The 121,896-nt window shown below is 38.4% G+C and overlaps 2 protein-coding genes and 1 long non-coding RNA gene across 6 annotated transcripts in view; 1 reads left to right on the forward strand and 2 right to left on the reverse strand.

Moving 5' to 3' along the window:
- LOC148673612 (uncharacterized) overlaps positions 1-1,795 on the reverse strand; it is a 2,476-nt gene extending 681 nt beyond the window's left edge. Inside the window, exons 1-2 of the long non-coding RNA XR_015936067.1 lie at positions 1,479-1,795; positions 1-919 (exon numbers count right to left, since the gene is read on the reverse strand). The exon at positions 1-919 is cut by the window's left edge and continues 681 nt beyond it. This is a non-coding gene — a long non-coding RNA (uncharacterized LOC148673612). The remainder of the gene's footprint in view (positions 920-1,478) is intronic.
- The window catches only part of hsdl2 (hydroxysteroid dehydrogenase like 2), a 20,945-nt gene extending 4,364 nt beyond the window's left edge, over positions 1-16,581 (reverse strand). The window contains exons 1-10 of the mRNA XM_088630254.1: positions 16,223-16,581; positions 13,907-14,070; positions 12,741-12,839; positions 12,027-12,141; positions 8,671-8,774; positions 7,765-7,863; positions 6,404-6,598; positions 5,328-5,399; positions 3,571-3,720; positions 1,802-1,930 (exon numbers count right to left, since the gene is read on the reverse strand). Of these exons, the coding sequence (XP_088486380.1) occupies positions 1,802-1,930; positions 3,571-3,720; positions 5,328-5,399; positions 6,404-6,598; positions 7,765-7,863; positions 8,671-8,774; positions 12,027-12,141; positions 12,741-12,839; positions 13,907-14,070; positions 16,223-16,239 (1,144 nt within the window). The 5' untranslated portion in view covers positions 16,240-16,581. The remainder of the gene's footprint in view (positions 1-1,801; positions 1,931-3,570; positions 3,721-5,327; positions 5,400-6,403; positions 6,599-7,764; positions 7,864-8,670; positions 8,775-12,026; positions 12,142-12,740; positions 12,840-13,906; positions 14,071-16,222) is intronic.
- A 9,470-nt stretch (positions 16,582-26,051) lies between these two features.
- ptbp3 (polypyrimidine tract binding protein 3) lies at positions 26,052-118,754 on the forward strand. Of its 4 annotated transcripts, none has more exons than XM_088630264.1 (15): positions 26,065-26,210; positions 43,473-43,516; positions 81,579-81,654; positions 92,016-92,185; positions 94,006-94,152; positions 95,475-95,642; positions 96,292-96,402; positions 98,747-98,921; positions 105,583-105,660; positions 107,183-107,322; positions 107,486-107,519; positions 107,875-107,967; positions 109,029-109,245; positions 109,747-109,824; positions 110,891-118,754. In XM_088630264.1, the coding sequence occupies exons 1-15, from the start codon at positions 26,066-26,068 to the stop codon at positions 111,021-111,023; spliced, it is 1,809 nt and encodes a 602-aa protein (XP_088486390.1). In that variant the 5' UTR covers position 26,065; the 3' UTR covers positions 111,024-118,754. The 4 variants fall into 4 exon arrangements, with proteins under 4 accessions (XP_088486392.1, XP_088486390.1, XP_088486391.1 ...); XM_088630265.1 differs by lacking the exon at positions 43,473-43,516 and adding an exon at positions 43,789-43,822 and having other exon boundaries at positions 26,075-26,210; XM_088630266.1 differs by lacking the exon at positions 43,473-43,516 and having other exon boundaries at positions 26,052-26,210.
- The last annotated feature ends 3,142 nt before the right edge of the window (positions 118,755-121,896 follow it).

The following is a 121,896-nucleotide window of genomic DNA, read 5'->3' on the forward strand; positions in this document are numbered from 1 at the left end:
TAGGAGTCATTCCAGAATATTCCAACATTGTTTGATTGAGTTCAGATCTTGAGACTGAGAAGGTATATAGATACATTAGTGTTATGCTCATCAAACCCTTTGTGACCATACATGCTCTGTGAATGCGGATGGGGGTATTGTCATCCTGAAACACATCTGTCCTCAAAGTGCAGAAATGCTGCAACATGGGGTGAAGAATATCAGTTGTTACCATTAAGTACCGATTAGCTTTGACCTTGCATTCTAAGAGAATGAATGCACACAAACTGTGCCAGTAAAAGAGCCCTTTACTGTTGGAACCAAGCACTCTGGACTGTACAGGCAGGCTCTACACACACACTAATCTGTTTGTTAAGAAGATGGTGAAAGATGATTCATCTGAGCATATCACATTTCTTCACCAGTCAGCAGTACATTGCCAGTGCTTTGTACCACTGGACTGCACCATGAATGCAGACATACAGGTTTGTGGAATGCAACCCAAGTCTGGCACAATTTTTGATTCAACGTCTGTTCACAATTCAGACTGAAATCTGCCATCAAACTGTTCGTACACTTCATATTAATGCATAGATAACTACCCCTAATTAAAGACATGACTTTAATTACTGGAAAAACAGAGAAAGATCTTCCTACATAGTACCTGAGTAATGAATAATGCCTGAATTCCAACAGCATGACTGAAGGCAACCCATCTGTGGGAGAAGCTGCCAAAAGAATGGTTCAACAATCTCCATCGGCACAGTAATACTGAACTGGCTTCCTGGTTTCTCTGTGAGGCACAGGCCACAGGCTGGAAGTAAGAGGGTCACTACACTGTCCCAAAACCTTCTCAATGGTCTGACCCTTCCTTGTATTTTGTAGGCTGCAATGGCTACAGCTCAAACTACATGTTGGCAAAACAGATGTAGCCCACCACCTGTATGAAAATAAACAGGTAACTGGGTGAAAGGGGAGGTGAAATGCATCCCCTGAGCCAGGAAACATGGAAGGTGATGGCAAAGAGAGTGGTAGAGTATTTTATTCACTCGCAAACACCATTTGTCCTTTGACATGGAAGACAACATGCATGGGGATGTAATGGTAAGGAGATATGCATACATTGGTCAAGTCAATTGAGAATGTGGTGGAAGTATGACTATGTGCTGGTGGGGTTATAGCAAGAACACCTTTGGTTTAGACTGAGGACAACCTTGCAGCTTAGCGATACATTGATGAATTCCTTGACCCAACACGTTTCGCATTCCTGCAAACCAATCTTTAAGCACTATAAGGATTGCACTGGCCTGACTGCAAGAATATGTAATGGCCTAGCCAGGTCCAGCTTTGCTTTCTGTCCTGAGTCAAACAGAACATCTGCAGGACCAGCACATCTATGCCATCAACAGGAGACATCTGCAACAAACCAGCCTCCTCCAAGCAGAGATTAGATTCATACCATCTGCCCTGACAGGATTCAATGACCAATGAGGCCCCACCTGATTCTCACTTGAATGTCGTTTCTTTTGTCTTTTTCTCCAGATGATCTTATCTCCCTCCACCCCAACATAACAGATCCTCCCAAATGCATGAATTCAAAGGCACATAAAAAAAAGTAGCACATTGTCAGAATTTTCAGGGATTTGGCAGCAATTTCAGTAACTAGGTTCTGTATGGGACACACTGGTACAGCTCCTGTGGCAAGTGTCCTGTTCAGATACTTAGACTGCTCCCAACCCTTGGTAAAACCATCTACTGAACTGCCTTAACACAACTCCCTCCACACATTTGATTCTGCTCACTCAAACATGTCTGCACTTGCCTGTGAACATTTTGACGAAGTCTGCGCTGTCCATACTCATCACCACATCGGCCGTTACAGGAGGCTCTCCACTGCCAGCACTGCCTGCGCCATTCTTCAGGTCAATATACCAGATCCCTGCGTGTTCCCCTGCGTTACAGCACATGAAAAAGAGATCAAAGAAAATCTCTGTGCACCTCTTCCCTATAATCCTTATAAACCAATTCGCTGCCAGACTCATTAATAGCCATAGTCACACATGTACCCATTACGATGATGAAGATATCAGACACCGGGAGTTTAAAAATAATTTATGAACTTCCAGATACATATCACCTGCTTAGCAACTTGAAGTCCACAAGGGATTAGCCCCAATACTGGAAACATGTAGTACAGAAAATTTAATTACATTGTTCTCATAAATCTACAACATTTCATACATACAGACTAATACAAATTGCGAAAACATGAGAAACTCTCCTAGAAGCTTAATAAAAAAAAAAACAACAGATTTACAGCATCTTCCAGATGGAAAAATATTAAAAAAATGGAAGGTAGGGTGAGACAGATTAGCAACAATAGACTTAGGTTTCCTCATGGACTGTTAAGAACATCCATTGTCATTATAATAAAATAATTTGTAGGAATATCAATAGAATACAAAATGCATTTCTGACAATATAATCTTTAAATTCCTATAGCATTCCAATTCATTTCACAAGTTGAAGCCATTCACAGTTCAAAAATATTTAATATAACAATTATATTTATCACATAATGTTTACCTTATCCACATTCCACAATTTACCAGCAATCTCACAATGAATCAGAAAAGAATTGGATATAACAATTTCAAAACAAGTGCATTACATATTTAGTAGCATGGGTTGGATTTTCGACTCAAGAGAGTGGATACAGGTTGTGGATCAAATGATGCAAACAAAAGCTACTGACTTTTCAGCCCGTTTAATGCCCTTGGGAATAGACTGACTAACAGTGTAGCTATTCAGTGTTAAACAAAGGCAGTGACAGAGGTACAGGCTTAGTGTCTTGAAACTGCTAGACTAAAATAAGGGTACAATCCAAGTTAGAGTTCTTAACATGTGGATGATGCTGCAATTTCATGCTTTAATCACAAAATCAGTATTTGGGTTCTTAAAATCTCAAAAGCTATAGAGACAAGCTTTCAGTTACTAAGAACTTGACACTACTGTCATATAAAGGCTATTCAAACAACCAGAGTAGTCTTTGTGTTGCTGGGTAGATTTGCCTAGTGCAATATCTTTAGATTAGGAGTCCTCATTCCTGTTCCTGAAGTCTCTTTAAAGCAACAACACCTGAACAGCTAAGACAAGTGATACACTTTCCAATTAAGCCAATAACAAGCTAATTCATGTCATTATAAGCCCCCCATAGACTGAATAACTGTAGGCACCAGACCTATTACTTGTTCCTTTGCAGCCTACGCATGCTGACACAGCTACCCACCTGAATTAATAGAAATAGCCAAGGTGCCATGTGTGGTAATATTTTGTACAGTTGTGCACTAATGCATATGCAATGATCACTTCTAAACACTCATCTGTTGTAATAAAAGAGGGTGACCAGAGCTGTACTCGGACTATAAGACGTCTTGGGTGGGGGGGCAGGGAATGGACTCTGGAAAATAGTTTTTACAGTAGGTAACAAATTCAAACTGATTTCGAACCTTCACTGAACTGTGCTATGACTTATTGCATCCTCTACAACTGCAACCACCCAATCATGAACAATAAAGAAAAAAAACTCACCAGAAAGGTCAAACCTGTAAACACCCTGTGTCGACTGGACAACGTCAGGGTTCAGAACTCCCTTTATGAGATCAAAAGTATCGGCTATAGGTCCGGCCAATGCTGCTGCCTCTGCCTGGGATTTCCCACTTTTCAATATGGGAGATGCACCTGCAAAGGCAGTAAAAAAGGCTTTTTAAACAACACCCTTCCTAATCAGCTCTGTGGCTGCAATCCAGTCAACTACAGAAACAACAGTTATGTCTTCTCGTACACTAGAGCTGAGCGAGACACTTTCACAGCAAAACAAGGGTTGTCATGTTACTGTTTAATTTTCATTAGTTCTTCATGATTTTTTTGTTAATCAAAAAATTAGGTAATACTTCCGTTTTATTATGCATTCATTATTATATTGCACATGGCAATAAATTAACTTCTGATTTACAGATAGCGGACAAAACAAAATGCCAACACCAATGGAGGCACCAATGTAAAAGTCACTTAATAAGGTCAGTACGTGTTGTGGCATAAAGTCTACCAGCTCTAGAATTCGGCAGGAGAATGAGGCACCATTCTTCCACAAGAAAGTCCATCAACTCATGCATAGTTGATAGAGGTAGAAAATCCTGTCTTGGGAGCTGTTCCAGAATATCACATAAATGCTCAATAGGGTTAAGATCTAGTGAGAAGACCATGGCACATGGATAGCATCAACGCTATGGCCATCAAACCACTGGGCAACCACATGTGCTAATCCATGGATATGACAATCCGGGAGCATGCACTTCCTCCCACTGCTGCCCTCTGTTGATGAGGACACCAACATCACAGTTGAAAGTTGAGCCATCTTGGTCGCCGATACTCCTAATCGCGCCTCAACAATTACGCCTCTTTTAAAGACACTGAGGTCTCCTCTTCTAGTCACACAAACCATAATTAATAGGCAACCAGGCCCGTCCAGTATTAGTATGCATGGCCCTAAGCAAACGGGGAAGTTTTTTGGTAAACTAATTTTATTAATAAAAGATTATTCTTATATACACTCCATTCAAAGCACTTTACAGGTAATGGGGACTCCCCTCCACCACCACCAATGTGCAGCATCCACCTGGATGATGCAACAGTATGCTCACCACACATCAGCTATCAGTGGGGAGGAGAACAGAGTGATGAAGCCAGTTCATAGACAGGAATAAATAGGAGGCCATGACTGGTAAAGGCCAGTGGAATTTTGGCCAGGACTTTGGGGCATGAGTTGCAGCAGTATGGAAGCCCTTGCTTACAACATTCTTGGTGTCTCTTGGTTTACCAGATGTTTCCATTTTTTTTTATAAAGCTTCCAAAGACATCTGTACAAGAGCAGCTAATTAAGGTCTCATCAACTGAACTACCTATATAGAATATTTTCTCTCAGAAATTATAATCTTGTTTCTATAATGTTTCGTTTCATGGTAAAGAAAGAAAACAATCAAGATTGATTTTTACATTGAGTCATGTCTTCCATTTACTATAGCCTTCTAAATGACTAAGTCTGGTCTGAATTATTATCCAAATCAGCGATAGTTTAGTGTCTGCCATTCACCTGTGCTGTTTTGTTCAAATGAATCAAATGAACAATTTTGGATTGATATATTAAACTTAATCACAAGAATTGATTCATTGTGCAAATAGGTAAATTATTCAGAAATCAATTCAAGTGGTTAAAATCGAAGCTTGAGATTAATAGCTGGATGTTATGCAATCCTGTAGCCTGGACTGATTGCAGAAATAAAGCATACCATGATCCTCCATTTTTTTAGCCAGTGTTTCAGGGTCATCATCCAAGAAGAAATCAGGGAGCAGAGGGTGCCCTGTGGAGACAGGTTGTAGAGACTGAGCTCCAGAGAGGCATGGAAAAGGGCCACAACAATGTATTGTCTCTCCAGATAATGTTCAGATGGGCAATATAAAAACACTATATTACTGTATATTACTTATTAGCATGTCACAGGTTATGTCACCACATTGAAGACCTTTACAATGAAATTTCAAACCAGCAAAAGTGCTCCTAAGTAAAAGTAGCAAAAGTAGTGTAAATCAATCCCACTATTTAGTTCAATGTCCCTCAACCAAGAAATACAAAAAATTATATGATCATGAAATACTGAACACTAAGGAAAACCTAAATGCAATAAATCACAAAGTTGACAAAAAATGACAAATGTTTGTAGGAGGTCCTATCACTAAAATGTCAGTACACATGACTAATTAATTATACATTTGTCATCACCAGGGGGTCTGACTGTGCAAGTGTGACAGGCTTGTAGTGTGTGAGGCCACAGCAATACAAGCTGTGCATCTTTGACATTCTTGTACAAGGCTGCATGTACTGTCTTGTGGGATTCTGTCCCATTCCTCATGCAGTGCATGACTGTTTGCTTACTGTTCATGTACAAGGGATTTTACCTCTTCACTAACATAAGTCAAACCTGGATTTGTAAAAGGCCGCCATTTCTCATCTCGTTGTCTGTGTTTTATTAAATACACACACTTTCAAAGAGCACTAGGATACCTACAGTATTATGGGATACCAAAATACAACTGTACTATTCATAGCTTTGGGCAGCACAGGGGTGCAGTGGTTACCATTACTGCCTCGCAGTGCTGAGGCCCTTGCTTGAATTTTGTATTTTTTTCCACAGTTTTGCAGGTTCTCCCCCTTGTTAATGCAGGTTTCTTCCTGGTGTTAATTGTTAATTCTGGTTTCCTCCCACACTCCAAAGACATACTGGTTAGGTTAACCGGCCCTGGTGTGAGAGTCTGTGTCCATGTGTGCCTAGCGATGGTCCTGCCTCGCGCCCATCGTGAATCGTACCTGGAGCTACAGCATAAACATCGAACTCTTTGATCCCTTCTTGCTTGAGTATGTCTTCGTCAATGGTGAAGTTTCCAGAGTAGGTCTTGGGCTTGGTGAGAATACAGTAAGCAGCGTCTGCCATGATCTCTGGTTTCCTGCACTGCTTGCTCACACCAGAGCCGCCCAGCATGTCCATGGCTGCAGTGTGTATAGCTGGAAAAGAAACGCACCGGTAATAATGTTGAAGGGTGCATCTAAATAAGGCAGAGTTAAAAAAATGACCATTAAATGACTTAACATTCCAAAAACGGCAATTAAATTGTCACGATTATAGTCCCCCCTCCTTAAGGGTGCTCCAGCCCTTTCACTTGAGACCTTATTCTGTGCACCTGATTCCTATTCCCAGCCCACCTTAAAAGCCAGGCGCTGACGCTCATCCGGGCTCTGCATCTGATTTCCGTATCGTGCGAGTCCGGGACCTGGAAGCGCCTGGTCCCGTTAAGGTTTTAATCTCGGTTCCCGTTCCTGTTCCCTGTCCGCCGGTTCCGACCCGGTCTTCGTGTTTTAATTCCGCGTTTTGATGGATCTCCTGGTTTTGGACTTACCCTTGTGTTTTGGATTCTCTCTAAGGACTACTCTTTTGGATTGTTCGCCTCGGCCACACCTCCCCAGTGCACCAGCGCACCTTGGACACGCCCCCCTGTCTTCAGCCCCGTATTCCTGCATGATGTTTCCCTAGTGTTTCCCCACTTTTTGGATTGTGTCGTCCGCATAGGGTCCGGAAAGAACTGTTCGTTATATAAATTGAATAACTCGATTAAAAGAAATTAATCTGAAGAAAGTGACATCTCAGATTACATCAAGTGAGAGAAGCACAGGGGCCGGTACTGCTGCAAGCCATATGAGCAATGCTGCTACCTCACAAGATTCTTTCATTTCACCGTGGGCTCCTTGGAATTGAACAGGGACACAGTCAAAACTTTCACCTTGTCTGCATTTGTTGGAAAAAAGGGGTTTTTAAGAAGCGCAACAAGACTTCAAGAGGCAGAAAAAGAGGTTAAGAATAGCCAACAAAGTCTCTAATCACAAAATAATTTAAGATGCTGAGAGCCGCTTTACAGTTTCCACATTTCAACAGGGAAAAAATGCAATTCTCAACCCACATGATTTCTACTACTGTACATTTTCACGAAAGCACTATGAATCATGGATCATCTAGTTGTAATCTGTAATACTGCATATTGTTTGACTTGTGTAGGCCTTTTGTATTATTATTATTATTAATATTATTATTATTATTATTAATAGATTGCAGTGTTGTTTCCCCTCCAATTACTAAGGCATTAGGAGCAACAATGTTTAAAAATATAGTCACCTACCTGTTTTTGGCCAAAGAGCATTAACAGCAATGGCTCCGCGAAATTCCTCAGCCATTCCCAGGACACACATTGACATTCCATATTTTGCCATGGTATAAGCTGAGCGAGGAAAAAAAAAACAGTAGGCAATATACGTGAATTAGCAATAATATCAAAAACTACATAAAGTAAGTGAAGGGTTCTTCAATATTTCACAAGACTCCCGATAACCCATTATAAAATCGACTAAATTGACAGAATTAAAAAAAGATTTAAATTAAAATACCACTGCACTGAAATAATTAATACTCAAATGGAGGTTTAACTAATACTGTGACAGTGTCCAGGACTGCTAATGATGACTGTTAATTTTGGTTTTTGTATTTACAAGATCCTAATCAGAAAATTTGTGTTTCCATTGAATGGTATTCCGTTAACTGTTGTCATTTTTAATTAACACCTAAATTATGTATTTATTTTAGAATTGTTGGTCCTTCCAAATATACATTTTACTTTTTATGATGGTAAAAAGGTTTTCAATAAGGAAAATGAAACCATATGAAACCTAGGAAAGTACTTCAAAAAATCATGTTAACCTTATTTTTCTAAGCATTTAATCAAACCATGAAGCAAGTACCATAAGAAACAATTAAACAAAATTCATCAGTACATTTCAAAAATATTATGTCGAGATACTTTTCTGAATATGGTCCTCAGTGTCTTAGAACTTCAGTTTAAAATGGCAAAAAATAGGAAGAGGCCCCAGACGTTTTTGCTCACGAAAAATGATGGACCCCAGTTATTATAACATTATATCCTTATAAAATCTCAAAGTGTAATTCTTCATACAGAATGATGAAACAGTGCACTGCATAACAATTTTATGAGTGAAAGTGTGATACACAAGGTAATATCTCACAAGCTCACCTGTGTGATTCTTGAACCAAACGGGGTTGAGGTTGAGAGGTGGGCTCAGGTTGAGTATGTGGGGATTTTTGCTCTTTTGAAGGTATGGGACACAGAGCTTTGACCTTTGAAAAGAAGTGCATTAAGCGAATAAGTTTTGCAGTTGGATGGCTGTATTTCATCTGAAGGCACAGGAATTCATTTTAGCAACAGTGATTAGTCTCCTGAGCAAAGCGAGTTAGTTTTCCTGTTCAAACAGACGCCACAGTGCTATTTGTATAAAGACAGATGTAAGCATCATTTTCAAAGCTTTAAAGCAAAGCTTGACAGAAGACCATTCCAGACTCACTCCTCATGGCTTTGACTTCCTTTTATGATCTGTACAAAGCACTTATAATGATCTGGGAAGACATGAAAGCTTTAAATGGAGATGTGCGAGTTTAAGTTTGCTCTTTAGGTGGGATGGACAGGAGTAAATTTTAAAAATAAAACAATTTTGTTAGGGAAATTACATCTACAGTATTTACTGTATGTAAAACATTTGTAGACTCTGAAACAAAATGCAAACTTGAAACACTTAAGACATGGTATGTAATGTAAATTACGAGCAAACAATTATTTGCTGATGTTTTCCTGGACTTCTGTAGACAGGCAAGATCTTGATCTGTTGTCCCTCTAGGCAAGCACACAGTATGTGACCAGGATATCACTAACAAGGAACTTCATGGTATTGCATAAATCATATGCAGAATATCTGTTCAGAGCAGACTGTCAAAGTAAGCATTATCAATGTCTACTCATCTCATCTTACAACTTACAGTAAGTCATCCCCTGCCCTGTGTCTTTTAGATTATGTTCAGCCACAGGTGTCCACACTGCTGTCACATCTACTGTAACTAAAGGACGTTTACCCTTAAACTTGATTACCTTAATGGGTGCATCTGAGAACAGCCCAGTGTGAAAGAAAATACAATTCCATTACTGCACTGCAACCATGTCTAGCATGGAAATCAGCGCCTGTTTCAGCCAACAGTACCAGAGCAGGCATGGCCTCTCTGCCCTTACTGTCTTCCTGACAAGATAGCTGATATTTGATTAGAAAGCACGGCAGGCTAAGAAGTATTGACACAGCAGAGCCGATATTGGACTGCGGGAAACATTTGTTGAATGGTCAGTCTTCTGAAAATCATAAAGGTATTATGTTATATTACATTTTAAATTCCTTTGCAAACAGAGTTTAAACAATACAAGAACATTCCAAAGAACACAGAAATTCCACAAAGATACTGCAGGACATTTTAAATTCAAATTACTGGATTATATGACAATTATTTGTACAGACTCATTTTGCAAAGAATGTTCAATTATTCTTGATGCAAAAATCTCTGGATGTATGCATTTGTGGAAATTCATACACATAACCTATTATCTCCACTGTAGATGGAGAAATGTTCTGATCCCTTCTATAAAAACACTCACTAGGGATGGATTTACCCTAGCACTGCCATCTGGTTATGCAAGTGGACAATACAATGTAGCTAAACCAGCAACCGTAAAGATAAGAAGCTGACAAAGTATTATCTTGCGCTTTTCAAAATGACTGACAAATGGGGAAAAAAAGAGCAATTTTGTATTGCTACAAAAGTATTTCAGAGATTCTTCTCTTCAAAGAAAAAAAAATATCTAAAAATCCCTAGACAATTTTAGCACTATCTAGGTAAATTTAAATTCCACAATATCCAATTCATAACTAAAAAAATTAAAACTTAAAACCTCCAGAGAAAGTTTTACCATGTCATTATTTATAAACTCTAGATGTACTAAAACAAACTAATTCTCTTTTGTACAACAGAAATCATATTAGGTAACTAAAGGCATTCACAAGCGCTTTAACAATTGTAAAACTGATGCTTTACAATTTGCCTTCACACTTACAAGAAGTATCTCAGACAGACATTCGCCATTTTCAATGCACCAAACAAAAAAATATTCACCCGTGCACAATCCGAGCATCAAAAGTTTGTTTGTTCCTTTTGGTGCTCAGAATGGGCATAGCTGAAAGGGCACAGGTGCTGAGGAGATTCAACCTGTTGCATGTCAAGCCTGGTGAAAACAAAGACCAAAAAGGCAGAGTGGAATAAACATTCCATGCTTATCAAGTGACAAATGCCTTTGTTCTGTACTAACTAATTTCAGGCGGTCAGACAAGTCCTCTTTTGCAATGAATTAGGGCTTTGCATGGACCACCATGCTGGATGGCAGGGAGAGAAGCACAGAAGTTGTAAGATGGCGCCGCCAAAGATGGCTGCCGTCCCGCGAGCTCCAGCCCGTTTTTGTCTTTTTCTTAAGCATTTCATTGCCGACAACACCGCTGGATGCTGTACTGTTCGTGCATTGATGAATAAACCTTAATTGATTGAGAAATGCAGAACAATACACAAACTGTTGTGTACAACAGACACAGGTGGGGAAGTCCAAGCATGTTAGTTGGTGGAAGAGTGCCTAGTAGCTGCAGATCTCCATTTGTAGTGACTGATAGCCATCTGACTGTACAGTGCTCCACTAAACAAGTGCTGGGCCCTAACTTGTTGCTATTCCTGTGGGCTTAGTTTGACATCACAAGACTCCAGCAGGACAACTCACTTTCTCATGCTACTCATAGAATTACTGTTTTCCTGTGAAATGAGAATATGACAGTGATGTCTTGTGAGCTCTACTCTCTAGACATGAGCCCCACTGATTATTAGTCGGTACGCAGGGAAGGCATGGCACATAGGGCACAACAGAAAGGTCATATGCTTGGCTACCTACAGGAATGGGACAGTTTCCCACAAAGTATCTCCTACCAAGTGGGAAGCATGCGTCACACTCATAAAGCTTAGATTGCCTCTGATGGTGGTCACACGTTGCTAAACAGTGAGTTTCAAAATACACCCTATTTTCATCAACCCTGTTGAACAAATCCTAATAGGCGCAATGAATATACCAATGCTGCACCTTTTCAATTAAATCAGTGAAGAGCTACAAAAAAATACTGTTACCTTCATGGTCACCTGTAGCTGCACCTTTAACTACAAAAAGTTACAGTATAAGCTTTCTTATGATGCTCTTTGAAATAAAATGATCCTTTTTGCAGATAAAAATCATCTAAGGTTGAGCAATTCAAGAAAGATATTGGTCACACTTGCTCATCATTGCTCTTTCTTCCTGATTCTGCATAAACTCTTAATATCAGATCCATCTCTGTCTGGAGCCCGGGCGAACAAATGTGTGCAGAAGTCTAGCAGGAGTAATACTGTAATACAGCTTTAGTCACATGCTATTAATTTTAACAGTTCATGAAAATTAATGAGTTTAATCAATCAAATTTTACTCACGTCAAATAAGTTCCCCTTAAATTGATACCCAACATAAGGTCAACCTTTTTCATGGGTGTCTCCAGAGTTCCGGTTAAATTGATAGCACTAGCATTGTTTACCACAATGTCAATTCCTAGAGATTTAGAAACAAGGAAATACATTTGACAGTTAATACTAGAGTAAAGGCATTACTAGCACACAATGACAGACTTTCCATCCTACTTTACCTCTCCCAGTAACAATCTGTCCTGAAGTGGTTTGAAAACCTAGTGTATGGGAGTAATTACCTACTAGCAACAAAACTGGGAGGAATACAGTTTTTCATCCCCTTCTCCCCTTTATAACCCTGTGTTCTAAGGCATCCAAATGCAAAAAATGAAAAAGGCGTTTTTAATTCTTACCATTTTCACAAACTTTGTAATATAAAGCATTTTAACAAGCATCAAAATGTAACTGATGCAAAGGAAAGCTTTTTCTATAAAATCTGAATTTTCATTGCTTACTGTATTCTTTTGAGAGTGGTGACCGCAAAGTGTACATTTTTAAATGTACTGTAAGAAAGCCGGATCCTTTTTGTTTAGTGTGCATTCAACAGCTACTGTTCAGAACTTGAAAAATGTACAGTAGGATTACTGTACCTTCATTCTATAATTTACCAAAGCAGAATGCAAACAGGACAGTAAGACAATGTGACACTGTAAATGTTCAATACCTGATGCCCAGCAATCTTACCTCCAAACTTCTTCACAGCTTCCTCCACCGCATCGCTGACCTGCTTCTCGTCCCTCACATCGACAATACAAGGCAAGGCCTTCCCCCCAGCAGCCTCAACTGCAACAGACAACAGACATACAGTATCGTACTAAAAGTGCATAGCTGCACTGGCAAATACCAAAGAAAAACCACCCAGGCCAAGACAGCTTGTCCCAGTGCTGGAGAAAAAGTGACATTGAAATCAGATTCTTGGATTTGTTTAATTCTATTTACATTATATTTTTTCCAGTATGTCACTTCTAAGCCAAAACATCTTCATCATTCCTGTTCTTTTTTTTGCCACGGTGAATGATTAAACATGCTTTGGGGAGGTAAGAAATATTTACAGTAGGTGATAAACTACCTACAATCAATTAATAACCAGAGGATAACACTACTGAAAGGGCTTTTCCTTTAGGGAACCCCAATAACAACTTAAAATCTCCCAGCCTTGAGAAGTCAATTTGCAAATGCCCATGCGACAAAAACTACTTTCCCAACACTAAAAACTGTGGAAATAAAACTACACAAGTGAAAGCTTAAAGGTGAGAAGATGAAAGTGCTTTTGCATTAACACCACTGAGGGAAGAACTGACATGGTTCCCTGCTTTCTTCTGTTATTTTGTCTGGCAGAAATTGAACGACATAAAATTAAGGAGTCTTGCAAGGTCTTATGTTGTTTTTATTTCTGCACTTTTAGCGTCACAAAACATTGTATACAAAATGTTAATCTTTTGTGTCGTGGGAGGCTGTGTAACTTGTGCCAGATACAGTATGTTTTTGAAGCCAATACCCTGGCTTCTTTCAAGAAAGGACAGGATGGGATCCCCAAATCATCCTGAGGCTGCCAACCACCTAGTAAACAAGCAAATGAAGCAAGTGGCTTCAAATCCCAAGAGCAACAACTCACAAATGTTCTCGTCACAATTGAATCAGAGAAGTTTAACACATGTAAGTCAGTATGTGGATAACAGCTGCCTTTCAATTTCTTGCCAATGAGACTAAAGGTTAATGGTTCTAAGCCCATGACTTCCAAACATACTACAAACTGTAACACAGGGAAGGACAGATCATGAAATAAACCGGACTCTTGTTTCTTTGAAACCATTTTGATCACTGAAACAGAAAAATAAAATAAAACCTACTTTCTTCCGCAGCAGTATAAATGGTCCCAGGGAGTTTTGGATGGGCTTGGGCTGTTTTGGCAGCGATCACTACATTGGCACCATCCTTGGCAGCTTTTAAGGCAATTGCTTTTCCAATACCCCGGCTAGCACCCGTGATAAACAGAGTGCATCCTGCTAGTTTTCTGGAATGAAAAAAAAACAACAACAAGTGTATTATTGAAAGTCTAAGTCACAAAGCACAAAGTTCCACTGAAAACAAAGGTAATGAGTGTTCCTAACTGGAAAGTCAACCTTGCAAGAAAGATACAGGTATTATACCCAAATGCACTCACCCTGCACACAAACTTTCAAAAATATTTTTTCACAATTATCCAAGCGCTTCCATAAATTAGGAATGCAGGATTTCCTCATTCTCAACTTCGCCTTCTTAGGTACAGGTTTTTTTTAAAAAGTACTGAATCTGTGGGAAACGATTTGCAAACACTCTCAAAACAAACTGCTTGCTGTTGATATAGCTGTATTATCCATAATTATGGACATAATAGCTAATATACTGTACATTACTATGGATAATAGTTTAAATAATTTCTTCACACTGTTTTCTTCCCAAGACTATTTTCTTTACAGTGAGACAATAACAATTTGATAACCTACTGTATCTTCCCACATGCTTCATATAGACTTACAACACTTAAGAAAAGCTTTAAGCTCTAAACGTCCACGGCACGTAATTCTGCTTATCAAAGACAGATATCTTAGAATAGAAATATCAAAATACATGTCTCGCTCCGAGATGCATATGTAGCGAGCGCAGAAAAACAAGAAAATATACCTGAAATGTTGGAAGTATTATACCGCAGTCCAGAGGGACTTTAACTTAAAACTACGAAAAGCGGCAAATTTGTAAAGACTTTGTAAACTTTGAAAGCAGTATTAGGAATCTGACATCACATGTAATATTGTGCTGCGTTATAGCAGCTCACGCTGCCTGTAGTTAAACGAGACCAAACATGATGGACTTCGCCCAAAACTAAATTTTGCCAACCACCAAAGTCCAGTGTCCAGTTTTCAAGGTCGAAAACGACTTTGGCACGCCTGTAGGGTTTTTACGAAACCTCCTAGAGTTGCGAGAACACTTGCTTTGTGTATAAAGTACATTGTGACTGTTTCCACAGCCTTCACTTTGTCGTTTTTATGACTTTTTGTTTACCACGCACGAATATTCTTGTGTCCATATCTTCGCAAGGGAAACACAGAAAGCCTTCAAACCAAATGCATTTTAAAGACCACGACTGTGAGCTAATTATTCTTTTCAGACACTCGGGGGGTTTGATTGAACACTGGGGGACCGCTGAATACATACATACGTTCACAACGCGAGAAATACTGCTCAACAGGGTTTTAATGCGAAAAACACGTATATGACCATAGGAAGCAGAACAGCACAGTCTCCAATTACCCAGACTTAATTTTCGTTTTCGAACTTCAAGCTAACTTTACCCCGGTGGTTCGCGCTGCCTCTAGTTAAACCAAAGAAATGAAATGAGACCAAACATGATGAGTCCAGTCCAGTAGACATCAAGTTACAACGTCGTTTAACTGACGATTTCTATATGCTGTATAGCGATACGTTACAGGTGAAGAAAGGAAAGACGTGCACTACTTCTATACGCGATCTACACACACTGCTCCCCATTTGCTTAAGACAGAAACTCTACTGCTTCATTTAAAATCAGCCCTGCAAGCATTGCTGCACTCAAAAGTATAATAAGTACAAATTACAATCGCTCTGAAGTTATTCGCTAATTAAAATTTAAAATTGGTTATTGCCTGCTGTGCTGGGGAGTGTCTCATATTTGTTACAGTCCAGAAATGAAACTGCATACTAATTTACTGAAATATTGATCTGAATATTTACTGTAGCCGCAAATGCAAATACCAACTGACACCCTTTCACCTGAATTTCTTTTCAACTTTGCACAAGCTCTGAGTTCAGACGTTAGCAGGGTTGCAGACAAAAGCCTTCTCCGATAATTCACCTGAATGTATTTACTATTTCTTGAGAAGATGGGCCAATTCAATTTTCAATAAACGCCGAAAAGAAATTTAAAAAATATAGTAAAATAAACTTGTAAAAAATCCCGCTTTTCAAGTTAAAGGTGTCAATGAACGTATTAATAAATGTACAGGATCGTTGCTGTTACATTCATTACTGCACCTGCCCTGAAACCCAGATTTATATATTAACAAGACAAAGTAAAAGGTAACTGTTCGCACTAAATGCTGAAACAGTTATAATATACTGTAGTTAAACATTGCAGCTTGTCAACTCACCCCGTATTCGGCAACATCTTTTAATGCGCTCTGCAGGAACAAAAAAAAAAGTCTGCTTAAGTCTTTAATGCAACTTGCGTTTTTCCTAATGTGCAGCCGAAGAAGAGTAATGCATCTAATATAATGACCACTTATACAGCAAACGTCCGAAAATATCTCCGTACCACCGTACTGGCACAATGCAAGCTGCCCTTTGCCCCACTTTCTCTGACAGAGAAACAACCTCGGTTCCGGTTAAAGGTTACACACAAGTTCATTACAAAAACGTCAAGAGAATTTCAGAATTCGATTTCGAAAATCCCATATTATCGCCAATACTCATGAAAATGTGTGCTTTTTTTTTAAATCAGCACTAGCAATTTATTTTAAAATACCACAGATCACGAACAGTCCTTGTCAACTTGCCAACAAGACCGGATACTCGGAAAGTAATTCGTGCAGCTACACGTCAATCACATACGCAACGTCCTGATACGATGAGTAGGAAATATAATTATCCTGATTAGTCAGGTGAGAATAAAATATTACTTTGTTATTACAATCTGTGCGAAAGGCTTACCCCGGTGTAGCACAAGGAATAAGGCAATGAAAGAAAAATAATAATACATATTAATATTGTGGTATAAAGAATTTGGCAGCGTTAACAAACGCACACAGAAAAGATTTAAATACACAACTGAAAAAAATATCCCCGGATGAAAGGGAGATATAATTTCGGGTATTTGACGGTCGCAGCGAAACAAACTGACTAGCAAGCGGGCCAACCAAAGTAATTAAACAGCGCATTGCTGAATGCGACAGGGGGCGCCAGTCACAAATCTCACGGCAGAATAGTAAAGGACGATCAGATTTTAAACACCAGCTGCTAGAAACCTGTTGTAAGGACCTTTGTAATGGTATATACCAGGTATAAAGAGTAACTATGTACAGTATAAGCCGTGCACATGAAATAGGAAAAGTTGAGATTGAAGAAGCTATTTTTAAAAATCGTCGGTGTTTATCACAGCGAAAAAGCCACCCGAATGTTAGGAATATAATTGAAAACAGAATTTAAGTCAAGAAATGTGATGTTCAAATTGTACGACGCAGTAGTAAAAGAATATTGTGTGCAGTTGTCGTCCTCGTGATGCAAAGAACGATATTGTTGCTCTAGTCCAGAGATGAGTAACCAGGTTCCGTACACTGCTTCCCAGATTCTTGGAGAATAGCTTACTCGGACAGACTTTAAAATTCAATATTTGTGTAACTTATGTTTTTATTGGGGTTTTTTTTTCTGAACATATAGAGGTTATCGAGCATTAAAACAGTTGCCAGTCATCTCAGAACATCAAGTATTACAGATATAGATTAGTGTAATGTCTGTTATTTATCATTCTTTTGCATACAAAATTAAATAATTTTAGTCTTGTTGAACAGATTAAAACATAGAAGATATTGACATTGACATTGATATTGAGATAGCATTGACAACTTTTTTTTTCAAACCCAACTGAAAAGGGAATTACACTTATAAAAAAAACGTGAGTCAATCATTTACATAAATGGTTACAGATGTTAGTATTCACTCTACACTGTGAACTACAGTGACCCAACAATGGTACATCTCATGAGCAGTAAGTCAGGATGGTAACCTGGAGTTGATCGTCGTAGTGCCATTAAACCCATTTTGCTTCATCTTTTTATTTGAGATGTTCAAGTGTAGAACTGCATCATCTTTCATTGGCTGCAAAGGATCAAGTAAAGGTTAATTCCACGCTGAAAAGTTAAAAGAAGAACCACAGCGTTTCAGCCGTTGAACCTCTGTGAGGTGTGAAGGGGTACACACTTCTCAGGGCAACCTGAAGAAGACTCAACAGCTAAGATACTTTATTGCTGTTCGGTGATGTGGAGACTGTTGTCCTTGACCGGGTTCTCCAACCACAGCCGTGGAACTCTGTAGTTCTCTGAGGATGGTAACTTGGTCACTTCTCTGACTAAGTTCCTTCTTGCCCGGATGCTCCGTTTGGGAGGACAGCCTGCTCTTGGGAGAATCTTGGTGGATTCATATTCTTTCAGTTTCCTAATGAAGGATCTGACTGTACTCCTGGGAACTTTCAATACCCTAGTTTTGTTTTATGCCCCTCCCCAGAGCTATGCCTCCTCACAGTTCTATAAACACTTTTGTACAGGCAGCTCCTTTGTCTTCATGGGAAAGTTTCTGCTCTCACTTACACTGTCAGATGAAGGATAGACAGGTATATCTCTCGGGGAATCATGTCAACAACTTGAACTGACCACAGGTAAGCTCCATTCATGTTTTAGAGTAATTGCACAAGGAAATAAGGTGCACCTGAGCCCAATTTGGGGTATTATAGCAAAGAAGGTGAATACATATTAAATCAAGGCATTAGAGTGTTCTCAATTAGAATTAGAAGGGAGTGAATACTTTCTGAAGACATTGTATTTTCTTTCTTAAAATGTGTAATGTATTTTTATAAGTGGCTTTGTATTTTTATTACTGGTTACATCTGTGCCTGCAATCAAAAGGTTATGTTTTATGATGCAGTTTAATCTTTTCAGGATAAGCAAGTTTATTCCACCTATGAAGTGTAAGACAAATGTTTATAAATCATTAAGAATCGACCCCTAGAATACCAATTGTTATGATATAAACGTATTAAAGCATTTGGAGTTGCTAATGAAGGTGTTTAATATTGTATTGGCAGATATACATAAACTCTATAAATACTGTAAGATACAGTATGTATAACAATAGAGTGTGTATGGACTACAGACATTTTAACCTCATAAACTGGGAAAATGAATAATACATTATAAATCTCGGAGGCAGTTTTAAATGTGGATGTGCACTATGTGCTGTATGTATATGAGAATATATATATTTAATGTATTTTATTTATTCGCTTGAAGGTGATAACACGAGCCTTTTATTTTTCTTCTTTGAGCTCTGAGTTAAAAGACAAGCTTGAATCTTCAAAAGGCTGGTTGGATTTACTTTGTAAAAGGAGCTGATAAGGGATGAAATAGACTACATATATTTTTACCTTCAGTGCATATGTAAGCTTTGTTACTTTGTTGCCTAAGGTAACATTTAAGATACAGTTGAAGCTGGAATCAGAGATTAAAATTTATAGCCGTCTTTTTCAAAATTGTTTTTTGATGCTTTTTTACTTTGTGGTATATGGGATTTCTGCAATTCCATTAACATTTCTACAAGAAAGCACTGATATATCCCTTATAAATTAAATTTTCCCAATAAACCACCGAGAAGCATGAACAGCCAAGAAGGACAAATCAATGCTTGCTATACTCTGAACCTCAGAATTGGAAAAAATATGAAGTAATAGATTAGAATAGCATGCATTATTGTTAAAAAAATATTTAACTTGCATATATGGCGTTTCTTGAAATAAATTAATTACCATATACTATTGTAAAGTATAGTGTGATCTATATATGTGTATCAATTACCAACTACTTTGAATCTGTACATTACATCTATTTGATTAAGTATGTAGTTACAAAAAAATATAGATATACTTTATGGTTGCCATTATGGTAGAAAACCAAACTGATATCCTTAAACCAAAAAATAGTTTTTTTAATTTTCTTTTTGCACAATCCAATGTATACGTACTCATATTATATTTTCAAACATAGAGTATATCTAAAACACAATGTTTAATTAAAACATAACATATAACCCTCAGAAAATTTAAATGAATCGCATTTAAAAAAGCAGAATGTAACTACACAACCATTAATTCACACACAGGGTTGTATTTACATTCAAACTAGTTGTTTTGAATGGTAAACATTTACAGTACTCTCCAGCTGTGAAATAAATGTCAAGGTGTAATGAGCATTATTTTCCTTTGTGGGTTTTGCAATAAAAGGAGCTCAAAACTGCATGTTGCGAGTACGAAACGGTATAGGAAATGATTTCGATGACTTTTATTGTAGTGACCATGGATTGGGAGCCTCTGGGTTACTGCAGACAGCAAGTCTCCTGCGATATAAAACTTTGCAATTTACTGTATCACAGTGGGTGATCATCTGCTTCTTATTCCAGTGACATGGAAATGTCACTAATTTTCTCCATCGTGATGTCCATGATGTGCTGCTGCTGGGCACTTGGTCAAATCACTTACATACTACAATCTGAGAGTTCATCAACCATAAAATGCAGTACCACCCATGGCTGCACTAGTGCAGAGGACATTAATGATGGAAAATGCCCTCAATGCTTAGATTTAATGGCTTTAGTTAAGTCCAGGTTCATGCTAAGCATCCAAGGCAGTGGTGTTAGAGATAAGTACTATCTGGGAAAATGTTTTCTACCTCCTATAACAGCTCCTCATTCTGTACATGGTTCATAATTACCATTAATGGGAAAAGCAGTCTTCACAATATCTCTGCATACCGAGGATCCAGTGCTTGACAATATGAAACATCACATCATCAAGCATCATGTTACAGCCTTTGCTTGCAATCGTGGTGGTAGATTTGTTTTCTGATAAGTGAATATCCAGGCTGACTGTTCCATTATTCTGAAAATGCTAATGCTAATGATTTTTTAAATTCAGAATTTTACTCTGAAGTTAAATATTAGAGTGTCCCAGTCATCTAAAAAGCCTTGCATTTAGCAGAATTTTAAATTGTGCTGAAGTGACATGTTTCAATTGTCACTTTGTGACGACTGAATGGGATAATGCTGGATGCATTAATTCCATGTCATGTGAGATTCATTCAACATATATTTGCATATAATTAACATGTAGTGGTTTGCAAAACTGCAGGAAACTACATTAAAGCTGGCAGAGTAGTGACACAGGCTTTGTGGTGCTTTTACAGATTTTAGAGATAACAATTTCTGGTTCAAGACCTCCATAAAACACTTCAAGGACAAAGGCAAACAAAAAAGCCCAGCAGCCAGGAGGCATTAATCTGATAGCTGGCATTTCCCATAATTTTTATTTCATTTTTTTTACTCACTGCTGTGGTTTACACTGAGCATAGAAAATATTCCGTACTGTCCCCCGCATTTATTCATACCACACATGAAAATGAGAAAGAAAACATGACAGAAATATGTTTAAATTGAATAATATCTGGCGTCACAAAAAAAAAAAATGCATTTCTCGGAGCAAAGTCATATTTTTCTTAAATAGTCCAGAAATAAGTCCAAATAAGTCCAGAAAATATGAGGGTCAGGGCAGCATGATGGCAGAGTGGTTAACACTGCTTCCTCGCTGCACTGGGGCACTGGGTTTAGTTACTGGGGTGTAATTTGTGTGGAGTTTGTATGTTCGGTATTTGTATTTGCGTGACTTTCTTCCAGCTGCTCTAGTTTCCTCCCACAGCCCAAATACATGCTGTCAGGTTCATTGTCTTCTTGGAAAATTGGCCCTGATGTGAGTGAGTATGTCCGTGCCCAGCGAATGATTGGTGTCCCATCCAGAGCGTGTCCTGCCTTGTGCCCGTTGCTTGCCGGGATACCTGCCACCCAGTACTGGATAAAGAGGTTTAGATAATGGATGGAAATTAAGGTCACATTTATTCACATTCTTGCCAATGGTATTTTGTAAATCTTCTGGCAGGGATTATGCTGTGCATTTCTGCTGGGGGATTTTTGAGCATTACCCCAGATCCTTAGGCTTCCATTGGTGAGCTTTCTTAAGTTCAAACCACAAACATTTCAATGGTATTGAGGACTGAAGAATGAGATGGGCAGTCAAGAACATTTATTTTGTGTGGCAATAACCAGCTCTTTGTCAGTTTGGATGTGTGCTTTAGTTCATTGTGATGCTAAAATGTCCATTAGTGGCTAAGCCTGAGCTTCGTGGCAGAAGGAACAGGTGTAGTGTTGCTGGTCTTCATGCCCCCCTGTCCTAACAAGAGCACCAGGACCAGTAGTTGTAAGACAACCCCAAAACGTCAGAGACCACGTTCCCATATTTCACACTGGGCATGTTTGTTTTCTCAACAACAAGGCCTGACCTTGTTTACGCTAATGTACTGTAAGACCGATGCACATTTGCAAAAAGCTCATATTTTTTAACCAGGTCTTGTTCAAATGTAGTTTGGCATATCTGAGCCGCATCTTTCTGGGGCTCACCCTCAGAAGAGGCAGCTTTCTTGCAACCTGACACAAATGCCACATTCCACAAGTTTAAATTGTAGTTTTCAACATTTTGTATCCTGGAGATGCCAGTTTCCGTTAGAAATTGCCAACTGCTGCCTTTTGGTTTGCAGGTGCCTCCCAAACCACTTGTCTCACAGCTCATGGTGACAAGATTCACTTGTGTGCTTTTCCTGGAAGAGTTGCTCATCATACCAGAAGCTGTAAATTTATTAATAACGGACGCTACAGTGGAAAGTGGTAGATTCAGCTTTCCTTTTATAGCTTTCATAAAGCTCCCGGACCTCAGCCATTCTGGTACATGTTACAGCTGAATGTCATCTCTATGATCCTTCATTCCATGCTCCAGCGAACTGAGAAACTTTTGGAAGATAAATGATAAATTAATCAAACTCACAGAAAAAAAAATGTTAATTAATATTTCTATAATAATAACAACCATATATAATATTAATATTAAGACCTTGTTAATCAATATCCTAAATGTACATACTGCATTTATTAAAAGTGCATGCAAGATTCAAAAGCTACTCCAAATTACAATTAGGAAGCGAAGTACTGCAATGAGAGACTATCTAAGGTTTCCCAATGATACCTTGTCCACATTATCTCTTTGAGAAAGAGCTATAAGTATTGTTATTGCAATGACTGGAAAAATTCAAATTTAATAATACATTCCCTTTTTAAAGCTATTTCTATATTATCTGATTCAGTGAGGTAATGGATTGATGGCTCAGCAGATAAGAACTCACATTCTTGAGCTGGTTAATCAGTCATTAGTCAGCCCTCTAGGTGAATGCAATAAATGCCATTTATTTTTATGTTTTTCTTATAGTTGTGTGGACTACCATCATACCATAAATTAATTAGCTTACCAGGGTTGTGGAAGTTGAATTCCTACGATCTTAAACAAAAATTAATGTGACTTCTTGATTGTAGGAGTAAACAGAGCAATTCAGTTGAAACATAGCTGTAAACCAAAGCAGGCTAAATTTACCACTGTTACAGGTCTGCTAATCGATTGTTTCTCAGATTAGCTTACATTATTATTCATGACGTATCTTTAAATAGCCTCCCTTATTATACTGTATGTACAGCATATTTAAATATTTTTTAATGAAATACTTAACGATTTTCACCCCATTCTTTAATTGCAAAATGATCATTATAGAGTTTAAGTATGATATCAGCGGATTGAAGGCCATACTGTTCATCTAAGAGTGTTTGTGTTCTTGCCATTTTCCCATTCTGCCTCCTCAGTGTGAAACCAGAAAACAACTCTTGTATAGACGTTGATGGATGTGATGCAATGCATGATTGTGTGTATAAAAAGAAGATTTGCTTGTTTGAATCACACTGCATTAATGCTGTTGCTCACTGAAAACAAAAAGAAGCACACAGGGATGAACACACCGATGTGAAAATAATTGGGATTTTAGTTTTCCTGCATCCACCATCCTTAAGGCACAGTACTACAAGAACCTGTTCTCCACCCAGACCTGGAAAGTTGCATGGCAGAGTTCAAAGACAGGATTGACAGTATCAGAGACATCGTCTGAGAATTTGCTTACATTCATCACTCTTGATAGACATCTACAACAGGGCATCACAGATGACCCATAAATTTGATTCCAGTTGTCACGTATTGATGATATTATATTGGTTGCATCTGGTCAGTGGATCGTGTGACTAATGTTTGCAGCTAACTATAGACAGCAACACCAATGGAAAAGCATATTGTTTTTCATAAATCCTAGTTCTGTGACTCATTTGAGAATGGTAGAGTAGGCATACATGGGTAATACCTCAAATGCCTTGAAGTGTGTGTGTAAAGGAACAACATTGTTTTGGCTGCAGAAACATCATGGTCAGGAGTCGGACAACTGTAGGAGTCAACTTGTTGCTGATTATGGAAATTTCAAGGCACATCGTTATGAGGACGTCATTGTGAATCCTGTGCCAGGGAACACTGTGCTTTATGAGATGCTTTCTTTTAAATGAGACCTTAAACTCATAACCTGGCTTGGTCTGGTAGTACATTTTTTGTAGGTGTAGAGGTGTTGACCGTAGTGCCCTGGTTAAATTTCACTCAGGGCTTGCACACTGTAGGTATCCTGCATTTAAATAAAGTCATTTCTCACTCGTCCACCTAATAATCTCTTTAGTGGGGCTGCAATCCATGATGGATTCCAAGTGAAACCTGGGTGGACACTGCAATTTCAGTTTGGGATGAGATGGCTCAACTCTTTTGTTTGGAGTGCTTTGAGATCATTCCAGCTGAATAGTGACTTACAAATGTGATCAGTTCTGTTTTTTAGCAGGGTTAACAGTATGTTTTTGGACTGTGGGAGGATACCCATGGAAACACAGGGAGAACCTATGAACTCACTTGAACCCAGGGCCCCAGTGCTGTGAGGCCACTCAATACTTATATCTGTGATTGAAAATAAATAGATTTGTATAGCCCTGAACTTTATGCCAATTATGGAGTCAGGGTTGTAATAGAGCTTCTCCAGACATGGTGGATTCATGAGGTAGGGACCCCAGTTGTGCTCCTCAAAGAATTTAGCATAGCCAGTCAACCTATCAAGCATGTCTTTGGGTGATGGGAGGAAACCAGAACAACTGAGAAAGCCCAAGTAAACTCCAAAATAGCTTATTCCCCAAAGCTGTCAACCTGGTGACGCCCCCACTCCCTTCCATCATATTATGATCTCTCCTCACTTCTTTCTATACCCACTATGACTGTACTCTTACACCACTACATACACAACAACTGAATGTTTGTCTAAATTGTACTGTACTATTTAATTATCGCCGTATTACTGTTCGCCATTTTACTTTTGCACTATTTTTGTCCCATTTGTATACTTTTCTGTGTATTTGCAGTTTTTGACAATTTTGCACAGGCATCATACTGTTGTTTACAGTTATTGTTATTGTATATCTGTCTATTGTCTTGTCTGCTGTTCTATAAATATACTGCACCTGAGGAACTAATGAGAAACATTTTTCACTATACTATGCACCCGTGTAAGTATAATAACAAAGTTGAACATCTAAACACGGGAAGACCATGCCAACTCAAGACAGAAGGCTTCCACAGTTCAGAATCAAACACAGGATCTCAAACTGCCACACCACTGTGTCACCCAGTGAATTAATGTATTAATGCTTGCCAAATAGCAAAATAATTACCTACGTACAGTACACACAGGAACTATACATATCACGTCCCTATTGTAAATCATTTCAAAGTGGACTTTGCTCTTTTGGGCAGCTTTTTATAATTGTTTAAAAACTGCACGGACGTTTTCTCTATCCTGCCTTTAAAGCGTTTTGTCAAAAAAAAAGCTTCTACCGTATTTTAAAGTGAAGAACACAAGGTTATGCATTGGCGATCCTAGAGGTACTCCAGTTTGAATATACCATTGGCTTTTAAGAGTATAAAACATCATTCACTTGAAAAAAGACGACGATCGAAGTTTTTCATACTTCGTTAATTCTCCAGTTCACACAGAATTCACTACAAATCGATTACCATACACATGGTAGGCAATACAGTTTTACTCATTAGAAACCGAAAAGAAACTGGGTTACGCTGGTAGAGGTAAAAAGGGAGCCATTTTGTATTGTGTTGTGGCTGTACGTTTGTGTATTTCTGTGTTTACGTCAGTAGCAGGAAGCATGTCTTTGTGCCAATGAGAGAGCAAAGGGAGAGAGGGAGAGAACAGAGTGAGAGCTCTGAGCTGAGCTGTAGTAACAACACCCTAATCCATCTGCTCATCTTACTCAACTCGTACTGCTGCTTCATTCTAGTCAAGGTCTCTTCTGTGCCATGGATGGGTAAGTGAATTTTCATTTTACCATCTCGTTTTCCTCAAGTTCAAGGTGGTATGTGTATAATTTTATACGCAGACATACACACACACACAAATGTGCGATTTGATTGCGTGCACAGATCAGTTTATGACCGATCGGATTGAAAAAATACAACACCCTCTTTTTTTTTCGGCAACTACAGATTTTCTTTGCAGTGTAGCTCAGGGCTGTCTGTGGGACTCTTGTTCAGTTTCTTTTTTGTGTGTTATCCCTTTCTTTTTTTATTGCACTGGAAAACTGAGCTGAAGAGAAGGCGGAGAGACTGGGACGAGTAGCATTCGCACGGATTGCTGTTTACTCGAGTTGTTTTTTTTAAGTGTTTCAAATGCGGGTGACGTTTCTTATTACTATTGTTATTAATATATAATGTTGTTATTGCTACTACAGAACACGGACCCGAAAAGGTTTGAAACTAAACAATAAGGCCGCACCATGTGGTGGACTTTCCCCCCCCCCCAAATGTAGTTATGTCCGTGAGGGTTTTCACTGTTTAGACTAAGTTAGAAGAAGCATGCAGTCTTCTCTTTATTTTTTATTTTAGTGACGTGCAGGGATAATCCTGCTTTAATCTCATATCACGCCTTTTGTTTCCGTTTCTATAGTCAACTAATTTTGCCTCTTTTTCTTATGGGTGAGATTTATGTTTAAATAACCAAGCAGACTGTATTCTTCGTGAAATATTATGCTGCCATTTTAAAGATTAGTGAGGGGCGTTACTAATAATCCACCACTCCTCGACAAAACAGCGCTTGGCGATACTGTATCACATTAAGCAAAACAAAAAAACTTAGGTTCCTGTACTTAAAATCAAAACCTGAGGCACCCAAAACGCCTAGATGAAGAAAATAATATATTTTTATTTAGCAGAATAAAAAAACTATTCGTTTACATATAAAAAACCCCCCCAAACATTATGTATATCCGTGTAGATAAATGCGTGATTTGTTTTCTTTAGTTACTAATTTAATAACTAACGCAGACTGATTAACGCGGAAGCCGTTTCAGTTTCAGACTTGTTTTCATGACACAGTAACAGTAAATTTATATCATGGGGCGGCAACTACGTGAGTCAGTATGATTGAAAGGACATCCTAGTAAAATACTGAACAGAAAAATAGTTGATTTATGCAGATCAGTCACAGGAAGAATACTACCCTGTGTATACACTTCCTCTATTTAATACTCAAGATCCTGGGTTTTCTTTATGGTGATGATGACTTTAAGCATTGTTTTGAACATCCCACTTTTTTAATTAAAACATTTAAAGCATCACTTGGAAAAGCGCAAATACCTACACTTCCTGCATACCCACCGTTCAGAATTTCTGAGAATAAAGCTCTTTACTATAAATCGTTTGAGGTACTATTATACAAAAGAGATTTTGTATTATGGAGGGGGTGGCCGTCATTTTGGGGGCTCAGACCATTGACGTACCCTAAATTCCTTTTTTTGGAAGGTTTGAGAAACTAGCCGATACCCACTTTCGTTACCAACGTCTACAACAAGGGTTTTCCCCCGAACCTCTACTTAAGGACTGACCCACACTGATAATTACTTATAGCAAGCCTTTAGGCGTTCATCAGATATAATGCACACAAACAGGTGAAAACAAAAGACAGTAATAAATATTATGTTATTTAATATTCTGTTTCTGACACAGCAGCTGTAAATCAATATTGGTAAATGCTGTTGGCCGCTGCAGCCGGGGCAGCTGAGTTCATTTCAAATTTCGTCTTTAATGAAGAATTGATTGATTTCTCGGCACCTGTATTGGGAGAAGTGTGTCAAATGTGGGGATTGACGCGATTGGTTCGCCTCTTAGAACAATTTGATTGGTCGTTTTTCTGGATAATCTGACTGAAGTGTAAATAAAAATGGCGTCCCCCGTTTCCACTGCGTTTTGACTAGGTACAGCTCGCCTAGGAAAGTAGTTGCCCTACAGGTTAGGCAAGACTCTTGCGGCCTAACACTGTAATAATTGACTAAGCCTCATTAAGACAAATATAGTTATGTATACCTGTTGCAATCAGGCGTCTCCAGGATGAAATGTATGTTTTTTGCTTCTGTTTGTCACTTATTACGGTGCTGCATCCTGGTTTGAACTATTTTCAAAATTGTTCTGCTTGCGGGGGAAAAAAATGAATTCATGGTTCCTTGAAAATGTTATCACTTTATTCACTACCCCCTCTAGTTTCTGGGTTATAATAGAAAAATATACATGTATGTAATTTACTGACATGCCCTTTTGTTTTTTTAAAACTAATTATTAACAAATGTGGAATTATTAAGTTTTATTAATGAGTAGTAGCTAAATCTTCAGTTTTGATCTTGCCGGCACTACGCACAATATAAACAGAAATAAAACAGATTTAAGCAAAAACGTCTTGACTTATTAATCCAGTAGTATATTAGATTTCATGACAGCTTATTATGGCTTGAAATGAAATAAAACAAAGATGTTCAATTAGTGAAAGTCATTTGGAAATAACAGATTATTGAGTTTTTGTATAGAGGATTACATTTGTAAAAGACAGGGAAGATATTTTTCTGAGTTAGCATCTACACTTGGCTTGCATAGCTCTGCTAGAACTGAATCTGTTTCTGTTTACAATTTCAACAAACAGATGGGATTAGCTCCATGAACATGACTTGAGTAGCCCGTTCCACACTCCCACAACCCTTTGTGTAAGGTAGTGCATCCTGTTCTCCATGTTAAATGCACTTCCCCTTAGTCTGCATTTATGACATTTGATTCGTGTTTCAGATGGTACAGGTGATGTACACTTCAAAGCCGGAAAAGGGGCGTTTTAAATACCGTCAAAGACATGGTGAGAAGTTGCAAGAATCTATCACTGCATTGAAAAACACACCCCATTTAAAGACTTGAATAGCCGTTCGTAGTCTAGAGGGAATCTCTTCCTTAACTGACTGCTTGAAAATGCGAATGGTTGGTGCTGCCAGCCTCTGTACAGTTAGCCAGGCCAGAATGCATGAGCGTGCTACTCTAAACATAGTGGACCTCAATTCCTGAAAGAGGATGACTGTTCTGCTGAGTAAAGACGCAACAGTACTGCATTTTAGGTTGTGTTGGAGAAAAAATAATACGTGTGAAACAGGCCCTTAAGTTCATCCTTACAACAAACTTGCTTACATTAAGACAACTTACTGCTTGCATTAAGGAATTAAAGTGAGGCTCAGTTTCATTGTTGAACATTGCATGGCAGCTGGCAAATTCACTTGTTCCTGAAGAACAAATAGTAATAGTTGGTTTGCCCAGCTTTTCATGGATATGCCAATTTATGTATTTGTTTGACTAAAATGAGTGGTCATCTTATTTTTATTGGACTCTAATGTATTGTTACTGTTTGGTCCATACCGAGATCCGGAGAGACAGGTAAGGCCTGAGAGTGTGACACTTCCCGTTTTCAGATGGAACGCGTTTATTTAAAACTGAAAATACGTCTCTCAGAAGAATTACGAGCAATCCCGGGCAAACCTAACTGATTTAATACTGCAGCAGTGAATGACACTGTGGATCACATTTGGTTCTGCTTTGCCTTATCGCCTCGGCACTGCATGTCATTGTCACACCTGCCCAGTGCTTTGCAGTGTCTTGCGAATGCAGACCCTAAGGTAGTGTGTGTGTGTGTCAGTACAGAGAATGTGGATTTATCGCCTTTTGAATTTCTCTTAACTTTCACCTAGAGTAACAGGTTTCTCCTGTGCTCTTGGATTATAAGAGCTGCCTTGTGCAGTTTTTGTGCATGCTGTTTAAGTACCCAGTTTATGATTTTATTTCATATTTTGGAAACATTTTATTATAAAAAAGATAACTTTTGTAAGTTCTTCCCAATGTAGTTATTGCTGTGTGACTAAAACTGAAAGTATGCTGGGCCAGATTGATTTCCTGTCATGCTAAATCTCTTTTAATGCACAAGGCAATAATAATTGTAAAGTTACATAAAGGTTTTACGGATTTTGTTTTTGTGGGTTTGAAATGACTGTCCTTTTTCATCGTAGCTGCTAATGCTGCAGTAAACTGGCAGCTCAGAAATTACCCGCCATATTTTTCAGATGTGTTCTTTTATTTGGAGTTTAAATATTTTAGGCTGTTGAAATTGAATTTTGTGGACGATCAACATTCATTTTTCTTGTGGCTTTGTGTGCTGAGATATGTTGTCCTTACTGCTTCATTTTATGAGGTATTTTCCATATTTTGGTCAGGTAGGGATAATACAGATTATTTATTTCTTGGATTCTTTATCGTATTTAACATAAATATTTCAATGATTTCACAGAGCTAACCAAAATAACGCATGGTAGCAAAATGTAAATGATTCAAACCACCCCAGTAGCTTAATGTTTGAAATTTTAGTATACTGCATGAAGGTTACTCATGACTTGGGATCATTCAAGGCTGGAAGGTGTTTTAGAGCTTGAGTGTCATTTGCTGGTCTTGTACTCGTAATATCTATCTTGAACTGACCCGACCAGCTCAGTAATGTATGCGAGGCAGGCGCACTGTCAAGATCATGTTGTCCTGTTAAACATAGTCCAAGTGGAAATGTACTATCACGATAACGGTTGTCCCAAATGTTGACCCTCAACTTGTTGGCTTCCTTATTGTGTTGTCTGACAACACTGTTCACGGAGACTCAAAACTGACATTCTTTTCTCCTTGTGATTCAAGGGAGACCTTCGTTTAGGAAATGCGGTAGAGAAAGAGAGAGGTCACAATGTGGCCACTCAGGCATTTATTGCTAAGTATTGAAGCACTTCAAACTGAAATCGGCAGAAAAGCGTATACCCCTAGCTGGTTGGGTTTTCTTTCAAGAGATCTACACAAATACTAGCGTTCTAATGCTTTTGTGTTCCTGCCTAGAAAACGGAGGATATTTTTAGAGTACTTTTATTATAGAACTGGGAGTGCATATTATATACCATTGGAATTATTGCTGAATTATTTATACCCTTTGAAAATCTCTGTATGCTGATCAAAAGCATATAGGCTGAAGGTGGGCGCTACATAACATCCCATTCTGTGATGGTATTGCCTCTTTCCTTTCCCTAGGCCTGTGTGTTGTGTGTGTTTTGATCCAGGCTGTAAGCAGGGGCTTTAGTTTTTATGGTTAGCTAAGAAAACAGGGATTCCATGTTTGTCAAACAATGGATTCTTGCTTTCATCGGTTTATTTTGTTTCTCTGTAATCAGTCCAAAACACACATTGTTTTTTTTCCTCAAATAAGATCTAGAAAACTTGTGACTGTGATCAATAAATTCCTGCCTAGAAGGTTTCTTTTTAAAGTTAAGCAGTTGTTGTCTTTGCAGACTAGGGGTGGGGTGTTCCTCTTCATTGTGGAGCTTTCAGGTTTTCAGTAGTGTTACAGTTATAGCAGTGTGTTTGCTGATCATCAGTGTGACGTAAAGTAGTCATTTTTTTAAATGAGAATTTTCCCAACCCATGTGAAGAAATATCTGGATGGAGAAAAAACTAAAAAAAAGATAGAGGTATAACCGACACTGACAAGCCTAGCATTTAGTTTATTTCTGCTTTAAGTTCAGCTGCAAAGCAAATTTGCCCTTCTCTGTGGCAGCCATCCAGGCTGTAAGTGTAAAAGAGCAGAAATGACTAATGAATTGTAGAAAAATGGGTTGTTTTGAGAAATGATAGTGTAGTGTACCAGATCTTAAAGGATCTGGTATTCGTTACTGTACTGCACCAGTTAATTTGCAGCCTTTCATATGTTTCTGACCATAATGAAATTCTAGGTTTCTCTACATACTCCTGCAAAATGCATGTCATTAAATAGCTGATCATACTCCTTGTGCATGCATGTCAATAATATAACCTCACTGCTAAAAGACAGTGCATATAATATCTATAATGACAAATTATGAAAGGAGGATAAACATAAAGATGCTTTAATGATGTACAATAAGTGCATATCAGTATTTCCCTTGAGTTTCTAAGACAAACCCACAGGGCGGTAATGTGAAATTGACCTCCGAGGTCCTCCACCATGAATCGTGGGCAAGATGAAGACGGAGGAAGTAAACAAAAGGCCATACAAAATGAAATAAATATAATGGTGGTTACTTTTGTTTGTGGTTACCTCAAAATAGGCTGTACAGTTTGTCCGAAACAGTTCTGTTGGATGAGTGTTTGGGAGAACTTTGGAATTGCAGGGACATTTGTCTTGCTTGAAATATATTAAACCCATCAGCACTTCTTTTCTGAGTGAAAGGCTAAGCAATTGCCTGGTTACTAATGCCATTAAGGAATCCGATACCACACTACAGTGGATAAAAAAGCTTTTAGTGGCACAGTAGACAGTGATGCAGAACTAGCCGGAGAGCTAGAAAAAAAATCACCTGCAGCAGATAGCACTATAGCATTACCATATATTGACGAGTAATCTGACGTTTTTGCAGTTATGAATCAACAGGCATTTCTAAAATGTACTCATTTATATTTAATTTGTCTAGAACGGAAAAAAAAACGGCAGAAGACATGTTTTATGAAGGGCTGATCACCAACAAAGGGAATCGTCAAATTACTGGAAATAATCTGAAATAATTGCATTGAGGTCTACAGTACAGCAGTAGGAGGGAGGCATCCTGCCATTGTACAGCGAAAACAAAGGTGCAGCCAGTGTTACTCAGGCATAACGCTTTTTTAAACTGAGACACACATCCTTTGAAAGATGTGAAACCAGGTTTACAGTGCACACGGTGTTTTTAAATGCGTGACAAACAGTTTCATTTTATATCATCAGCCACATGTTTTAATGTTTTGCTAGATTTAGAGATACATTGAGTGTGCTGGATGTGTACTTACTGTACATACAGTCCAATCTTGTGGCATAATTCATATTTAATCTTGCGGATGAGTTACATACAGTACTTCCCTGTGTAGCTGAGAAGAAATAGTTATGCTGTATGTTTAAATCTTATGTTATGTACATTTCTTGGAAAATCTAGGTCTTGACTTTTCTTTTAATACCTGAATGATCAAAATCATTTATTTTTAAAGTGTGGGGCATAGTGTTCTGCTTTCACGTGTTTTGCTGGTGATTCATGCACCTGCTGTTTTCTCAGAGTTGATTGCCAAGATCCAGTAAAGGCTACACCTTCTATTATCTCACACTAATGGACACTGAAATATTGTATTTCTTAATCCCAGTTCAGTAAATGCTGGTCACAATTCTTGAAAAGAGAACCCATACAAAATCCTTTATATATACAATTTCCATTCTTCTCTGATGTCATAAACAGATCCTCAACATACGGTGGAATATACATTCATCTTTTTAAGCTTTACATGGCTAAAAATAGCATGTTGTGCATTACCTTGACCCTCCGCAGGTCCAGCTTCTCAAGAGGTTTCTGAGGTACATGCAGGAAACAAAAGGCCCGTTTCTCTCCTCCTCCTGGGAATTTAGTTTGACCCCTTTTGTACCAATCAAACTCTTCCAAGTCGAGCTTTGACGTCTGAAATTAATTAAAGCTCTGATTATCTGGTCAGGTCAACCCACAAAGCTTTAAGTACTGCATTCAATTTGAAAACCTCAGAAAAGCCTTTTGGCCTGTCAAACTCTGACAAAGCTGATACCATCACTTCTTTCAAGAAATAGCTGGATGAGATCCTCGGATGAGTGGGCTTCTAGCAGCTAAACAAGATGGTGGTAGTAACCTTTTTTCCCTGCAACAACTTGGTAATCAAGTTTGTTTTTACATTGATTTTTAGTATGAATAATTGCAGGAACTCTTTGTTACATATTACTGAAGGGGCAGCAGACTTTAATTATAATAATCCTTACACTTATATAGCGCTTTTTCCGGACACTCCACTCAAAGTGGTCTACAGGTAATGGGGACTCCCCTCCACCACCACCACTGTGTAGCCCCACCAGGATGATGCGGTGGCAGCCATAGTGCGCCAGTATGCTCACCACACATCAGCTATCAGTAGGAAGGAGAACACAGTAAAGGAGCCAATTTTTAGATGGGGTTTGTTAGGAAGCCATGATTGGTAAAGGCCAGGAGGATATTGTATGTTAATCTCTTTTGATGCACAAGGCAATAATTGTAAAATTACATAAAGGTTTGCGGATTTTGTTTCTGTGGTTTTGAAACAATTGTCCTGTTTTGACATACATTTTTCTGGCTTTGTTTGACCAGTGCATTGTACAATTTTAACATGACATCCCTTTATTTTAATTATAAGCTATGCTTTTAAATGATATATGTTACGTTGGATCCTGAAACACTTCTTTAAGTATGCAGAGTTGACACCGTATACTCTGCTTAAGCATTCCTGAAAGGTGGGGCTCCAGTACCTTGAAGTTGGTAAGTAGTCTTGCATCCAGTAAGTTGTTTTAAGGCACTTTTACAATGGATATGAGCAGGAAACAGCATAATTTTTTTTTTAATCCACATTAATCAAGTTGGAAATGCTGCATGATATGCGTTTATGTGAACTCTCCAGGTAAATTGTATTTCTTGGGTGTAAATGGATTTAACATGCTCATTATGTGCATACATACTGTACCAGTGTTTTACCTCCTACCGTCCTTTTTAGAGTTGTCATTATGTGTGCTAAATGTGGTGTTTATAGCTGAACATTTTGGATCAGTTACTCATTGCCTGTGATCCATGTGCATTTGAATTTGTGGACTTATGCTTGTCAATTCTGGCTCTGAGCTTGCTCTCTGTATATGATTCATGTGGAAAAAATAAGGGCTTGGTGGTGTTAATGTTATGCTTGCTGCTAGCTTTGTTGCTGGTCTAGCCGTCCTAGATATTCCAGTTTTTCCAAATATAGCGTACAGGAGCCGTTGTTGAGTTTGTCCTATTCGTGTAATGCCTTTTGTAAACTGTAAGAAGTAATCTACTGATGCAGATATACATCGCCATGAAGCAGAAGTGGTTGCTTTGAATTTAGCAGTTTTAAAGTAGGCTTGCCGCATTGTCTGTCATTAAAGGTACATGGACCAAACAGAAGTGTATGTGCTAACATTGATCAGCTGCTTCTTCTGTGGCTTGATGTGGACATTTACAGGAGGCGTTTTTCAGTAAGCACGGAAGCATTGTGGCAGAACTGGATATTTCATTTCCGTTTGGAGGTACTCGTGTTGGCATGGCAAGGCTTTTTACTGGAAAGGTCACGTAAAAGAAGAGGCTTTTGGCTCATTTAGCCCGTTTGGTTGCTTGTAGCTAATTGATCCAAGTACCTCATCCAGATGTTTCCTGAAAGTAGCCAGGATCTCAGCTCGGCTTCAGCCACATGACTGGTGAGCTTGTTTCATACTGCCACAAAGCCTTTTATTAAGATGTGCCTCTTGTTCCCTGTTTTGAATTCATTTTGACAGTTTACATTTATGTCCTGTGTTTTGTGCTTTGCTCCTGATTCTGAAAAAAATACACGGGTTCCCTCATAGTCTGTTCAGGACAAAATAGGAACAGTTCTTTTAGCCTGACAGTGTATGACGTTCCTTTGCCCAGGTGTTGCTTGCGGTCCTCTCCTATAGACTGACTCCATAGAAGCAGCAATATATTTTTTTTGTATTGTGGTTACGAAACTTGTGTACACAATTTTAAAATAGGTCTGACCAGTTGTACAATTTTAACATGGCACCCCTAATTTTAATTATAGACTGTACTTTTAAATGATATATCAGCATATTTATTACCTTCCCACACTACCTACAAAATGAAATGAAAATGATGAGTCAATATAAACACCTAACACCTAATATAAACACCTAACTTCTTTTAATTCATTGTGACCCATTTATATTTATAGTTTGTTTTTACTATGTGCAGCTGTCTAAATGTCATCTGCTAGGTGCTTGCCCAGTCTTGAATTTTATTGAAATCCTGAATTTGCTTTTGTGCTTTTACAGTGTTTGCTAATCCTACATTTTTTGCATCATTGGTAAATCACTACTTGACTATCTATACCAGACTCTTTTTGTCATAAATTAGGAAGAGCACTGCATCCCTAATACACATCCCTGTGGTACAACCGCAATTCCATTTGTCTTATCTGCACACTATTTTATGTTAACCAGCTCTCAAAACGAGCACGAACATTACCTAAAATGCCTGCTGTCTGCAGTTTAGGATTTAATAATTTATGAGGAATTTTATCAAAAGCCTTCTAATGACTTAACAGCAGTAACATATGGAATATTTGCTTGTTCAAAGAATTCTTAACTGGTCGTGTAAGACCGACCTTTTCTAAAAACATGCTGACTGTCTCCTATCATTGTACTGCTGTGCAGATGATCCTCTATTTCTCATTGTTTCCATAAACTTCCACGTAAAAGAAGTTTCATAACCTTACACATATTACAAGCAAGACTTATTCGTTAATAATTACTTGGTCATTTTTGTCACCCTTTATAGATATGGGTGCTGGTGTTTTCCTGTCTCTGTCCTAAGTGACTGTTAGAATATGTTTGTAAATAGATTATTAACTGCATAACTTGTTTCCAAAAGTACTTTTGATAGAATACCATCAAGCTATGTTGAATTATTTATCTTACATGCATTTAGTACTTGTAATACCTCTCTTTTAATACTACTTACTATAGAACTTTGCCATTCCTAAGCCTGAGGCATGTTGTTTTCTTTGTTCGTTCTGTTTGATACTGGTACTAGTATTACACAAAGGGGTATCTGCTGTTGTCGTACAGATGTTTAACTAGGAAACCATCAAACAAACCCTTGTCGGCTTTTATTTATATGGCCCCTGTAGTAATGATCAAAGGAGTCATATTACTGGCCTTTGAGCCATCCTTCCTTAAATGTTTCAGATCTTAACTGCAGCTCTTTCTTCTTTAATATTGCTCCCATCTGTGGGTAGGTGTACCAATTTCCTGTCTCTGCCTTACTTTGACAAATTCCAGTGGAAGGCCAGTCTCCTCAGAGAAGGCTATTCTCTCCTTTCCAGGCAATGCTGTTCACAGAATCTCGGCTACTTGTAAAGGAGTGGCAAAGACCGAATTGTTTTTATGGCTCCTTCATGGTAACCATCCAGCCCAGTGTGACTCGCAAAAGCTGCTTTCAGAAGGAGATTTAATACAAACACCACTTCAGTACGTACGCTGCTAAGCAAAATTATAGAGACACCTGTAAGAAATCCTGCTTCATTAAGGAAGATTGTCTTTGAATTACTGGGGCTGCACAGTGGTTAAAAATCTGCTTGAAAAGGAAATTATGGCAACAGCAGAAACAGTGGATAGCTTTTATTGACATTTTATTTATTTCCGTGAAATCGTTACCTTTTGTAATGACAGTTTAAACAGTTCCCCTGCTGGACAAATGTAAACGAGACTATAAAGAGAGCCTGTGATAAGCCTGGGACAGGCCTGTTAACAGTCCAGGCAGTCTGCTAGAGGAGTGTACAGGAATTAAGTTATCATGTAAGCTAGATAAGATAGAATGATCATGTGTCTGTATCTACCCTTCACAAAGAAGGATGTTCTGCAAGGGAAATTGCTTCAAATTATGTATTGCATCATCAGTGCAAAAGCCACTGTTTTGCATTATTGAGTGCAGACCGTAATCAACATGCAGAAAAGTGATGGCCTGCTACCAAAAAGTAATCAGGGCAGAAAAAGAAAAACAAAAGAGAATGAATTATTATTGTTTCTTTTAAAAAAGAGGGATGGGTTATTTGGACATTCTAAGCCTAATTGTTTCTGATCTTGCACTTGCCTTGTTGCTGATTTTCATTGTCACGTCAAATTGACTGCATTCGAAGAAATCACAATCGAGACCTCGCCGGGAATGCAGTAGGATTTAAAAAGACTGCATCTAGAAAACCTTTTTTCGTAAAACACCTGGGAAGTCTAGAATCTTCTAAATGTTTTTAGAGAAGCTTTGTAGAAAGAAAAACAATGCCTGTGTTTTTCACTTCCAGAAGTATAAGAAAAGCAAAATATTTGTCAAGACAGAGTGTCATGTAATGTCTGCAGCAAAATATTGAAGTGACAATTAGAAGGTTTGGAATTGTTTTAACACTGCACTGCTGAGAGATTTAGTAAAAAGTGAAAATGCGTTTTTACAGGAGCAGTGTCATTCCATTCCACAAGGTCATGTAGTGTCCTCCAAAAGGCAACATTTAAGTTTATCAAGGAATTTGAAAGCCAGTGTGAAAATGTGTAGACTAACATCACTTTATTAGCAGTTTCTTGCATTAGGAATTCGTCTTTTCGCATACCCCAGCTTGCTCTCCATGAGGGACATTTGTTTGGTTTCATAAGTAAACTGAATATTGCGATGATTGCAGCCATGGATATACAATACATGTCAGCCTTTATTTAAAAATGTACTTCTCATTGTAAGTCATACCATTGCTTAGCCAAGTTCAGGCAAATTACAGATTTTGTGCTTAAGCTTTACATCATTCGAGTTTGATCTATACAGCTGAATTCTGCTGATAATTCAAATAAATTTGATTTCATTTCTTTTATTAACAGTTAATCTATTTGTATTTGTATTGGCTTCTATTTAAGGAAATTTGGAATGGCTATTTTTGTAAATGTACTGAGCAGTTCCTAAAGAGGTGAATTAGGCTATATTATTAAGATGGGTGATGAAAAACAGCTGTTTTTTATATGATTTTAAGTTCTGTTTTATACTCTTTCGGATAGCACATTTTTCCTTCGTTACAGTGTGTATGTGCATTTGACCAGTCTGCAAGAGGGCTGTTGATTTAGCATTGAGCCAGACTTAGAAGAGGAAGTCATAGGCTTAACGTTTTGTCCGCTCGTTGTTTATATCTCAATGTACGCATTTGTTCAAGTTTCTGGAAATTCTCCAAGAAAAAAGGTTGGTTCCTTGTCTGCAGTAAGTATCGGTATCATTAGATTCAGAAACATGTCCTCTCTGGTGCCCTTTGAGTTTTGGAGAGAGAGAGAGAGAAGTTGAATGATACTAAGAGCAAGGATGATGTGGCCCAAGCTCAAATTTACAGTGCTTCAGCGTTACAGTGGCAGCTTGACAAAGCTGTCTTAGAAATGACTCTCATTAAAGGGACATTTAATCATATGGTGAATACAGAAAACAAACCCAGTTGACACCTATGTTCTATTTCTATAGGAACAACTTGACCCTGCTTCTTCTGTGTTTTTAATTCTTTTTTAGCACTCACAAATAGACAAGTCAGTTGTGCCTAAAGGGTAATTTCTCATTATTAAATTAAACATAAAAGTGCTTTTATTAATGCTAATCACACTTTGTTTGGGAAGCTTGTGTATAAACAGGTCCCTTTGCCATTATAGTAGTTTTCACATTGACCATTCTCATACGAGACAGAGGCAGTCTGAGATACACCACCTTCTCAAGACAAGCTGACATATCTGTCTGTCCTGAAACTCTTAATTAAAACCATTCAGCACATCCGCTACTAAAAGCGTCTTGTGTGACCTCTCCAGCGGCCTGAGTGCGGGTTGAGCTGTATGATTTGAGGCGCTGCGGATTCGAGCTAGGACTATGTCACAAGCCTGCTCAGTTCTGGATTCCACAAACCGAGGCACACAGTTGGTTCAGTGCGGACCAAAATTGTCTTGGTTCCCTAAAGGACACAGCCCTCCTGGGTTTACAGCGATTTGTCGATTTGTCCTCTCCTGCAGTCGGCGCTGAACGTCGGGTACATGTCTGTGGTCCCAGCAACATTTTATACGTCAAATTGCTTGAAGTCGGGCCGGTCAGAGTTGTCTGTCTATGCTTCCTCGCTCTTTCCTTTATGAGGACCCAGGGTATGTAGCCATCATTGGAGACATGAAAAACACAGTTGTGTTGGAATTAATGGGAAACTGCAGTCCTATTTTTATATTGGGGGGGGGGGGTTTAGAAAGAAGCTTAATTGATGAGTGCATTTCAAACTGCAATGAAAGTAAAACGTGCACAGTAACGCATAAAACCTCCAATTTACATCACAATATAGATTACGTTTCTAGTATGTATCACAGAATATGGTGCTGCATGCAATTTGTGCAAACTCTCACTCTCACCCTCTGCGAGACCAGGGGTTTATGACAACATGGTAACTATACAGTCATTTCACAATTTTATACTTAATTCAGAATTCGTAAAATGTTGCGATACTGTCAAATAACTTATTTTGTTACTGAGATTTAATAACTGGCCTGAGAAATTCGGACTGCAGTTTCCCTTTAATAAATATTTGGTGATTCACAATTTTAATGAAAAATCTAGAGTGTATATATATTGTCCTTTACGATAATGACTGCCCCAAGAGGCTTGTGTGTTTATTACAGAGAAGACAAAATAGTCAAAGAAAGAGCAATCAGTGAAAATAAAAGGCAAAAAATAGTTACAGAAATAGATCAAAGCGTATTACACATGAGGGCGCAATTACAAGCGCATTCAGTGGAGTGTCACCATGATGGATGAAAAAATAAGTCTGTAAGTCTGATAAAAACTATATGTTACGTTTATCTGCGGGAAAGTGTTGGGACAGCGGATATTGTTGCAAGATATAGAAGCAAAAGCTGTTTTCAGACAATGTCTTCTATCTGTATTGTATTTGCTTTTCCCTGAAAGTGTGGTGGATTTTTAAACTTTGTGCTTGCTTTGGTTCATACATGTATTGCCATAATGAATCCAATTCTAACAGAAATATTTTGATCATTTGCACCCTTAATTGAATGTTTTATGTTTAAAGTAATTAATTACTTAATATCTAGAATTAACCTTTCGATTTAGATACAGGAGGATTTTCTATACAGTATGTAACAGAGTTAAAAAATGAATGTTTGAGAAGGTATGTAAGATGGTGAATGTAATTAAAATTCCGCTGTTGTGTACAAGCTTAACTATCACTTAGCAGACGTTTACCAAATGTAGAAAGGCTACTTTTTTTTGTTAAAGTAGGCCATCAACATAGAATAGTTGTTAGGATTCCTGACAGGTGGGTCATGGACTCGGATCTGGCTGGTGTACCCTTCAGAAATACACCACTCTCAGATAGCTCAGTAAATGACTGCTGTGTAAGTGAGCCACTCTCCAGGTTATCATTGTAAATGAGAATTTGTTCTCCATTGAACAGTCTGGTTTGAAAAAAGGATCAATTAAAGATATTATGTTGTAATTGAATTAGAAAATAATATCCTGATTTAACTAGCAATGTGGCCTAAAGTCAGTCAGATTATTGCTTTTTTTTCCCTTTCATTTTGAAACTGCTGGTTGGTTGTACTGCATTCATTGTTTGGGGATGTCGGTAAGATTGAAAGACATAATACCAGCGTACTGTTTAACAACAGGGGATATAAAGGTTTCTGAATACCGATTGCCAAACTGCCTTCAAGTTTAAACTTAATTTGTTGCTGGTGGTTTCACCACACTGTACAGAGATGCTAATTTTAAGGAAGGACTTAAAAATACTTGAGTACATGTGCTTTATCTGTGGTGGACTACAGTGCTAAACAGGACGCTCCTTTTATAACGATAAAACACATATACTCCACCACCTTCTGTGGATATTTCTAACATGAAGTGGATAAGTGTTAATTAAAGATGTATAATTTAATTGTGGTTATTCCTTTACATGTTGTACTTTAGCAATTGCATTGAGTGTGTTTTGAATCACAATCACAAAGAATACCTTTTCAACTGACTGGAACAAAGAAAAAATCCTTGATAATTTCTCACGATTCTTGCTTTTTAGCTGTGGCACATTTACAATAGCCTTTTAGATGATCCATCTGCTTTAATTTGACGTAATGCAGACCAGTACAGGAATAGTTCGTGCTACCATAGCACAGTATAAACCCAACCGGAATTCCTCAGACTTCCCAGAGCCGAACTGGAGAATGCAAAAGTTGGGGTCTCTTCTGCGGTGTTCTGGGTTAGTCTGAACGCATTTACGCTGTTGGGGGCTTTCATCTGTAAGATCGCATCTTCGCGCGCCCTGTGACACATGCAGAATGACTTAGCACCTACTTTGGCAAGTGAAAAATCTATGAATATGTTGGAAACCTCTGTTTGGGGCTGGATGGTGACGCATTAGTTAGCGTTGCTGCCCTGCCGTGCGGGGGTTTGCTTTCAATTCCAGGCCTTGGTAATTTGGGGAATGTGTGGAATTTGTCCTCCTCATGTTGGCATGGGTTTGCTCCGGTTTCTTCCCACACTCCAAAATTATAACGGCGCTATCGGTGATAGGTTAACTCGCATCAGGGGAGATTAGTCCTGGTGTGACAGTGTGTTTGTGTCTGTGTGTGCGCTGCAGTAGACTGGTATCCCAGCTTGCGCCCATGGCTTGTTGGGATAGGCCCCGGCTCCCCCTTTTCCCTGAATTGGATGAAGTGGTCAGGAAATGGATGGATGTTTGCCCGTGCTTAGGCTTTCACTAGGACAACCGAAAGGCCTGCTGGAAGAAAGTGGTAGTGCAGAGAAAAAGGATTTGAAAAGTTGACCGTAACATGGCTCCTGGCCTTTTAGTTTTTTTTTTTTTAAATGGATGGCACACAGATAATTCTTTAATAGTTTGGTTTATATATCTATAGATGATTTTGGTTAAAATAAGTTAGTCGAAATGCATAGGTGAAGAGAATCATCAATATTTTCTCTTCAGTTAGTAAAAATTATACCCTTTGTGGAGCATAAGTGTTTTCATAAGTACTTCAGTTTATGGGAATATATTTCAAGATAATATTTTTCGAATTTTTCTTTCTTTTTTTATTAGGCCTAGAGCTCTGTGGAGTAAAATCCGGCTTTGTGGTTTTGTAGGTTCTCTGGAGATCGAGTCTGGATATGCAGCATACCTGGGATGCAAATCACAGGCGACAATTGTCATTGCTGTATTATACATTGGGAGGTTTATTTCAGGGCATGCGGTTTGTCAGAAGTAGTTTGATTGTAACTTGAACACGAAAGGTGAAGGATGTTGTTTTTTGGGGGGCTTTTTTGAATATCTAAAAATGATAAACCGTACGCTTGGCAAGTTTTTTTAGATATATTGGCTACAGCTAAATCAAGGAATGAAATATGAAGCTTCCCTATAGGAGGTCTATGGTGTTATTCAGCTTCGCTAAAAAAAAGCTGCTTGGTTACAATAGATACTGTACCATAACAATATGGTGAGGTTGTATAAAGCAAAGGTTGATTGTGTCCATTGAGAAGCCTATTTTATATCATTCTCTGTCACGTTCACTTTACAAACAGCCTTCTTTCTCTCTCCCTCTCTCTGAAAAGATCCTCACAAACGATTTGATCAGAAACACATTCCACTTCAGCTGGTAAGTGTAAAGAGCAAGTTGGCTCGCCCGGTATTGGAGCTTGGCTTTGGGTTTTTCCTTTTTGTTTTTTTACCTATGCTGCCTAATCCCGGGGCACCCTAACAAAAACATCTCACATCTCGCTGCATTCTATCCATGATTACGACATCTTGAGATTTTTTTTCTTACTAAACCTTATTTTTCCCCTTCATTTTTCTGTTGGCTGTGCAATAAGCAATAACCTGCTTTCTAACTTAAATTTCCCATTTTCTCTCTTCCTCTATTCCACACAGTGTTGTTTCACATCTTATAGCGGTCGGTTTAAAGGTAGGACTCTGGTTTCTCCTCTTTTAATGCTTATTGTGCCTTTTCTCACTTTTTGCTTCGGTATTCTTTTGGCTTTTTGCGGACTGTGGAGCCACCCTTTTTAATCTTTAGATCTTAATGCATTTTTTTTTCATTTTACTTTTTTGTCTGCAGCATACATAGTGTGTATATTGTGCAACTTTTTTTGTTTGGATTTTTTGCAGTTATTTGTGCTGCATTCAGGTTACTGGATGCTTCACAATGGTTAAGTAAGACTTTGCATTCGTATAGCACTTCTAAAGTGTTTTAAATAAAGGAGGGGACCAACTGTATCTGCCACTGAAGGGTAGCACACACCTAGGTGATGCTTGGCAGCTCTTCTGTGCCAACAAGCCCTCTGCACAGCAGGTTGGTTTGAGAAGTGAGAAATGACATCAACAGTTCAGCAAGGGAGGAAACATTAAGGTAGAGCACATTGAGGAAGCCTAAAGTGGAATTTTTGAAAACTAGAGATTAACACCCCAATTAGTGTCAACAAGTTAGTGGTTCTGGTTGTCCATTGCATTTTCAATAGGCCACTGGAAAGCCACGTCTTTGACCGAAATTGTTTTATATGCATGTGTGATCTGTCTTATTATAATGACTAAATTAAAGTGTTTAAAAGGACTTGTATGTTTTCAAAATGTTTTTAAATACTGACGTGTCTCTGCTTTGCGACTTAGAATGGTGATCTTTCCATTACTTCCTAAATACCCTTTACCCCGACTTCCAACTTAATACTTATAATATGTCTCAGATTCCATGCTTATTATTCCCTATTCACTCGGGCACCTTTTCACATTGGGAGGCTTAATTTTGGAGTGATTTATAAATATTCAGATGCCTGACTTGGGAGAATATTTGCAACATAATGACTGGAGAACATTTGCAACTTAATCATTGTTGCCAGGCACTGAGCAGTGAGGCTCTAAAGCATCATTTTAACCCTTGTGTGGACACTGGATAGTAGAGGCCAAATAATTACTTAAGTGAGATACTGTATGAATGTTGGCCAAAGATGTATTGAATGGTATTTCGAATTACTTATGCTACAGTATTTATATATTTATAAATTATTTGTCAATGTATTTGTAACATCTTAGTAGAAAGACAGTGTCTCCTATAGCACAGTGCCACCTACTGGTCCTTCATCAACACAGCAGTGGCCTAGTGTTAATCAGTCTCATTCCACTACTGACCAGACCCATCCTCCCTTGGCTTCAGAGAACTGCTGTCTTGATCAGGTTTGAAGTTGCCAACAATAGCAAATAAGCCAAATAATTTTAACACTGATAAAGGCTGCAATTGTGCTCTGATCTCGAATATTCTGGTTTTTCACATTTGGTCCTTGTGCAATAGTCTACATATGGCAGCCCCGAAACACACTGCCCTTACATATAACAAAATTTATTTTCAGACACCACTCGGCTATCAATACAGAAAATAATATTTAACAGTGCTATGTAAATATTTTGAACATATTGGCAAGTTAACATTCACCTCTACTTCACTATAATTCATCACATTTCCTTGCTATGACACTGAACATTGTCACGTGTTAGAAGCATGCTTTTGACTGTATAAAGGAGCATTGCTTGTCATTGCTCACAATTTAACAGACTGCTTTGCAATTCTGTTCAGTTCAGATCTGTTTCCAGTCTCACAACACCCAGTTCCACGTTCGCTTCTTGTTGGAAATGAAAACAAGATGTCTCTGAAGTATGAACCCTTGCACTTGCAGTGGTAACAAGAAAAGAATCTTATCCTGGCTTTGTTTCCAAATGAGTCTTGAAGTTTGTCTGATTAGTCAGATGTCTCATGACACTTTTGATAGATCAGTATAGTATTGTTACACTTAATTGTTAGTGGTTAATGGACGTTTAATAGATTTTCTGTAGGTCTTACATGATCTGCATTTGTTCGTAAGGTCTGTCAAGTACTTATTCTGTGTTCTGAATGTTTTTGCTCACTAACTGAGACAATCTGTTGTGAGATTAACAAGAGAAACGAGAAGCTGAAAATGAAACAAATGGGGATTCTTCTGTGGCTTAAACAGTTGGGGCTGGTTGAGAAGCTTGAGCTGTGGTGCAAATTCAGACCTTGTTCATGTCATTAGCAGACTACAGCCGGGATTCCCCGGAGGTGGCAGCGAGCAATTGGAAAGGATGCCTCCAGTCTGTAGTGTTAGGATTCGTCAGGGCTCTGCAGGAGTGACACCGAACAGAGGCTGCTGTGGTTGTGACAGAATGGTAGAACATGATAGGGGCTGTGGGTGGGTTTGTCAGATCTGCCCTTCCTCTCTCTCTCTCCCTGTGCAGTACAGGAGCTGCTGCCGTGAACCGAGGCCTAAAAAACCCAAAACATTGCTAATTCCAAGTTGGAAAGGTACAGGAAAAAAAAACAATAACGAAAGCAGGCCTTGTTTCGTCTATGTCACTTTGTCATACCTATGAATGTGTATGCTTTACCTGACGTCAACGGAAATAATCACAGCAAGGTAGTGATTAGGGTTGTGGGAGTGTAGGACAAGTTGCCACACCATGTTGTTGAAGCTGATATCTTGCCTTCCTTCAAGAAACGGCTGGGTGTCATGCCTGGACCGTTCGTCCGTTAGAAACCAAACAAACAAGATGGGCCCAGTGGGCTCCTGTGTAAACTATATTTGTTTATGTCTGAGCTTAAAATCTCTGTGAACATCTGTTCCTGGCGCAGACCTTAAACAGTTTGGATTATGCCATCCTACATGACTACTCTTTCCATTTGCTTTTCACACAATCGAGTGTCTCTTTCAAGGAGTGTGAAAACTCATTTGTGCCCGCCTGCGTTTTAAGTACTGTAAGTCTTTTACAAAAGCAACGCCTGAAATTTCTCTGTGATTAAAGCCTGGGGAGAAAAGAGGGGGGGGGGGTTCAGTGAGGGAGGCATGGAAAAATATAATAGCTTTCAGTATAAGTTAGTGATCCCTGAAAGCGGTGCTGGCTGTTTTAACAGGCGGGCTTCGTCAGAAGAGGCGTGCTGTGAGGGCTTTGCACCACTGCTTCGTTCCCATGCTTTCATGGGGTGGCTGATGATGCATCTGTAAGCTCCCACTGCTGTTCTCTCTCAGTGGGGTCCTGGAGGCTGAATAAGACTGCACAGAGTTCATTCTGTGGCATGTTAATTCCATTCAGAAACCTCAGGTATGTGGAGGTTGTAAGCACTGTATGTGCTGTGTTTCTTTGTCTTTGATTCTTACACTTTTGGGCGGTACAGTGTAGCCCTCACCATTGAGCTGGTTTTCGTATCTCTGTAAAAAAAAAAAAAGCGACTGAATATTTTTTTGACAGGGCAGTCATAAGACATTTCTGTGTATTCCCACTGTAAAATCTTTTTAAAGCATTACCACTTAAAATGGGGAAAGACCTGAAATGAAATGAAATTGCCTGTATTTTCCTTCACCTTCAAATACACATTGCTTTCATTTCATTTCTAATCTAAAATGCACTACAGGTATTTATATTTGGTAAGTGCTTTATTCTTAGAGGGTTATGGTGACCTGAAATCTAGCCAGCAGCTACTGAGTACAAGATGGGACACCAATTCACACACGCATACAATTTAGAGATGCCTTTTAAGATATAATTTCTTTGGACTTGAGCAAGAAGCTGGAATACCCCAAGAAACCCCCTGATTTCTTGATCACAGAGAACGTGTGAACTCTACAGAGTAGCACCCGATTTTGGAATATAATCAAAGACTGAAGAGCTATGAGGTGCAGCCATGGAAAAATAATAAATTATTATTGGAAATTATAGGACCACTCAACACATTTCATGAACTATTTTTGGTTGATTGTGTAAGTTTAGGACTGTCCAACTCTACACGTGAACACGGAGATGATACATTACTATACCAAAATAACTTCTTAATCTCATGAAGCCATACCGTAACCTTACGCATGTACAATAACCAGTGAAGGTGTGACGGTATAAATTTGTGCCAAATTAATAGGATTTGAATTTCCCTCCTGAGATTGATCTTTATTAGGGTGGACAATAAGTAAACTGCAACCCTGATCGCCGTGTTGCATCTTTAAAAAACGCAACATAGAGAAAATGTATGTAACACAAGGCATTTGTTAATGTAGAATGATTGCAGAACTAATGGTTAGTTACAGAAAGTAACCTACAGTTAGTAATAGAAAGTAGCATACCCTTTTCAACCTGAATGCAGTCATCTCTTCCCGTTTTTTTGTATGCAAGTGTCTGCTTTTTCAGTTTTCATTTACAACTATAAATGTGTTTTGCTTTTTGTCAGGGAGGTAGACAAAGTGTACAAATAGATGGTTGTTTTTCAAGGACTAATACAAAGTTAGAGTGAGAATAGTGTTATAGTTGCCTTGCAACATATACAGTATGTGCTTAAAAGCAAATTATATTGGTTTGTAAGGAATTGCAGCCAATTCCTGGTCAAAGCTGTGATTCTCTGTGAGCTGTTCTTTTCCTGTGGGTGTGATTTGAGTTGCTGGAGTTCTGCAAAGGAGCTTTACCTTGTGTTAGATGCATCAGAATTTATACTGATTTTAGGATTTGTAAAGAGATTTTTTTTGTGCCAGTTATCCAGTGCAACAGAGAATGGAAATAGTCTCTTTTTATTCAGTACAAGATCTTTTAAATATATGCAGTGTGGTGGAGCTCCTTTTTATGATATTATTTCTAAAAAGCTTAATGAATCAAATTTATGATTATACTTGTAATGAGGGTGACCCAAAAGGTAATGGTTAAAATTCCGTGTCTCAGATCAAAATTGCCTTTTCTTCTACTGTGTTTTTAAGCTCACATTTTGTCAAGAATATTCACTGTTGATTTGCTAGGAATTTTATGAACGTGTGCCTTGAATTTTCTAAAACGTCTTTCTCAAGCTGAAAGGTGTTAGTTTTCTTCTTTTAAGGCTAAAATTGGTTATTGGGACCTTTGGGTGATCTGATTTTCTAAGGATGTGTTTTTTAGGTTTAAATACAGTAGAACAGGCTTTTATGTATTTACATCATGTCTTTTACATAGATAGCTACAAACTATCAGATTGTGAAGGCTTGTTATTGTGTGTTTATGTACAGTACAGGTTTTAAACTTAAAAGTTGTACTCTTATACCAAAAGACTGACTGTTCCTGCTAAGAAGCCTTATATCCATTCTAGCCACATTACATGTTGTGTGCTAAGAATAACTCGGGTGTAATCTATTCTATAATAAAGAGCTCAGGATGCCTTGGAATAATTATTGGCCCCACTGTTTTGAAACTCTGTAAAAGTAACCAAAGTATGTTGTGGTTTAACCCAATAAAGTGTTAGTGACTCAACCTGTTATGTCTGCTGTTTGCACCACATGTAATTGTTGTCTGTTGTTGGCTTGTTCCCCAGTTAGAGGACAGAGTGGCATGTATGTTGCACTGCTTGGTTGGTTTAATCAAAAGGCATCACTGCTGCTGAGCATTGCAAGTGGAAGGACTGGGCTCATGGCTTTCACTTCAGTACGTTTTAAGCCTGCAATGCTCCACCTTGTTATGCTGTGTGATTGTGCCATTTATCTGATCTCCTTTAACAGAATTAACAGTAACTTACTATGTCGTTAACTCTCTTGTAGTTTAGTTTCTGTAGGAGTTTTGTCTTTGCTCAGTCCTATGAAGAGGCTTCAGCTGTAGAATTGCTGATGACTGCTTACCTGATAGACTTGAAAGGCTATAGCATGGAAGTACTTGTAAATTTCTGTGCCAGTTACAAAACATTTTGTAAAATTTGGAGAAAAAAAGACAAACCTCCCCTCTTTCATTGTTGAAGCATTTGTGAGCATGACGTCAATTGTTAATGCTACGTAAGGCGACTTGGTGTCAGTTTTGCTGTTCGTACTGCACATGATTAGGACCGTGCTTGACAACTATGTAGTAGGTTCAGTGAAGTTTTTTTTTTTAATCTGGAGTTCCCCAGAATGCAACGGGGAAATGACGTGCTGCCTTTTTTCATCTCCCTCCTTCAGGGCCTGTCAGCTTCTGCCGTCTAGGAAGCTGGCTGAGCCTCGGCTATATGTCGCACCTGAAGGAGAAGGAAGCAACGAGGGAAGAGTCCGACTGATTAGCCTCTGGAGTGAAGCATGACTCTTCGAGTCCAAACATTTTTGGAAGGTAGAGAGAGAATTGGCATTCGCTGTTACCCACTCCTCTTGCTATTGCCACCTGGTTAGCTGGAGACTATCAGGCTGCATTTTAATATATTCCTGTGTGGATCTTCATTCACCAGAGCTTTTCCAAAGTGCCAAATCCGGTTTACACTTGACATAGCTGAGATAAAACAGTGCCATGCCAGGACTGAAGGCCTCCACCTGTGCTTCAGGCACTGGCGTTTGCACTGTAAATCCTAAGTTGTCCTTCTGTATGTGTTACAGTATTCGTTCTAAACTAAAGTTTTTAACCTCACTTCCTGCAAATTAAAATAGCTTTTTATTTCAGGCTGCCACACTATTGTTCTGCTTAAGAGTTTCTTCCAATACAGGCAGTTATCCAACCATCCATTTTCCGATAAAGCAACGAACGCCAGGCATGCACGCCGTGGATGGGATGCCAGTCCGTTGCAGGGCACACACACAGACGCAAACACTCACGCGCCTAGACCAGGGCCAGTATTCCCAGAAGCCAGTTGACCTACAAGTATGTGTTTGGACTGTGGGAGGAAACTGGAACACCTGGAGGAAACCCAGACAAAAACGTAATGTATTCGGAATTAATTAGGAATGTGCAGAAGGTCATTTGTTTTACTTAGTTTCCAGCCGTGCATCACGTTTATATACGTGTATGTAGTAATAAATAAGCCAAGCATGCCTACTTACCATTTCAATGTTTGAAGTGCGCAACTCCAAAACATTTACTATGTGTCTTTTCCACTTTTAGGTCTTAAGTGTTTCAAGCTTCTGATCAGTCACGTTTATATTTGTTTTTCTTCCATTTGTAGACTTTGCAACATTATCGTTTACATTCAGCTGTTGATTCTGTCCGTCAGTTTGGCAGAATTTCTGGACGTTTAAAATAAAAAAATTGGTACTGTATAAGAATAAATGGTGCAGCTTTGACAAGCTAAGCCTTTTTATTGTTTTATTTCTAGTACTTACCACAAAAGAATATCTTGAAACAGTGCTTTTCTGGGAACTCCACTTAAAGCGCTATACAGATAATGGGGACTCCCCTCCACCACCACCAATGTGTAGCATCCACCTAAGTGATGCGATGGCAGCCGTAGTGCACCAGTACGCTCACCAGACAACAGCTATCGGTGTGGAGAACATAGTAAAGAAGCCAATTTTTATATGGGGTTTGTTGGGAGGCCATGATTGGTAAAGGCCGAGGGGAAATTCTATTGTTATGTTGGATTCTGAAACACTTCTGTTCTATTTAACTTTACAAAATGAAGTTATACTGTGCATGCTCCAGTCAATACAAACAATGTCCTTTTGAAAAATGTTACAGTTCTTCTTACTGCGAAGCTAAAGATGTTAGTGTCAGAGCAGTGAATGCCGTTCTTCTGGTTTTGATTAATTTTGATTCCACGTTTCCCGGATTTCAGTTTCAGTTTATTTCTTCTGTACAAAAATGCCTGTTTGAGTTGCGTTTCTTTTCTTTGTGTTTGTAATGTTTTACCATCACGCAGTATCTGAGGCAGATCTGTGGTTTTCTGTTATTGATTTGAAAGTTCTTTCTGCCGTTTTTGCAGTCAGTACCATACCATTCCCCTTTGGCTTGCATTTTTTATTAAACTTTAGATTTTGATTTCGAGGCTATTTTCTCAAGTGTATGACTTCATTGCTAACAAGCCATATTTATGCCTCTTTCAGTTGTTTGATAAAAGTGATGTGTTCAGTAGTAGTGGCTGACCATTCAGTCTCTCTGGTATCCCTTTAGACTGGTTTTATATCCCATCTCCATGACTGGTTCAGGTCATTTGATGTTCACAAGACTGTATCCTATCCCCACAGAATATGTGAGACGGGTTTGAAAACCACTGCATATTACTATGTAGACCTAGGGTTGTTTTGATCAAGTTGGATAGGAACAGTGTTTATTGAATTACTTTGACAAAACCGATTTCTGTTCAATAGTTTTCCTGCTGCCAAGATTTTTTTTGTGTGTAGCACGTGGAACAGATTCAGTCCATCATTGCAGTTCATTCAAACCCGTGAACTAGGCGTTTTTATGGTGTCATAGCAGGAAGAAGGCTGGCTGAAAGAGCCTTCGTTTTTTTTGCAGTTTGTTCGTTGAGTTTTCCCTCGGCGATAAAATATCCTATTATATCAAATCGGAATTTCAGTTTGGCTCCTGGCCTTGTCGCTACTGTACTGAGCTGCTTTTCTGAGCACTAGGGTTTCTGTTCTCACTAAACCATGTCCTGTGTTTGTCTGAGCAGCAGCAAAACAATTTGCAAACAGCTGCTTCCAGGAAACAAAGAAAATTCTGTCATTTTTGAATTTTGCAAGTTTGAATCCTGGCACCCATCCACTTCTATATTATTATGGTGTACAGTGTTCTTTAGGCCAAAACAAATCCTGTCTGAAAAATGCTTATTCATGTTAGATCGCAGCTTATTTTCTTTTGCTGTTCATTTGCCATGTTTTTGTAGCTACAATTACAGCCTTTGGTTGCAGAGATAATTGGAAGTATTGTGTTCCCTATTTACAAATGAATGCTTTCCATTGGTCTTTGGCTAACAGCGTGTCCGTTCCTGAGAACAATAGTGGAGATTTTGTCGGTGGACTAATAGAAAACTATATTGGGGCCTTTTGGCTGTAATTAAAATTACAGGAACTCTATAGAGTAGTAACAAGGCTACATGCTTCCTTGACTAATCATACTTTTCAATTACTTATTAAATGATTTCTGAGTTCCTGTGCAAGATCTTCATTCATCCAGTGTGTAGGATGGCTCTGTTGATCAAAATGGAGGTTGTAAATAATGACCAGTAATAAGCTCTAGCAGAGGCAGCATTTCATGCACTGTTTCTGAAGAGCTGTGTCCGTTCTTGCCCAGCCCCCTCAGCCCTTCCTCCAAATCCACACTTCTGTGACATAGAGCAAATGGGGACTTCCAAGTGAGAGAGTCTTCAAGGATGCAAAACTTAAAGTGGAATGGGACAGCCTCACGCAGTTTGGTGAAATTGAATGTCATCTATTCTGTAACTGCAAAACGGACGAAGTAAACTTGGCAATACCGCGGTGCGCTATTCAAAGGTTTGTTCTATTAAATACAATTCATCTAGTTTTCCCCAGTACCTCCATTCACGTTAAACAGGATTGCTTTAAAGTCGTCAAAGTAAATAACATAAATTTAGCAGTACCTCAAAGCTTTGTATGTTAAATACTCCCCCCCCATGTATAAATTACGCCGTAGTTAAATGAATATCATTTGAAATGGGGACACAATTTTTAAAAACGAAACACTTCAGACCTAGAATACATATGACTCTAAAATAGCCTAATGAAAATGGTTATACATAAAACAACATTTTTAAAACTGTAAAAAACAAAAGTTACATTTGACTAACTCAAATATTTTATTCTCCATGGCAACTTCTCTCCGCTGTGATAGGCTGGAACATGAAACATCACCGTTCCGCAAAGAATTGGGGGTAATTCCCTTCATTGGAGTCTGCTCCAGTGCAGACTTCGGAGACGGGCGCATTGCTGGCCCTCTTGAGACACCCTTGAGAAACAAGTTTAGAAATGGGGACACTCTAAGCCCTTGCAGACTTGAATGGGAATGTGCATATGAAGGGCGCAAGGGGTGCATTCTGGGACTTGGTCAGCGAGTGATTCGCAGGGAATCTGCGGACAGGAGAAGAAACGGAAAATGTTGAGGAGAATTGTAGGGACTTCATAGATACTAGGTCTTGATCAAGGTTCATGCCTCGCATCACTGTGTTCAATAACACCATCACACGTCTTACTAGTACAATGCATTACATTGTGTAAATGGGATGCAGCAAACAAATACCTGATATCCGCCATTTTAAAAGCTGATCACTCCAGTTTTGGAAACTAAGCTGTACTCAGCATGATTTAACATGGTCATCTTCATCACGACAATGATGGGCTTGCATTCATTACATTGAAAGTTGTTTAGTGTGAAAAATGAGAAAAGTCCTTTGAGCAGTCTGGATCAGTAGGCCTTCAGATCACAAGGTTGTACCAAGAACGAATTGTACAGTGAAAAACAATCTTTGCTCATCCTTTTTTGAGGATGTCTTGTCCAGAATGACTAGATAGATAGATACTTTATTGATCCCGTGAGGGAGATTGCAGTGCAACAGCAGCTTAACACACACAACACAGCCACAGTGTAACGAATTATATACTAATAGTACAATACATACAATACAATACAAGAGTTACTCACAGTCCGGACACACAAGAGGAAACTAGAACAGAACAGTACACAGAAAATCGTATCACACGTATGAATATAAATATAGATGTAACCATAGATATAAATATAAATATAAATGTATTGCACAGGTCCCTGGCATATATTGCACAAAAGTGGTTGTAAACGGGAAAAAGAAAAAGAAAAAGAAAGAGAACAAATGTAGCAGTATATGTGTATATGCGTTTAGTCCAGAAACAGGTCACTGTCGCTGTTGCCTCTGCCAAGACGCAAGGTGGATGCGTTGTACAGTCTTATGGCAGACGGCAAGAATGACCTCCTGTAGCGCTCCCTGTCGCACCGTGGGTGAATCAGTCTATTGCTGAACGTGCTCTTCATTCCTGCAAGCCTGTCATAGAGGGGATGGGAGAAGTTGTCCATGATGGCCTAATGTTGGTGTTAGGCCACCAACTAGATGTTGGTGGCTCTTTTCTCTTGCAAGAAAAGACAAGAATAATACTCTTTGAAAATGCTCTCTATCTGCCAGTGACTTTCAATTTAGTAATTACACTTTGCCCATCACTACGTAGTAACATACATAGTACAGGAGAACTTTGCAATGTAGCTTTAAGTTTAGATGGAAGGACAGAAGAGCATGGATGGGCCGGCAGTTTAGATGGGTGGTTGTCTGTTTCGAAATTGCTACTGTAAAGTCAGAACCTGGGTGCCAGTTTCATGGTGAATGATGTGAAGTTGATGAACGTCCTTGTTTTTGTCGTATTTTCAACCTTTTGCAACAGGATAGAAGGCATGCGTTAAAATGCCCTTTTCCTGTATTACGTTTTGTGTGATGAAAGGTTTCCCCACTAGAACATTGTTTAATAAATTTCTATTCGGTCCTGCTGTAAACATTCGTCGTTTGTATTCATGCGAGTATACGCCAGCCAAGGACAGGGTAATACCCTGCTTTCAGGTTTTATGTGAAATCAGTCCCAAAGAATCTCATGGATAAAGAATTCCAATTTGGAATGAATTTAATGTGCTGTAAATGTCTTTTTAAACAATATGTATTTTTGTCTTATGAGGGATAAATTATTTTGTTGAAAGATCACATGATAAGGAAAAATGGGAAATGAGTTTTTGCTGGGTTTGATGGTTTTATACGTTTTTGACCAAATTGAATGTGGCTTTTTGTTAGGTTTGGGGAAAAAGCTTGCATCTGTCCCATTAGGTTGGCCCATGTACAGTAAATACATTGATAATAGTTATGCATAGAACAGTAATTTAGGTGGGTAGCTGCGTCAGCATCCGTAGCCTGCAAAGGAACAAGTAATAGGTTTATTCCATGCTGAAAAAAAGAAGAAAGAAAACAACGTTTTGGCCGTGTAGCCTTCTTCAGGTGTGAGAGAGACAAGGCAGTAAGCAAAGGTAATGTAGCTGGAGAACAAAAGCTGGGAGAGAGGAGGAGCGAGGGGCGGGAGCAGGGGACAGAAAGAGAGGCCAATCAAGAGGTGTTAAGTCAGAACAATAATTTATACTGTTATAAGGATACTGGTGTCATTGCCATAAAAAGCATTTACTGTTAGTACAAACCTTAATAGATACAGTAAAACCTATTATAATGGACTTACCTCTGCATCTGGAGTGTACTGATAATTTGTACTCTGATTTGCACAGATTTAACTTGAATAGAGCTCCCATGTGTCAAATGTGATTTTGTAATGTAAATTCCGATTACTGTATGTTAGTATTTGCATAGTATTCTAATAGATCACTTATCGCACAGAGACCTGTCTTCATCTTCATCCTCCTAATCATTTTTTTATTTCATTTTTCTAAAGTGACTTCCCTAAAAAGTAAAAAAAAATCAAATTATACTTCTGCTAAAAGAATCATGGGAGAAATAAGACCTGCTATAGAAATGCATTTGGATTTTTGAATGTCATAAAGAAACCAGAGTTTTGTGATATAAATGCTTATAATCTAGACCAGTAAAATCTAGGAAGACCTTGGTTTTAACACATGAAACACATGACTGTCAGCAAGAAATAATGAGTTTCTTGCTGATTGTTTGGGTGGGCGATTCATAGCCTTCATTTTGAACCTCTTGGGCCAATAAAGCTTCATAAATAAAACTGAGAATACATGTATTACTCAAAAACATAGTATAAGGGAATGGAGTTCAGGGTCAGTTATTTGTCACCAGATCATTTCACTGTCTTCGGCAGGGGTGTGATTTAATCTTGCTCTGTGAACTTCATGGGGGATTTTTAGGCATAATGTTTTTTAGATATTTTGCTTCTAGCTCTCAATAAGGGTGTATAAATCTTCTATACCTGTGGCTGCTTGGAGAATTCATTTTATATTGAAGCACCTAAACATGGCAGTGGTACCATTCTTCAGTGTTAACAGGCATTGGACAGGGTGGAATTATGGTCCTAGTAAAAGCACGGCAACCGCTGGGGAAATGATTGCACAGTGCTCGAGTATTTTGAGGGATGTCTGGCAGGTGGGGAAAAAAAGGGCAGTGGTGTTCATCCACGTCAACACTCTTAATAACCTTTTTCTCAGGGATTTTCTTCCCTTTCCCCTTTTCCTTGTGATCCTTTCCCTTTTGGTTAATTCGGTAGAGAATGCTGTAATCACCTGCTGTGAGGTGCTGTAGGATTTCTTCAGCAGAACCACTGAATAACCCAGTTCCCACAGAATATTTGTAAGTCAGGAACCTCCAGTCAATTCTTCAGCTGTTAACTTTTTCACAGGCCTTCATTTTTTTTATGTGGAAATAGATGACTCTGCTTTATTTGCACAGCTTTTTTCCGTAGCTTCTGTTGGAAATGTATAGTTTGTTTCCGTATTATCAGCCTCCATAACTTCATCCATCTTTTTTCTAACTGCTTCATCCAAAAAGTGGCAGCCAGAGACCATCCCAGCCAACAAGGAGGCCAGGACAGGGTACACCCTGGACACTAGTTGATCACAGGACACAGACACAAACATGCACACTCGCACACCACGGCCAGTTTTCTCAGAAGCCCCTCATTGTATCAGTATGTCTTTAGACTGTAGGAGGAAACCCACACAATCCTGAGGAGAACATGCAAACTCCACACAGGTGTCACTCAGGAATTGAACCCAGGACCCCAGTTCTGTGAGTGCATTGCTAGCCACTTTCATGTTTTCATTTTTCTGCCCCGATTCTAAGTGAGAGCTGAAATGTTCTCGCTAGGGTTCTGTGAATAACATCCCTCATTTCCTTAAGTATGACTGGAAAACACCTGGTGATTTATTTTTTAACCATCCTAGTTCCTGTAGAACCTCAAAATGCCCCAATACTCCCAGAGCTCATTTTTATAACATGTGGGATCTTATATTGTAAAGCTTTTTGAAGTATTCCTTAAACCTGCTCTTTATCATGTTATATTTTTAATCTCAATTTATCAATCAGACAGTTTACTCCTACTTTTATGGAACCTTTACTGTTAAAGTATTGGAAAAAAGGGCGTCAGTATTTTGTGCTCTTCTTGCAATATCATTTTCTGCTTCCCTCTTGCAAGTCTTGCATATCTTATATCTTTCTTCAGCTATGCTTGTATATTCTGTTTCTATCTTCCAATCCTGGGCAGTTGTTTTACAGTCTGTAAAGCGCTTTCTTCCTTCTGAGTTTTCTCATTTGTTATATTCTAAAACTTGAACTTTAGGGAAGAATTAATGGGTAGTGCTTTTTGTGAATTCTTTTGAGCATTTCATTTTTCTTCATGTATGACCATCTTTATTCTCTTGACTTTGTATCTCCAGTTTACTACGTGAAAGCTCCTTCACAGTCTCCTTTTTCAAAATCGTAAATCCTGATTTTAAACTGAAGCTTTAGAAATCTAAAGTTTATTCCTAATAATCTGATGTTATAGTGGCAGTTTTTTAATACATCCTTTGTGTTTGAAAATGTCAATAGTAAGATTATTTGCCTTAGCTCATTTAAGTTTCCGCTTCTGTATTTCTTACAATATCCCAGTTTATGTGAGGAAAACTGGAATCTCCCACTATTACTTCACCTTTGCTGAGTGCTTGCATCTGTGATTGTTAGGTGTCTGTAGCTTACACCTAGTGTTTAGCCCTTTGAGTTTTTATTTTCTAGTATAACCCTTATAGCCTCTAAACTGCCTGTACCATTTTTGTATATTATCAACTTGTAGGTTGTACCACCACCTCTCTTTTCTGTTTTTCCTGAAAAATTTGGTCCATTAATGTAATATTCATCCTATCCTAGCGGTGTTTCCATGCTTCCTGCTATTTCATAATTCCCCGTGAATGCTGTAGCCTCTGGTTCTTTACGTTTATACTTAATCTTCTAGCATTGAGGTAGCATTGAATTTAAGAATGTACTACATAACCATTACTTCATGAAGCAGAACCTCAAAATATAGAGACCCATGAGAAGTGCCAGCGTACTGTTAAATATAGGTATGTAACCTGCAGACAGAGCAAACAGAGTTGTCAAATGTGTGCTTTTTCATTCTTTTGGACCAGCAGCCATCCTTTATTTTGGTTCAGCAGTCCTTCTCGGTCTGAGAGATGTCGAAGGAAGGCTCGGGGGCCGAGGTAATACTGCGCTTGAACTGCGCTGTGCTCAGTGTGCAGTCACAGTTTGCACTGCACAGCACGAAGGAGTGGGAAAGCAGCCAGGCTTCACGTCTGCGGTCGTGGCTGTGGGTTGTGCAGCAGGCTGGAGGAGGACATCTGGGGGCGGTTGTTGGGGGCGGGGGGGGCACCTCGGTGTTCGAGTGTAAATCTTGTGTTGTGTCACCTGTATAAATATTTTATTACGAAGAAAAGCATCGTTCAGGGATCTTCTTTTGTCATAGTACCCATATTAAGTCAAACGGATAACATGCTAAAAAATACATAATAAATAAGAAGTAGTAATAGCATAGTAGATAACTTATCTAAATAATAGATAAAATACTAAGAGAAAATATTAAGACATTTTAAGTGTGACTTGATCTTATATCAGTGTTTATTCTCTCTCTAATCTGGCTATTCAGAGTCGGTGTAGTACTATAATACAAGCATTGTAGGATATTTCTTATGCTGGTTTCTCAGCCTTTAGCTGCTGTAGACTGGAAATGTACCTGTGTGGTAAGCATATGTTGTGTTTGTTTTAGCTGCATTGCTGGACTGCTGGGGGAGGCTGTAATCTCCGTTAGGAATGAAGTATACCGTCGTTGTTCCTTTTAGCAAATGATCGTAGCCATTAGGCCTATTCGTGCTTTACCATTGCCAAATTCAGGATAGCAACATTGTTGAGTAAATTTACTATGCTTTTTGTGCTTCATTCACATTAGTTCACTTCTTGCCTCATGATCGTTATGAGCCAGCTCCTAAAACCATACTCGTGTTAAGTTCTGAATGATAGCAGTATTAGATTTTGTTTTAAATGAAAGAATCATTTTGTTAATAATCTGAATACAAAATTAGATATTAATATAAATTGTTTGTTTATAAAAATGTTTAAAAAATGATATCTTGACCATTGTAATTAAGCGATTAAAAGCTGGTTAGTAATTATGATATCTAGTTTATTAAGGTTTAATGTATGTTAGTGTAGCAAATCTGTTTTGTTGCAGCACATAATTATACATATGTTTGCTGCTCTGTTGTTGTCTTGCTGTCTGTGTGACACCTAGCAATAGTATATTTTTCAGAAGGCCTTGAAAAAGCGTGGTTTTGAGCAAATCATCTTGTAAGAGTGCTTTTAGAGTGAAAGTATGCATCTGGTTATGAAACCCAATTGCCAAAGGACAAAACTAATGCTATGTTTGAAGCATGACTGTATTTAAATAGTAGGCCTTGAAAATACCAAATTATAGTATTTATCTGGCAGTATAGGATCTGATAGAAGCAACATATTACTTGTAAGATGATCTGAAAAATGTATACATTGTGAAGTCTCAACTACTGCACGTCTTATTGGTAAGAACTTTCTAGAAGATGTCGATGCTCTTCATATTTTTTCTGCAAGTTAAAATAAATTCTCTATCCCAAATGCAGTTTTCTATCTTTCCCCTTGGACACTGCCGGCAGTCAGGTCATTTGTTTTCTTTGTAATACGAACGCAAAACTATAAATGAAAAAGACATCTTTAGGATGTTTCTTTTAACTTCTCTGTTTCGTTTCAGGACACACTTTCAGGACGCAATAGAAATTTGTATTTTGCCTTAAAGTTGTAGACCTCTTTGGCCGAAGTCGACAGTAGTTCCCTTTCACTCAACAGGAAGGCGTTAGGAGTTATTGAACTGGTGCAGGCCTCTTTTTGCCAGTGTGCCATGTTGCACATTGCTCTATTTTACAGGCCTCAAACAATCATCTCAGTGTGATTCTGCACTCAGGACAGCTGTTTCTGAACTCCTGGGGAAAAAGGATGAAAGGATGTCATTGAAAAGGTATGCAACTAAGGAATGCATTCCTGCAGAAACAAGCATGTCGACTGTGTGAAAGAAAATCAAAGCACAACATTTTGCAGGGGGTGTGAATACTGCTCCCATCAGTGTGTACAACAGCACAGAGTTCATATAAATAGTTTTCCCAAACCAAAGTAAACTTTGCATATGGTTAGTTTGCATTGTGTTGACTGGAGCAGCAGAAAGGGTGGTGAATCATAGTTGACAACATATTTGCAGTGATGCTGAATCCTTAACATCCCTAACATCCTTATTGATGTCTGAATAATATAATGCATATTTCTTTGTTGCCCAAGGCATAACATTCCACAGAAAAAAGAGAATTATTTACTTATTGCAGTGTACTGCAACTATTCTCTTTGACAAAATGAGGTATAGGTCATTTTGTTCTATATTACAAAGAAAATGTTTAAAGAATGCTTTTGGCATCCTTCTGGAAGAAAGGTGCTAAATACAGACAGACGTGGGGTGCGGGTGGGGATTTCACCCTAATTGGGATGCCAGTCTATCATAGGGCACGTACCCACACACAGAGAAAATTCAGAAATGTGAATGAATGTAGCGTGTTCTTGGAGACTGGGAGGAAACTGACCTGGAGAAATTGTACATGAACACAAAACTTTCAGACTTCACACAGAAGGCTCCCTACTCCAGGAACCAAGGGGCCAGGAGCTGTGAGGTAACAGCGTCTACCTCCATGTGTTTTTGTATCAGTGAATTTCTACAGCATTAAGAAAAGAGAATTATTTCATTCACAGAGTCTGAATTAGAAAAACATTTTATTAATATAATGGAAATATTGCAGATGTATATTTCAATTAATTACTGCTGCAGGGTTTTCGCTAGTTAGAATTATTGATTAAATTATAACATGAACTCATAGCTGTAATCTAGAAAGCCATCACAGAGAATAGGGAAGCTCCTTTCACAGTGGAGCTTGTTAAAGGTAACTAGCTCTGACAGGCTTGGTCTTCAGTGAAACAGATCCCTTATGGATACTCATGTCATAAATATTTCAGACTCTGCGCTGCTGGGGGTTCTTGTCGAGATTACGTTACTCTGCCTCCCTTTGCTTACAATATGGAATTGCTTTTTCTGTTGTTGGACGGAGTGTTCATCTTGGCAATAATCTAGTGTCATACATAGACCTTCGATTCCAAAATGTTCGGAAATCATAAATGAACAAGTACAAAAGTATTACCCTGTGTTTTAATTTTTCATAAATATTGTATTACATTGTATCGTCCAAAATTGCTATATGATTTATTTAAACACACTGCTGCAGTTACCCTTCTTGGGCATCCACATCAGGCTCAGATGGTATCTCGCAAAACAATTATGCTTGAGGACTTGTCATTCAACACCATGAGCACCAGAACATACGGTGGCTTGTTACTACCAAAATACAGCACAAGGAATATACTGTATGTGGCCTGAGTGATTCTTTCCATTCGACTTCACCCCTCCTTGTGAGTCTGTACGGGTACTTCAGTATCAATTACAAACATTGATTTTAATGATGTAGTGCTGACAGAGTCCTGAACGTGTCAGATCAGCCTAAAGAGTATTAATAACCACAAGGGGTCGTGAATTAACTGTTCTTTCAGCTCTCTCTGCCTTTGTAGTGCAGTCATGTATCATTTATAGTAATGTCTGAGGAAGTTGCATTGCATGGAATGAAAGGAGGGAAAAAAAGAGAAAACTGTGGCTACCATAAGTTGTCAATGATGTGTTTCAAACACTTGGTCTAACTCGGACTTGACTTTAATCTGGAAAAAAAGATTAAAATAATAGGTACCCTCCATCCATCTATCCATTTACTAACCACTTCTAAGCCAAATAAGGGTTGAGGATGAGCCAGAGCCTGTCCAGGCAAGCAGCAGGCACAAGGCAGGGTATCCCCTGGATGCAATGCCAGTCCATCACAGGGCAGACACACACACACACACACACACACACACACACACACACACACACACACACCAGGGCCACTTTTCCCAGAAACCATCTTAACCTCCCAGTAAGTTTTTGGACTGTGGGAAGAAACCAGAACGCCTGCAGGAAAAGCACATGAACATGAGGAGAACATGCAAACTTACGCAGACAGCACCCCAAGTCTGCAATTGATCCTAGGGCTGCGGAGCTGTGAGGTAATTCTTATCACTGCACCACGTTGCTGCCATAATGGAACCATGCAATGCAAAAACTAGAAAAGTAGGGTTGTTTCTCAGAGAATCAAATGGTATAATTGTAACACCCAGCTTACATTGTTATACACGTTTTGTATTTGTACAATTTGTGGAATGTACTGTGCATGCTTATTTTATAAGATTTCATTTTGCTTTCCCTGCCTGGAAGAGTCTGCTTTTTGCTACTGAAAGCAAGATACAAACACATCTTTACTTTCACACTTAAGAATGGTTTTTACAGCAATAAGGCTTTTAAAAAGCAAAGAAAATATAATTTAATCCTCCAAACTTCACTGCGTTGTGTGCTGTATTAAGATGTCTCTATGTTTGCAGCACTGACTGAAGAGCTTGTTTGCAGAACCTGTGATCATATTGCTTGTAAGAGCACAGACTGTTTAATCTGCAGGCTCTGTTAGATCCCATTCAGTTACCAAGAAACTGATTATCTGCATGAGGGATGTCATGATGTGCAGACAGCTTTGGCTTAACAAAGCACCACAGTAGCTCTTTGTATTAACTAATAGATCAGTAGTCATGAAACAGCAGCTGTCATAATGCCACATCTCATTTTGTAAAAATGTCTAGTGGTTTCGTCAAGCATTCTCTTCCTGGTATTCGATTCTCTGGAGGTGAGAAAGCCAGGTGTGAAGTACGGGATTTTCAAACTAAGGGCACCAGTAGAACATTGCCTAGAATGAGAAAGTTATATACAGTATGTGAATTGTAAAGGTAGAGTTAAACTGAATACTTCTGTGTTTGTCATCGAAAAAAGCCGTACCAAGACTAATACCAGTAAAATAGCCATTAAAACGTGGCACTTGCACATATGTGGATACGCAGTAAAACATCTTTTTCCTATTCAAATGCTTTCTTAATTTTTAAAGACGGCGCATCAGCACAGCGCTATGGTAAATGCTGTTTGGAACTATTTTTAACTGCATTGCTATTGTCTATGGTGCTTTCTGAGAAACTGAAAATTGAGACGTTTATAATGAGTTAGAAGAGATAATTAAGCCTTGATAGTTGATACAGAAGTTGTCCATTGATTTGACCATCTTAGAGTAGGCTTCCGACGGCCAGGGAATAAGATGGTCTCCATCGGCTCCCTACTTATATGCTCCCTAAAATAGGGACTAAAATAGTGGAACAGAAGGAGCTGACTTTATACTCGCTTGTGTATGCAAATCCAGAGTAACTTTTCAGATTCTGTGGATATGCTCAGTTTCACAAGTGCACACCACGTTGCGCGAACATCCTGCACTTTGGTAGTGTTTTCAAAAAGTCAGGTAGCGAACGTTATAAAAATGCATAGAAGTGTATTTCAAAACCATAGTCATGTGCCCTTTTCATAAGTGCATTTCTCTTTACTGGACCGTTTCAAAGCCTTTGAAAAACATGGTGATAATAGGGAGGCTTACCAGTAAGAACTTTACAGCTACACTGTTATCAGTCGCAAAACGGACACAGTGCACAAAGTGATTTGCAGAACCTTCTTTTTATTTATTTTTATTGCGAATCCTCTTGGGGGGGGGGGGGGGGGTGATTCGCAATAAAAAAAACCTTTCAGTGCTGATATTTGTGGAACGTCATTTCCTGTGGTCCCTCCGGGGAACAAAGCCCTGCATGGAGAGCAGGAGGAGGAGATGAAAAGGCTGGTGGCTGTCGTGGTTGAGTTCCTTTTCTCTTTAACCTGTCAGCGCATCGCAGGTAAAATTCTATTGAGTCCCTGGGATCGCGTGGCTGTGCACTGTAGTCTGGGAGTCATCTGGATAGGTTTCAGTTCGCTGTTCTTTATTTCTCCCCTAGAATATTAAAGGTAAATATACACCAGGTTTGGCCTCCCGCTAGTAACCTGAGTTTGCGAGTTTCTGTTTCCCAACTCTTTGTCTTCCACAGTCCTGGAGTGGAAAATGCATAATCAGCTAGTCAGGAGTAGAGAGGCCTGAATAACCTTAATCTTCTGAACAGTGTTCTTTCCAGCTGTACACACCTACTAATGAGCTGTGTGTTAGTAACCTGCAGGCTTAGTGTCTGTTATGACCTCTTATTTATCCCCCTCACCACCAAACTTAAGGTAGTGGTGACTAGTACAGAACCTAGAATCTTTTTTTTTTTTTTTTTTTTACAGGGTTGTGTTGTTGGGAGTCCTGTCATAACTAATATTTTCTGCTTATAAATGATGGCACTTTATTTGCGAAGACCCGATACAACTTCTAAAAAATGTACAATCGGCTAAACTGGTATTCTACAGCAATCATCCTGGAAACATTATAACATATATATATAATTATATTAACATGCTTTGCATTGAACTTTCAGTATAATTCCTGACTGAGGTGATTTTCCTTTTTGAAAACTCCCAGAAGGAGTTTCTTACAGAAAGATTCCTGAAGGAGGAAATCTTAGAGAAAGAAACCGATTTCTTATTGCAGTCTATTTTCTTATTTCGTTATGTTATGAGCACAAGAATGAATTCCTCTTGTTTATAACCATTCACCCAATTAAGCTCCTTTGGTTGCTAGTCATCAGTTGATCTGAGGTTCTCATCCAACCAAGTGTTTTAAAGGAAGCCACAGTATCGGCTTCAATAACAAAATGGTTAGCTCGTTTTAAACTGTTACACTAGGTTCATTAAATAATGCTTTACAATATGTACCTACAGTGAACTGTAAAAATATTATGATAAGTTGTACGTTGTCTTGAATGAAAAAATTTGCTCAATAAGTAAACCTATGTGCTCGCTTAGCAAAGATATTTCTATAGAGAGAATACTTTGTATTTGAAGTACTATGTCAATCAGTCTGTATAAACCTACTGTATGCCCATTTTGCACATATTTTATTGTTTTTACAGTAACTATGATCATCACAGTTTGCACACACCTATGTATGTATTTATTTTTATTTTGTTGTTTTTTGTTTTATAACTATTCCGATGTCTGTTTTTGCTTGTCTTGGGCTGGACTGCTGTAACACATCAATTTCCCTATGGGATTAATAAAGTATTATCTATCTATGCATATTTATACATGGTATATTTCTAGATAGATAGATACTTTATTGATCCCGTGAGGGAAATTGCAGTGCAACAGAATCTTTACACAGACAACACAGCCACAGTGTAACAAATGATACAATAATAATAATATACAATACATACAATACAATCAGTACAGTGAGGGGTGCACTAAAAGAGTTACTCACAGTCCGGACACACAAAGAACAAACTAGGACAGAACAGTACGCAGAAAAATCGTATCACACATATGAATATAAATATAGATGTAAATATAGATATAGATATAAATATAAATGTATTGCACATGTCCCTGGCATATATTGCACAAAAAACGGCTGTAAAAGAGAAAAGAAAAGAAAGAAAACAGATGTAGCAGTAGATGTGTAGATGCGTTCAGTCCAGAAACAGGTCACTGTCAATGTTGCCTCTGCCCAAACGCAAGGTGGATGCGTTGTACAAGCATATGCAGTACGTTAACATATCTGGACATACTTGGCCATGCAGTATAAGAACATAAGAAAGGTTACAAATGAGAGGCAGTAGTAAACAGATCCAGGGATCTGACTTTCAGCATCATGGCTTGTTCCATACTCCCGCAACCCTGTAGGTAAAGAAGTGCCTCATGGTCTCAGTTTCAGATGCACTTCTGTGTGGTTTCCACCTGTACCCCTGGTTTGCATTTGTGAGTATTTTAAATGCACCTGGTCCCCTCACAGTCTTCTCTCTTCTGGACTAAAAAAAGTTCAGTTCCTTAGCCCTGTCAGTGCAGAATATTCCCTTAAGCCCTGAATTGTATCTGGATGGATCCCAGAGCAGTCAGTATCTTTTCTCTAAAATTGCGCACAGTATTCTAAATGAGTTCTTTAGTGTATTATTAGATTTTAACACCATCCTTTGATATACATGTGAATCTTTTAATTTACATCTTTTTTAATTCATTCCCACACTGGTGTAAATGATGTTTCAGTATAAACAACTAAGTCTCTTTCATAAGGAAATCACAGTTCCCTCATGGTTCTCTCACCTCTGTTTGCTTAATTTTGTCTTGATTGTCTTGAAAGACCTGCATATACAAGAGGAAATGGTCCTTATGACCATTTCCTGTTGTAGGTGCTCTGAAAAACTGGTTAAAAATAGTGTTCAATACTATGGAACCCCTTCTTATAAAACATCTTAAATTTGCACAACAAATGAGTTGATGATGACACCTTTATGTTCAAGGAATCCCATTCTGGGAGTGAGCCATTCCTTGTAATATTTGTCTCCAAGTACAGTTCTTCCTTTTGCAGTACTGGAAGCAACCGGCTTTCAGCTGTGATGAGGTTTTATAGTGAATGTCTGTAATTTTCTGACAAGTGTACACGGACTCTTACAGCATTGCTTGTGGTGCTGCCGCCACTCCCTTGAATTCCAACATCTCTCACACAGACGGGCTAACCTGCACTCGCACACAAAGGCGATTATGGCTCACCCTTGGGCGTGGCACCGGAGCACCAAATAGTTTAGCAAGCTTACAGGAAGAGCCCTCAGACTTTCTATTGGGATAAATGGACATGTGAAATTTTGGACCTAGTGAAAAAGCGTTAAATCTAGTGCAAATTTATGATATTGTGTAAGTGTGTAGAGCAGAGTTAGAAAACAAGGTGATATGTTGCTCTTTCTCCAGGTGGTAAGCATTGGCTTATTCGTTTATTTTAGGAAATGGCAGGTTCTTGGTTTTGCTGAGCTTCCAAGGTGACCATTGCCCTGCATTTGTGTTTGTTTTTGAAAGTCTGATGTCGTTATTTTTCCTGTAGCTATAGGAAATGGGAATGGTAAAAATGCAATGCCATCAGATATTTCTATATCAAGTGCCACCTTAGAGAGCATGATGACCTGTGCTACATACCGGCTGTGAGAACTAAATGACGTAGAATGTCGGGGTACTGTCTCTTTCCTCAAACATTTCGAACTCATTTGATTTTTCTGGACTCCAGCCTACACACGACTCACTTGTCGAGCTTCGTGTGACTGTACTCGAATTGGCGTTAGTTTGATGAGCTGATTCAGAAAAACATTAACTAAATGTGCGTCTTGAGTCTTGCTGGTGGATGCATAAAAATATTCCTGACCATGACTTGGAATGTTTCTGTGCTGTTTTTTCTTTGCCAACAAGCACAGATATTAAATGGATATTGCACATCAGATGAAATATAACTTATAGGCGTAATAAATGATTAAAGTTATGATCAGAATATTGTAAATCTTTTGAAGCAGGTGCGCCAACATTTTATTGACGTGACTTGGGCAAGTTCATTGTGCCGGTAAAGATTTCTCATCTACAGATTTGTTCAACAGGAAAGTCTCAGGCTGGTTGTTTGTGCAGTTACTTCTGGAAGCTACAAGCTGCACATCTTCAACCCATGCTTTGTACTAGCTTGGAAATGCTCTGTTGTGGGATTCTGTCCCATTCATGTTACATAGTTTGGACAAGCATGTGCCTCTTCAGTAGTTTCTGAGCCCTGTCACACATCATTTTAACGCATCTAGCAAACATGCAGTTGGGCTCAGGCCTGGTGAGTGGAGTCATGATGTCAAGAACGAGAAGGGGCAGAGAGGGATAAGGGAGAAAACATTTCTGGGCCTAGTTACCGTTGGTAACTCCTCATTCATCATCCTGGGTGATCGTCACCCCGGATCACCCCAAATCTGACCGAATGCCATTTTTCTGATGTTGGTAATCAGTTTCCTCAAAAAGAGAGATTTATTGCAAAAACAATTTAAAAATCACATTAAAATGACCAGTTAATCCAAATATATAGCTAAAGCATTTGATCATTATTAAAAAAACAAAACCAATTCTTTAGACAGGTGTGTTGATAAGTCTATATATTAAATATAGTTTCACAAAAATTATTCATTGGGTACTGTACTTAAAAGTATAAAATTCATTAAACGTTCTGGAAGTTGGAGGAGATCAACATACAAAGAGCACCGTGGGCAGGGAATGAGTATCCAGCTTTCACCGATGTGTTTCATAGATGTGTTTTTGTTAATGGCAAAAGAATCTTCCTCTTCCTTGGGGGTCTTGATGATGTTTCCTTTTCGGGGATAACCGAGGAGGCGCTAGCATTTATTTTTCCTCCATTGAGTCTGCGAAAGCGCTTGAAATGGGTCAAGTGGGAAAAGTGCTCTTTACAGTTTGTTCCTCCCGTAACGCGGCCGAGATGGGGTGCCAGCTACCCTTTCAGCGGGGCCTGATAATTGGAGTATGTTGCTGCTTTTGTTTGTCCAGCCGTATCCGGTTACTCAACGGAGGGGAGCGCTTCAATAATAGATACCGTAGACAATGGAGCAGGCACATGCAAACTACCTGCCCCCCTCTCCCCCTGTCGCCTTCATCCTCCCACTTGCCCATTCCCAGCCAGTGAGTGAGGGCGCCTGCCCACAGGACAGCTGTTCCTCTTGTAAACCAGAGAGCCTGTGTTTCTAGGGAGATTGCTAATCAACCTGTTGAAGCTCTCTCTCTCTCTCTTGCCCTTTTTTTTTCATGACGCCGGTTTCCTTTCAGGCAAGGATATTGGGTTGCATGTTCCAATGACAGGTTGGTTGCCTGAGGTTAATTTGTTTATGCACAACAGATTCCATACCCCCTGCCCCCTCCCTTTTCTCTCTCTCTCTCTCACTTCCATGTACAGCATGCACTGCTATAGAAAGGCTCAGCCTCTTATGAGTGTCTCCCTCCCTCCCCCTCCCTCGTTATCTTGTCTCCCTCTGCCTGTGGCTCTCTCTCCTTCACTGTCGCACTCACTCTCTCAGGCTCTGTCTCTCTTACTCCCCTCCTGCTCTGAATGCCCTTCTTTTTTTTTTCTTTTCCTTTTGCGCCGCATGCTCATATTGTGCTCCGGACCGCCTGTGCTCCCTGCTTCACTCCTTGTTCCTTCTCTGTGTTGCTTCTCTCTCTCTCTCATACAAGTCATCATGTCCCAAAAAGAAGACTAAGCAGCTGATGTGCGCCAGGTACAGTACTAACCACCGGGCTGATGGACTCTGGTTTTGTAAGCTTGAATGGTTGATTAGAAAACAGTAGAAAACTGTCTAGTTCTTTATTTGGATCCTTTGGAATTATGTAGTTCTCTTAAAATAAAACAAGGATATGATTTGTCTCACTCAGTACCAATCACAAATTAAGTTGCTACACCTTTAATAAACAGTAGAAGTGTGCTGCACTGCCTAGGGAATTGATTAGTGGATCAGTGCCATCTACAGTACTATTGATATTTTTTTGTTTGTTTTCTACCTCTAAAGATTTTACTGTAGAAGGAAACTGAATTTTACTTTAAAGGCCTGTGCTGATTTTGTTTGACCTAGGCTATTAAATTCAGATATTGAAGCTGTAATGCATTTAAATGTTTTTTTTTCTGGACCAATTTTAATATGTTCGCATACATGTCCAAGTGTGCTTTAAAAAACTGGGTTTATATTAGTGTAAAAATGCCTGTGCTCTCTAAATGATGAGTAAAGTGGTGCAGATTTTTAATTCCAGGTTCATTATTATTTTTGTCTTAAGTAAAATTCAAAGAAAAATTGAGCAGTATTTTTAGGGATTCACTTGAATTTGAAGATGTATATATATGAAGTGAGTTCTAGTCTATATGTTGTCATACTGTATATTGTGCCTTTGCCTGTTTTTCATCTCTAAAAAACCTGTGAAGAGAGTGATGGATACAGTACTCTGGTAAAAGGAATTTTACCTTATTTTGTTTATGATAAGGAGGGATGTGTTGTAAGCTGACTACGGTATGCACAGTGTTATCATTTTGGCGAGCTGTTAGAATGAGCCTTTGTTTCAGTTGCTATATAATCATCTTGACTGCATGTTAGTTGCTATTTGTACAGTATGTTTGATTTATTTGCCAGGTTGTTAAATCTTTTTCAGGTTTAATTAGCTCCACTTCAGTTCTGTTCTGTCCATTATTAGATGGTTACCTGTAGCCTAACAAAGAACATCCAAACTCTGTACAGAAGCCACACCAGTCCACAGTCAAACCCAAGGCCAGTTCTAACAACACTACAGAGGGCAGAATGGAGGCCTGGCTGTTTTCATGTAAAAGAGTGATTTAATTTAATACACCTGAAAGCTCCAGTGTTTTCTTCTGCTTTCAGCAGATCCTTTATTTAACCAAATATGCCACATTTCAGATATATATTTTCATTTGCAATGGGGAGAGTACCCTTTTATACAACAGGATATCTGCTGAATGGTATTTTGAGTATGTGTCAGTTTCTCTCACCCAGGCCTTGAACCCATGACCCTCTAGTCCAGAGAGAATCAGTGTGTGCATCTTAGTTTTCACCAGAATCAAAACTCAATGCACTGTTGCATATGACATTACTGTAGGAAAGTTACTGCTAAAGAAAAAGTTTAAAATGGTGTTTCCCAATACAGGGTTTTTTTTTGCGTTTAGCATGACTTGTGAAATTTGTATTATGCTTGAAGTAAATTAGTATTGTTGTCAGCTAAATAAGCCACTTTTCTGCAGCCAGTCCCTTCTTTTCTTTTACCAAATAATGTTTTTCCTCTTTTTGCAAGTATGTGCCCTTTAACTGATCTAATGCCTGGCTTTTTTTTGTCCTTGTTTTATATGATAGCATTGCGAAGTTTAATCAGTCTTTTCGTCATCCAGGCTTTGCCTTCTAACTTATTTGCAGTGGAGCCTGATAAGGATATATTGTCATATACTGACATTTGTGAAATGCCTTTTCTTTAAATACTGCTTGCGAAAATGGACCGAAATCTGATTCTGAAGGCGGGGTGACTAGCATACATAATGTATGTCACAATGAAACAGATCTTGTCTGTGGAAATGAAAAAGATGCTTGAGAATGAAAGGGCCTACTACAATATATCCCATGCAAGAGACCAATTCACTGTCCAGACCTAAAAAAAAGGTTGTATATAAAGTGTGCTGTGTTTGAAAACACTGGAGATTGAAATGCTGCAATGTAATAGGGAACTCTGGAACATGGGTCTCACTCCTGAGAAAATAGTTGTGTAGGTTAAGTGCTAGTGCCCTTGTTGTCAGTTATCTTTTTCTTCATGCCAGTGAACATTTTTTATATGTCTCTGTGATACTTGTGGTTTTAACAGTGATTTAAACTGAGTACTCTGGAAAATATGGGTTAAAAGGGATATACATTATAGTCCCTTGCTGATATAAAGCTTTTTTTTAAGAAGTGATACGATATTTTGTATTGGGAAGTATAGGCAACAGGGACATTCGGCCTTGGTTATAAACTGTCGTCTTTTTTGGGCTAACAGGGTTAGTGCATTTTCAGGCCGTGTGGATTGGACTCTCAGAGCTGTGCCTATGACAGTAGTTAAAATCCTGGGTCTGACGACAAATTTCTTCAGCAGTGTCATAACGTTTTTCAACATTATTGCGATTGCTGCTGTTTTTAGAGGGACAGTATTTATTTTATAACAATTCTTGGGAATACTTGTCAATATACAATAAATTCATGGTTAGTTAATGGTGGTGTACCACCAGTGTTATGTGTATATTATATGCTCATTAAATCATTTGAAAATTCAATAGTCTAATCAATATAACTCTATTCATAGAGGACATCCTAAACACAGAATGCATAAGATGGGTCTCACAGGCTCTGACACATGCACACATACACTTAACCACCCAGACAAATACATACTTTGAAGTTCTGTCCATGGGTTCGAAAGCTCTGGCAAGGACTAATTACTGGACTGTCCTACTCCATAGACTGCAGTCTTCCACTCCCTCCTTCTCTGCGTTTGCTTGGTGATCTCGGGAGTTTTGATTTCTCCAATTAAATTAATACACTGTCCTTACTACCTTAACTATCACAAAAAAAAAACTGTTCTGTAAAATTAGAAAAGCAGGGGTGAATTGAGAGCTTCACAATGGCTAAAGCTCTTGATAAATCACATCTCCAAGGAAAATAGCATAACCTCTTCAAAAAACCATTAACAATTAAATGAGACTTTGATCAAGTTGAATAAATTGTATTTTAGAGTTACTAGTCATAGAAAAGGTCCTAAAAATTTGTTTCCTGAAGATATTGTTGGTTCCGATTGACGGGTCTTTTTCTCATTCTTTAATTGGAAGAGCGATAGTAGAGGCTATAGTAGATATGAATTCATGTAATTGTGTGAGGAGTTTCTATGAGCTAGATACTTTATTAACTTCTCAAATAGTGGTGGTGGCTGAAGAGGATTATTAACTTCTGAAATAGTATTATAGGCCTTGTAGTGAAAACTTCCTCACATGAGTCTTTTGACATAACGAGTTTAGTTCTTTTCTACTCTGTGCTTGTCTGAAAGAATGGTCCTATCTCCTTTTAGACAGCTTGACCCAGATGTACTTAGAAGTTCTAAGCCTAGACAAAAAGACTGGAAAACCTTGTTAATGTAGCAAATCCTATGCTAAGTGTGTTGCCAAATCACAGTAGCCTACATTGCTGTGTTTCTAATTCATGTTCTCCTGTGTTCTCCTGGAAAATCATAATGGTGGCTGAAAAATAAGAGTAAATTCTTTTGCAGTTATCCTAGTTTTGGTGCTTGGTCAAACCACTGCCAAAGTGATAGGCTATAAAAGCTTAGAAAAGCTTTGTGTTTCCTTTGCTTAAGAAGTCATATTGATGTTGATGTTGACTTGATGTTCAGCAGAAGTTGCCTTCATTGATGTATGAGATAAGGCAGTTGTCACACTGTATTAAATTATGCTGGGTGGAAAGTATTTAGTGTAGCAGGATCAATGCTGTATCTGCCTGTACAGTATGTAGTATGTTGCTCGTTCTGCAGTATTTCTAATGTCTGTTTAGCCTTGGGCTTTAAAAAAAGTTGTTTTTCTACATCCTGTTCCTGTTCTTTTTATATTTTGTTGTTGAATTACCTTGAGTTTATTTTAAATGACCCGATAACTGGTCCCTTACTGTATCTAGTTTTTAATTCTGTGAAGAATGAGATTCCAACATTGCTTTCAATATAAGCAAGACAATTCCAGGAAGCTGTACGTCACCATGTAATTCCAGCTGTGAAGAGTCTTATAAATTGATGCTTTGTCCATAAATAAAAATAAGAACAAAGATGTGGTTTACAAATACAGTACTTACACCCAAAAGTGTATTTTCCTTTTGTAATTTTTTCCACCACAGATTTAAGAAAGTAACATGATTTAGATGTTTTACCCCAGGTCTGCGTTACAATGATTAAAGTCCAGGAAGTTTTTCTTTATAGTGGAACAGATTAATTTTAATCCTCATAAAAAGAAGCCTTAACTAAAAGACTATATTAAATGTCCATGTTTGTAAGATGTGTTTTAAAATTATTTTTCTTAACCCATCATTTTTCATAACTTAGCCATTATTAACACTATTAACCATTATTAACATTATTAACCAAGATTGCCATCACTATTTATGAGGGAATGATGGATTTCGAGTGAAGCTTCCATACTTCAGAATTGTGTGTAGTATCTGCTCTTTTGTGATGAGCCATGTAGAAAAGACATATTGTATCTGCAGGATCAGGATCGGGATTGATATATAAGAGTGAGAGAGTATTATCCCAGAGGGGGCAATTTGTTTACAGCAGCAGTGTTGGTGTACAGATGGATAGAAAAAACATGAGAACAACAATATACATACATATTTGCATAGAAAATCAAGTGTTAAGTAAGGATATGGCTACAGGTATGAATGAGAACTTCAATCTGCTGGTTTTGGAGTTGGGGAGTCGGTATTCTGATGGGAGTAATAACTATATGAGCATTGATATATTCATTATAACTGGATGGATTGATATATAGCTATATTACTTAGATATAAAATATTGCTAATCTATATCCTGTTAGTATGGGAAATATGAAAAAGCTTTAGACAGAATTTGTTTCCAAACAGGCCATTTCCCAGGAGAGTAAATTATTAGTAAATTAGCAGATGTCCATATGCTCTTAAGAGCTGCAGCCATTGGTGTAGCACATTTCCAGATCAAATATTTATGTTTACACAATGAAATATGAAGTGCAAAACAGGGAATTTATTTGTATGTTTACCTGTATACTGATTATTGTTATTAGTTAGCAGTGGAACTTCAGATTGGAGATTTTAACTCTGTATAGCCTGTCTGTAGAAAAAGTCCATGAACTTGTGATCTAGGATCTCAGATTTGAGCCTGGAGGATTGCAAATTCAGAAAACATTACTTAGACTGCAATATAGAGGTGGACTCTGGTCACAGTTTGTCTCAAAGATTTAAAATTCATTTCAAGATAGACGCTCTGCAAAGTTTTTTGGGGGTAGGGGGTGAATGAACAAAAATGCTTTTTCATGCATATTTTTTCTATTGAACTTGAGTCATTACTCTGCTCTCCTCCCCACTGATAGCTGATGTGTGGTGAGCGTTCTGGCGCACTATGGCTGCTGTCCCATCATCCAGGTGGGGCAGCATATTGGTGGTGGTGAAGGGGAGTCCCCATTACCTGTAAAGCGCTTTGAGTGCAGCGTCCAGAAAAGCACTATATAAGTGTAAGCATTTATTCTGATTAATTATTAATATATGAGCACTTCTACCCTTTTTTTTTTACCTTAAATAAAAAATTCAAGCCGTAAAGGGTTAAAGTAATTTAATCAACGTAATCTTTCACTGCAGCAGACGCTACCAGATATTTTGGCACTATGGGGTCACTTTTTAAGATCTTATCTAAAATAATATAATATATATGAAGGTAAAATACGTGAAACCAATATCAAACATTTTAGCAGTACCAGTGCTATGGATTTTGTGATGTTTGGACTCCATCTTACAGGGTCGCTTGCATGCTTGCAAGTTAAAGTACTACTGTAAATCTGGGATATAGTGAAATCTATTGAATTTTGTCATTGAGAGGAATGTGATGGTGTCACATGAAGTATTCCACCAGTGTTCTCATACCTTGAGGCCTTGCTCATCTGAACAGTTCTCTTACTGGCCCCTCTGTACATAAGGGAGGTGGATGGGAGGTGAAGCAGCTGGTCCAGAAGGCCAGAAATCTCCATCCAGTTGTGAATTGTTGACAGAGCGATGTTGTTTTTGTGAGGGCTGGAATGCCATCCAGTCTGTGGTGGAAATCTGTGAGGAGACATTCCAGTTCTGTTACTGCAGCTGTGGCCTGAGGATGCAACATTGAACAAAATCCGTTTTATTTCCTTGTTTCCGAGGATACTTAAAAAGGCACTCTTCTAATTAAAAAATTGCCCAGCTATAATGTAAGGTGACCATACTTGATGTTTTGATATTAGAGCTTATATCCAGATGTTTTTTTAGTAACACAATGTGCTTAAAAACAGTAACCAAAAATATTTTTCACATATAGAAAAGGTCTGTCTAGTGACAACTCATCATAATCATCCTTCTTGAGTCCCTTTTAGAAGCTTTGGTTAATTTACATTACTTTCTTATTTAAATACTAGTTCAGCTTTGTACCTCTGGAAGGTGAACTCCCACAAACAGTTTGAAATACTGCAGTGCGCATGCAGTCACTATTACAGAATAATCAGTTTTTTTCAATCACATTTTTAAGAGCCTCCATACCACTAACGGTATGTTTCAATTTAATTACTGATTTTGATTCGTGTTACCCACGATTTTGGATTAAAAAATAAGAAAGGGTAAAAAAGTACTCCCTGATATAGTACAAAGTAGTTCTAAATGTTCCGGTAGAATTTTTTCACTGTTTACGATTCATTGTACAAAAAATAGCTTATTTAAGTTTAATTATTCTGCTGATCAAACTAAGAATATGGTTTTTGGGTGCAGCGGCCTTGGTTTCTAATCTATTTGATCCTTTAACTAATGATGTTGGTCCTTAGCAAATGCCCAGGCAATGGCACAGCTGATAGATTACATGATTCAGGCGAGCTCTGAAAGTCTCCTGAGCTTTCTTTCCTTGGGATAATGCAATCCGGTGCTGTCGAAAAGAAGAGGCTGACCACTTTTGTATTTTTAATGTAAAGTCTCTTTGCCTGAACCTTGAGTGTGATACTGCTGATTACTAGTCAAAAGTGTTTTGTGTTTTTTTTGTGACAGCCTCTGTTGAGCCAGATTTTTATTCCCCAGATAAAGACTCTAAAATACTTTATTACGAACCCAAGCAGGCTGATTTTCACGTTTTAACGTCACATCCACTGAGGGTCTTACCTGTCTCTTAAGAAGAGTGTCCAGGCGCTGCTAATCTGTAAACCCAGAGCCCATATAAATTGCATTTCATTCCCACAGTTTACCAGTTGACATGGTTGGGCATAAAAGACGTCTCTGAAATATTCCTTTCAACGCAACAGAGTTGTAAAGTAATGAAACTATGATATTTAAAAAAAAAACAATTAATAATGCTGGAAACATCTTGTAGAGGTAAATTGGTGTTTTGCTTCGTTGGGATCTGGTGGAGGAAAGTATGTTATTGTTAATTGAACAGAAAATGCTGTGAGTAGTACTATGTAGTGTAATAGTTGTGCCTAGTATTTCAATAATTTGTGTGTATTTAATCCTGCACCTATTGTTACACATTTATGGAAGGTGTATGGCCTGCTTGAAGTATATTCAAATCAAATCTGACCTGGTCATCCTGGCAAATGATTTAGTAATTAAACACTATTTTTGGATTAAACTCAAATGACAATTACAAAATAATTTAAGACGCACAACAGTTTTAAACACTTCCGTTGCTGTTCTTCTGGAATGGAACAGAACAAAAGCAAATAAATTAAGGTTCACTAGTCAGCTATCATAATATTACCTCCAGGTTTGGAGTTGAGCTTCACACTTTTCTGTATAGCACATTTACACGATCTGGTCTCTCATCAACTTAGATAATTATCGTGGTTGGCCTGTGTATGTATTTGATTACTTAAGGGAATATAATAAGAGTTTTACAATCCATATTTTATTTTTTCAGTTACGTGATTTGGTAACTGATGGAGCTCTTTCAGGCAAAACATACAGAATGGGATATCTTTGGTACTTTGGATGTAAGTCCAACAGATATCTGCTGATCCCCATGTGCAACAAACAGAGTGTTATCTCATACAGCAGCTGTGTAGCACATTATAGCACATTGGTCTTGTTGTGCTAAAAGGAACAGCACCTCATGCCAGCTGGAAAGGGCTTTTCCGGTGGTGATGACAATATCTTCATCACCTTTAACTGTAAATATACCCGAGCAAACATATTCATTTGAATAGGCTCCATTGCTATCTGCAAGCTGCGATGGGATTGTAATATTTGTATAGATAAATCAATGAATTGCTTTTAAAGAGAATTCAAAGTGCCATCAGCATTTGTGGTAATTACTTCTGGAGCTGGCAGAGAAACTGTTAGAATAACCAGCTGCAGTGATGGTGAAGGTAGCAATGGGAATTATTGGTTCACCTTGCCTGTCCAGCTATCTATATATCAGACTGTCTGGTTTATATATGCGTATGAATAAGAAATTGTAATTTAATGTTTCGGTTTCTGAGAAGGGGTGACTCTTGCAAAGAGGCGACAATTGCTCTAATTGCAGTTGGATGCTTCTCAGTAATTAAAAGGCATTCTGCCTTAATGGCTGTGTTCACAGGAAATGGCACGATGCTACAGTATGAATTTTAATGCTGATAGTTTCTCGGAGGCTGAGACCTATGCAACTTTGATCCCCGCTTTTATGAAATGACAGACTAGGTCTGAAGCAGGATGATGAAATCTCATAAACATCTTTATTAGCGATGCCCTTTGAGGTCAGGCCAGCAGATGAACGTAGGCTACACATGTATTTTTCAAGTAGAAATGTCAAGACTTCAGAAAAAGAGCCAAGGAGGTAAAGGGTAAAGAGATTAAATCTTTTTTTGCATATTTCTACGGGGTCATGAGGGATTTGAATATCACGCAATAGAATGGCATTTCTGTTCGTAAATCAAAGGCGCATACAAGAACCAAAAAAGAATTTCAGATGTCAATCTTGAAAAATGGAACCCTGATCACTTTTTTAGGTTGTACTGGTTTTTGACACCAGACTTATTCTTCTTCTTAACTCAGCTATTTTGCTTTATCAACTTTAATTGTCTTTATTTTGAAATGTAGACCTTTTTCTTTTTAATCAAGTGTTTCACTTCTGCCTTCAGTACTATCTTTCGGATTCCTATTGTGTAGTAAGTTAAGGGGCTGTCAATATAGATTTTCTAATGCAACAGTCCTTATACCACTTTTTATGGTACAGCGCATTGACTGCTTTCGGTAACATCAGTAATAGGCCTAATTGCCACATATTGTGGGATGAGACTAGGTTAATTCTAAACCTGTGAGGTGTCTGTGCCAGTGTTTGATATAATGTAACAGAATGGTGTCTGTAGTCTGCAGGGCTTTCTCTTCATGATCTATATGAAGTGGTATCAATAAGTCCAGCAAAAGTTATCTCCATATTTTTTGGAGCTCTGTAAAAGCGTCATGCTTTGCTTTGAGGACAACCTTGCATAGTGTATTAATAACAGTTCCGTGTAACTATATATAAATCCCCAAGGATCCTAGAGGACTTTACATATAGGAAGGGACCAATTCATCCGGCATTGAAGTGTGGGTAAGATCCAAATGGGTGATGTGCAGCATCAGTAGCCCTGATCTCCCTACAGCAGATCAGTTAGAGATGTAAGACATTTCTTCATCATTCGAATTAACTGGGAATTACCTTTAGGTATGCCAGATTCTGCAAGACCAGAGTGAAATGTAATCATGACAGCTTGATTAGCACCCATACTCTAGTAGGGTGCCATTGGGTCTATAATGATCAAATAGTCCGGACCAAGTTTTAACATCTCATGTGACACAAGTACAACGTTCTCTTCGTGGGTGATCTTGCACCCTTGCTTAGCAAGAGATATGAAGAGATTAGGCTCCAAGGTGGTAACTGCTGTGTCTAGGTTATGTCCTTGGTTCAAAATTATAGTTGACTGATGTTGCAAGATAAATTATTGCAAGTCAGCTGAATGTCCCCTATGTTTTTGTGAGCATTGAAGTTGATGCACATTTCCTCCTAAACTGAGAGCAAAGCTTCCAAATGCTTTCAGTATGAACCATTTAACATCCACTGTAGCCCTGAGAAAAAACAACGTTAACTGGCATATACATAAAATATTTTTTTCTGTTTTATTTATCTGGAACACAGCACATGAAATGCAGAGAGGGCTACATCATTACAAAAATCATGTCAAATAGAGGTATTTTTACAAGTTATGACGAGAACCATTTGTTTTGTCTGGTGACAGATCCTAAGTATAGTCCATTCCATTAACCTTTTCTGTTCACCAGTAAATTTTTAGAGACACACTAAAAAGATATGGTGCTTGTCTTCAATATCCCTTTAGTTTAAAAAAAGGTTTAACAAGTACATTATGCATCCTTTTGCCCACTGAAATCAGAACAGATCTTTGGAGGAAGACAATTACTGAGATATTCCCTCTGGTGTATAGCTTTTGCTCAGGAAATGAAATACAAATGGAAACATTTCCTCCCACTCTTCTCCCGTCATTCAGATTTATTTCCTTGGAGAGTGGGGAAGAAAATGGGCAGAAACCCTGGAAGCATTTCTTCAGACATACAATAGATTGAACCAATTGTTTTTGTGGTTTGAGGGAGTTTTGCATTCACTGACCAAACTGATAGTGGGTCTGCTGCAGCTGTCCAGTGGTTTCAATTGGTTGGGTAACACAATAATTCCTTGCATTTTAACAGTGCATCCCTAAGGATACCACCACTTTGCATATACGATCCACATTTGTTCAGCATTACAGTGCAACCTCCACCTGGGTGAACTGGCGCTGCCGTTATGCGCCAGTAGCCTCACCACACAGCAGTGGAGAAGTGAGAAGACCATAGTGAAATTTAGCTAGGACATCAGGGTTTACATCTCTAACCTTTTGAATCATTTCATGGGATCTTTAATAACCAAGTAACTCAGGAGCTCAGTTAGACTTCTCATCCAAATGATAGTGCCTCCTATAGTACAGTGTCCATGGTCACTGGGTTATTGGTTTTGGAAATTCTAGTCCAAAGGGAAGACTACCATAGATATCGATATTGATCGATCTATCAACACCACTTGCATCAACAGCCTGATGTTTCTTGGTGGCCAATCTCAGTTCTTGCCAAGTCCAGCCCTCCTTAGTTTCTGAGATCCTATAAGAACTCAGTCTACAAGGTGATAACACTGTAGGATGACTGTAAATGGTTCTCGGTATTGATAGTGGAGTCTGAGCACGTTGTTGGTCTCATATGAATTCAACAAAAAACTTGTAGTAATTGTGTTTTTTCCCCCACTGTGTGTAATATTTTGGTTGGGTGACTGCTAACTTTATCACACTAAACTGTGGTGCAGTCGAATATATGTCTAATTGTTTGTAAGGAATATTGAGGACAGTGGAGATTTATTCAGGGCGTTCTGCCTTTTTTTCTTTCTCTGATGAATCTGCAGTTGTCAGTAAATGTTATCCTCGAAAGACCTTGCATGTATTTTGTTTTCGGCCTTTTTTAAAGCAGAAGAAACTAGCTGCCTTTATGGTGCAGCTGGATCACGTTCTGGGCAACATTTGTCCTCATTATCCTGGCAATACAGTAGATGCATGTATTGAAAAAGGGCATGGGCGCTGATTTCTTATTTCGATGTTTTGCCTTTCAGCGGGGATCTGACGAGCTTCTTTCTTCTGGTTTCACTAACGGCCCTTCTACCATGAGCAATTCTACTCCATCTACAGGTACAGTGTATCCTTCTTTCTGGAGTCTGTCTGCATTTGCACAAGGATATGGCTGTTTTTTTTCTTTCCAAAAAAATCACATTTCAGTATCATCACTGTCATTTTTCAATTATTTTGGAACAAAACAATTGAATAGAATTTCTTAGAAGAAGCTTGTAACAGTCAAAACAAGTGAAACCTGACACCTGGGAGAACTGACAACCCTAATGTCCTCTGGTTTGTGTTTCCATTTCAAGACAAGTTTTAAAGCCAGGTATGTCTTGTATTGAACAAGTAAAGGTTTAATCAATGCTAAAAAGAGACAATGTTTCGGCTGTGAGCCTTCTTTGGGTTAATGTTGTGTTTCTTTTCTTCTCTCTTCGGCATGGAATAAACCTTCTTTTGCAGCCTAAGCATGCTGACACGGCTACCTCCTTGAATTATGTATTGTATTTAATAAAATATGAAATAGCAGTAACATATGCTTCTGGAAAACTTTTTTTCATCACTTAAGCCCTGTATAAAAGATCTCGATAAGTATGCAAGACTGTGTTCATACAAGTATGAGATAAGTGTTCATACTGATTTTTCAAAAGGACCGTATTTACCTTTTGTGCCAGGTGAGTATATATAATCAAAGCCTTGCCCTTTGACCTGATCTTCAAAATCTCACTTGATTTCACACTAGTTGCAATTGCTTGTGTTAACATTTATGCAGGCAAAAACTTTTTGCAACTGCTTTGCAAAGCAAAACCCAGGCCTTTAAAGCCTGAAGAATTTTACTCGGAGGCTTTGATTCAACAAATGCTTTCCTTCTATGACACTTGAACATAGTGCAACACAAAGAATAAGGAACAGTATTGGTTTTATTGCAATAAACGTTGTGCAGTTACACACAGATGGGAAAAATAATAATTGTGCCAATAGCACATAAGAATGTTTTTTCATTTGCCTTGTTTAACATGGTATGAAAGTATTTTTCAACACAATTTTACATCCATTTATTTCAGTACAGTATGTAACAAAAGTGAGTTACAAAAGTACTTTCCCATCTCCTACTCATTTTTATGTTGTCTATTCAGCACTGTGTACTTCAACAGCTTTACATACAAAATGGTTAAATAACAATACCCTGAAACAACAGTAGGGAATTGGAGCTGCGTTTTAGCTTGGAAACCAGCTATACCAGCTCTCCTCCTTGTTGACATAGGTGCTTTGAAGTTTGTTTAATATCAGTGTATTATGTAGTTTTAGGGGGAGCTAAATGAACTTGAGGAAAAAAACAAGGTGTTGGTATAAAAGTGAAAAGAATGGTTCTGTCTTATACGTGTATATGGGTTACTCACAAAGACAATAATTCTTTAGAAGCAGAAAGCTCTGTCGTTTAATATCTGTGCTTCAAAATAAATAAATGTTTTTGCTTGCAAAAAAAAGGGCCATATGTACAGTATGTGTGACCCACAATTTTTGGTGAGGTTTTCTATAGGGGTGAAAGTTCATAAACCCAAGATTCTTTTTCACTGGACTGAGATACTGTTTCCTTTTTTTACTGGCATATACTGTACAGGGAACAGACCAGGTGTGCTCAGAAATATATTTGTGTATGTATGTGTGTACATGTATATTTAAGGTTACAGTTTATACTTAATACACAACAGCAAGGAATAGGGTACAAAGAGGAAAAATTAGTAAACTAGGCTTGTGTGATTTGAAAGGCGGAAAGACTCAACACACCATGACTCTGGGAGTGTTTAAACAATTGGATTACATAAGAAAATAAGAGCTAAAGATTTACACTGCTGCATAGTCTGTGGATTATGTTAATTTACCTGTACAAAGGTTAACCTAGTAGAAGATAATGTATTATTTTAGAGGGTTATTATAACAATCCATTGTGGTGCATGCCTAAAATGACATTTTTGCATTTGGCAAGAAATGTGGAAGTGTTCCTCACTTCCTTTGCAGTCCTCTTGTATCACTGTCAATATTTATTACCTCATTGTAATTGCCACCACTGGTGCTGTCATCAGCTTAGACAGTGACTCCAATAATGAATTACACCAGTAAAACATAAATTGTAGTGTCTTCCACGTCGTTTTTTGTTATACTGCAGAAGAAACTGAAACAAAGTTCTACTTTGTGTTGGTAGAGGAAAAGAACTTGCAGTCCCATTATCCCCTTTTGAATGTTAAATTGATTCGATATTCTATTTTAATTTGACTGTCTGCCATTCCTCTTGAACAGGTCCAGGTTTTTTTTTTCAGTGAATAAAATATAAACAGTTAGCAGGGATCTTCGTTCTTGAATTTCTTATTTTTAACTTGTTTAGCAACCAGGAAGCCTTCCAAGAATCAAGCCCTAGAAATAACATTTCAGACTTCTGCAAATATACAAATATGTGCCCAAAGCTTAGATCTTCTACAACTTTTTCATAGCACATCGCTGTGATAGAGGTGACGAGATCCTTCCGAGATTAAGTTTATCTGTAGTCCCATGGAAAAATGGAAAAATCACAGTGGATTTGATGACAGCTCAGATCATTTGTGATCAGAAAAGTGAAGTGTGGAACACCAGCCTGCACAAGCAGAGTTGATTGTGTTACTAATTTTAAGGGAGTCCAGCTGTTTTGTTATACTGTTATTATTTTCCAAAGCTACTGAACTGCATATCAAAAGTTTATTCAGTGTTCTGCCACAAAAGAGACAGACTGATATAGAGAAGAAATGCTGTTGTCTTCCCGATGTAAATATATGGCAACCTTTTCCTCCTGATTTCTGAATACTTTTGCCACTTACATCAAAATGGGGCTTTTAGTATACTAACTTTATAGGATTGCAAAATTATGATTTTCTGTAAAATTGCAGTTTCTTCAAGTGAAACACAAATACAAAACCCCCAAACATGTAAGAGAGCCATTTATCCTCATGATTTGTCTTTTTGCTGTTCTCTTGCATTAAAATAGTACATGTATGTAAATCTTTTCCGTTTTTGTTAAGGAACAAAGCCAGTAGACACATTGTATGAAGAAGGCTCCACGGCCGAAGCTTTGTGTTCTCTTTCTTCTTTTTTTCAGCATGGAATAAACCTATTACTTGACACATTGTATTGCTTTCTTTAAGCCTCACATTTAGAAAAGGGTTAGCTGTTTGTCTGCAGTAGGATCTTAATGTCCCATCGACTGTGGTCTTAGCTCATGGTTTTGGGTAATAACTGATTGATTCAGTACTTCACTGTAGTTCCTTTTCTGGAAAAAAGTAATTTGTAGTACTATTTTGAAGTAAATATGTAAATAAGAACTGTATAATTCAAATCAGTCTAAATTATAATATGTATAGATATAATATTTGTGTCATTCTACATTTTCACATTCCTCAGTAATAGGAATATGAAAAGACTGGTTTTCAACTTCTAATTTGAACAATTTACTTTTTTCATTAGCATCTATCATTCTCTGATGAACTGTCAGAATGTCAGAAATAGAATTAATGCAAACTTGAGGATTATTCAAAATGGTAGATTTGTTTTCTGAGTGCTTATTTTAATTTAAAAAATACATAATGTGGAAGACTTTCACTTTGTGTGAGAAGTTATTTATTTAGGCTGTCTCTGCATATCAAATAGGCATGTGCCTGGCAGTGACCATTACATAGTTATAATTTGTTTCTTTTCTAAGACATTTCCATCTATGCAGTGTAACGTGTATTATGATCCTGAAACTACAGGGTCTTATAGAAGTGTTCACACTCTTCCAGTGATGTCCCATTTTCTTGGATTACCAGTGAATAGTTTTCATCAAAAGTTGTATACTCAAACTGAACACTTTTTGGGCATATGTATTTACCCTGTTTCCTTTCCTACCCTGAGCAGTGTTGCTCCCCATTCATATACGGTGGATATAAAACGTCTACACACCCTTATTGAAATTGCAGGTTTTTGTGATGTAAAGCCAGAAATCAAAATAAATCATGTCAGACATTTTTCCATCTTTAATGTGACCTTGCAACCAACAAAATTCAAGAGAAAAACAAATAGAAAATTATTAGGAATAATCATTTAAATTAAAAAACCTACAACACCCTGATTGCATAAGTATGCGCCCCCTCCCCCCCAACTAATACTTTGTAAGTCAATTTTTGTGAAACACAGCTGTTTCAGTATTTCAACACATCTCATAGCACATTTATTTAATTTCTGTTGAAGCACAAACTGGTCACTGGCCTATTTTGCTATCTTAGTTTAAAGAATCATTATCAAACTTTTAAAACCCCAGCAGTTGAAATGTTGTTACAACAACACAAGCCTTATTTGCAGCCTTGTTCAAGTTGATGTTGTATTGGCATGCAAACATACTGTGATGTTAGAATGGTGCTCATGTCTACTTTTTGTGCATATATATTTTGTACTTCATATTATAAAAGTACATTAATATTATAACTGATTCAGTTTATTGCAAACAAGATACAGTGTACCATTGTCGTTCTTAATGTAACCCAAATAGATTACAAAAACCTTCATCATAACTGTTGACAATTAACTGACCATGAAAATGGGTACAGTGTGGAAAATTGTTGTTGTATGAACATCACAGAAAGATACTGAAATGTGTGTTATGTACTGTAATTTCTCGCAGTATGCAATCTAAGCGCTCCAGTGGGGTATGATATTTTATTAATGTAGAATATATAGATATGCCTGACATTTTTTCATAAGATAAATATCTTCATTCACTCTTTGAGACCTTTTAATTGACGTATATACGTGCTTTAAGTGCTTCAATGCAAAAACCTTTTTTTAAAGTCCACATCTCTATTGGCTGAGAATCCAGTTTTATGTAATTGCTTCAAGAACATGCATTCCACTCAAATATTTAATCTTCCAGTCTTTGTAAAATCTTTATGCTTGAAATCATTAGCATTATTCTGTTGTAGATGCAGAAACGTGTGCTTTTAAGTAACACATGCTCAGATATAGTTTAATCAAGTACAGTTGAATTGTCAATTTTCCTTTATAGTACAGTACTTCTACAACCTGTTAATATCACTTATATTAACATTGAAATAGCCAATGAAGTTGATGACACCTTTCACATACCCTAACCGAAAGGGAAAACTAGCCTCCAGGTCATTTTATACAAAACCAGACACTGATGTCCGGAGTATTAATTTATTTGTCTTTTGTGAACACTACAGCCAAAACCACATTAGCTCCTCTGGCCTTTAAGTCTAAAGCCTAAGTATCAGTTACAGATTCTTAGACACGTTCATAGCGCCTGCTTGCTTTGAAATGCGCCATTTTATTCTGCAATAAATCGTGCCTACTAGATTAATGAGAGACCTTGGATTACATCTGCCCACACAAAACAAAACATTCTAGGAAAGAAGTTACAGAAAAATGAGTTATGAGGCCTAGTTTTAAGGTTTCTTGTCTGTTTTTTAACTCTAATGGGATCCTTAATCCTATTAGATTTACAACAGGATTTCTTAATTACTCAGTGAGATAAATTACCTTCCTACAGCTGAGTGCCAGATGCTCCTAAGCAACCATGTGCTTTTTACCATGGAAACAGAGCAATCTATTGGTCACTGAGAGAACACCACAGACCAATAACAGTCACTCATTTCATAGTTCTGACCTTAAGATGTTACAGGCGTGTTTTCAGAGGTTAGCATTTTATGGATCTGTTTTTCACTATGAAAAATGAGAGATGAAAATGTAAATAGATCTCTACATCAAGACATCAACATTTCAGACGATAACATGTTTATTGATCGGTCAGGATTTGAAGTTCCTCCAGGTATTAAAAAGGCATGTGTTTTTAAAATTAACTATACACTCTTTCCCCAGTATGTATATTCACTGTATTTGAAACAAATCTAAAAAACAATTTAGCTATGAATATAAATTGTATTTTTAATCACAGCAGGATATTCAATCAACTTAGGTCAGTTTTAAAAAATAAAAAGCACTTTATTACACGTGAAGTGAATTGAACATTATGATGGGATTCTAATTCTATTCTTTACATTTTACATTTAATATGTTCTCATAACTCTTCATGGAAAACTTTATGAGCAATAGGAGACAGTTTACAAAGGATTTGTAGGAAGATGTGTTCAAATTGAAAACTCTATGTATCCAAGGAACTACATAGGGAGTGTAAAAGAATTTTCTTTTGCCCTTTTAGTTTAAAATTCGGTACTTTTGATGCAGTTTTTGTTGGTGGCCAGGACGCTGTGAAACCTTGCCTGCAGAACTCTCGATGTTGAGTTGATGTTCCAGGAGCAGCCAGTAGGGAGAGAGTGGTTGTACAAGCTGTGCAGAATCATTCTGGGTTGTTCACTCGGGCTGAGCAATTCAGCAGCACCTAAGCATTGCAAAGCATGACAGCAAATGCTTTTAAAAATATGAATAAGATTGTAATGCTTCGGTATTGAATAAAATATATGCAACGGCGACTGATTCCCAAATTTATCCTCAGGAAATGGCTTTTTGTACCGGGCACTTTGATTTTTTTTAATTGAACAAACAAGATGTAGGTAAATTCATTAGGCTGATGACGTGTCATCAACAGGGACTCCACTGTGGAAGTCTCACACTGGTTGAGCGGCCTACCTTGAAAGCAATACAAACTGTAAATTCACAACACGATGAAGATGACATCTTGCAGTCTCATTGAACCTGAAAGAGCAGGTACCTTTTCACTGCCTCTAGATCTCATATGTCATTCCTGCTAATCCCCAAAACATTCAGTGGGCTCATTTTTGGAGAGCGGGACATCCACTTGGACTTCCCCATAAATCCTGATGAGGTGTCATGACTCATAGTTTCCACATATTATGACCTATTATTGACAAACTGTTTATCATATCGTCTTGCCAAATTACAAACTGCTGACTGTTGTCTGTGAGCGCCACTCCTCCTACATATTGATGGGTTTGAGGTGTTCACTTGAAATCGGTTCTGTTTGTCCTTGATTTTCACCACCCTTCGAACTATTCAGTAGCTAAATGACCTCATTGCCAGTTACCATTCTTGAAAAAACACTCTCATTAATGAGGCAATTTAGTGCTTTTGCATGTTGGTGTCACTCAAGTGTATCGTAGTCAGTGAAGAATGATCAGTCATGCAGTAAATATCCAAATGTGATGTACTTTATTATGCTAAAAACATAAAAATAGAGTGAGAATTACCTTTAATGCTCAATATGTTCTTCACCAGTCTGGTGTAGAATGCATATTGTTGGATCTTGGTGTTATTAAAGAATGCCTGAATTAGTCATAACAGTGAAAAGGTGTGCATTTCAGAAAAAGAGAGTGACATGCATTAATACAAGAGCGAATAAGGCCTGCTGCTTTGGGCAGGGCTGGGAAGAAGGTGGGCCTCAGATTTCTAGTTCTGCCACTTGGTTTATACTTGGCTTGGCTTTTAATAAGTTCAACCAAGCAAGATGAACTCATGTTTTTAGGTTTCTGAACTAATTTCATATTTGGAGAAAAAAAGGGATTTGTAAATAAGAGTTCGGGGAAATCTACCTTATAGATTTTTTTCTTTTTTTTTTCTCACAAATTACATTTTCTAAAAGTAAACTGTACATCTTCAGTTGGTGTTAATTTAACTCAAACTTATAGAATGCACATTCTTTGTCCTCGGGAGTGATGCATTGTAAGAAGCCAAAAAAGGAGGAACTTTATGATATTTGCATTGTTAAAATCTCTGTTTTTCATGTGTATTCAAAACGCAGCAGATTCAAATCAGGTGGTTTGCATACCACACGGCTTCTGTGTATGCTAAGAGAATGTTTCACAATTGCACAAGCTAAGAGTTAGTGATCATTTCGGTACACTCATATTGTAAGATTAGAATTCCATTAGTGTTCTGAGTCTTCGAAACGTTGAAAAATTGAATAAATGGGATTCTAACTTCTAACTTTAAACTCAATTTAGGTGTAATTTAAAGTTGATATTCTTTTCTGTGTCTGTTCAGTGGCACAGGAGGGTTGAAATACCCTGGGCTTATTGGATTTAGCGCCCATTAATTGGAGAATGTTGGCTCAGTCGACCCAAGTGAGTCCAAACAGCCCCAGAAAATGCGCCCAGTTTCCGAGCAGACAGAGGGCTGTGAGATCTGGCTCACCCGGGCATAACAGTAATTTATGTGTGGTTTGTATAGTATGGATAGCCATCATACAGAGTTCTGCGTTTATTTGGGAAAAAGTACTAGATATGCTCTCTCCACGTCTAGATCTGTCTGTACAAGGGGGAGGTCCAGTGTACTTATTTCTTCCAAACAAGTCTGACACCAGCTTTTGATTTTCTAAAAAAATTCTAGGACTTGATCAATGTTTTGAACTCTGAACCGACAAGAGTTTTTGAACATGTTTCTGAACTTGAATGTAGTCTCCTTTTGGTTGATGCTTACATAAAACCTAAGGAAAAAAACACCCTGTCCCGTACAATCATAGAGAATAACGGACTCCAAAATTGTTTGGCTTTGTGTTTTGTAACAAAGCAAGGTTTCATGATAGAGAAAGAAGTATGTTCTATAAACAAACTGATAATGCAGCCTTCAAGTCTTTATTGTGGTTGATGAACATCAGTCTGAATTCTGATATATTTTTTCTTCTTTAAAATCCTCAGTGAAGACTACTTGGATGTGGCATAGGGATTTTTGTCTTACCTGTTTTTCCCCTTTGCGGACATGAGCTAGTTCTTTCATGTTTTCTTCCTCTTTTTTCACCTTCAGCTTTCCTTCAACAACCAACAAGGTTATCTGAGGCTTATATCTAAGATATAAGAATTTTTGCCATCAGTGTTACTGCTGTTGAGACTTCTCTCTATTTGGGTAGATTGACCAGTTTTTGACAACAGGTTTGGAATGACACATATGCTATATGATACTCTGCAAATAAGGCTAGATTTTGAGCAGATTTATCAGCAGTAAGTTTCTGAAGAGCTGCAGAAATGTATGCATCTTTCAAGTTTCACATTTCTTGTAAACCTTGGGGTGGCTCAGTGAAAATTAGCAATGTGTTCTCAACCACAGTAAGCCTATCACAAAGTGAAAGGGAAAAGAAAGTGATAATCTTCCAAGATCATACTGACTAATTCAGGTGCCTAAATTGTAATCCAAATATCCTGGTGTGACATGTGACCGTCTCAAAGTGTTTTTTTGTTTCTTGGGAGAGCAACAGTGCCGTGCAGTGTAACAAAGCAATTGTCTGTTCGCTGTCGGGGAGTGAGAGAGCAGTCAGAGAGAAAAGATGGCAGGTGTTCACACGAAGCAGAGAGTATCTGTCTTCAGTCCTTCTTTCTAAGAAAATATTCGGAACACAGGTCTGGAAATTGAATTGGCTAGTTGAGACATCAGGCTGGTTTAATTGTTATGGTTAGCCCAATATAAGGGAGATTAGAATTTCCTACGGGGTTACAGGGAGAAACAGAATGGCTTTGTTTAGGTTTTGTTTTATGAGGGAAGTCCAGTGAGGCGAAGCAAGTTACAGATCTAGTCAGGGTGGGAAGCCTTTTACACCAGTGTTGGTCTGGCCTGATCCCTTGTTTCACAAGTACCTCAGCATTTACAGTGTGGGCTTTAATTAAGTTTACAGCAAATAGTGTGCAGGGACTACAGAGGGTTTTTGTGTGTATGTCCTGCTTGCTACACTACCCAAATAAGGGGGATCCCTCATCACTTAGTGTTGTATTTTAACTAGTACAGCAATCATTATTTTTCAAATGAAAGTTAATTCTAAGGATCTGTTTGAAAATCCAGATAATTTAATTTTTAATTCAATTTGAATTGTTGAAATCATGGAAACATGATGTGCAGGCAGGGCATAAATTGTGTAAGATTTTGGTCACTGTGTACTCAGATTGTCTCACCCTGTATCATGATACATTTTGATATCACATAACTTTAATATGGTTACCCACCAATCTATTTTAAAAGCCTTGGGCTCACCACTGTTGTGCCTTCATCAAAGTGTATATGTCCGAGATTTCTTTAATAAAATGGCTTGCTATATAAATAGGTGCTATCCATGTTATCGTTGTAATTGTTCTGAATTGGCTTTTTGGTTTAAATAAAGGTTATAGAAATAATATAAATTATATATAAATAATGTTATCACAGTATTATATATAATTCAAAGATTATTTAATAAATTATTATTATTATTATTATTATTATTATTATTATTATTATTATTATTATTATAGTGAAGTTGTTTTTTTGTATCCCTTACATAGACAACATTTCATTTAGCTAAAAGAGAATATTCACTGAACACTGAAGGCCTTCTTTAGACCTGCCATCCAGTGTGTGAGTAGCGGCTTAAGTAAGTCGGAGCCTTTTGTCATGCTGTCTTCTCTGCTCTCTCCTCCCAGCTAATGGCAACGACAGCAAGAAGTTTAAAGGAGACCGATCTCCCTGTGCCCCCTCCCGTGTTCTTCACATCCGCAAGATTCCCCTCGAAGTCACCGAAGCCGAGGTCATCTCACTAGGAGTCCCCTTTGGCAAAGTCACCAACCTTTTGATGCTGAAAGGGAAAAATCAAGTACGTCGGGTTTTTTTTTCTGGGATTTGGCCGGGAGAAGACATGCACGTGGGTTTGATTAGAGTTACCACTACACTCGGTTATCTGACTCCGTTTTCCTGCTTAATAGGATTTACTTCTTTTGTTCTTCCTTTGAAATATTTTGGTTTAGCTAGAAATCAGGGGATCACGATCGATTTGGACAAGCTTCTTATACCCAGAGCTAATAATGGTTACGTTCATGATGTGTTTGTCCTGCCATGGCATGTGGGCCACGAGACCGCCTGTGGTCCACAAATATGCACAAATTCCCTGAAAGAGCCAGCCGTTGCATCTAGCTGCTTTGGATGTTGTTTGCGATAAGTGGCTGCATGGAGGAATGAGTCTTTTGCTTCACTACATGCCCTAACCGTTTACCCGTTAAACTGACAAGAACAGCAATAGTTCTGCTGCTTTTTCTTATGCTAAGAACGTAAGAAAGGTCAGAAAATGGAAAATGCCACGTGGTGTGCCTAGCCTGTTTAGTTTTTAAAAGCAAGTTGATCTGAGAATTGTATCCGCACCTTACTTGAAAGAAAACTACATGGCTGTGTTGCTTGTTACACACACCCACAACCTTTTGTTAGGTAGCCCCTCCTGTCCTTGTGAGTTGTGGGTTATAGAGATAATAAGAATTAGAAGAGAGATTCTCAAAGAAAACCCTCTGAGATTTTTCATGTGCTTTTTGCTCGGATGTGATGACACCCTACAGCTCGTTTTTTCATTTTCTCCTCACTTTCTCATTACTCTGGAGCGGTGACACTGTTGGTTAGTCAGAGTTTGCCCTCTGTAGCTTGCTTCCTCCCTTAATCTTCTCAGACCATAATTTATCAGGGTATTGAACTGGTTCAAAAGGACACATTCATCAAGTGAGCCATACTAAGTATTGTAACTTCTCCGCTGTGGTCTGCATTAAGACTGTTAAGTGCGCATTAATTATTTATGCAACTGTGGCCCCATTAATGCCAGAATGTTGAAGACCTCCAAAGACGTATCCGGCATTTTAAAGCAAATCTTGCCTGCTTGATCTCTTCTCATAACGATATGCAGGTCCGTTTACTTGGCATTTGTGTGTCTTTTTCATGTGCATCAAGATCTCCTTAATAAGAACTGCTATTGGCAAATGATACGTGAGAAAGGCATCTCCCTCAAATGCCCTTTCATATTTAAATCACAGGTTTGAAACAAGAAAGAATGAAACCACTAAATTATCTGGTGCTTTGATACATAAATTTCGCATGCAATATGTATGATTTGGTGCATCAAAAGGATGCTTATTTTCTTTGTGGCATTTTAATTTAATATTTATTGTTTGACACAAAAAATCTGCTTGTGAGGATTCAAGGACTCACCTGAAAATGTTTAACCCTTTCGCTGTCAATTTGTAGAAATTTTTGGTATTTAAAGAGTTTTCAGTGTTACCTAATAAAACAAAGTAACAGATGCATCCTTTTTTGACTAAATTCTCAACTTGTATCCTCTGGAATAGTGGATACATTTTGAAACTTAAAGTATACGGAGTGTATAATTGTAAGTCCGTAATGATTTCTAAATGTCAGAATTTCTTTAAGTGCTAACAGTAAAAAAAAAAAAAAGAAATTGCACTTTTACCAGCAGGTACAGCTTGGCTGTGATATTTTTTTCATTATAGTTCATTGAAAAGATTGCAGTAATTTTAATTGACCAAAACAAACAACATTTTCCTTTGAGGTGTGTACTACAGAAAACGATTCTTAAGCCTAACTTGAGCAAAACAAAATGGAGTTTTCTTAAATAATGATGGTTCATACTTTCTCCTCCAGGCTTTTATAGAAATGGCTTCCGAAGACGCAGCTATCACTATGGTGAACTACTACACCACTGCTACTCCACATCTTCGCAACCAGCCCGTTTTCATTCAATACTCTAACCACAGAGAACTAAAGACAGACAACTTGCCCAACCAGGCTGTGAGTATTAAATGTGGTTTCAGGCACCTTTCCTGCGTTTTACTTTCCTCAAATATTTCAAATCAAGCTTCAGGAGCTGGAAACAGGGACTCAAAGGAAGAATAATGGACGCTGTAGATACTGTAGATGTGTTGTACTTTGATACCACCTTTTTGCCTCCTCAGCAACGTGACTGTGGAGGGAGAGAGCAGCTATTACAGCAGCAGTGTCTAAGCACCTGAGCTGACTAACTGTCCTTCTGGTTCCAATCAGACACTGGAACACGAGCAAGAATTTAGCTGAAGTTATGTTTTAAACAAGTATGTAAAAAAATGAACCAGAACTGGAAGATTATTGGAATAGACAAAACAGTTGAAATAGGTGCTGCTGGTAATCTGCCTCTATGTGGCCCACTTGCAGAAGGCTGAACCTTGCAAACAAATATATTTAAAACAATCTGATAATTAATGGTAATGCTTCATGGACATTTGAGCACCAAGAAAATAGAAATCAAGTTAACAAAGATTCTCAGCTGATCTTGTGTCACATCATTGAAGCAGGACTAGTGATCCTCTATTATACTTAAACCAAGATTTTAAGTACTTTACGCTTTTTAAAACCTTGACGTTTGTATGATAAGTATGATGTGGAAATCTGAATATTTAAAACTGATTAAGCAACTAAAATATAAAATGAAGGAAAAATAGTATTAGGACATGAAGGAGTTTAAGATATGAGTTGGTCTTAGGCCAGGACCTTTCTGCAAAACAGAATGTTCATGGCGACTGTGCAGGGGCCCTGGTTTCAGTTCCTGGGGTGCTCTTTGCATGGAGTTTGTATGTTATTCCCATCTTGAATGGGTTTCCTCTATGTGGTCAGGCTTCCTTCTGCAGTTCCAAGACATGCTGGAAGGTTAATTGGCTTCCGGGAAAATTGCCCCTGGTATAAGTGTGTGAGTGTTTGTTTTTGTCAGTGTCTGGCCTTCAATTGAGCGGAGTCCCATCCAGGGTGTATCCTGCCTTGCTCCCATTGTTTCCCGGGATAGGCTCTGCCTCACCCATGACCCTAGAAGACGGTTGGTTGTCAGTGTGGTTTTAATATTTGGCCTGATGGGTCTAAAAAGAAGAGAGATGGTGTAACATTTTACCACAAAACCATCCCTTTTGATAAGTTGTGAAGAAACAAACCTGTATCTTAAAAGGGGAATTGATGGACAGTATGGTTCGAGTGATTTTCGATGGAGGGTAGATTGGGCAAAAATGAAAATGGGGAAATACTAGAAGCCCGTAATTGCCTGTTGTGTCCTCTCATATGTGGAAAGCTTGTATTTTATTCCCCTGCAGCGAGCCCAGGCTGCCCTACAGACAGTGAACGCAGTGCACTCAGGAAACATGACCCTGTCCAGCTCAGCGTCGGCCAGCGACGGCACCTTAATGCCAGGCCAGAGCCCCGTGCTGCGCATCATTGTGGAAAACCTCTTTTACCCAGTGTCTCTCGAAGTACTGCACCAGGTAAGCCTTCCTTACCGCGGAGAAATGAACTTTTCTTTCCCCCCGAACGCAATTTTTAGGGGAAGATTGAAAGGAGTGGACCCCTGCTGTGACCTTCAAGAGCTTTTGTGCTCGACAGAATGCATTTGAATTGCCCATGTTAGAAAAAAAAATTGTTCAGACTGACCAATCATAAAAACTAAAGCGGTTTTGAGGACTGGACAGTCAGTAATTGCTGCAGAGGAGGCCATTTACTTTAACTGACTCTTAGTTTGGCTCCCTAGAGAGCCTCAGCTGAATTCTGTGGTGCAGTTTCTTTTCCTGCTAACTTTTCTAAAACCAAAATCTGTGCTTTGATAAACTGGGTTTATGGGTTCTTTTCCGGCTGTTGTGTTTGAGAGATAATTTGTGTGCAGACAGATTCCTAATCCCCATATCCCCATTGTGCTCAAGCAATGAAGATTGGAACAAAAAAGGTTGTTAAGGTTTAAAGTCTGTGGTTTGTAGCTTAGAAGAACTTTTTTTGTGGGGGATAAAACCTAGGGAAGCCTTCACTAATGCCATTTTGTTCATGGTTAATATTTCAGTCCGTCACAGATGTTGTTTGGGATATCAGATTTGAGACTACTCTTAATTACACTTATTATGGAATCTCTTTTTTTCTCAATAGATCTTCTCAAAATTTGGGACAGTCCTAAAGATCATCACTTTTACTAAGAATAACCAATTTCAAGCCTTGCTACAGTATGCTGATCCTATGAATGCACATCACGCCAAACTGGTATGTTCTGGGCCACCTTGTTTTCCTCGCCCAAGATTGTGTATTTACTTAATTGCACTGTTTTTCACTGAATTTGTAAGAAATCCTTAACTACTTTTCTTAGAACTTCCAGGATGTCAAACATACTCATGGTACACTGCTTTCACCAGCAATTAAAAGTTGTAGTCCTGAAACTAGTATTTGAGAAACCTTATGAAAATGTATGTTTAAAGTTACAGCCTAAAAGCTTAATGAAACTAAAACTTTCATGCAGAGATTTATATACGTGTGTGTTCACAACCACATCAATTTCTCTTTTAAAAAACTTTAGAACTGTAACCTCCATGAACTTAAAAAATCCTTTTCTAGAAGCTAAAACCAATTAAAACTCTTAAAGTGACAGCTGCCCTGTTATTCCCCTTAATTCTGTTGCGGTAGCTCTCATTAATAGTAAAAATACAGAGGCTTAGAAGTCTAGAAGAAATATAAAATTGGCAAACTGTACAACATAAAGTTTTGCACTGACTACTTGAACTGAATTGAATAAATTGTCTCCCTTTAACCTTTAAACCATTATCATACTCAAAACATAAGAAAATAAAGAAGCTTAGTGGTCTTGAGACATGAATAGGTCTGTGAAAGAGAACAAACTGCCCAGATTTACTAATTCTTCCAGGAATACTATCATATTAACTGGTGTTTCTGAAGCCTCCAATTTTCCCCTCATCTGAAAAATGACGGTGGCATTCAATTTAGATTCGTCTTCAGTCTGCACCTGGCTGCCCTCAAGATGACGCACCACAGGGTCGAATTTACAAATGTCCTCTTTCTCCGCGCCAAACTTTTGATAGCTACTGTGAAAATCCCCATCCTTCTTGTTTAAACAGCCAGCAATTTGTCAGTGTTGCTGTCATACTCTCCCACAAAGGCCCTGAGTGCGCCACACAAATTACAAGGGCTTTTGATTAATTTGTCACTACAGCGGATATCTAATGAGCATTATTTGAACAAAAGAGTAAGTCATTACTCCTTTCATCTGTGGGTGTAATCCTTTGTGCTCCTGCCATGGCACATGGGTACCCTGCACAATGAAAACAATCCAGGGTAGTTGGGAGGGGGGCATCAAAGGGGTAGAAGGTAGATAAATCCCATCTGCTTGATTCTTGGAGGAAAGCCAAAAAATATGGCCGTGTTCCTTAGTGGAAGAAGGATATTGCTCAGGCACAGGTTACTCTGTGTTACACATCCCTCTTCCATTTGGCTGCCAGCTACTGAGAAAACAACCTGTTTCTGCACATGCATGTCTGATAACTGTGTAGAACAGGTCTTCGGATTAATACCTAAAATACAGAAGCTTTGTTTTAGTACCACTTCCGCTTGCTGCTTTGGGAGCATTTAAACATTTGTCACTGGGGGTTCTTTTAATAAGCGACCGCCCGTAGAGTAGGAATATCTTATATCCCTGTTCATCTAGACGTTGTGAAAGCACTAATGGGAGTTATTTCCATTAAGATGTCATAAGAAATCAGCAGATTTATTAGATTAGGGTATACGGTAGACAGTATTGTTTATACTCTGCTTTAGAACTAACCTGAATACAATATCTTTATATTTTTCTTTGTTTCTCGACGCAATATGAACAGCTTTTTGATGGGAAAGGTAAAAATTGTTATGTTATGAATAAGGAATGAAAGATAAAGCAAACTATTTTGTTGTATATAACAGCCTTTTATTTTAGGCTAATTAAGAACACAGATTTTTGGCAATGTGTTACTTTTATTTGCACCATTTTGAATAATCAGTCATTCATGACTGATCATGATCTTCTCTAATGTGGCTTTGACGACTGTATAAGCACTACATTAGAGAGAGAGTTGATTGAGCGCAGGAGATGATTTAACTAGTTGAATGTCAGGTCTGGAAGAAATGAAGAATGAAAAATATTAAGGAACAATATACAGTACCCCTCTCATCAAGAGATCAACAGCTTTGTGCCATCAGTATGTTGGAAGCTATATTAAGTCAGTGTTCTGTAGCTTGCTCTGGAACCAAGTTTTGTTTACTCATCAATTAAGGTTCTTGTAAATCCATGATGGTCTGTAGCAGAGATTTTAACCTATAGCATGTCAGTTATGATTCCAGAGATTTACCCACTAATCCATGCTGTACCCCATATACTGTATATTTAAGGACAGGAAAGACAGTCATGTTAAAAAATGGTCAAGAAATGTTCAGTAGAGCTTTCCATTCTTTTTTTTTAGCTACACCTAAGTGGCATTTGTACGTATGTTGAGGGCCTGAGGCTCAACAAATAGTGTTTTCCAGCTTTCACAAATTCTCTTTTCACCTATTCTTTCTTCCCAAGACTTTGGATGGCCAGAACATCTACAATGCATGCTGCACGCTGCGTGTTGAGTTCTCCAAGCTGACCAGCCTTAATGTAAAATACAACAACGATAAAAGCAGAGACTTCACTCGTGTTGATCTTCCGTCTGGTGATGGGCAGCCGACGCTGGATCCTAGCATGGCTGCAGCCTTTGGTAAGACAGTTTCCGGACCGAAGCGCATGTTTTGGTCTTCATCACTCAAAAGTGACAGTACAGGTCTTGGGTGACAAAGGAAATGAAGTAGTTCAGGTAGGTAGCTGCGTCAGCATGCGCAGGCTGCAAAGGAACAAGTAAAAGGTTTATTCCATGCTGAAAAGAGAAGAAAGGAAACAACATTTCTGCTGTGGAGCCTTCTTCGGGTGGGAGGAAATAAGTACATCCTTACACTAGTATAATGCTTTTCTGGAAGCTCCCCTCAAAGTGCTTTACAGGTAATGAGGACTCCTCTCCAGCACCACCTGGACACTTCACTACACATCAGCTGTCAGTGGGGACAACGGAGTAATGAAACCAAGTCATAGATGGAGATTATTGGGGGGGCCATGACTGGTAAAGGCCCGGGAGAAGTTTGGCCAGGATACTGGGGTGACACCCCTACCCTTTCTGAAAAATGTCCTAGGATTTTTTAATGATCACGAAGAGTCGGACCTCAGTTTTACTTGACATCCGTTTTACATGTTGGCTTTATTTACAGTATAGTGTCCCTGTCACTACTGAGGCATTAGGATCCACACTGACTACAGGATAAGCACCCCCTACTGGCCACTCTAATATCTCTTCAAGCAACAACCATAGCTTCCCCAGGAGGTCTCCACTCCAGATACTGGCCAGGTTCACACCTGCTTAGTTTCAGTAAGTTCCTAGTTGTGTATTGGAGGGTGAACAGCAGACAGGTTCATTACAGTAAATTAGAAAACCAGTGTGAGACTGGTGCCACTAGAACAGCGAGTGCTGTATGCTCATGTCAATTGTCAGTTAAGAGCTTTCAATGGTATTGCTGTAGGATGGCAGCCAGTACCTTTCATCAGACTAATTTCAGATTATTATATAGTGAAAAGCATTAGTATTGGGATAGTCAAGTGAAATTTCTGATTTTTGCTAAAATTTGTATTTCAAATAACAAAGATTAAACTGAGGCAAAATACAGAATTTAACCTTTTCTGTTATTTTGCATACATGTTTAGCCATGTTAAGACCCAAGTTTTTTGTTGTGTTCAATCTCCCCTTCTCAGGTGAGCATAAGTATTGGGGGCAAAAAAAGGCTGACAGGTATTTCTAATTGCTTAGGTCTTCCATGATGCATTCATTTTGGAAATGTGAATGAGCTGTTAATACATAGTCTTGGTTCCAGCATTTGGAGCTTACTTTTTGAGTCTGCCTCTTGAGCTCGAACTAAGGCATGAACTAAGATGAGAGAGCTGGAGGGCAATCTGAGTAGGAAAAGCGAGCAATCGTGAAGAAGAGAAACAAGAAAATTCGAATTAGAACCATTGCAAAACATTTGGCCATCAACAAAATGGAATGTCTTCAAAAAGAAAAACGACTGAAGGAGTAAGAAGTGGGCAGAGACCATGTCGTTCTAGAAAAACCACAGAAGAAATTATTAGAGCTGTGACGAACTCCAAAATTAAAGCCGAAGAGATTGCAGACAAACTCCAGAGTGCAGGGGTGAAGGTAGGGTATATGAATTTACTGTTCCCGAGAGACTGCAACAGGAGAATTACAAGGGCTACAAACCTCTCATCAGTACTAAAAACAGAAAGGCTTTGAGTTTGCAAAGAAGTTCAAAGGTGAGCTGCAGGAGTTCTGGAACAAAGTTTTATGGACAGATGAGACAAAGATAAGCCTTTGGGAAAGTGAGAGAAGGGGAGAGAAACTACAAATTATCTTGACTATACCACTTTATCTGTGAAAGTATCTGTAGGTAGTGTCATGCCTTGGGCGTGCAAGGGTGTCTCTGGAACTGGATCACTGGTCTTTATTGATGATGTAACTGATGATGGCAGCTGCCATCACAATTCTGAAATGTACAAAACAGTGCCTCCAAACAAAAACTTGCAACAAAACCGTGACACAAAATATACTGCACACTAGGAAGAAGTGCAGTCTTGAACTGGACAGTCAGTCTCCTGATATAAATCCTATCACGCATGCATTTTACTTTTGAAAGTGGAAATCAAAGTCCCAAAACCCCACAAACAAGAAATAACTGAAAATGGCTGCAATTAAGGTTTCGTAAAGTAATAGAAATTTAAGTCTTACACAGCAAAAATGAAAAATTTAATTTCCCTGTCCTAATACACACACTTTTCACTTGATCTAATTGATGTATAATGGTTACATGTTACACTTTGATCACAGTTGATCTTGACCACTGATCACCAGTGAAAATGAAATAATTGTGTTCACAAAGACCATCACAGAACAACTGGTGGGGGTAACAATGAAGAACTTTAGTATAAGATTGGCATATGGTCTTGACGTAGGTGGCGCAAACAGTGTTTTTAGCCATTTTTTTAAACTTATCCATATACACCCATCCAGTTTTAAATCACCAATTGAAAATGAACAGCGCGCCCACACTTGGAGAACAATGAGGACATTCAGGCAGCGTGTTCTGATCTACCCACCTTCAAGCTATCAGGAAGTTCAGGCATACAGTTTGGTAGTTAATTGTGATCCATGGTTCACTTATACTAGTTTCTTAAAGATGCCAGAGTAATGTAGCTGGATATCCATTGATCCTTTGGCATGTCATAAGCTATACAGCCCCTAACAGAAGGCTCAGTGCAAACTGGAGGAAAAGCATGACCCACTCTGACAGCTTCATAAACCTTCAAGCTCTCAGAAAGTCACATGTGGCTGAGAGAGCCCTGACCGAGAGTCCTGCCCTGCCCTTGGGGATCCTCAGCCAATCGTGAGAATGTTGTTAGTCACATAGTTCTAAGACCCGGGCTTTGAACCCACAACATTAGGATCATAGAGTTCAACCTGTGCTCGAGCAAGCAGTTTTACTGGTTGAACCACTTTGGAGTCCCCTTATATATTTCATATATTGCAAAAGAAATCCCAGTTTTGTACATTTCACAGGCTAACCAGTGCTCAGAGCAGATTCAGAAGTTACAATATGGTAATATGGTTTTCCCTTTAATTGAAAATATAGTTGTCTGATCAAATGAAGAAAGGGATGCTCTCCAACAAGCTAGCATACCACCAAAATCTTATTTCCTTTGTAAATAATTTTTAGTTTATAACCTCAGCCACATGAATGTGTACCCAGCTCCACGTCTCTCAGAGTTACTACTGGTTGGCAGGTACTGTTTTACCTTTTACTGTGTTCTGGAACCCATCAGTTTGGTTTATATACGGTATATATATATATTGGTATACAATACGTTACATTGACTGTGGAAAGATTCCTAGGTTTCAAGGGCATTGGTGGCGTTGGCCTGTGTTTTACTGTGTTGTCTTAACTGATCTCACACAGTTCAGTAGCTCAGCTGGAGATGTGTGTGAAGCAGTGAAGTGTAGGTGACACGGGCTGGCCTTGTAATTATCGTGTGTATTGATATTCTTTATTATCTTTTGGTGTTGACTTACCAAAGAAGATATATAACCTGTCAATTTTCAGATCCTGTGTGTGAAGATTAATGTTGATGTTTTTAAAATACATATGTCATAAGTAATAAAATTAAAAAATTAAAATAACAAAAATAATTCTGAAGACTGGTTTTAACAACTTCTATAACTCTAAAATCAGATCCCTTTTAAACTGTAATCTTCAGATAGATACTTAGATCATTTAGTTGCACATTAATGCAATTAATTGGCAGAGCAAAACATTGATGAACTGTATTAGTTGTTAAATTTACCTACTCAAGTAATACCCTGGGTAATCGGTTGTGAATTTCACCTGTTACCTTCTCCGCAAATAATATAAATATCACTGTATTTGAAATTGCTTTGTGTGCTATGAGTAATCTTTATAATTAACATCTAATAAAATGAGTACAGCATATTCTATTCTCTGAAAATTGGCCCTGGTGTGAGTGTGTGCCTGTCTGTGTCTCTATGTCCCCTGCAAAGGACAAATGTCCTGGTCAAAATGGATGGATAATCAAATATGATTAATGATAGAAAATATTAACTATCCTAGAAGATATCTACAGTATGTAGACCTTAATGTTTTTTTTTTCTTCAATGATTGGCATCTTTCCATTCAAGCGCAAGGGATATTATTGGAAAAATATATTTTCACACAGCTTTAGAATGTGGACCAGATTGTGTTGATTCACATCAATGAGTTGCCTACAATCTAGGAGCTAAATTATTGCTTCAGTTTAATTGTTTGCATTCATCTCAGTTTTCTGGATTGTAGCTTTGTGGGCTTTGAAGATACAGCCTTTAGTCTGCTGATAAAAAAAAAAAATCTGATAGTCTTTTTCTGCTGCATTTCTATTTAAAAGGCAAGATTTACACAGGCAAAGCAGACTTAGAGATATTTTTCTCTTCCTTGTTACCGCTTCCCCCTCTGGAAGTGGTTTTTATGTTAATGCTATCAGTTACCAACACGCACACCATTAAAAGGAAAAGAAAAGCCTTTATCGGAACCACTTAAGTTATGAATAGTGACTGCATTAGAGGCCTGAGCGTAATGATTAATGTATTATTAGCTGCTGTGTCTGTTACTCCTATTGGCGTGAAGGCTGTGTTGGGAGGGGAGTTGATGCCCCTCTTGTTGCCTCAGCCTGTAAATCAGTTGCCTGCTGTCTGAGACAAGAAGTGTTGCAGATGCAGATAAGACCTGCCACAAGGAGGCTGAATGAGCTGGGAAATAGTGCGAATGTCCACAGCCTCCTCCGCTTTGTCATGTTTGTTAATAAAACATCCTTGATAAATTAACTGGCTAATGTCCCACTTGTCTTCCTGGGTTGTTATCAGGAGCAGCCTGGCTTAAATTTGCAACAGCCATGGGCTGGACAGCACCACTAAAAGAGAGAAATTATTTTTAGAGTGCAGCCACATTTTGTATCTTCTTGGTGCCTTTCTTTGGGGATCAAAGCTAGACCATTATTATGGGTGAAACATGGCACACTAGGAAACCTATGGGAAGGTCCTGTGGCTGTTTCACTGGCTGTTTTGTTTTTGTCTGCAGATTCATTCTGTCTTAGTCATCTTACTATTGGATATCTTATTCCCAACTCTAACAAATCTGTAGTTTTTAAATAGTCACCTCATTACAGTACAGTATTTTTTCTCTGGATTGGTCTGACTGTTGCAATAAATGAAATTACACAAAGTTAAATAACACAAGGCTTTGCATGTAAATAAAGATATTTTGTTAATGTAATGAAGGAACCCTCTAGCAAAAGTTTATCCTTTTTTTTTTTATAAGTGAAGGGAATACCTTTCTGCACTTGCTTAGCCTACAAATGTGTAGGAGTAAAATTTGTTAACAGCTTGAAAAGAGTGTAATTTAATCGTCATTAACAAGTAGTGAAGTAGCTTTTCATGCTCAGAAGTGTTGCGGGTGATTACTACATATAGTAAGCTATTTTGCTAACACTTGAATGAGGTTAAAAAACATTGTCACAACTCCTTCAAAATCACTACTCATGATATCATGATATCATGAACATGCATAATCTTTTACAAACGTACAGTTATTTGCAATGAAGAACGAGAAGCAGATCTTTAGGTAGAAATAATTCAGGTTAACTCGGTGGAAGACATCATTAAGGACTTTCTGCAGGTGCAGTTCAGTAACATTGGACCTGGTATGTTCGTGTGATTTTTTTGGTGTATGGTTTTTATGCTAAGTATTCTATTGCAGTGTGTAGAGTTACTGCCTTATTTTAAATAGTGCCTTAAAAAGTTATTTTTAGAAGGCACTTGGCGATTCGTTAGGTGTTACATTTCATTAAACATTATTATCCAGGACCCACATATAAGTTGAACTTTATGAACGTCCTTCAGATACAAAGGACTAAAGATGGTCAGCGTTTCCTTAAAGGCAAAATGCACTGAAATTGACAAATTAAAGGAGTATAGTTCTACACAAAATGAAAGGAAATTGATCTCTGAAATGGAAACCCAGTGAAATCTTTAAAGTCCAGTAAAAATGCAACTCAATTATACTCTTATTTGGCAGAGCAGATGACAATAGGTACCCACTGTGTAAACACTGCTGAGTAAACTCAAGGATCACAAAAACTGTTGCTTTTCTTGCACATTAGTACTATGATTGAGTTAACAGGTACATACCGAGTCAGTAGAGTAATCGATTTAATCATCCAGATGGAGAAATTAATCAATTTAAAGAAAATGACGTAAGTCAATATTTTTAAGTTTAAATACTTAAGGCAGCTCTAATGTGCGAAATAAATCTTTAAAGCAAAAGAAATTGCCATGTAATACATAGTGAATGTAGTTCATCCTTTATACTTTTTGTATTAGAAATAATCCTGTAAAGTCTTCCATGCTACTCTTTTTGATTGTTCCTCTTTGGATGTTTCATACTTCTGTATTATTACAACACAAACACCCTCTTGAACAAGGAAATAGCAAAGGGAGAAATCAATTGTGAGCCACAGTTACACCTCCACAATAGACCAGTTTGCACCGGTACTGTATTTTGTGTGAAGTTAGACTCGAGCTTTGTTTTTAGGTAAACCTTTACCTCCAGTGTTCTGAGCTGCAGGTTGCTGATACATGAACCATAATGAACCCTGTTATTCAAGTATACGAGAAGTTGTCCCACCCCACCTCCTCTTCCATTTGCTGATTATCATGTGCTCTTGTCTGTCTCCTACAGGTGCCCCTGGAATTATCTCTTCACCCTATGCAGGAGCTGCAGGTTTTGCTCCAGCCATTGGCTTCCCCCAGGCTGCAGGTACAGTGCTCCGCAGTGGATATAGTGTTAATGACAACAGTGCTGGCTTTTCTCATGTATCGGCGGCAACATAATTGCAGGGACCACGCAGGAAGATGTCTTTGTTTGTATGAAAGCAAAGCAAAAAGCCTTTAGCACTGACTAAAACAAAATGATGTCCTTATTTGCAATGTCCACGCACACCCACATGACACTCCTGCTGATGCTGTCCACAGTGATCCTTTGTCACCTCCACTATGTCCGCACAGTGTGTATAGCATGTGGAAACCGTTGTCTGTACGACACAAATAAAGCATATTAAGAGTTGTGACATTATGTACCCTTCTTGGCTGAAACCAGATTTACAAACTTCATGCACGTGTTTCATCCTGGCTTGTGAAAGACACGGTGAATGACCTTACACATCACTGTTGTTGCGAGCCATATTTCACTTGTGGCCACAGTCTGAAATCATTCTTCTTGTCTGACAACCTGCATGGAGCCTAGTCGTGTATCATATTTCGATTAACTGAGAGCAATCTGTTCCTGCAATATCTTCAAATTAAAGTAAATAATGCCTTTACTGATACAGAGCAATCTGGACAGATGTCATCTGAACATTAAAATTAAACATTTGTCACTTTGCTGGTTGGTTTTATTTTCTGTGGCAAACTATCATTTTGTTATTTGTAAAACTTGCCACATTAGATTACAGGGCATGATAATGCATGGTTATGGGTAGTATAAAAGTATTTTGTTTTGCATGTCTTGGATGTATAATAATTTTCCTGATCCAGGTAAAACATTTACAGTACGTACTGTATGATGTGTTGGGTCAATATATCTACATTTGAAGAACATGAGATGTGTACACTGCCACAGTTCATAATGAGTGGAGATTCTAGAGCAAAATTATTTGCTTGAACTTTTACAATTCAATTTAAGGTTCATTTTCTTTGATGATAATGTATAAGTGCTATAGATGCCATGTGGACTATGTGGAAGTTTATTTAATTTAGTTTATGCTCATGTCCAAGTTGACGTAGGATCAGTCAAATGTTGTAAAATATTAATAATGCGCAGTACATAAGGCAGAGTGGCATACACAAAAGCAAACCTTAATAGCCCAGTAATATCACATAATGCAATAAGGAATGAAAGCTTGTAATGCAGAGTTTTAAATTTGTAATCTTCAGTAATTGAAACAAAAGCAATACAGTACAACATGATGTGCTGACATTAAAATTGAAATGCCAGTGATACAGTTAAGAGTCTAGCTGGGTTGAGAGGAGATGACAGTTTGTCATCGGGGATTGTGCAGTCCTTGTGCATGAATGGGAGGTTGTGAAACACAGCTTCACTGTCCTTAAGTGAGTTACGCTTCAATCCTTAGCGTAATGAAAAGGGGTGTGTTTTCTTTTCGAAACTGGCCAGCAGTTGGTGAGGCCTGGTCCTCATGCTGGTAAAGCTGTAGTAATCCTGACGGGGTTGGTTGCCCCTGTGTGTTGGTGTTAACAGTGGGATCTCTCACCCCGCCCTTCAGGTCTCTCCATGCAGACCATGCCGGGTGCTCTAGGTCCGCTGACAATACCAGCCTCCGCCATGGCGGGGCGCATGGCCATCCCCGGAATGACTCCTGCAACAGTGCATTCGGTGCTTCTCGTCTCCAACCTCAACCCAGATGTGAGTACAGATTGGAATAAATACTGCTGGATTAGAAGATGCAACACTTAATGTCAACTTAAATGTTCGTATTTTTTCAATTACCAGCTGTTCTTCTGCTCCTGCCTCCCTCTTTTAAAATGATTTTTATTGACAGGATCTTAAAATCATTTGTTTCTTTTAGAGCATATCTCCACATGGGCTTTTCATCCTGTTTGGTAAGGAGTCTTTATTCTCTATTTTTGTTGGGTTTGTTAAATGCCATTGCTGATGGTACCATAGTTTAGAAGCTCTCGGCCAATATTTACTCTTGTCACCATAATCAACTCATAATAGCTTGGAAGTTGGAATATACAAAAAACCATCCCAGTAGTTACCTGGCAATCATGGTGACCATTTGTTCATGAATTATGAATCTGTTTAGCTAGAGATCTCTTGAAATTTAAAAACTGATACTTCACTTTTGCTACTTATACTTTGGAAAATGTTTCTGTATCATGTATTGATGGTATTATTGATGTTTACTTCTTTGATCTTCATGGGTATGGAATGAATAAAGTCTTCTCTCTATAGGAGTCTATGGGGATGTGCACAGAGTTAAGATCCTGTTTAACAAGAAAGAAAATGCCTTAATACAAATGGCAGATGCAACTCAGGCTCAGCTGGGTAAGTGTCTTGTCATAAAGGATACAGAGGAGGCATTATACACAACTCTTTTCTCGCCATAAAACATCTGTACCGATGAAATACCCGTGATAGAAAACAAGGCTTGGCAGAGGATATTCTATTACATTGTAGGAAGTAACCAGTGAACAAGTAAGTAAAAAGTGCAGTCAATTATCTATATCTATAATAGTATCTATATCTATCATGGCAATTCAGGGTTAATTCTGCTTTCTGTAGTAACGCTCTTTTCAACATCTGTAGTGTATCAGGTGGTAAAAAATTAATAAGAAATAAGCATTACACTAGAGGAATTCATCTGTACTTAGGGTAGCACAGTGATTTCTTATATATACTGTATATTTGTGGGTAGCCAGAATGACAGTTGTGAAGTTTATTGTATTGTAATTAGGTTAAAGAAAAGTGCTCTTACTTAAGAATACTAAGTTAATGAGTAATACTACTGGTATACTATTGGTATCAAATGGGTTTACCTGTCCATGTGTTTGTAATGATGTCAGAAGGCTGTCACCCTTGAGACAAGTACCCAAACTGATCTTTTCTGAGTTTTATATCGATGTAGTTATACGGACACACAACAACAAGTCCTTACCAGATACACATTCTCGTGCTGTTCTGCGATGATGCCAATATGGAAACGCAAGTGTGAACAGAGTCGAAAACATTGTCAGCCTCTTTATAGAAAGACCAGTAGTCGGAATCCATATCATGTCGGTAGTGCTTGAAGTTGGGGAACTTCTGTAGCAGCATTGTGTAGAGTGTTGTAGTTTGCTGAGGGGCGCAAGCTCGCCAGACATGATTTCAAATGGGTGCTCTTCAGTATTACAGATCACAATTGGATAAATGCTGAATCCAAAGCGATTCACATTTTAAACAACTTCCGAGGGAACTAAACGCGGTGCTAAATTAATTGAGTTCCGCAAACGATAAAAAAAGTGCCGGTACGCAGAAATGGAGAAGTCGGAGGAGCCGGAGGTGCCAGCCCGACTCGAGCGATGGGTGGGGGACTGACAGCGTTGCGGGTTTCCCCCCCCCCCCCCCAGCCATGAGCCACCTCAACGGCCAGAGGCTCCACGGCAAGGTGATCCGGGTGACCATCTCCAAGCACCAGACCGTGCAGCTGCCCCGCGAGGGCCAGGAGGACCAGGGCCTGACCAAGGACTTCAGCAACAGCCCCTTGCACCGCTTCAAGAAGCCCGGCTCGAAAAACTTCCAGAACATCTTCCCGCCCTCCCCGACCCTGCACCTCTCCAACATCCCGTGAGTGTCCGGCCTCCGGGAGACCGGCGGGACAAAGGCGCGGCTCTCTCGATAAGCTTGGCGTAGTACTTCTTTCCCGTGCTTTCCTGTTTCTGCACCAGGCTGGAGGCTGAACAGATGAAATCGCCTCCCTACCTCCGCCCCATCTGCTCTTTTGCCGATGAGGTCGTTTAGTGCTTTATGCCCCAGTAAGGCAGGACCGATCAGTTCAATCAAAAATATTTCATTCGTGTCCAAGATCAGTAAGCTTTATTGCTTTAAAACCGTGCACGCGTTAATAGAGTGAGTCGTACTTTGTCATCATCAGTATATAATCATTGGTGATTGCAGGTTGTGCTTGTAGATGGAGGAATGTTTGGTGCTTAATGAGCGTAAATGATTTTCTCAATCAACAAAGTGCAATAACACCGCGTGTAACACCTGTAAGACCCGAGAGGGATGGTCATACTCTAGATTCGATTATTCTAACAATGTCTTTTACATTTTCATTTTTTGTAACAGACCGTCAATAACAGATGATAATCTGAAAGACCTATTTGCTGGTACTGGATACACAGTGAAGGCCTTCAAATTTTTCCAGTAAGTTTGTAATTCTTATTGGTCTAATTGCAGGTTCTTCAGTTGGAATGTAAGGAAGCTTGTGTTTAACAATTTGCATGCTAATCAAATTATTTGTACCTTCATATATAACCTAAGTGTATTTATTTTGCTTTCAAAGCCAACGTGGTAGTAAAATGGTGAACATTGTACTATGTTTAATTCTAAAGATTGCACCCTACTGTATGTTGTTTGTGTCATTTTCCAATACCTGCTGGGATGTTTCCAAGTTGAATTAGTTGCAATACATAAACTCCGCCAGCAGGTGGAGGAGATAACTTAATACAGACCATCTATTCATCAGTTAGCTAAACTGTTAAGACACAGGTTCCCAGTCCTGGTCCCGATGACCCACACACCTGTTGGCTGTTGTTTTACGGAGCCCTCAGTTACACAGTCAAACCCTTCATTGACTTAATAATAAGGTTAATTTGAACTGTTCGTTCCCAGCTCTTAAACATGTTGGCGCTTTAACCATTGTCATTTCTAATTGAGATAAAATCACAACCTTGTGGCTAGAAGCAAAACGCAAATATTCCAATGAAGCAACTTAAAGTTAAGGCTTCAGTTATCTCATGAAGGAGGAATGGAATGAAAACCGGCGGGTGGGGGGGGTCACCACAGTGTTAAGGCTTATTCTGTTTGTTTTACATTTCTGTCATAATGCAAAATAGTCGATTTTTGTTCCTAGAAGGTTCTGTTTGAATTCATTGTGTATTAATAATTAAGGTTTTTTTTTTGTAGTTAGAGAGGAATCTTGAGTGTGTTTAATATGCAGTCAGTTACAGTTTTAAGTGGAGTTCTACGTGCTTTTAACACTGCAGTCTTAATCTGTAACGCATACCGATAATGAGGTACTGTGTATTACTCACTGTATTTCTAGTTGCATGGAATCTGTCAGTTAAGACTCTGGTTGACTGCTTTATTAGGAATGCACAGATTGTTTGATAGAGTCAAGGAGAGGTTAACATGCTGCACTTGTGGATTTGTACAGCGCGTGGTTTTGTTTTCGCAAGCCGCGCTCTGATGGATTACCTGTGTCTTGCAGGAAAGACCGGAAGATGGCCTTAATCCAGCTGGGTTCTGTGGAAGAGGCCATCCAGGCACTCATCGACCTTCACAATCATGACCTAGGAGAGAACCACCATCTCAGAGTGTCTTTCTCCAAGTCTACAATCTAATGGCTCGCTGGGAACTGCCCCCCAAAAGACTCAGCCACCAGATTTTTTAACTCGAGTGATCGAAAACAATGAATGGACTTGATAAGTGCAGATAATCAGATTCAAAAACTTTAAATGAAAGGAAGACGAACTAAAAGAAGCCTTCAGACAGAGACTGAAGCATTCAGAGCCTAGCGGTGCCGCTGGGTAATTGTTGCAGTCCGCGAGTGAGCGATGCCTCGTTGTTCTGATGCAGATGGAGTAGCAGGACCTGGGGATTTATCGGCAAGCTTGCAGTCCTGTTCTCAGCGTTTGAGTAGAACTCCCTCTCGGCCGGCTGTCAGAACATTACCCTTATGAGTCTGAACAAGCAGCTGCAACCCCTACTGTGTTCCGGGACTGCTCAAAGAGACAGCATCCTTTTAGTGAGAGTCATTGTATAGCGAAATCCAGGCTGTTTGCCGATGGGGTGCACAAATCAAACCTGCACAACAAGCCGGTTCTCCTTTATTTTTCTTGCTTTCTTTTAAGCAAGCTTTGCAGAATGGGGAGGAGGGATTCTTGCACCTTAATAGCTCCATTTACTGTGCAAAGGCTTTTCCATAAGTGATTGGCGTCTGTGAATAACTGGTAGTATAGAACATGTTTTATTTGCTTCTGCACAGGGGGTTTCTAAACAAAGATGACTTTACTTCCACCACCCATTCCGCGTAATACCCCCATCAAAGGACAGAATTACAGACATGAGGAGTTTTATTTCCTCTGGACCTACAATGGAAACTACAAATCATCTTCAAGACAATGCTGAGATACAAGGCCAGTAGTGACCTTTCTCTAACACTCCTGTCTCATCCAGTCTCCAGTTCTGCAGAGCATGGCTGTCTCAAATGCAACAAATGAATGTGAAAACATATTTCCTGAAAACTGTATATAGATGGGAAGCTGTCCTTTTATTTTATCCTTTTACCTAATGAATTTTTTGACTATCCTATGATTTCCAGATGTCAAAAGCAAGCTCTGAGTACTTACGCCTTGTCCTGGCTTTCAGTCTTGCTCCAGCCCTTTTCAGTCCTTTTTGTTCCATTCTGGGATCCAGCTCGTGAAGAGCAAAGTGGTTGTCCCTTTTGCCTTGCAGTTACACAAGCCTGTGTGAGACTGTAGGAGTCTCTCACCAGACCAAGCATTGCAGTGAGTGATGGGAATTTAATGAACGGGTGAAGCTCTGGCCAGACCACTCATCCCAGTTTGGGATTGGTTGATAAATCCTGTTGGAAAAGGATGGAACCAAAAGCACCGTCTTTGCTGTGCCTGCATGGTCCTTTGTCAGGCAGCTTAGTTGTAGCCTTAACATTCCAAGGAGGGTTATTTTCATCCATCCCAGTAGCATAAAGGGAGAGGAACTCGACAGAGTTTCACCCTGACGTCAGCTAATGTTGTGCCGGTTTGATCCCCCGGAAAAAAACGCATATATATATTAATCGAAAGCAAGGCGAGGGACGCTGTCTCTTTCAAAAACGAAACTTTTCTGAAATGAAACAAGAGTGAGCGCTTTTTTCCTGAAAAGAAAATCTGAAAAAGTTTACAGTCTTAAATGAAACAAAACTATTCAGGTCTATGTATCTTAAGGATTGTCAAGATTTTTAAAAAAAGTTACTTATTTTTGGTAATTTGTTCTTTTTTACAGAAAAGAGAAAACATCTGAAACCTCATGGGGTTTTTGTACCACTATAATCACTCAAGAAATCATGGAAAACAAATCACATTTACTATGTATTTACTTAATTTCTTATTACGTGCCTTATTACGTGCGCATAATCAAACAATAGGTTTAGAAGTTTTACCTAAGATATCTTATGTACTATTTTGTGGGATTGGTGAGAGGGTTGGTTTATTTGACTTTATTTTCTGTTGTCTTGTAGGGTTTTAGATGTGTGTGTATATTTGGGGGTTTCATTACTAAATGGTATTTGGAAATTGGGAAAGGCAGTTTATTTTTGGTGCTCTAAATTCACCTACTAGAGAAATTAAATTTAAGTGAAGTGTAAGGCGTGTGATGTAGGCTTCTTACCCTTATGTAGTCCAAGAAAGAAAAAGAGTTTTGATCTGAAACCTTTACAATCAGTTTTTGGATGCTGGAAAAAAAAAAGTGTGTATTAGAAGGCTTCATTCCGTAACACTTGTAGATTAGCGCCTACTCTTTTGACCGGAAGAATGCAGCTGTCTTTGACAGTCAGGAGCCTTGTGAATGTTTTGTTAATGTGTAATCGAAATGTCATGCTTTGTGTATCGGTGTGATGTTTGTGTAGCTGTGCACCAGGGCCTGAAGTTGCTGTTTTTTTTAGTTTGTGTCTCCTCTTTTCCCAGTTGTTTTTCCTCCAGCTGCTTTAAGATCAATAAGCATTCCAAAATGGGATCAACTGCATCTGTCCTAGCAAGGTGTTGGAGAAATCATGGGAACAATGTTCCTTGTGGATGAAGGCTGAATTGTAACGGCGCTCCCTTTTGTTTACAAGAAGTGTACAGATTCAAAGAAAATATTGTTCTTAGAAAATATTTGGTCCCTCACTAAATTCTTACAGGTGCATTCTCTATTTACTGAAACTGTTCCAATGACATATTTTCCAGAATGCTTGGAGAATCTGTGAAATGACACTGTACAAGACTGATTCGTCAGGTCATGGCTGCTTCATGGACTGAAAGAAGCGCAGAATATGCCAGTTTCTTTTTTTTTTTAGTTTCTCCTTAACTGTGCTCCGCTTGTTTTGACATTTACTGCAGCAGTGTCCATTAGCGATTCCCTCCTTGTAGCGCAGGCTACACAAGGAACCAACTCATCCGAGGTTGTAAAAGTAAAAAATGCAGTTCCAAAGTTAAAGTGGCACTTCCAGTTCCATAGGAAAGGAGATGAATTAACCTGTAACTTTGTACAGGGCTTTGATGGAAGAGGTACAAAGACAGTTGGTTAATATTGTATGAAACCGTGTCATCTAGATTAATTTATGGAACACGTTTTCACAAGGCTGGATAGCCAACCTTCTTGCCAGGATTGAATTCTTTGTGGACTTGGCATTTTTAATGAATTTCCAGATTTTACTTCTTATTGGAACTTTTTAAGTTAATGAAGACAACGCTTAAAATAAGAAAATTATTTATTGTTTGTTTAGGCTAATGAAATCTCAATCCTGTATGTTTCAGTGAGGCCAATTCATTTTTTGTCCTTTTGCACTGCAAATACATAACTGAGATTTCCAAGTGCAGTTTTCTTCATCTCAGATTGGTATTTTAAAAGAAAATGGCTTTTAAAAAGGCTGTTTTGTTGTAGTCCAACAGCAATGATGTCTGAAAGAGTTTATGACAAATAGCGGCAATTGCAACCTTATTCTTAGTACAGTTTTCCCTCACAGCAGCAGGTTTGGCAACCACAGAACTTGCTCTCGCACTGTTTGCATATTGAGTTCTGTTCAAGGAAACTTTCAGAAGGCGCACAGCTTTTCCACCACTTTGTGACCGTTGTAACATTCTGTCTGCTGGTCGTTTAGTCGCGAATTTTTCACATTAGCTCTCAGATTTCAGTGCTCTCTCAAGGCTATTCAAGACTTTTTTTTTTTTAAGTCTCAGGATCCAAGGCAGATAACTTTCTGTTTGGTTCATAATTAGATTTCATTATATGTGGAATTGGAACTCGTGGTATTTTATTTGTAATTTTCAAGGGATGAATCTTTAAGTTAGCTGTTGATGGGTGTAACATGGACAATGGAAACCCAGCCCCTTATGTCCTATATACAGTACTCACGTATTTATCAACCAAGAAGGTTTAGAAGAAAGGATGGTGAGGGAAAACCTGTCCATGAAATAGAGGAGAATGGTGTTTGAGGCTTTGTCTCTTTCACACACGCTTTTCAGCCTGGCGGTGTGGGGGTTAACCTCCGTTGTCTCCCAGCTCCAGGGTCCCGTGTTCAACCCCAGCCTAGGAACCCCTGTTTGTGTGGAGTTCGCATGTTTCCTCTGCATTTTTGCCGAGTGCTCCATTTTTTTTTCCACCTCGCAAAGACAACTAGCTAGTTGAATTGCGCCTCTCCGGTGGGATTTTTAAGATTTCGTACTTGTGCCGGGAGTGTGTTCCCATAGAATCCAGTACTGGCCCTGGGACTAGAATGAAAGATGCCCAGTGAGCACCATAGGCTGAATTGTCCCCTTTTCTTTCTGGCTGTTCCGAGAGTGACCTGAGCTGTTTCCTCCCTGGTGTTAAGACCAGTCTATGAAATGTAAACATTTTGGATGAAGAGTCTATACAGGATCCAATTTGAATACTGTATCAGAAAGTTGTAGCTGCTTTGAAAGCAGTGGTTTTTAACTGATCTGGAATGGCGTTCCAACAATGATTTTTTATTTATAAAACAAAAACTTAATTAAGTACTTAATCTTAAATTTAAGGTTTAAATCTAAACCTTTTAGAAGAAATTTTACTTTCAACTCATTCGTACTTTCAAACTCTTGAAATAGCATTATTTCTGTTTGAAAGTGGCATAAGGAGCTGTGAAGACTGGAGGAAAACACTGCTTTTTGTAAGATGACATTTAAATGATTATTACCACAGTGATTGTGATATGCTGATTGGTGCATATATGATTCACTTTTAAATTTATAGTAATTCTAATTTAGTTATTTGAAAAGGAAAGTGTTGAGTAAGTACGTTTTTACAGAGGTAAGATTGGCCCCGTAGAGCAGATTTCTTTTTATCTCTTGGTTTTTAACTGAGAGCAGCTGGGAGAATAGAAGCCCATTTTAATATACAAATAGACAGCCTATAGAGACAACTTAAACAGTGAAATTATCATGTGCTTGAAGTTCAACCACTCAGATAATACTGTTAATGTTTTTGGACATGACACAATGCTTATTAATTTTCTTTTGTGTTACATGAACTAAATAAAAATGTCTGCATTATCCATCCTATTGGAATATTTTGCAGGTACTGCACTCATAAGATTTTGTTCTGTAGTCTTTTGAAACAGTCGTATTTAATATTGTTTGCCTTAACACCTGACTCTGGCCCCTATCCAGTTGAATTTTAAATGAGGCCAATGTTGGAGGTTCCCTTTTTACCAGTTTGACATGAATATGGTTTGCTTTTTTAGTACAGCAAGGTGGTCAGAGAAACTTCGCAGTTGCACACAATCCCCCTGCTCAGCGATTAAACATTACGGTTAGAAATGACAGCGTTCTGGGTATGTACTGTGCAATACCAGTCCTTGAGAACTGAAATGCTGTTAGTACTGTGCAAACACTTTAGTTTCTTATTGAATGTTTATAAACAGATTGCGCTCAAGAGTCTACAACGTTCGTTCTATTTATACAACCTGCTGCTAAATCGGAAAGCCTCAAGCAAGACCTTGCTACCAACTGATGTTTTTCTTAAGAAGCCTACAACATGCGCTGGGTTTCAGGTGTCCCTAAGTTTTGCCGTTTGAGTGGAGCTAGCTGTCTGTTATTTCTCATCTGTGTGCTTTTGGGTTTGTAATGTTATTTACTGTATCTTATGTTACTCATTTCGTGTTTTTTTTTGCCTGTTTTGATCTGCAGTGTGATGTAGATTCCCATTTGTTTTTTGTTTTAAAGAGGATTTGAAATTGGCTAAGGCTGCTGTCTGCCACTCTGCCTCATCACAGGCGTTTAGAGTTCATGTTTTATTTTCCTGCATCTAAAAGGGAGTCTTGCCTTATCACCAACCTTTCCCTGGTTAGCTCCCGCAGTTAGTATTAATGCATAGACTAGGGAAAGCATATTTTAAGATAGGTATCTCCATTAAATCGCCTGTTGTTCATTCTCCTGCATTTTAAAAAAGAAATCTCTGAAATCTCTTTGCCTTGTTAAGACCTCTTTTAAAGAGGAGAAAAAGCCAGTCTCCAAACCCTACTACAGACAAAGATGTCCGACTGTTGTGCTAACTTGTTCCATCTTCACTTTCTTAGAATTTCTTTGGACTTTCACATACAAGACTGTAACATTCTTGGATCTGTCCGATAGGTTGTCTCAGATCTTGTCTTAAACCAGGACAAAGCAGTTTGGCCTGGATTTTTTTTAAAACAAAATCAACACAGTAAATTGTTTTATTTAAGGGTTTTATACTGAAAAAAAAAACAACAGGACCAAAGTTTATGTGCCTTTTATTAATCTTATTTGTAACGTGTTTCCTCCTTCCTTGCTATCAAGTCGAGCAGAAATAGTACTTACGGTTTTAAATTAGAATGTTATAATTATTTGAAGTCCGTTATCCCTCAAAGAAGAAAAAAAATCCAGAGTATTTTTGGATTGTTTCTCATTCTTTCAGTTTATGTAATAAACAGTTCTTGATCTCAGTGCCTCTGCTGTCCCACAAGCTTTGAAACAGCCTTCCTCTGCCGAATAGGAGGAAGACACCATATCAAGCTACTTGCCTCAGAATAGACTCCACAATTCAGGTTTCAGGTGGCTTAGTGCAAACGGAATCAAAATTGTCTCCTAGTACAAACAGCAAAAGTTGTAATTTACAATTTCCTAATGACAATCTTTCTCACAGACATTAGATATGGAGAAAAAGGCCCTTTTGTACTTCCAGCTTTGTTGATCTTACTATCACAATAGGGGGAATGCTTAAATGCTTCACCTGCACTGACACCGCATGTCAGTTGAACTTGCCAACCCTTCCTGCCCAGTAGTTTGTGAAGAAAGTTGAAATTAGTTCCTTGAATATGTGAGTGATTGTAGTTGTAACTTGTGATTTGGCTTGTAAAAAAAAAAATAGCTACTTGAGATTGTCATTTTTGTGTCTGTTGCTGCAATAATGTTACAATTCCAAAAAGTTTACAGTCAAATGCAAAAAGCTTTAAAGTATTTTTTGTTACAAAAGTTAGATTATACTAATATATTGAAACCAAAGGAACATTTTGTGATTTGTTTATTAGGTGTATATTCGTGAATAGACCTTACATTCATTTTGATTTTATTAACCGCATTTCAGTAGAGCAATTTACAATGCATACAGTATATCTGACAAAAACAGTGCAGGGTGATTCACTAACATAATTTTTATATTAAGTGGTAACTTTACCGATGTTGATTTCAGTGTAATGTTTAACAAGCACTCTACTTTCTGCATTCAAGATGGTGTAGGATGAATAGTTGAGTCCCAGCTTTCATGGCAGAGGCACAGGGAACTCGAACTGTCTTTAGGGACATGAGCACATTCAGACTTTCTTCATTTGGTTGTGAGCTTTGAAATTCCCTGTGTTGTTCCATTTATTTGAATGTTTGCGACAAAAAGGAAACAAAACGTTGTAAATATTTTCTTTTTTTGGGGGGAATCTGGCCAAAAAAAGGGGTTTTGGGAACAAGATTAAAAGCATAAATGCGAAACTGGTTTTTATATTTTAAATTATGGAAAGATAAACATCAATTGTCTTGTATATTTTGATAAAGCAACAGTACCAGCTTTCATTTGTAAAGCAGTTTGTGTGACATTGCCGGGGGGTGGACTCCATTTCTGTTGAGTTTATGTAATAAGATGCAAATAGAAGATGAAATATTAAAGAAACATATTTTCTAATTGCGCAGTGCATGGTTGAGTGGAGTTTCTGTATTTTGTACAAACCATTTCTTTTATGTTTTGTATTGCCTATTATTATTACTCAAGATTCTCTGCTTTTTTTCCTAACCAACTTTAATTGTAGCATGCCTTGAATAAATGTCATTACATCTGTACTTTCCTCAGTCCTCTTGTGTCTCTTGTCTTTTTTTCCTTGGATTTCATTGTCTTTTGTAAAACCTCCCTGTCTTCTTTTCGTAGCCTTTTCTTCTCCTTTGCCTGTTTAAGCCTTTAAACCCCTATAGCCCTACTGTATTATGACAAATCTATTTGTGTACATGAAATGCAACAGCAGAGCTCTTTGTACCTAAATGTTTCTCTTATCTGCAATATTTCGGGAGACCGCTCTCACCCTGTAATTTTCCTAAAGGCACTTTTTCTATCATGCCGTATTCGGCAGCTGAACCCACCTGTGTCCATTGCAAAGTCAAACCCTTTAAGGTATGTTTTGTTTTGACTGTGCTGGTGACAGTACCACAGATTTCATTCAGCAGCTTGTTGTTTTACTTCTGTTGTCTCAGATTTATTATTTGAGATGTTATTTAATCCGAGCTGGGAAATTATTTTTTGTAACAGCCAGGGCTTTTGGGTAATTTTAAAATAGGCGTCAGTTTTCAGCAACTGGGCTTGCCAAAGAGCAAAGGCCTCCTTGCTGAACTGTTTTGGCAGAAATGTTTTAATCGTTACCTCTGAGAGTGGATGTGAATTCTTTAATAATACCTTTCCGCTGTAGAAAGGTTTTTTTACACCGTTATTGATATTGAATAATCCGCCTCTCTTGTCCGGGCTGATAACTAACAATATTCGATAAGGTTAATAAGGTGACTATATTTGTTTTATCAATCTGCCAATTATTTTTACACAGAACACTTACTTTGAATATAGATCCAAGTTCTTCATTTGTCACTATTGTACAGTGACACTTTATTTTTTCTTTCAGGAATTTCAGTCATTTCAATCTATAAAAAGATGCACACATTGTTTCTTTGTAATTTATTGCCATTGAGATGTCCATTTATTTTAGTATAATTTTTAAAAGCAAGTAAATTAAAGGACATCCTCTTATCCGTATCCTTCCTATAACTAAACATTATGATGCATGTTGATCGTAATTATTTTATGGAATTGCGCAAGAAATGCAGTTTAATTTTCATGCAATAATGTGTGTTCTTTAAGGTCAAATACAGTATACAATACCTAGGAATAAATGTGCTTAATACAATTTAATAGTAACTTATAATGACAAATACAGACAGTACAATTTTAGAACAAAATATTATCACACAAATACAGATGCAATTCATCAGCAGGTTTTGAATCTGCTGTTTATGTAATTACAAGAAAGAGAACTTTCAGGTCCTGTTGATTTTGATTATTCCAGTATTCCCCTTACAAAAATTTAGTGATTTGTTAAACTTCAGTATTCTAATTTCTACAGTGTAGGGCCAGGCACATACACAAGCTTTATGGCACACATGTTAAGTTATACATGCAGTGTTTCAGTAATAGTAGTGCACAGTGACTTATATCAGCCCGTAATATGGTGTTTTATGTTACCTTCTGGCGCAGGTCCAGATGCAGTTGCTAATTTCATACTGATGGGTACTACTCACTTTGATTGGCAGTTTGTTCCTTATCTCGCCTTCACAGCATATCTCCTGGTTAAAATAAAGTGTGGGAGCTTTGTAGGAGTGACAGTGGGTGTGTTACCCGACATCTTGTAAACAGGGTGATAAATTTCTGCTGCTATCTTATTCCCCCACACAGGGATAAAGACCACCTTGTGACTGTCACTAATTCTGACTGTGCCTTTTTAATGGAAATAGATATTCCTGGTCATATAATATTGCAAAGAGTAATCACTCAGTTTGGATTTAGGTATTTTCTTTTCTTATGTGTAAATATACCAAAGGCTAATGATTTCTGGATTTTTGATCTATTTAAAAAGTCCTGAAATATGACCATTGAAACTGCCTGATAAAAAGTATCAATTGTTTGCTGATCTCTGTGCCCTAGGCTGGACACATCATCCTAGCTGAGCCCAAAAAGGTTAGAAAGCAGGGCATCCACAGCAAAACGGCTGCATTCTCATCTCGCAAGAAAGCCACTGTTGAACATGCAATGTAAAGAAGTTATCTTGCTGGTACATTGTGAGCTCTCAAGACTGCCAACACTATTCAGTCAGGAAAGCATTGATCACTGCAAATGAAGTTCTGGAATGACTCCTGTCCCAATAATCTCTGTTGGACCCACTGTTAAGTGTTCGGTTTGGGTATAATTGTACATGTAATCACCACGGTTGCTGATATCTATCGTGGCGGTCTATAGAAAACCTCCATCACTGAAAAGAACTTGGCTCCACTGCTGGCACGTCCACCTGTGATAGCTTAGTCCAGGCTCCAGCCTACCAGTGGCACCAAGTCATTGCTCTCTTGATAAATAAGGGTGTGTTTGTCTGCTTGGTTTTCTTTCTTGATTTTCATTAGTGCCCGTCAGTCAGTCACAACTCAAAGGTGAATTTATCAATATTATATCAAACACATTTAATATCCAAGTTTTGTCTACTTTGTTTTTTTCTAACATACAATGACAAGGTGGCAGCAAAGGAGAGCTGTGTTTCCTTCTAAGGTTATCGGAGACCTTCAGAGCCGTGTGGCAAAATTAACAAGGAAGTTGTTCACCAGGAATCCCTGCATGAGGTGTCCTGGATTTAGAACACCAGTGTTAAGTGTAGCTCTGAGGAAGGGAAGTCAGTTTCTCCTCAAGATATTAATGTTAGATCATACATCTTACATTATACCAGAACAGATGGGCTTTATTCCCCGAGAAATATCTGACGTTTGAGCTGTCCCAGTGAAAATGTTCTGATCTCTGATCTACAAAGGCCAATCTTAGTAAACTTTTAATGAACCTTCACTTGCCTGCCAATCAGGAAGAACCACCACTTCACATTACATAAATAGATGTTTCTTTCAGTTGATAATAACAAATATATAATAATTCACTGCCCAAAACATTAAGACCTCCAGCTAATTGGATTCGTTGGCTTCAGGAGCGCGAACTGAACTTCCATCACTTTACCAGAACACCTACTGGTTTCAATCCTACTGAAAGCTGGTGAAAATGCTGTAGGGTGCGCTTCAATTCCAAAGTCTTGGGTGAATCAAATTTTGGAAGAAAGGGTTGGAACTGACCTGCACATATTTAAGAATTTGAAATAGGTGGCATTTCCTATTCACGCTTGCACTGGCTCAACATGTCATAGCTGGG

Source organism: Lepisosteus platostomus, chromosome 4 (assembly GCF_059453375.1).
Source record: "Lepisosteus platostomus isolate fLepPlt1 chromosome 4, fLepPlt1.hap1, whole genome shotgun sequence".
Classification (NCBI taxonomy): Eukaryota; Metazoa; Chordata; class Actinopteri; order Semionotiformes; family Lepisosteidae; genus Lepisosteus; species Lepisosteus platostomus.

What these genes read in the sequence shown, in the direction of transcription:
- ptbp3 (XM_088630264.1), top strand. Translation starts at nt 26,066, where the DNA reads ATGAGAGAGCAAAGGGAGAGAGGGAGAGAACAGAGTGAGAGCTCTGAG. An exon ending in TGCTGAAAGGGAAAAATCAA is followed by an intron (nt 92,186 to 94,005) that starts GTACGTCGGGTT and finishes TTTCTCCTCCAG; the next exon opens with GCTTTTATAGAAATGGCTTC. An exon ending in TAGCATGGCTGCAGCCTTTG is followed by an intron (nt 98,922 to 105,582) that starts GTAAGACAGTTT and finishes TGTCTCCTACAG; the next exon opens with GTGCCCCTGGAATTATCTCT.